A 144179-nucleotide genomic window follows, 5' to 3' on the forward strand; every position below is an offset into this window, starting at 1 on the left:
AGTGGTGCTGAATGTGATTTGAACAGTGGGTGCCTGGATAAAGAAGTTTCAGAGGAGAAGAATAACTAATGTATTTGGACTAAAGACAGGTTCTGTGACATTTTGGTGAAGAATGTGGCTGCTTTTTGCCCTTGTCCAAAGGTCTGCCTGAGGCTAAAGTGAAGAGTTTTAAATTAATTCCATTGGCAGAGAAAATCTCAAAAGGCCTATTATTTACTCTGTTGTGTGGTTATTACTGGGCACTTAAAGAGATTTGTAATAAATGGGAGCAAGAAAATATAAAATTTCAGGGGAAAAGGAACAACAGAAAGTGGAATGGAGCTAAATCCTGTGTTCATGGAGATAAACAGATTAAGAAATGGAATAAAGGGAGTGGTGACCTCAGAGCAAGATTCTACCCAGCTAAGTTTCGAACTTGTGAGAAGGAATTAAAGAAAATCTTAGAGCCTTGTGTGATGGTGAATATCTTCAATCCCAGCACTAAGAAGGCAGAGGCTGATGGAGTTATGAGTTTGAGGCCAGCCTGGTCTACAGACCAAGTTCTATAATAGCCAAGCTTAGGCAATGAAGGTAATCATTGGAAACAGAAAGCTGGTGAAGATGAAGATGGTGAGATTGCAAGATATCTGAGTTCATTGTTAGCCTGGTCTATAGATCCAGTTTCAGAATAGCCCAACTCTGGCAGGGAAGGAAACCACTATACCTATAGATCAGTGCCTAGCCTAATTATCATCACAGAGGCCTCATCCAGCAACTATGGGAACAGATGCAGAAATTCACAGCCAAACATTAGGCAGAGTGTGGGAAACCCCATGGAAGAGGGGGAGTACAGATTGTAGGAGCCAAAGGGGTCCAGGATACCAGGAGAACATGGATCATACAATCAACTAAGCAGTACTTGTAAGGGTTCACAGGAACTGGAGCCACAAACATGGACCAAGTTTGGGTCTGAGCTAGGTCATCTGCATATACCTTATGATTATGTAGCTTGGTGTTTTTATGGGACTCTTAATAGTGGGAGTGTGGGGTGTCTCTGAATGTTTTGTCTTCTCTTGGGACCCTTTTCTCTTGGGTTGCCACAACTACTCTTGATGTAAGGGTTTGTGCCTATTTTTATTGTAACTTGTTATGCTGTGTTTATTTGATATCCTGGGGAGGCCTGCTTTTTTCCTAAAGGAAAATTAAGGAGTGGATCTAGGAGAGAAGGTAAGTATGTGTGGGGAGGGGGAATGGGAGGAGTGAAGGGAGGGGAAACTGACTGAAGTTGGGATGTAATGTTTAAGAGAAGAATCTATTTTTTAAAAACCAAGGGGTGGGGAGATAGCTCAGCATTTATTGTTTTAATAGGCTTTAATTATGAGCATGTATGTGTGTGGAGGTGATTATGTGCACAAAAGTGCAGGTACTTGAGGAGGACAGAAGAAGGTCATAGACCCCTATAGCTGGAGTCATAGCAATGTGGATGCAGAAAACTGAACTAGGTAAGCATAAGGATTTATATTCAAATCACCAATTTCTACATGAAAAGCTGAGCATGATAGGATAAATGCATAAATACACATGTCTTAATTAGGATTTTTGCTGTGAAGAGATATCATGACCATGCAACTCTTATAAATAAAACATTTCATTGGAGTGGCTCACTTATAGTTTCAGAGGTTCAGTTTCATATCCTCATGATAGTGTTGTGGCATGGTGACATGCAAGCTGACATGGTGCTGGAGCTGAAAGTGCTACATCTTGTAGGCAACATGAATTCAACTGAGACACTGTGCAGTATCCCAAGCATAGGAAACCTTAAAGCCCACCCCCACAGTGACACACTTCCTCCAATAATGTCATACCCACTCCAACAAAGTCACATCTCCTAATAGTGCCACTTCCTGTGAGATTATGAGGGCCAATTACATTCAATCTACCATAACACATTTGCTAATAAGAGTATAAAACCCAATGTAAAGCTCCATAGCTGCAAAAAGGCTATTCCAACTGTATAGAAGTTCACCAAGTTTTATAAGCTTGAAGTCTGGTTTCTGTTTCTGAGTGATATTTTTATTTGCAAGTTCTTTAAAGCAAAGTTTTAAGTAAAATGTCTAAAATGTCAGCTGACCATATGTGCTATGGAAAAAACAAAGGTATACAGTACAGCATTGTGGGTAGGACATGGTAGCTACAACTTGTACAGTGTATTCACAGGAGAGTCACCTTGAGGGCAACATTAGAATGCAAGTTGAAATAGGTGAATGATGAGATATTTGGACATCAGAGGACAAGTTGCTTAGCAAGAAAAAGATGAGTACAAAGTACTGGAGAGGGCTTTGGCCCAAAACATCTCAGGACTCCAAAGGAGAACCTTTGGAAAAAGATGAGTGATGTGCAAAGTGGGAATTTAAGAGGTCAGAGAAACAATGGGTTCAGGTCCAAGAGACTCAAAGGCCAACATGAGGCCCTTGATATAGATTAGGACTGAGCTTGGGAGTCTGTCATGAAGGAACTTGATCTGGGAAGGAGTAATGACTGAGTTATAAGTAACTCAATCACTTGGATTACTGTGGTACAGACAGGCTGTGTCAAGGATGAGAACAAATTTTCTTGAGGGATAACTATGGCAGTCCCAGCACTATCTGTAAGAAAAGAACCCAGGAAGAAAGGGTAACTTGGGTCATAGAAAAGTGATAGGATTTGATGGATGCTTTGATAGAGTTGGAGGAATAGTTGACTTGATTCATCATCAGATAAGGGGAGGGATACTAGAAAAAATTAAGAAAAACTCCCAGGGCTTCTTTGAGTGATGAAAATGATAAAGCTCCCAGTAATGGAGCCCAGAGAGAATATGGGCTGGGGTAGTAGCCAGTAGAAGTTCTGGATAATGTGAATTAGAAATGCTTCTCAGATATTGAAGTGGAGATGCTGAGAAGGCAGTTGGGTGTGTATGTCTGGGCTACCTTGAGTGGACATTCTAATTTTAGTCCATTTGCATATAGATTATATTTGAAGCCTGGAGACTTGATGGAATAATAAAGGAGATGACCTTAGGAAGGGTAAGATAATGGGTTTTGAGAATTTTCAAAGTACAATCTCCAGTCCTGACCTGTAAATCCATGGACTACCCATGATTTTAGTGTTGTAGCCCTAAGGTATGATGGGTAAAATTATAGGAACGTGGGGCAGAAAGCACAGTATATAAAGGGGCCCTGCATACTAAGGTCTGTTTTTATTCCCTACACAGAAAAGTAGGAAAGTTGCCAATACCACAGATCAAGTGCAAATGCCCACTGAGACTATACTTCCTTAGACCAAAATGGTCCATAACCTTGAAATCCCAGAAAGTCTCTGTCAATGCTAAATTCAGTGTCCTTCACATATCCACCCTATACTTTTGTTTACTAAAGAAAATCCCTTACCCTTTAAACCTTGTAATGAATTACACTCTTTAAACAATTTCACTTACAAAGTCACAGAAAATAAAAACAAAAACAAAATCAATTGAACATATACACAAGTACAACTCTTCTTTGGGAAACCCATCCCTACATTTTGGATATGTTTTATTATTTCTAGCAGTGTCTCTTTTTATTCACCCCTGATTTAAGGTTTGCATTAGTAAATTTGGGTTTTAATAAACCCAAATTCTCCCTTATACTGTCTCTTCCTGAAATTCCTTCCTGTATTGAAGCCACAAATCTTGATTTTGCCAGATTGGAGGTCCCTAAGGAGAAAAGGACATGTTCAGGCTGCTGGACTCGACCATGAGGAACTCTGCCTCTGCCCCTGCTGTGACAGTCCCATCCATTCTGCTCCTCCCCTTCTGGCACCCTGTTTTACAGACTTGTTTTCATGATGGTGACTATAGACTGTGTCCTTCCTCAGCCTCTTTCTTGCCTCCCACACAATTTGAGCTACTTAATGACAGAGTTCTTATGTCTTTTGTTCAGTAGTCTGTTAGGCTGGATCATCTCAACTAGCCCTCTTGAAACTGTCTTGACCAGTTTGTAGTCCAAAGTCGATTTTTCCATAGTGTTAATCGGCTTAATGGCTTTATCATAGTCCATGTGGAATCTTCGTTGTAGGATCCAGTCATTTTTTTTTTAAGATTTCAAAGTCACTGTTAGGCATGGTCATGGTTTCCTGCAGCCTTTTTTTTTTTTTTTTTTTTTTTTTTTTTTGCCTCCTCTGTGGTTTGGAGCAATCACAGTCTGATAAATGTCTGTATCTCGGAACCATGAACATTCTTCCCTAGAACAGAAAATCTTCACAGCAATTTTTCCCCACCATTTTTCTTGCCAAACCTTTCTAAACTGACCTTTGTCGATGCTTTCTTGTAACACGATGGTCCTGGCAATTCTTCTCTGAACCAGCAGCAGAGAACCCTTCGTCCCTGGTAGCAGCATCACCGCAGTCACCAACATGATGAGAAGGAGCTGGCAATGTGGAGCAATAGCCACTGCTTCCATGGTCCCACCACTGTTTGTGGCTCAGTCTGGGCCGAAGCTTCTCCCAAGCCTCTTAGGCCGGCCTCAAACTCGGAATCCTCCTGCCTCTGCCTCCTTCATCAAATCCTACCAGTGTGCACCACCACAACCGGCACTTTTTCATGAATTCGTACCACAAACGTTGGGTGCCAGATGTAGCAGGAATCTTCAAAGTTCTTATTAATAAAGTCAAACATGAGGCCAGTTATTGGGGTGAACACAGGAAGATCAGAGAGACAGAACAAGCCACAGCTGTCTCACCTCACCAGTTCCTCATCTGGTCCTGTTTCCTCAGACTGGAAGCCTCTGAGTCCTCATTCAGAATGAATCCCAGCTGAACTGTACTGCTTCAAAGCCTGAAAGCTTAACCAGCCGAATGCTTAACCAGCCACATGCTTAACCAGCCAAATGCTTCTAGTTTCTGGTCCTCATGCCTTATATACCTTTCTGCTTTCTACCATCACTCCCTAGGATTAAAGGCTTGCTTCCTGGGATTAAAGGCATGAGTCACCATGCCTGGCTGTTTCCAATGTGGCCTTGAACTCACAGAGATCCCAGATGGATTTCTGCCTCTGGAATGCTAGGATTGAAGGCGTGTGCTATCATTGCCTAACTAGTGGCTTTTCTGTTCTCTGACCCCAGATAAGTGTATTAAGGTACACAATATTTTGGGGAACACAATACCACCACAGTAATGTAATTAAGATTCCTTATATAATATCTTGGATTGGGCACTCAGTAAATATTTGTGCTTAATGAAAAAAATATGGATCTATTAATTTCTGTCTTAAAGATCTTTTGGACTTTAAAATGCACTTTTAAAGGTTAAGAAAAAGTCAGGGAAAGATGAAACTTGCCAAGTTTCATGGTAGTTGACAGTCTGTATCTTTGATGACAGCTTTGAGAAGGATCTCCCCCGTCCCCCTTCTCTTTCTGTCTCTTTGTCTCTGGGTGTGTCTGTGTGTCTCTGTGTGTATGATTTGTATCTGTATGTCTGGGTCTATGTGAATGTGTGTCTCCAATGTTCTGTTGGTTATTGAATGGATGATGGTTATTGAAATAATATTCTTGCCAACACAGAAGCAACACAACATTATAAAACGAAGGTCTAAATCTACCCAGGATAGTTAGAAAGCTCTGCAAAGTAGCATCAACTTGAAGACTGAGAGTAGGTATGGCAGTCACATGCATTTTCTAGATATTGTTTGTGTCACATTGATCTTGACAACTGATAATCCCCTCTTCATGCACATATGATTATCTATCATCTCTATTATCTATCTGTCTATCTGTCTATCATTTATCTATCATCACATCAATTTACATATATATGTATACACACACACACACATATATATATATATATATATATATATATATATATGATTCAAAAGCCATATGAGAGGGGACTATGGACAAATGGCTTATTTGATAAAGTGCTTGCCTCACAAACATGGGGACTGGAGTTTGGTACCCAAAGTTCATATTTTAAAAGTTTGGCATGGTGACAAGTACATGAAATCTCATGTTGGGAAATTGAGACAGGCAGATCCCTGGGGTTGCTGGCCAGACTGTCTAGCCTAGTTAGTGAGCCCCAATCTAAAGACAGATCCTGTCTCAAAGGAGACAGCTTGTGTTCCTGAGGATGACCCCCGAGGATGCCCTTTAGCCTCTAAATGCATATACATACACACGCTCCCTCATACATACAAATACACGCATGTGCACATATACCCATATGTACACAAGTATACACATTCTTTAAAAAAAAGTAGACCTATGCCCAGTCATTCCCTGAGTGTATACTTTATGTCACTCACCAGACACTGGAAGTCACAGCTTGAGTAACCCATGGGCACTGCCTTCAAAGGCTCTGTGCTCTATAGCAGTGTCTCTCAGCTTTAAGGTATGGTCAAATTGTCCTGTCAGTAATAAAATCCAATGAGAAATACAGGGTGCTGGCTTGGGCTATGGAAGCATGGATCTGCTAGGTCTAGGGAAGAACTCAATCATTTCCACATTTGGCAGGTTCTTGGATAATGATATGCCACCTGCCTGCACACCTCTGTGAAAACCATTTATCTCTGGAGGAAGCAGACAGCTAAGCAGGTCTGTGAGAACCAATGAGTTTGGGGAGCACATGATCTAGCAGCAGTCAAGGTTTGGGAACAACCCCATTTGGGATTTGGAAACACAAATCACAGTGCACAACACCATCTTTTCTCTGTACCCCCAGAGGTTCCTTTCTAATGAATTGCAGACTTCCTTAATAATGTGTTGTAGAGAGAAGAATCAAAACTGAGGCGCCAGTGAATTACACCTTCTGAAGTTTTCATGTTCACTGTCAATATTCAGTGGCTTAGATGCAAGCCCAGTGTGTCTACATTTTGATTGATTTCACTAAAAAAAAAAAAAAAGAAACACATCTTTCACTGTGGATGAAGGCAATTGAAAGGGAGAATCAGACATTTTGTAAAATCCACTGATTACCAAAGATTCAAAAATTCGCCAAACCAGAGGAGATGACTGATTTGAGAGTACAAATAAAATATTAAACCAATGGACCTTTAACTGATCAATATTGTTCTGTGGGTATCAAAGTGTAAAAAACTTCCTTAGCTGTCTATGTCTATGAAGCGTGGTATATCATGAGAGATGGCCCATGTCCTCAAATAGATTGCAGTGTAGTCAGGTGGATAGAAAGATCAAGTAATATTATTCATGCAGGCACTGATTGATTCTGCCTTTTCTATATAATAAGAACTGTGTTTCATGATAAGAATATGAACATAAAATATCATATGAACTCAAGTCTAGGGAGTAATGTTCTACTTTCTTTTCTTCTGCTGTGATAGACACTGACAAAAAAAAACAACTTAAAGAAGAGAAGGTTTTAATTAGCTTATAATGCCATGTCACAGAATGTCCTTGAGGGAAGTTATGTCAGGAACTCAAGACAGTGACCTGAAGTAGAAACCATGCTTGCTGGCTTCCCCCGCCCCCGGGCTCATGCTTACCTATCCTTCTTTTATAGCCTGAACATCCAGTTCAGGGAATGGTGGGCCCACAGTGTATTGGGTCCTTCTTCATCCCTAAACAGTCAAGACAACTCACCTCTATACACAAGCCAACAGACAAATGTACACTGGACAATCCCTCAAAGGAGATGTCTTCGTCAGATAATTCTAGGCCGTGTTATGTTGGCAGTTGACACTAATGAGGACAAGCATATGCCATCATCATTCTCATGCACATACGCGGAAACTGAGACAAAGCTAAGCATCTTCCAGAGCCATAGAGTTAGTGAGTCCTGGACACAGTGTTTAAACCTGGGAAGTGGGGCTTGTGACGCTTGTGTTAAGTAAGTCTCAGGATGAGACACAGAAACTGGTTAGGGAGATAAGCTCAGGCATACTCGGGGTTATTTGCTGGTGGAAGAGAAGCAACTATCTGAAGGAGTTCTTTTGTCTACTTGGACTCAACCATATTTCCAAAGATGGTACATTAGTTCTAAGCTGCTTTGTAATAAATTTCCCCAAAACCAGGGATGCCAAATAACAGAGATAATATCACATTTTCCATGGGTTGGGAATATGGACATAACTGGTCTAGGTGACTCTGACTCATGCAGGTTCTTTCAGACAGTTGCAATCAAGATTTTCATGGGTGGACACCATGGACTCACTTGAGAGCTGGATTTGAGGAAGACATTATTTTAAGTTCACCTAGGTGGTTATGGAAGGATTCAGCTCCTCCTGTCTGCTGGATTTGGGACCTGGTTACCTTGAAAGTTGTTGGTTAAAGACCTTCAGTTCCTTAGCATATGGAGCTTTGCAAGGGTAGCTCACACACGGTTGCTTATCATCATGAAGGCTGGCAAAAAAGGGAAGAGATGTCTGCATCCTTTTTTGAAACCTTCATCTTCTTTTAAATTTGTGTGTGTGTGTGTGTGTGTGTGTGTGTGTGTGTGTGTGTGTTTGTGTTTGTGGGTATTTTTATGTGTGTATGTATAAGTTCTGTGTGTGAGTATGGGAGAAGGTCAGTCTCTATTTTCCATCTTTGTTGAGACAGGGGCTCCCTGTGGTTTTCTGTACACAACAAGTTAGCTGGCCCACCAACTTGGTGTGATGCTCCTGTTTGTCCATGCTATGCAATCCACAGAGGAACACTGTTTAATGGCTTGCTTCCCCTGTCTGATTCAGTCACTTTCTTATACACCCCAGGACCAGGAGAGTCACCACAGTGGACTGAGTCCTCCTACATCAATCATTAATTATGAAAATGATCCACAGGCTTGACTACAGTTCAATGTGATGGAGGCTTTTTCTTGCTGAAGTTTCCCCTTCCCACATGACTGAAGCTTTGTGTCAAGTTGACAGAACAACCAGCACACTGTGATTTATGTATGTATGTATGTATGTATGTATGTATGTATGTATGTATATACATACATACACACACACACACACATATATATATATATATATCTCACATGTATCTTGTGATATATGTTAGAAATAGTTGGATTCAACCTTGTATATTTCATCATATTTAATATTAGTCATTTCTATTTCATCATATTTTGCACGATATTTCACTTAAAAACAATCCCTGAAATGTGTTTCCCATGGACTGTAACTCTCAGGCAGGGCTTGACTTTGATGAATAACTCAAACACAGAAGAGATTCCAACAGGAGAGAAGGGCCTCTGAGTCAGAATCAGACATATGTGTCATAGTTCACAGTACAATACTGGCCTGTTTCCTTGTTCTGCTGAACATCATTGTAGGAGGAAAAATGACCCCCTTTTCAGCTTCAAAGTAATTTACCTATAGCTAAAAAATCTAAGGAACATTTACAAGTTGTAAATATAGAGTCTGAGAAAATGGCACACTGGGGAAAGTTCCTGCTGTGCAAGCACAAGGACTTGAGTTCAGATCTCACCACACATCCATCTGGCAAGGTTCCTACGGGAACACCAGGGTTGGAGAGGTGGAAAAAGACGAACATGGAAGCTCACTAGCAGACCACTGGGGCCTTCTGACCAGACTGCCTAGAGAGTTGGTGAGCTCCAGAGCCAGTGAGAAACCCTGTCTCAAAAGGGTGATGGGGAATGACAAAGGACAACACCTGACATTGACTTCTGACCTTCACAAGTGCGTACACAAGTGTGTGCATCCATATATACGTACATATGCTTGTACACTTGCATGCACACACACACACACACACACACACACACATAATACATGTGTACAGAATAAGAAAAATAATGCAAAATGTAATTTCCTGGTACTCTTTAGGGTAAATGTTCCAGGACCAAAATGACTCAAATAACATCTAACACACAGATTCAACAAGGAGGAAAAAAGGTCCCTCAGGTTTTCCAGAGACCTGAATAGATATTGATGGATATATTTTTCTTTCAGATTAAACTGAACTTCTGATTTGAAGAGAGTTTTCAAGCTTCTGACCTTGAAAGCTACATTTTCCTCCTTAACTAAATTTCTCTTATTTAGATGTGTTAGTTCTCAAGAAACCGAAAAATACTATATTAGTTTTGGAAAGATCTATATGTTATTTTGAAAATGTGAGAAAAAATTTATCTGGCAAATTCCCCCTTCCCTCTGGTGAAATGGACTCACAAACAGACCATTCCCTGGTCTTAAAAGTTTTATCTGAGGCTTACATGCCCCAAAATATACAAAGCATCTTTGCAGCAGTATTTCATAACTTGCTAAGATAAATATTATGGACAGAATGTGGATATTTGTGCAAATAAGGCCTGGCCTTTAAATACAGAGAATATGCAGGGCTGTTAGGAGATGGCCATGCTAGGTCTTAATTAGGTAATTTGCTGAAAGCTTGGTTTCCACTTAGCTTTTATGGTCATAATCATTGCCTTAGGGTTAGCTGTTTCAGGAAAGATACAGTAATTTATAGTTTATGAAACATATTTTAATTTAAGGAATTGACAAATTAGCATATCTAGACAGACCAGAGACATCTTTAAAGTATTGAATAAATAAATGCTATCATTCATGTGTGATTACAGCCCTCCTAAGGGCTGTGTTGTACATTATTCATTTTTATTAATGCTTACTTAGTTTCTAGAGTGCGGCCAAGAACTTATACAGAGCTAGGATGAACTAATGTTCCCTGGAAAATCCGCATCTGTTAAATCAGTCAACAAAGCTGACTGGTTACAACTTCTGTGACTGAACAAAGTTAGAATGTTGCAGTTCTAGAGCAGAATTATCTTGGTCTGTCTTTAGTTCCTATTTAACAATTTACTGCCCACCTCAGTATTTGACATAATAGCCTTGAGACTGTCATGTGAAGCCTTTGGAATATATAAACAAATTCTTAGTTTCCACAAACCCAAAGGCTACAGGACCATCAGACAACATCTAAGGCCTGTAGCAGAGACTGCCTCACTTTACTCTAACCTACACACCCCATGTTCACACCCAAGTATTTGAAAAGTACTTGACTTATAACTTTTTTTAGTTTTGTTACAAATGAAACTGTGACGACATTGAAGCCCAGTCTTGTGCTGTGATGCTTTGAAGGATAACTGTCTCCATAAGCTCCTGTGTGGTTTTTGTTGTTGTTATTTGTTGTTTTCGCTTTTGCTTTTTCAGACAGGGTTTCTCTGTGTAGAGCTGGAACTCGCTCTGTATACCAGGCTGGGCTCGAACTCAGAGATCTGTCTGCCTCTTCCTCCCAAGGGTTTGGATTAAAGGTATGTACCACCACCACCCAGCTCCTATTTTTGAATACTTGATCCCCAGTAGGTGGAACTATTTGGGGAAGATTAGGATGAACAGCCTTATCTGAGGAAAGTGTCCCTGGGGGCAAGCTTTGAGGTTTCAGAAGACTCCACTATGCCCAGTTAGCTCTCCTCTACCTTTTGCTCAGAGATCAAGATATGAGCTCTCAGCTACTGTGGCTGCCATGCCTTTGTTCCATCTTCATGGACTCTGAACCTGTGAAACCTGAAGCCCAATTCAATTTTTCTTTACACGTTACCTTAGTTATGGTGTAATGTCACAGCAATAAAAACAGACACTAATACAGGGGGACTGTATAAATTCACATCCCTGAAGTGTGGGGGGACTCCCATTTGACCCTAGAATATAGTCTATTTTATTCCCTTGAGGAATAAAAGACAGCTATCTTTTCCTGAGACAGCTGTGTCTTGGTATCAGCACTAGGCAGTGTGGTTTTAGAACAGAGCTACATGTTGATTTATCTACCCAGCATCTGCTGTCCTGTGCTCAGTAGCATTTCTGCTCTCCACTCATCAAATATCAGCTGAAATCTCTGCCTCTCACTCCAACACAATTAACCAAAAATCCAAAACCAACCAAATAAAACCCTCCATGTATTTCCAAATATTCCCTGGGGACAAAAATGAGTATTATAAAAACACAGTAGACCATGTAAGTTTTAATTAATATTTTATGTGTAAGGTGCTATGTGTATGTTTGTTGCTGTCCAGAGGAAGCTGCTGGGTATCATCCTCTTTCATTCCATGCTTATTTCCATTCAAGTCAGGGTCTCTCCTTGACCCTGGTGCTCAAATTTTTCAGCTAGGTTGTCAGTCTCAAAGTCCAAATTATCCCCTGTCTCTTCCTGCCCCTCCATGCTTGAATGCCAGCTCAGGTTCTCCCACTTTTGCAACAAGTGTTCTCACCACCTGAGCCATATCTCATAGTCCTTTGCTTTCCTTTATTACCTAGAGTCCAACACCACTCTTTTCCTCCTCCTGCTCATCTTCATCTTTCTCCTCCTCTTTATGTACCTGGACCACCACCCTCTGTACCATTTGAGGGACACTGGACTCTGGTACTTGGCATGGAACAAATATTTGCCAAGTGTCCTGGCTAGTTATATGTCAACTTGACACAAGCTAAAGTCATCTGAAACAAGAGAACCTCTACTGAAAGAAAATGCCTTCATAAAACCCAGCTGTAGGGCATTTTCTTATTACTGATAGATGGGGCAGATCCCATTCCTTTGTCAGTGGTGCTATTTCTAGGTTGGTGGTCCTAGGTTCTATTAAAAGGCAGGCTGATCAAGCTATAATGAGCAAGCCAGTAAGTAGCACCTCTCCATAGCCTCTGTATCAGCTCCTTTGGAGTTCCTACCTTGTTGAAGTTCTCCTGATTTTCTTTGATAAGGAACAGTGCTGTGGAAGTGTAAGCAATATAAACCCTTTCCACCCCAAGCTGCTTTGGTCATGGTGTTTTGTCACAGCAACAGATACCCTAAGACACCAAATATAGACTAATGTTCTGGAAATATGCCAGTGAGTGAGGGATGATAAACTAAAGGAGTAAATGGAAGCAGGCCGTACCACAGAGAGTGTCAAAGCTATATGCTTTTCTACACACACAGAACAAACACACCTTCATGCATGTATGTATGTACAGTAATGAATAAGGCAAGACCTCAACTTTCCATGGGATTGTAACCTCATTGGGGAAATGATGTATTCATATGGAGATAAGCAATAACAGACAGACTAGCCTATATATCAAAACAATGGCATTATAAATGAAATGTAAAAGACCTAAAAGACCACACTGCATCAAAAAAGAATAGACTTAACCACTTGAGTGTGTGAAGAGGCAAGTTAGGTAGTGGAATGGAACTGAAAAAAAATCATTTCCTTTTTCATCCAGTGTATTGGGCATATTTGAAGGAAGTAGAAAGCTGCCATACAACAGTAAGAGTCTTTTTATGATGGGACAATTTACCTCTGGGTTCTGCAGGTCGGAAATCCAGGTTAGCTGGGCTGATTCTCTTGCTAGGAATTTCCTAAAGCTGAGGTCAAGAACAGTTTGGGAAGGAACTGCTTTCCAAATTCAGCCATGGTATCATCAGAATCCCATCCTTACCTCTGCAGGATGGAGCTTCCTTGCTGCTGACTGGCTGTTGGGGGGAGGAGAACAACTTCCTTGGGCTTTCGGTGTTTTTCTGGTCTGTGTGGAGGTTCATGTGTCTGAGGCAGCCTTGTGAATCACAGATTTCTCCTGTTTGAAATCTCTCAGACATCACCTCTGCCTCATCTCTTCTGCTTCCAGCAACAGCACAACAATGCCAACCCTGTAACCCCTCAGTGAAGACATGCTGGGCCACCACAGGGTGCTTCTGTCCCCATTCTCACATGAGCAGCTCCCCCTTTTCTGTGGCTAATTTCAATAAATTCACAGTTTCAGTTTCCCAAAGCCAATTTCCTGATGGTAACATCACCAATACCATTCACATGCATTCTAGTTTACCTGTGAACACTACTGAGCTGAACCAGACCACAGGATCTTTGAACAAACCCCTTACCAAGCCCTGACTAAAACCATAGCCTGTGAGAGAAGTCGCTCTCTAATCTTCTCAGATGAGAGCCCTCAAGTGTGCCTGACCTGCCTTTTTGCCTTTGTTTTCTTTTTTTTTTTTCCAGGGGAAACTTCCTGCCTTACATGGACTCCAACCTTTAGGTTAGACCTCAGTACCATCTTTGGTTCTATGAGCATTCACATCACTTGGGACAATGTTTTTAAAGATTACACTGTACTCTAAGTCACCACAGAGCCCTCTTGTCACTCCAGTATGTATTGCTCATTCCCAGAGTCTTTTGTGCTGTCACTGTCACCTATTTTGTCATTACTACGTACTGTGTGCCTCTTTTCATCATGTGCCCAAATAACTTATCACTATGTACTATTTACCATCATGTAACCCAATAACTCACCACTGTTCCCTATGTGGCCAGCACTATGGCCAATTATACTATCACTGAGCCCTATTGTGTTATCATTGTGTCCTATTGTTCTGTTACTATGCCCAATTAAGTCACCATAGACCCCTACTTTGCAATGACTCTTTTGTATTGTCCCATCACAATTCTCTATTATGCTATCACTATGTCTAGTTGTGCTATCATGCTGATCTATTTAATAATTACACTGACATTTAGTACCATCACAATTTCCTCTTATTCCATCCATGTGTACTAGTATGCTATTATTGTGTTCTATTGTGTCACAACTGTGTCCCATTATATCACCATTGTGGCCTACTGAGTTATCACAGAGCCCTACTGTATCATTACAATGCCGCCATGCCATTAATGTGTCCTACTGTGCCATCACAAAGCTCTAGTGTGCTATCACAGATCTATTGTGGATTACAGTGTCATGCTGTGTCTTCAAGTTCATTATTCTGTCTTCATTTTGCCTATTTTGGCATCACTGTGCCTTATTGAGTCACTGCATTGGTGTATTATGCCATCACATTGTCTATGGTGCCATTATTATGCCCTACTGTGAAATCATTGTGTCTTATTGTACTATCACTGTGCTCTTTGTGCCACAACTGTGTCTGATTGTGCCGCCATCTGCTCTATTCTGCTAGCACTGTCCGATTATGCTATTAATGGCCCTAGTGCAGCATAAAACTTCTCTATTGTGTTATATTATGCAACATCTGTATCAAAAGGAGTTACCACAGTAGCCTATTGTATAGTGTCCTATTGGGTTGCCATGGTGTCATCACTATGCCAGATTGTAAAGTCACTCTGTCTTTGTTATCAGAGTCCTATCATGCCAACAGTTTCCTACTGTGTCATCACTATGGCCCATTGTACTACCACTATACTATATTGTGCCATAACTCATTAATATGTGATCAGTGTTCACTATTGAGTCATCACAATGCCCTATTTTTTCATTACAGTGTCATATTATTTCTCCCCAGTGACCTGCTAGGCCATCATTATGTCCTATTGTGAAAACAGTGTCATAAAAGTCACCACACTTCACTATTGTACTATCATAGTGTCCCATAGTACCATCACTGTATTAAATTTTGCTATCACAGTATCCAATTTGCCATCACCATGCCTACTGTTAGAGTTTTCTCTTGTACCTTTGCAGTGGGATATGGCCATCACTGTGCCCTATTATGCCGTCATTGTGCCCTAATAAATCATCACAGTCCTCTACTGTGCCATTACTATGTCCTATTGTGAAATCACTATTGTATCGTAACTGTGTCTTATTGAATCATCAAGACTCTCTACTGTGCCATCAAAATGTCCTATATTGCCATCACAGTCTATTTTGTGCCACTACATTGTTCTATTGTGCCATCACTGTGTCTTAGTGTGCCAGCATTGTGACCTATTGTGATATAACAGTGTCCTATTGTTACATCACTGTGACTTATTGTGCCATAACTGTCTTCTATGAAATCATCACAGTTCCCTAATGTGCAATCACTGCTCTATTGTGTCTTGTTGCACCATCACAGTGTCATTAGGCTTTTTGTAGTGCCTTAACTTTGGTCTGTTGTGCCATCCCCATGTGATATTGAGCCATCATGTATCCTATTGAGTCATCAAGTTAGCCTATTGTGTCATCACACTGTCCTATTGTGATATCAAAGTGTGTCATCACTGTGCCCTATTAAGTCATCATGGTGCCCTGTTGTGCAATAATTTTGTCTTATTGTGCTATCACTGTGGCCTATGAGTCTTCACTGTGCCCTATGAGTCTTCTAGTGCCCTCTGGTATCGTCATAATGTCCTATTTTGCCATTACTGTACCCTATTATGCCATCATAATAAAAGTGTCTTATTGTGCCATCACTAGGTGCCGCTGTCCCATCACAATGCCCACTTGCATCATCAATGTGTCCTCGTATACCATCATAGTACTCTATTGTGCCAATACTGTGACCTATTGTGATATCACTGTGGTGCCCTATTGAGTCATCACACTGAAATATTGTGCCTTGTCTGTGTCATATTGTGCATCAATATGGGATAATATGCTATCATGATGCCCACTTGTGCTATCAGTTCCTAATTGTTCCCTAAAAGTGTCATTTTGTCTTATAACTTTGGCATACTGTGTCTTCATTGTGCCCCATGAGTCGTTACTATACCCTGTTCACTCATCACATTGCCTGGTTGTGCCACCATAGTGTCCTATTTTACCATCACACTATCCTTTGTAACATCCATCTGTCCTTTTATACCTACATTATGCTCTTCTATCATCTCGGTGCCTTTTTGTGTCATCATGGTGTGCTAATAGGTCAACATTGTGTTAAATCTATATCCTATCATGCCATCGCTGTGCTTTATCATGCCATTTTTGAGACCCACTATAGCATTTCTGTGCTACAACTGTGGATTGTCGCACTCTGATTGTGTACTATTGTCCTATCACTTGTTACAATTTTGCCATGACTGTACCCTGTTTCAACATCACAGTGACCTATTGTGTCATTACAATGTTCTACTATTTCTCCCCACTGACCTGATGCCATCACTGTGTCACAATGAATCATCACATTATTGCAGCTACTGTCTCATCACTGTGCCCTATTACAACAACAAGACAACACAGGACATTATTATACCATTATTGTACCATATTTTGCCATCAGTATGCAAAATTGTGCCATCAGTGTGCCCTAGTCAACATAGTGAACTATTGTGTAATCACTATGCCTTCTTGTGCTATCACTGTGTCCTATTGAGCCACTGGTTCTATTGTATCACCACAGTGCCTTATTATGCTTTCACTATAGTCTATTGGGCCAACAATATGCCCAGCTGAACAATTACAATGCCATATAATGTCACTACAGTGTCCTACTGAGCACACAGTGATGACAAAATACATCAGTGTGCCCTATTGAGACCTCAGAGGTACTTACTGTGCCATCACTGTAGCCTAAAGTGTCATTATAGTGTCCCATTGCATCATCACAGTGTTCTTTTGTGCCATCACTGCAGGAAATTGTGATACCACTGTGCTGTACTGTGCCAACCATGGCCTTCTTTGCCAATTACTGTGCCCTACTGTGCCATCATTATATCTTAATGTGCCATTATCATGCCCTATTGTGTCATCAAAATGTTCTTTTGTGCCACTCATGTGTCCCATGGTACCATCACTGTACCACATTGAGTATATTAGCTCCTCACTTAGTCATCACAATATCTTATTTTGCCACCACAGCATCCTATTGGATCATAACAGCATCCTATTTATGATCACAATTTCTCGTGTCAAACGTTATTCCTTTATGCCTTCCCTGTGTCCTATAGTGTAATCACAGTATCTCTTGTGTCTTCATATTAGTCTATTGTGCTATTACTCTGTCCATCTGGGTTATCACAATGCTCTATGCTGTCATCCTAACATCCTCTTGCATCGTTACTCTGGCCTATTTTACCATCACTGTGCCATACTATACTATCACAGTACTCTCCTGGGCCCTCATTGTGTCCTACTGAGGCGTCATTTTCTCTAATGTCCCATCAGAATGCAAACTTGCGTCATCAGTGTTACCTAGTGTACCTACTGTGCCTACTGTGTCATCATTTTTTACAAGACTGTGACCTATGTAGTCATCACATTGACGTATTTTGCCTCGACAACACTGTTTTTTGTCATCAGTGTGTTCTATTGTGCCATGACTGGTGACTATTGTGCCACCAGAGTGCACAGTTATATCATCATGGTTTGTAATTGTGCCCACACAGTGTTTTATTGTTTCATCACAATGACCCACTGTACCATACTTTGGCCTATTATATTATCATTATGCCTTATGAGTCTTCATTATGCCCATGTGAGTCACCACAGTGCTCTCTCTGTCATTACAGTGCCTCATTGTGCCATCAATGTGACCTGTTATGTCATTACAGTGGCCAATTGAGGTATCACTGTGCTCTCTTGTGCTAACATTGTATCCTATAGTCACACTGCTGTGTCCTATGCCACAATCACTGTGCCCTGTTGAGCCATTCCTGTGTCCCACTGTGCCATCATGGTATCTTATTTTGTCATCATGTCTTACTATACAACCAGAATTACTTCTGTCAAAAGATTTTGTGTGTGTGTGTGTGCTTTCACCATGTCCTGTAGTGTCGTGACAGTATGCTGGTGTACCACTGCATCAGTCTACTGTGTCATCACTATTTCCTACTGGGTCATTGCAGTGCTCCACCTTGTCATCATAGTGTCCTAATGTGACATCATTCTGGCCTAGTTGTCACCATTCTACCCTATTGTGTTATCACTAGGGCTTATTGTGCCATCTCTGTGCTCCAGTGAGTCATCAAGTCCCCTATTGTGCTGCTATTAGTGTTTCCTGTTGTACAATCTTTGTGTCATACTGCATCATCACAGTTCCCTATTGTACCATAAAAGTGTGTTATTATATCATCGTGTTGTACCCTTGTGTCATCACTACGTCCTATTGTGCCACCCCTGTACCATATGATCATCACTGTGGCCTATTGTGAGTCACTATGCTCTATTATGCCATCACAGTCTCCAGTTGTGTCATTACTTGGTCCTACTGTGCCATTATTATGTCCCCTCAAGACCTCACACTGCCCTAAGATGCAATTTCAGTCATGATGTGATATTACAGTACTTTAGTGTACCAACATTATGTTCTATTGTGCCAAAACTGTGCCGTATTTTGTTATCACAGTGTTGTTTTGTGTCATCAAGCTCACAATTATGACATAATTTTGACTTTTGCGCCATAATTCTGCCTATTAACTCATCACTGTTCCTTATTGAGTAATTATATTGGCTTAAAGTGCCATTACAGTATTCTATTATGACATCACATTGTCCTACTGTACTATCACTGTGCCATCCTGAGTCATCACTGCATACTATTAAGCTATCACTCTGCCTATTATGCCATCACCATGCCCTACTGTGCCACTGTTGTGCTCATTAGGCCAAATATGTGTCCTATGACTTCATCACTGTACTTTAGTGTTCTGGAACTGTGACCTATTATTTCACCACTGTGACATATTAGTTCAAAACACTTCCCTATTATGCCATAATTGTGCCATATTGAGTCATCACAATGACCTACTATGCCATTACAGCTTTATTGTGACATCCTTGTTGCTTTTTGTGCTACACTGTGCCCTATTTTGACATCATGGAATCCTTTTATGTCATCCCAGTTTCTTTTAGTGTCTTCACTGTGGCCCCCAGTGCCATGATCATGAACTACCATGTCATAACTCATTAATAAGACACCATAGTGCCACATTTGACCATCCCACTGTTGAATGGTTTTTTTCTCACTAGCCTGTTGACATCACTTGCCCTTTTGTACCATCACTGTGCTCTAATGAATCACCATAGTAGCCGATAGTGCCATGAATGTCTCATTGTGCCATCCTGTTTGCATATGCTGCTATCCCCTTACATTATTGTGCCATCCCTGCAGTGTCTTTTGCTCACACTGTGCCCTATTGTGCCATCATAGTAACCTTTTGAGCATCATTGTACTGTATTGTGCTCTCACTATGCCCAATTATGCACTATGACCTACTCTGACATCACTGTCATAGTGTGTTATCACAATATCCTATCATTACATCACAGTGTATTATTTTGCCATCATTGTGACATATTGTCCCATAATTTTGTTCTGTTGTGGCATCACTGTGACCTATGATGTCATCACTGTGTCCCAATGTGCTGTCATTATGTCCTATTGAGTCATTAATATGTTAGGCCATCAGAATGTTCTCTTGTGACATACACATTCTATTGTGTCCTCACTTTTATTGTGTTATCACAGTGTCCTATTTTACCATCACATCACACAATCGATTCATAACTGTGACATACTAAGTCATCACTGTGCCCTACTGAGTCATGGTATTGGCCTATTGTATAATCACATTGTCCTTCAGTGACCAAAAGAAAATGGCCCACTCTGCCAAAACTGTCATCTGCTAAGTCATCAGAGTGCCCTGTTGGTAATTACTTTGCCTTACTGTGTCATATGTGTCTTCATTGTGCCTACTGAGTCATCACAGTTTTCTCTTGTATCATCAGAGTGTCTTATTTTACTATCACTGTGTCTAATGTGTCATCACTGTGGTCTACTGTACTTTCAGAGTCCCTTATTGTGCCATGATTATATCATATTTTACCATCACTGTGTCCTGTTGTACTAGCACAGTCTCCTACTGTGTCATAACAACCTTCTATTGTGACATCACACTCTCCAGTTGTGTCATCACAGTCTCCTATTGTGTCATCATGTCCTCCTATTGTATAATCATGGTCTCCTATTATGTCATCATGGTCTCTTATTGTGTGATAACATTCATCACTGTCTCCTAATGTGTTATCACAGTCTACTCTGTTATATCACAGTCTCCATTTGTGTTTTCACAGTCTCCTATTGTGTCCTCACTGTCTCTACTATGTCATTGAGTTCAATTACTGTGTCTTCAGTGTCTCCTATTGTGCCATCAGAGTCCCTCACTGTGTCATTACCATCTCTTTCTGTCATCACAGTCTCCTTTTTTGTCATCACAGTGGCCTACTGTGTCACCACATTCTCCTTTTGTGTTATCAAATTCGCCTGTAGTGTAATTACAGTCCCTATTGTGTCACCACAGTGTCCTATTGTGTTATCACTGTTTCCTACTGTGTTATTACAATCTCCTACTGTGCCATCATGGTCTCCTACTGTGTAATCACAGTCTCCTATTGGGTCATCGTTGCCTTCTATTCTTTAATCACAGACACTACTGTGTCATCATGGCCTCCTACTTTGTCATCACAATCTCCTATTGTGTCATCACAGTGTCCTACTCTGTTATCATGGTCTCCATTTGTGTCATCACTGTCTCCTATTGTGACATCATGGCCTCCTAATGTGTTATCATGGTCTCCTACTATGTCATCATGGTCTCATACAGTGACATCACATTTTCCTATTGTATAATCATGGTCTCCTATTTTGTCATCATATCCTCCTATTTGTCATCACAGTCTATTATTGTGTCATCACAATCTCCTCCTGTGTCATCCCAGTCTATTGTGTCATCACAGTCTCCTATTTGTCATCACCATCTCTTACTGTGTCATCACAGTCTCCAATTCTGTTATCACAATGTTCAATTTGTCATCATGGTCTCCTACTGTGTTGTCACGGTCTCCTACTGTGTTATAGCTCTCTCTGATTGTGTCATCACTGTCTCCTCCAATATCATCACAGACTTGTATTGTGTCATCACCGTCCCCTATTGTGTCCTCACAGTTTCTACTGTGTCATCATGGTCTCCTCTTGTGTCATCATAGTATCCTTTTATGTCATCAAGGTCTCCTATTTTGCCATCACAGTCTCCTCTTTTGTTATCAATGTCCCCAATTTTGTCATCACAATGTCCTACTGTGTCATCATATTCTCATAACTATGTCATCACATTCTCCTAATGTTCATCATAGTCTCCTACTGTGTTATTAAAGTCTCCTATTGTGTCATCACAGTCTTTTATTGTGTCAAAACTGTCTCCAACTGTGTCATCACAGCCTCCTATTTTATCGTCATTATCTCCTATTGTGTATCAGGCTCTCCAATTATGTCATCATGGTCACCTATTGTGTCATCTGGGTTTTCTATTTTGTCATCACAGTCTCCAATTGTGTTATCACAGTCTCCTGCTGTGTCATCACAATCTCCTACTGTGTCATCAGAGTCTCGTACTGTGTTATCACAATCTCCTAATGTGTCATCACAGTCTCCTCCTGTGTCATCACTGTGTCCTACTGTGTCACCATATTCTCCTAATGTGGACCACATTATCCTATTGTGTCATTACAGTCTCCTATTGTGTCATCACCATCTCATACTGTGTTAAAACAGTCTCCTATGGTGTCATCATTCTCTCCTATTGTGTCTTCATAGTATCAAATGTGTCATCACAATCTCCTACTGTGACATCACGGTCTCCTACTGTGTTATTCCAGTCTCCTATTGTGTCATCACAGTCTCCTCTTGTGTCATCAAGCTTTCCTATTGTGTCATCACCTTCTCCTACTGTGTTATCACAGTTTCCTCTGCTGTCTTCACTGTCTTCAATTGTATCATCAGGGTCTCCTACTGTGTCATCACAGTCTCCTATTTTGTCATCACAGTCTCCTAACTATGTCAAAATAGTCTCCTACTGGTCATCACAGTGACTTACTGTGTCATCATGGTCTACTATTGTGTCATCACATTCTCCTACTTGTCTTCCGGTCTCCTACTATGTCATCACCGTCTCCTATTATCTTATCACTGTCTCATTTTGTGTCATCAAAAACTCCTATTGTGTCTCATTATTTACTCTTACTGTATCATCACAGTCTCCTACTCTGTCATCACTGTCTCATACTTTGTCATCACAGTCTCCTATTTTGTCATCAATGTCTATGGATGTCATCTGAGTCTCCTTTTTTGTCATCATGGTATTTTTTTGTGTTATCACAGTCTCCAACTATGTAATCACTGTCTTCTCCTCTGTCATCAGGATCTCCTATTGTGTCATTACAGTCTCCAACTGTATCATCACAGTATTCTACTGTGTCATCTGTCTCCTACTTTGTTATTACCATAACATATTGTGTCATCAAGGTCTCCAATTATGTTATCAGAGTCTCTTTTTGTTTCATCATGGTCTCCTATTGTTTCATTTTGGTCTCCTATTATGTCTTCATGGTCTCTTATTGTATCATCACATTCTCCTATCTTGTTATCACAGTTTCCTATTGTGTCATCCCTGTCTCCTATATTGTCATCAGGGTCTCCTATTGTGTCATCATGGTCTCCTACTGTGTCATTGCCATCACCTCCTGTGTCAGCATGGTCTACTATTGTGTCATCACATTCTCCTATTGTGTCTTCAGTGACTCCTATTGTGTTATCATGGTCTCCTACTGTGTCATCACAGTCTCCTACTCTCACCACATTCCTATTGTGTCATCACAGTCTTCTATTGAATAATCACAGTCTCCTCTTTTGTCATCACATCCCCTATTGTCTCATCATGATCTCTCAGTGTGGAATCTCAGTCTCCTACTGTGTCCTACTGTCTCCTATTGTGTCATCACAGTCTCCTCTTGTGTCATCAGTGTCTCGTATTATGTCATCACAGTCTCCTATACTGTCATCATTGTCTCCTACTATTTCATCACTGATTCCTACTGTGTCATCTCAGTCTCCTTTTTTGTCATCACATTTACCTTCTGTGTCATCATGGTCTTATATTGTGTCTTCATGGTCTCCTCTTGTATCATCATGATCTCCTACAGTGACATCACATTTTCCTATTGTGCAATTATTATCTCCTATTTTGTCATCACAGCCTCTTATTGTATCATCTTTGTCTCCTATTGTCTCATCATTGTCTCCTCTTGTTTCATTACAATCTCCTATTGTGTCATCATGGTCTCCTACAGTGTCATAACAGTCTCCTAACTATGTCATTACAGTCTCCTACTTGTCTTCACATTCTTCCACTGTGTCATCACTGTGTCATATTGTGTCAACACGATCTCCTACTGTTTCAACAGTGTCTTGTTCTGCCATCAGAGTCTCCTACTGAGTCATAACTGTTTCCTACTGTGTCATCACAGAGTCCTTCTGGATCATCACAGTCTACTATTTTGTCATACGTGTCCTATTGTGTGATCATTGTCTTTCCCATTGTGTCATCACTGTCTCCTATTGTGTAATCACAATTTAATACTTTGTCATCACAGTCTCCTCTTGTGCCAACATGGTCTCCTACTATGTCATCACTGTCTCATACTGTGTATTCATAATATCCTATTGTGTTATCACTATCTCTTATTGCATCATCAGAGTCCCCTATTGTGTTATCATGGTCTCCTATTGTGTCGTTATGGTCTCCTATGGTGTCATCATGGTATACTACTGTATCTTCACTATCTCCTACTGTGTCTTCACAGTCTCCTTCTGTGTCATCACAGTCTCCTCTTTTGTCATCACAGTGTCCTATTGTGTCATCATAGTCTCCTACTGTGTTATTATAATCTCCTACTGTGTAATCACAGTCTCCTATTGTGTCATCACAGTGTCCTACTCTGTCAACACAGTCTCTTATTAGGTCATCACAGTCTCCTGTTTCCTCACTGTCTCCTATTTTGTCATCATAGTGTCCTAATGTGTCATCACAGTCACCTATTTTGTCATTGCAGTCTCCTAACTATGTCATAATACTCTCCTACTGGTCATCACTGTCACCTACTGTGTCATCTTGGTCTACTGTGTCAACACGGCCAACGATTTTGTCCTCTCAGTCTCTTTTTGTGTCATCACTATCACCTACTGTGTCATCTCAGTCTTGTATTATGTCACCTTGTCTCCTATTGTGTCATCATTGTCTCCTATTGTGTTATCACTTTCTCCTACAGTGACATCACAATTTCCTATTATGTAATCATGGTCTCTTATTTTGTCCTCACAGCCTCCTATTTTCTCTACAATGTCTCCTGTTGTGTCATCACGTTTTCCTACTGTGTAGTCACAGTCTCCTACTGTGCTCTAGCAGTCTTCTATTTTGTCTTCACTGTTTCCTCCTGTGTCATTACAGTTTCCTATTGTGTCATCACAGTCTCCTATTGTGAAAATCCCACTTCCTATTTTGTCATCATAGTCTCCCATTGTGTCATCATGGTCTCCTACTGTGTCTTCATCTTCACAGTCTTCTACTCAGTCATCAGTGTCTCCTACTGTGTCATCAATGTCTCCTACTTTGTCATCAATGTCTCCCATTGTGTTATCATGGTCTCCTACTGCATTATCACTGTCTCCTACTGTGTCCTCACAGTCTCCTACTCTCACCCCATTCTCCTATTGTGTCATATTGGTCTCCTACTAAGTAATCACAGTCTCCAATTGTATCATCACAGTGAACTATTTTGTCATCACAATCCCCTACTCTGTCATCATATACACTATTGTGTGATCATGGTTTCCATTGTATCATCACTGTCTCCTATTGAATCATCTCGGTCTCCTATTGTATAATCCCAGTCTCTACTGTGTCATCACACTCTCCTACATTGTATTCACAGTATCCTATTGTGACCTCTAGTCTCTTATTGTGTCATCAGAGTCTCCTATTGTGTCATCATGGTATGGGATTGTGTCATCATGGTCTCCTATTGTGTCATCATAGTATCTACTGTGTCTACACAATCTCCTACTGTGTCATTACTGTCTCCTATTGTGTCATCACATTCTCCTACTATGTCATCACATTCACCTACTGTGTTCAGGGTCTCATATTGTGTCATCATGGTCTCCTATTGTGTCATCATGGTTTCCTAGTGTGTCATCACATTATCCTGCAGTGACATCACATTTTCCTATTTTGTAATCATGGTCTCCTATTTTGTCATCACAACCTCCTATTGTGTCATCATTATCTCCTATTGTCTCATCGTGTCTCCTCTTGTTTCATCACAATCTCCTATTGAGTCATCAAGGTCTCCTATTGTGTCATTGTGGTCTCCTACAGTGTCATAACAGCCTCCTATTGTATCAACAATGTCTCCTATTTTGTCATCACAGTCTGCACTGTGTCATCACAATCTTCTACTGTGTCATCACAGACTCTTACTGTGTCATAAACTCCTGTTCTGTCATCACTGTCTCCTACTGTGTCCTTACAGTTTACTATTTTGTGATGACTGTCTCCTATTTTATCATCACATTCTCCTACTCTGTCATCAAGGTATCCTTCTGTGTCAACACAGTCTCCTACTGTTTCATCCGTATCCTATTGTGTCAACAATGTCTCCCATTGTGTCATCACAGTCTCCTATTGTTAATCACAGTCTCCTATTGTGTCATATTTGTCTCCTATAGTATCATCATGTTCACTATTGTGTCACCATGGTCTCCTATTGGGTCATCACAGTCTCCTATTGTGGCATCACGGTCTCCTACTGTGTCATCACAATCCCCTATTGTTATCACAGACTCCTATTTTGTGATCATCTCCCTTTGCACCACGATCACCTATAGTGTAATCACAGTATTATAATGTGTTATCAGTGTCTCCTGTGTTATCAGAGTCTCCTATTTTGTTATCACAGTCTCCTATTATGTCATGATGGAATCCTACTGTGTCACCATGGTCTCCTACTATGTAATCACGGTGTCCTACTGTGTCATCACCATCTCCAATTGTGTCATAACAGTGTCCTATTGTGTCATATTTCTCTTATTGTGTCATTTTCTCCTATTGTGTAATCATGGTCTGCTATTGTGTCATCACAGTCTCCTATTGTTAATCAAAGTCTCCTATTGTGTCATCACTGTCTCCTACTGTGTCATCGCCTTCACCTACTTTGTCATCACGGTCTCCTATTGTGTCTTCAGTGTTTCTATTGTGTCATCATGTTCTGCTACTTTGTCATCAATGTGTCCTATTGTGTCATCACAGTGTCCTACTGTGTCATCACAGTCTCTTATTGTGTCATTATTGTTACCTATTGTGTCCTCACAGTCTCCTACTGTGTCAACAAAGTCTCCTGTGTAATCACAGTCTCCTATTGTGTTATCACATCCCCTATTGTGTCATTCTGATCTCTTAATGTGTCATGACAGTCTCCTACTGTGTCATTACTGTTTCCTACTGTGTCATCAGTGTCTCCTATTGTGTCATCATGATCTCCTACAGTGTCATCAAAGACTCGTAAAGTGTCAGTTTGGTCTCCTATAGCATAATCACAGTCTCCTACTGTGTCATCACAGTCTTGTATTGTGTCAGCACGGTCTCCTACTGTGTCAACACGGTCTCCCACTTTGTCATCAGAGTTTCCTACTTTTCATCAGAATTTCCTATTGTCATCACTATCTCCTATTTTGTCGAAACTGTCTCATACTTTGTAATCATGATATCCTATTGTGTTTTCACAGTCTCTTACTGTGTCATCACAGTCTCCTGCTTTGTCATCACTGTATCCTTCTGGATCATCACAGTCTTCTATTGTGTCATCACAGTCTCCTATTGTGTGATCAGGATCTCCCATTGTGTCATAATTGTCTTCTATTGTGTCATCACAGTCTCCTATTGTGTGATCAGGATCTCCCATTGTGTCATAATTGTCTTCTATTGTGTCATCGCAGTCTCCTATTGTGTCGTCACCATCTCATATGGTGTTATCATAGTCTCCTATTGTGTCATCATTGTCTCCAAATGTGTCATCACAGTCTCCTACTGTGTCATCACTGTCTCCTACCATGTATTAAGTCTCCTACTGTGTCATCAATATCAACTATTGTGTCATCACAATCTCCTACTGTGTCATCACAGTCTCCTATTTTGTCATCATTTTCTCCTATTGTGCCATCAGAGTCTCTCACTGTGTCATCACCATCTCTTTCTCTGTCACCACATTCCCCTTTTGTGTTACCAAAATCGCCTGTAGTGTAATTACAGTCCCTATTGTGTCACCACAGTGTCCTATTGTGTTATCACTGTTTCCTACTGTGTTATTACAATCTCCTACTGTGCCATCATGGTCTCCTACTGTGTAATCACAGTCTCCTATTGTGTCATAGTTGCCTCCTATTTTTTAGTCACAAACACTACTGTGTCATCATGGCCTCCTACTTTGTCATCAAAATCTCCTATTGTGTCATCACAGTGTCCTACTCTGTTATCATGGTCTCCATTTGTGTCATCACTGTCTCCTATTGTGACATCATGACCTCCTAATGTGTTATCATGGTCTCCTACTATGTCATCATGGTCTCATACAGTGACATCACATTTTCCTATTGTATAATCATGGTCTCCTATTTTGTCATCAAATCCTCCTATTTGTCATCACAGTCTCTTATTGTGTCACCACAATCTCCTCCTGTGTCATCCCAGTCTCCTATTTGTTATCACCATCTCCTACTGTGTCATCACAGACTCCTATTGTGTCGTCACGGTCTCCTACTGTGTTATAGCTCTCTCTGATTGTGTCATCACTGTCTCCTCCAATATCATCACAGTCTCGTATTGTGTCATCACCGTCCCCTATTGTGTCCTCAGTTTCTACTGTGTCATCATGATCTCTTCTTGTGTCATCATAGTATCCTTTTATGTCATCAAGGTCTCCTATTTTGTCATCACAGTCTCCTCTTTTGTTATCAATGTCCCCAATTATTTCATCACAGTGTCGTACTGTGTCATTGTATTGTCATAACTATGTCATCACTGTCTCCTACTGTGTAATCATTGTCTCCTACTATGTCACTACAGTATCCTATTGTGTCATCATGGTCTCCTATTGTGTCATCACAGTCTCCAATTGTATCATAACTGTCTCCTATTATGTGATATTTGACTCTTATTCTGTCATCATTGTGTTCTGTTGTGTCATCATGGGCTCTGATAGTGTCATCATGGTCTCCTATTGTGTCATTGTGGTCACCTACTGGGTAATCACTGTCTCCTACTTTGTCCTCATAGTCTCCTATTATGTCATCAAGATCTCCAATTTTGTACTCAGAGTCTCCCATTGTGTTATCATGGTCTCCTATTGTGTCATCAGGGTTTTCTATTGTGTCATCACAGTCTCCAATTGTGTTATCACAGTCTCCTATTTTGTCATCACAGTCTCCTAACTATGTCAAAATAGTCTCCTACTGGTCATCACGGTGACCTACTGTGTCATCATGGTCTCCTATTGTGTCATCACATTCTCCAACTATGTGATAATGGTCTCCTACTGGTTATCACAGTGACCTACTGTGTCATCATGGTCTACTATTGTGTCATCACATTCTCGTACTTGTCTTCCGGTCTCCTACTATGTCATCACAGTCTCCTATTATCTTATCACTGTCTCATTTTTGTGCCATCAAAAACTCCTATTGTGTCTCATTTTTTACTCTTACTGTATCATCACAGTCTCCTACTCTGTCATCACTGTCTCATACTTTGTCATCACAGTCTCCTATTTTGTCATCAATGTCTATGTATGTTATCTGAGTCTCCTTTTTGTCATTGTGGTAATTTTTGTGTCATCACAGTCTCCAACTGTGTAATCACTCTTCTCCTCTGTCATCATGGTCTCCTATTGTGTCATCACATTCTCCACCTGTATTATCACAGTCTTCTACTGTGTCATCAGTCTCCTACTATGTCATTACCTTAACATATTGTGTCATCAAGGTCTCCAATTATTTCACCAGAGTCTCTTTTTGTTTCATCATGGTCTCCTATTGTTTTATTTTGGTCTCCTATTATGTCATCGTGGTCTCTTATTGTATCATCACGTTCTCCTACCTTGTTATCACAGTTTCCTATTGTGTCATCATGGTCTCCTACTGTGTCATCACAATCTCCTACTGTCTTCTCACTTTTTGCTACTGTGTCATCACAGCCTCCTACAGTGTATTCACAGTCTCCCATTGTCTCATCAGGGTCTCCTATTGTGTCACCTATTGTTTCATCACAATTTCTTACTGTGTCATCACAGTCTTCTAACTATGGCATCAAAGTTTCCTACTTTGTCATCACAATCTCCTATTGTGTCATCACAGTCTCCTATTTAGTCATCAAGGTCTGCTATTGTACCATCACTGCCTCCTATTTTGTCATTACAGTCTTCTATTGTGTCATCATGTCTCCCCTTGTATCATCACCGTATCCTTCTGTGTCTTCAAGGTCTCCTACTGTGTCATCACATTCTCCTCTTGGGTCATCACAGCCCCCTACTGTGTCATCATGATTTCCTACTGTTTCATCACAGTCTCCTACTATGTCATCACTGTTACCTACTTTGTCATCACAGTCTCCTATTGTGACATCAAGATCTCCGATTATGTCATTAACGTCTCCTATAGCATCGCATCATCTCTTATTTTGTTATCACGGTCTTTTACTTTGTTATCACGATCTTCTACTGTGTAATCACGGTCTCCATTTGTATTATCACAGTCTCCTCTTGTGTTCTCACATCCTCATACTGTATCATCATAGTCTTCTACTGTGTCATCACTGTCTCCTTCTTTGTCTTTACCGTGTCTTATTGTGTTTTCATGGTCTCCTACCATGTCATCACAGACACCTACAGTGTATTCACATGCTCCCATTGTGTCATCAGCATCTCCTATTGTGTCATCACAGTCTCCTCTTCTGTTACAAATGTCACCTATTGTGTCATCACAGTTTCTTACTGTGTCATCACAGTCTTCTAACTATGTCATCAATGTTTTTTACTGTGTCATCACATTCTCCTACTGTGTCATCACATTCTCCTATTGTGTCATCACTGTCTTCTATTTTGTCATCACAATCTCCTATTATGTCAAAACAGTCTCCAATTGTGTCAACATGGTCTCCTATTTTGTTATCATGGTTTTCTACTGTGTCATCACAATCTCCTACTGTGTCATCATAGTTTCCTACAGTGTATTCACATCTCCTATTGTGTCATCATGGTCTCCTATTATGTCATCATGGCCTTCTATTGTGTCATCATGGTCTTCAATTGCATCATCATGGTCTCCTTTTGTGTCCTCACAGTCTCTATTGTGTGATCAGTGTCTTCAATGTGTCATCATGGTCTTTTATTTTTTCATCATGGTCTCCTATTTTCTCATCACGGTCTCCAACCATTTTATCAAGGTCTCCTATTATGTCATCACACTCTCCTATTGTGTCCACAGTGTCTCCTATTGTGTCCTCAGTGTGTCCTATTGTGTCCTCAGTGTATCCTATTGTGCCATCACAGTCTCCTACTGTGTCATCACATATTCCTTCTCTGTCATCAAAGTCTCCTACTGTGTCATTACAGTCTCCCATTGTGTCATCATGGTCTCCAAATGGATTATCACAGTCTCCGACTATTTCACCACAGTCTCCAACAGTGTCATTACTGTCTCCTACTGTGTCATCACATTCTCCTATTGTGTCATCACAGTCTCCTTCAGTATCATCACAGTCTCCTATTGTGTCATCACAGACTCCTATTGTGTTGTCATTGTCTCATATTGTGTCATCACAGTTTCCTACCATGTCATCACCATCTCATTCTGTGTTTTAAGAGTCTCCAATTTTGTTATTATCATCTTCTATTGTGTCATCATGGTCTCCTATTGTGTAGTCACTGTCTCCTATTGTGTCATCAAGGTCTACTACTGTGTCATCACAGTGTTCTGTTATGTCATCACAGTCCCCTATTGTGTCATCACAGTCTCTTAATATGCCATCATTGTCTCCTACTGTATCATCACAATCTCCATCTGTGTCATCACTCTCCCATTCTTTGTCATCACAGTCTCCTATTGTGTCCTCGACATCTATGATTATGTCATCTGAGTCTCCTATTTTGTCATCATGGTATCCTATTGTGCCATCACGGTCTCCTACTGTGTAATCACTGTCTTCTTCTGTGTAATCACGATCTCCTATTGTGTCATCACAGTCTCCTATTGTGTCATCACTGTCTCCTACTTTATATTTACAGTAACCTATTGTGTCATCAAGGCCTCCAGTTATGTCATCAGAGTCTCTTATTTTGTAATCATGGTCTAATATTATGTCATCATGGTCTTTTATTGTGTCATCTCATTCTCCTACCTTGTTATCAGACTTTCCTATTGTGTCATCAGCTTCTCCAAATGTGTCATCACAGTATTATAATGTGTTATCACTGTCTCCTGTGTTATCAGATTCTCCTATTTTGTTATCACAGTCTCCTATTATGTCATGATGGTATCCTACTGTGTCATCATGGTCTCCTACCGAGTAATCACGGTGTCCTACTGTGTCATCACAGTCTCCAATTCTGTCATAACAGTGTCCTATTGTGTCATATTTCCCTTATTGTGTCATTTTCTCCTATTGTGTAATCATGGTCTGCTATTGTGTCATCACAATTTCCTATTGTTAATCACAGTCTCCAATTGTGTCATCACTGTCTCCTAATGTGTCATCGCCTTCACCTACTGTGTTATCACGGTCTCCTATTGTGTCTTCAGTGTTTCTATTGTGTCATCACAGGCTCCTACTTTGTCATCAATGTGTCCTATTGTGTTGTCACAGTCTCCTACTGTGTCCTCACAGCCTCCTACACTTTATTCATAGTTTCCTATTGTCTCATCACAGTCTCCTATTGTGTCATCATGGTCTCCTCCTTGGTCATCACAGTCCCCTACTGTGTCATCATGGTCTCTTATTATGTCATCACAGTCTACAATTGTTTCATCATGATCTCCTACTGTATCATTACAGTCTCCTTCTATGTCATCACTGTTACCTACTTTGTCATTTCAGTCTCCTATTGTGACATCAAGATCTCTGATTATGTCTCTTATTTTGTCATCACAGGCTTCTACTTTGTAATCACGGTCTTCTACTGTGTAATCATTGTCTCCAGTTGTGTTATCACAGTCTCCTTTTGTGTCCTCACAGCCTCATACTGTATCATCATAGTCTCCTACTGTGTCATCACTCTCTCCTTCTTTGTCTTTACTGTGTCTTATTGTGTCATCAAGGTCTCCGATTATGTCATCAGAGACTCCTATTGTGTCATCAGGGTCTCCTACTGTATCACCACTGTCTCCTATCATGTCTTCTACACTTATTTACAGTCTCCTATTGTCTCATTATGGTCTGCTATTGTGTCATCATGGTCTTCTATTGTGTCATCATGGTCTTCTATTACATCATCATGGTCTCCTTTTGTGTCCTCACAGTCTCTATTGTGTGATCAGCGTCTCCAATGTGTCATCATAGTCTTTTATTTTTTCATCATGGTCTCCTATTTTCTCATCATGGTCTCCAACCATTTCATCAAGGTCTCTTATTATGTCATCACACTCTTCTATTGTGTCATCACAGTCTCCTATTGTGTCCTCTGTGTCTCCTACTGTATCATCACAGTCTCCTACTATGTGATCACAGTCTCCGATTGTGACATTAAGATCTATGCTTATGTCATCAGAGTCTCCTATTGTGTCATCATTGTTTCTTATTTTGTCATCACGGTCTTTTTCTTTGTAATCATGGGTCTTCTACTGTATCATCACATTCTCCAATTGTGTCATCACAGTCTTGTACTGTATCAGCACAGTCTCCTTCTGTGTCATCACTGACTCCTACTTTGTCTTTACCATGTCTTATTTTGTCTCTGATTATATCATTAGAGTCTCCTATTGTGTCATCATGGTGTCCTATTGTGTTATCATGGTCTCTTATTGTATCATCATAGTCTTCTATTGTGTCATTGCAGTCTCCTACTTTGTCATCGCCATAACTCTTGAGTCATCAATGTCTCCTACTGTGTCTTCACATTCTCCTACTGTGTCATCACAGTCTCCTATTCTGTAGTCATAGTGTCCTATTATGACATCATGGTCTCATAATGGTCATCGAAGTATCCTACTGTGCAATCACTGTATCCTACTGTGTCTTCAATGTCTCCTATTGTGTCATCACAGCCTCCTACTGTGTCATCTCAGTCCCGTCTTGTGTCATCAGTGTCTCCTGTTGTGTTATCACAGTCTCTTACTGTGTCATCACAGTCTCCTCCCGAGTCATCAATGTTTAGTAATGTATCATCACAGACTCCTAGTTTATCATTGCAGTCTCCTATTTTTTCATCACAGTCTCCTATTGTGTCATGTTTATTTTCTATTGTGTCATCACAATCTCGTACTGTGTAATCGAGGTCTCCTATTTTGTCTTCATAGTCTACTGTATTATCACAGTCTCACTGTGTTATCACAGACTTCTACTGTGTCATCATTGTCTCCTACTGTATCTTCACAGTCTCTTATTGTGTCATAATTGTCTCCTATTGTGTCATCAGGTTCCCCTCTTTTGTCATCTCTGTCCCCTCTTGTCTCATCACAGTCTCCTATTGTGTCATCACGGTATTCTATTGTGTCATCACAGTCTCCTACTGTGTCATCAAAGTCTCATTTTCTGCCATCATGGTCAAATATTGTATCATCTCGGTCTCCTATTGTGTCTTCATAGGCTCTTGTTGTGTCATCATGGATTCCTATTGTGTCATCATGGTTTCCTATTATGCCACCACATTCTTCTATAGTGATATCAAATTTTCCTATTGTGTCATCATGGTCTCCTATTTTGTCATCACAGTCTCCTATTTTCTAACCACAGTCACCTGTTGTGTTATCACAGTCTCTTTTGTGTCATAATAGTCCTCTGTGCATTCTCGAACTCCTACTGTGTCTTCACAGTCTCCTCTTGTGTCATCACAATCTCCCACTGTGTCATCACATTCTCCTACTGTGTCATAACAGTTACCTATTGTATCATTAATGTCTCCTATTATGTCATCATAGTGTCCTATTATGTTATCATGTGCCCTATTGTGTCACATGACCTTTTATTGTGTCTTCATGGTTTCCTATTGTGTCATCTTGGTCTCCTATTTGTCATCACTATCTCTTATTGTGTCATCAGATTCTCCTACTGTGTCATCATTGTATTCTATTTTGTTAACCCAGTGTCCTATTGTGTCATCATGGTCTCCTGATGTGTCAACACAGTCTCTTTTTGTGTCATCACAGTCTCCTACTGTGTATTCACAGTCTTCTATTGAGTCATCCAGGTTTCCTATTGTGTCATCATTCTCTCCAACTGTGTCATCAAGAACTCCCCTTGTGTCATCACAATCTCCTACTGTGTCATCCCAGTCTCCTACTCTGTCATCACAGTCTGCTATTGTTTCATCCCACTCTCCTATTGTGTCATCATGGTCTCCTCTTGTGACATCATGGTTTCCTATTGTATCATCATGGTCTCCTATTTTGTCACCATGTTCTCCTACAGTGACATCACATATTCCTATTTTGTTATTATATTTTCCTATTTTGTAACCACAGTCTCCTATTGTGTCATGACAGTCTTCTTTTTTGTCATCACAATCTCCTACAGTGTCATCACAGTCTCCTACTGTGTCATCACAGTCTCGTATTTTGTCATAACTGTGTCCTAATGTGTCATCACAGTCTCATACTGTGTATTCACAGAAGCTATTGAGTCATCAATGTCTCCTATTGTGTTATCACAGTCTCATACTGTGTCATCACAGTCTCCTGCTTTGTCATCCTGGTCTCCTACTGTGTCATCCCAATCTCCTATTGTGTCATCATGATCTCCTATTTTGTCATCATTTGTTCCTATGGTGTCATCATATTCTCCTATTGTGTCTCCACGTTCTCCTACAGTGACATCACATTTTCCTATTGTGTCATCATTGTTTCCTATTTTGTCATCATGGTCTCTTATTTTTGTAACCACAGTCTCCTTTTTTGTCACCACAGTCTTTTACTGTGCCATCATGGACTCCTATTGTGTCATCATGTCTGTGTCATCACAGTCTCCTTTTGTATCATCAATGTCTCCTATTGTTTTCATAGTGTTCTATTGTGTTATCATGATCTCCTGCTTTGTCATCATGGTCTCCTATTGTGTCATCATCATCTCCTAATGTGTCATCATTGTCTCCTATTATGTCATCAGATGCTCCTACTGTGTAATCACAGTTTCCTATTGTGTCATCACTGTCTCTTATTGTGTCATCACAGTCTCGTACTGTGTCATCATGGTCTATTGTGTCATCTTGGTCTGCTATTGTGTCACCATGATATTCTATTGTGTCATCATGATATCCTATTGTGTCATCATGGTCTCCTATTGTGTCATCACATTCTCTTACAGTGGCATCGCATTTTCCTATTGTGTAATCATGGTTTCCTATTTGGTCATCACAGTCTCCTATTGTGTCATCATTGTCTCCTATTGTGTCCTCACAGTCTCCTACTGTGTCACCATATTATCCTATTGTGTCAACACATTGTTTTACTGTGTTATCACAATCTCCTATTGTGTCATCACAATCCTATTGTGTTATTACAGTCTACTATTGTGTCATTACAGTTTCCTATTGTGTCATCACACTCTCCTACTGTTATCACAGTCTCCTACTGTGTCATCAGTCTCCTACTGTGTCATCAACGTCTCCTATTGTGTCTTCACAGTCTCCTACTATGTCACCATATTCTCCTATTGTGTCCTCACAGTCTCCTATTTTGTCATCACATTCTCCTACTGTGTTATCAGTCTTCTATTGTGTCATCACAGTTTCCTCTTGTTTAATCACACTCTTCTACTGTGTTATCATAGTCTCTTATTGTGTCATCACAGTTTCCTATTGTGTTATCACATTCTCCTTCAGTTACATCACTTTTTCCTATTGTGTAATCATTGTTTTCTATTATTTCATCACTCTCCTACTGTGTCATCACAGTCTCCTATTGTGTCATCACAGTCTCCTATTGTGTCATCACAATCTTCGTCTGTGTCATCTCAGTCTCCTACTATGTCATCACAGTCTCCTATTGTGTCCTCACATTCTCCTATTGCTTCATCACAGTCTTCTATTTTGCCACTCTGGTTCCCTTTTATGCTACTACCATTTCTAATTTTACCCTCACAATGCCCTATTGTTCCACAAATTAGTCCTAGTATGCTATCACCATACATTGCATCACAATAGTGCTCTGTTGATTCATCAGCTTGTCTTATTATGCAATTATAGTGTCTTATTATGCCATCACAGTCTTCTATTGCCATAATTTTGTCCTTTTATAACATCATTGTATACTTTTGTCATTTCAGTACCTTTTTGTGTTACCACTGTGGTTTCCCAATGACCTAATTTGCCATTGCTTTCTTTTATTTTGCCATCATTGTGCCTTATTTAGTCCTTAGAGTATCCTTTTATGTTATCAAGGTCACCATTGTGCAATATTTTCATATATTGTACCATCACTGCTGCCTATTTCTACACAATTATGGCCTAGTTGCCTTCACAGTCTTATTTAGTCATCACAATTTCAGCTTCTTCCATCATTGTGGTCAATTGTCTTATCACTGTTCTCTGTTGTGCCATTACTTTGGTAATAGTGTACAATCACTGCATCCTATGAATGATGACTATGGGGATCCTGCCCCTCAATAGTCCTCTCCCCGGGTCTGGGAAGAATCTACAACCAGCTGATAATCTAACATTTGATAATATGAAATGAATCCATGTACACAAAACTCCTTAGTGCATATACTTTATTATTCGGAATCAGTTCTCTCTCTACACAGAGTCTATTCTGCTCTCATGCCTAACTTCTTTCTTGCTTGTTTTCTCTCTACATTTATGTGCTGTCCCCTCTACATTCTAACTCAATTCTTTCATCTTTGTTCTGTTCCATGTAGGTTCTCATCCATCTAGTTCCTTCCCATCTCTGCTTTTCTCCCATCTCTTTCTTTCTCATCTTGTTCTTCCCTATCTGACTCTTCCTCATCTTCCATCTAGTTCCTCTGGTTCTCTTTTCTAGCCCTTCAATTTAGTTCTTCCCCAATCTAGTTATTTTCTCTCAAGTTCTTACCCATCTTGTTCTTCTGTTCTCTTTTCTTCTCTTCATCTCTCCCTCAAGTTCTCTCTTTAAAATTCTCCTCTAAGTCTCCTTATACCTCTCAGCTCCATCATCTCTTAAGTATTCAGTTATAAATCCAAGCAATAGCAACCCTCTGTCTCAGCAATATCACCAGGCTTGAATTCTTACAGAGTCATAAAGGCAGATAAGAATTTTCCTCAGGCAGTGACCGTCAGGCTTTCTTTTACAACCCAAAAAGGGAGTGGTAAAGGAGGAGTTGGAATAAAAGCTAAAATCTGTTAATATATCAGAAAAAGGGAATTTATGTGCTCAAACTACATTTCTAGAAGTGCTTAGGTAAAAATGTTGGGAGTCTATAAGTTTAAGGCTGTATAAGAAAGGATGTTCTCAGCTAAAATTGCACAGGAAATAAAGCTATCCACCTGACCTAGAAGACAGGCATTGTTTCCATAAAGGTGTTACCTTAGTTCAGGAGATCATTTGTACTTGGGTGCTTGATAGGTATTTTACACAAATACACTGTTACGAGTTCTTGGAAGCACACATAGCATACAAAAAATCATTGTAGTAACCAGCTAATATACATACAAAAGCTAAAATATCCCCAAGACTTCTCAAGCCATGGCTTGACCTTTGGAAAGGTCCTTGACCTTTTCAAGTAGTAACCTTTGTCATAGTAGCTGGATTCCATCACCTTTTCCTGCAGCCTGTGGCATCCTATAACAGTGCCTTATTAAATCTTAACTAAGTGCTATTGTGTCATGAAATGGGCCTATTATGTCATCACTGTGCCCTATTAAATTTTTGTGGTTCCATGCTGAAGGATCATGTTGGACTACTATGCTGTCACTGTGTCCTAATGTGACATCACAGTGTTCTACTGTGCTATCACTATGCCCTATTGTGCCTGCATTGTGCCATATTGAATCATAATACTTCCATATTTTGCCATCACTGTGGCCTATTGTGCATTAAATGTTCCCTATTGAGTCATGACAGCATTCTTTTTATTATTATAGTATCTTATTGTGCCATCACTGTGCCCTCCTTTTGCATCATAGAGTCATGTTCTGCCATCACAGATTTTTTTATGCCTTCACTGCTGCCCATAGAACTATGACTATGTACTATGTGCCATCAGTCAGTATTATTATGCCATCCCCTTGTCCTATGGAGACATTGCAATGACCGATTGTGTCATTACAGTGTTCTATTATTTCTTCCTAATGGGCTATTACCATCACTATGTTTCAATGGGTCATCACAGTCCACCAGTATGCCATCACTGTGCCCCAGCAAGTTATCATAGTGGCCGATTGTGCCATCCAATTGGCCAATTGTTCTATACTTGTCTCTACTGTGCCATCCCTATGGTCTCTATTGCTCACACTATGTTCTGTTATGACATCACTCTGTCATACTCAGTCATCACAATTCCCTTTCATGCCATTATGGTGTTATTTTGTCATAGCTGTGCCCTATTATGCCATCATTATATTCTAGTGCTCCATAACTGTGGCCTATTGTCCCATCATTTTGTCCTGTTATTTCCTTATTACACCCTATTGTCCCTTCACTATAGGATTGTTCCATCATTTTGTCCTGTTTTGCCATAATAATGTTCTATTTTGCTATTATAGTATTCTGTTGGGCCATCACTGTGCCCTATTATGCCATCATTGTGCTCTATTAAATCTATCATCATATTGGCCTGTTGTGACATCACAATGTCCTGTTGTGACACTACTGTGACCTTTTGTACCATCATAGTGGTATCATTTGTCATATTAGTGCCCCCTTATGTCATCTCTATGTCATTTGTACCACCACTGTGTCCAAATGTACCATGAATGTGTTTTATATGTGCCTTTACTATAACCTATTTCACTATTACTGTGCCATATTATGTCATCACTGTGCCCCATTGCTCCACCACTGTGGACCACTGTTCCATCACTATGCCCTAATGAGTCATCACAGTAACCTATTGTGTCTTTACAATATCATCTAGTGACATTCCTGTGACTTATGCCATTTCTTCACTTACTGTGTCATCCCTGTGTGCAAGTGCCCTAGTGTGGTATCACAGTTTCCTATTATGCAATCACTCTGACTATTGAGCCATCCTTGTATCCAAGAAAGCCATTCCTGTGCCATATTGTTTCATTATTGTGTTCTGTGGTGACATCTCATGGGTGTACTGTGCCATCAATGTGTCCTGTTATGTAATTACAGTGTCCTATTGAGCCATCTATTGAGTTATCACTGTGCTGGACTGTGCCATCACCATGCCCATTTGTGCCATCACATTACCTTACTGTGTGACTTCATTGTCCTATTATACAAACACCGTGTTCTATTTTGCCACTACATTGCCATATTGTGATATCACAATGTCATATTTTCCAATATAGTGTGAATTGTAATTTTAGTGTCCTACTGTGCCATTGAAGTATCCTTTTTAACCATCTCAATGTTGTATTGTGACATTATAACCACTTATTGATCATCACAGTGTCTTTTGGTGCTATCACTTTGTCCCATTGTATTATCCTAGTGTCCTATTGTACCTTCGTTGTGTTGTAGTCTTGTGGGAGCCCGTTTTCAGGTTCCTCATGGCTTTACCCAGCAGATCTGCATAGAGGATGATTAGGACCACGGGCCTGAGTGCAGGTGTCTGAGATGGTCTGCACTTGGTTGTGCTTGGGGGAGGTATTTTACTCCACCCCTTGGTGTCTCTATAAATAACCTGTGACAGAGACAGTCAGGGCCCATTGCAATAGGTGCCAGGCCCTCTTGAGGCTATCCTTTATTTTCTATCTGTTTATCTCCACAATCTAAAGTGTTATAATATTTCCTGCTGCTCACACTCAAGAAAACTCTGGGGAACTGTGGGGTTGGTGGGTAAACGCCCCACATAGTCACATAGTCTGCCATCAAAGTGCCTCATTGTAGCATTGCAGTGCCCTATTGCATCATTATAGTGTCCTATTATTCCATCCAAGTGCTTATTTATTCCATTGCAGTGCTCTCATTAGTCATCACACAGTCCTATTCTGGCACAAAAGTGCACTACTCTGCCATTAGTGTCCTATTGTGCTACCACAGTGATATGCTGCAACATCTTGGTTTCCTGCTCTGCTAATGCAGTGCAAATCAGATTTTCACAATGCCTCATTGTGTCATTTTCTTGCCCCATTTGTGCTATTTATATGCCGTATTGTACCATTTCAGTGCAAACTGACCTGCCATGATGTTTGATTGTGTCAATTCAGTGATATACTAGGCCATCACAGTGCCCTATTGTGCCATTACAGTGTGCTCCTGTGTCATCCAAGTCTGCAGCTGTGCCATCACTGTGTTGTACTGTTCCAACTCAGTTTTCCTTTGTGTTGTCTTTGTGCTTTGTTTTGCCACCACAGTGTCCTGTTGTGGTAGGACAGCATCCTCTTAGGTCCTTCAAGTATCTTCCTGTGATATCACTATGCCCTACTGTGTCATCAGTACTAATTGTGCTATCACTCTGCCATATAGTTCCTTCACTGTGTTCTATTGTGTCATCACAGTGCCTTACTGTATCATCAAAACATCTCACCATGTCATCACTATGACCTCCTGAGTCATCACATTCCTTGTTGTGACATCTCAGTGCCAAATTGTGCCAACACAGCACTTTATTACTCCATCAGCATGTCCACTTAAGCCACCCAAGTACGTTGGTATATGATCATACAGTCCTATCGTGCTATCACTATCCTACTGCACCAATACTGTGGTCTGTTGGGTGATGACAGTGCCCAATTGCATTACTACTGTGCACTGGTGTGTCATCCTCTTGTAACATTACTGTGCCCTAGCATGTCACCACAGTGCCCTATTGTGCCATTTCTATGCCCTCATAAATCACCACACTGTGCAATCATACAAATACTGTGTCCTATTGGTTCATCACAGTGACCTATTGTGCCATCACAATGACCACTTGTCCATCACTATATCCTATTGTGCCTTTACTTTGTTTTATTACTTCATTGCAGATCCCCATTGAATTATCACATTAGACTACTGTGCAGTCACTTTAATCCTTTGAATAATCACTGTACTTTGTTATTACAGTGTCCTAAGGTGGCATCATTGTATCCTGTTGTGCTGTCATTGTACTCTATTGAGTCATCACAGTTCTCTATTTTGCTATCATAGTTTCTTCATATGCTGTCACAATTCACATTTTTGGCAAGAGTGTTTCCTGTTATGCCATCTCTGTGTCCTATTAAGCCATTATAGTGGCCTATCATGTTATCACTGTGTCCTTCTATATCATCACTCCTGGCTTATGTTTCCATCATGATGTTCTACCATGCCATCACGATGTCCTGCTTGCCATTACAGTATACTATTATGCAATTACAATGTCATTACTGCATCATAATGCCATCAATCTGTCCTATTGTAGCATCACTGTTTTCTGCTGATTCATCCCAGTAATCTATTATAGCAGGCCCCCAGACCTTAGTAGGCCCCTAGACCTTAGCATAACTGATGCCACAATGGAAGTACCATTTAGGCCTTTGAATCTAGCACATAGGCAGCAACCCCTGCCAAAATAAGAGCAAAGGCATAATTTATCAAATTCCATATTTCTGGGAAGTCCCTAAATGTACTATCCTTGTTTTATTGGTTTCTGTAGTTCTGCTTCTGGCTAACTGTTCATGATAGGATGGTGATCCAGGGTGTGTTTTTCATACTTATCCTGAGAAAGGCTCATGACTGAACTCAGGTACAGAACAGTCAATGCAGTTGCTGGTTGTTTTAAAGACTTTCTATTAGCTTGAACCCATGTTCAGATCATCTTCTCTGGTGGATAACTCACAACATTACTGTTGTTATAGTAACTTATTGTGTTACTAACTGTTATGACATAAACTTGGAACTGTTAGCAATTACTCTTCCTTATTGAGTCACTGTATTGGCCTCTACTGCTGTCACAATGTCCTACTGTGCCATTATATATCCCTATTGTTCCATTGCATTAGCCTATCATGCCATCAGTATGCCCTATGTAGTAATCAATGTGATTGTATCACCATGCTATCCAAATGTGCCAATCCTGTTATATATTGTGTCATCACTCTGGTCTATTATGTTATCAGTGAGCCCTATTTAGTCATAACTCTTAACAGTTGTGCCATCATGGTGTCCAACTGAGTCATCATATAAGACAATTGTGTCATTACAGTGTCCTAGCATGCCTTCTCGGACCCCTATTGTGTCATCCCAATTTCCTCTTGTTCCATCAGTATCTGATTGTACTGTCACTGTGCCTTGTGGAAACACCCACCGTTCCTCATTTTTCCATCTTTGTGGCCTATTGTGATATAATTCTGTGCTATTGAGTTTCTATAGTTCACTATTGTGTCATTCTAGTGTGTGACTTATTGTTCATTACCCATGGTTTTTTGTGCAATCTCTCTGCCATATTTGGCCATCACTATGTCCTATTGTACCATCATGTGCCCCAATGATTCACCAATATTCCCTATTATGCCAACACAACATGCTATTTTGTCATCACTAAGGAAACAGAATGTATATTTGTGTGTGCATTAAATACACACACACACACACACACACACACACACACATCAGTTCTGCTCCTCTAGAGAACCTTGACTAACATAGATTTGGGGCCCAAAGAGTTTTTATAGAAAGAGAACTATTAGTATAAAGTTTTTAAGTATCTAGAATAGACTTTCTAATTTGCCAACACCTGCAGATACTGAAGCTTCTCCAGTTGCCAAAAACCTTTCCTAGAAGTTAAGAGAGGAAGGGAAGCCTGTGGGAATTATTTTACAAACTTGAGAGAATGCATTTGGTTATTTTGATTCATTAATTGTAAGGAACAATTGATTTGGTGACTTGTATATAATTTTTTTTAATATTTGTGGAAAAACCAATGATGCTGATTGGTTACTCCTAGAATCTTTTGAGAGATAGGAAAGGGTAGAAATAAGTGCCATGAGAAAGTTAACCAACTTCTAGGATCAGAATATTGTGAAGAACAACAGTGAACTCAGTAATAAAATTTACCAGCTCCAGATTCACATAAATAGCCTAAAGGATTCTAAATGTGCACTGGAAGAGAATCTTTTCTCCAGCAGCCTTGGAGTTCATGGTGTGGAAAATTAAACTGAAGCCCTCATTATAATGCTGGCTGAATTATAGCAAAAAGTCAAATTCCAGCTTTGGAGGATATTGGCAGTTAAAGTATAGGCATTAATGGATTAAAAATGGGATCCTGGATCTATAGGCAGATACCTGTGGGATGACTCTATTCTGAAACCCAAACTGAGAACTTTGAACCCTCAGATTCTCAAATATTTATCTCACCTGAAGTAGTCTTTCTACTCTCAGCAGATATACTTCATGCCCACTCCTGAAATATTGCCTTTTTTATCTTTGACTGAGGAAATGAATCCTTCATTGTCTGCTAAACCAGCAGTGACTTTATTTGAAGATGATGCCTGACAAGACAATAATATCCCTCAGTACCCACCAATAGTTACCTCTGGACCTATAAGGAGACTTAGGGCTAAGGAGACTCTCTATGGGGAAGGGCAAAGCATATGCATAGCTTGGGGAATGAATAATGTGAGGGACCTGAAATTTCCAGCAACTGGAAACTCAGTATATGTGGGATAAAAAGACAGAGACTAATGTGTAAAATGATTCTAGAGACAAAGCAGGGACATATCCACATTGTAGTCTATCACTGAGGGACACTGGGGCAGGAACTCAAATAAAGCAGAAACCTGGAAGCAGAAACTGATACAGAGGCCGTGAAGGGATGCTGTTTATTGGATTGACTTGTTCATCATGACTAGCTTATCCTGCTTTTTTAAATGACTCAAGACCACCAGACCAGGGATGGCATCACTCACAATGGGGTGGGTCCCTAATAAAATGCCTTACAGGCTTGCCCACAGCTTGACCTTATGGTGGTATTTTCTCAATTGAGATTCCCTCATCTTCAATGACTCCAACTTATGAGAAATTGAAAGAAAATGAACTAATACAGAGAGTGTCAGCAGCTAAGGTAAGGGCATTAATTAGGAAAGAAAGTAATCCTGTAACTTGGGATAGAGATACATGGGAGGACCCTATTGAAGTTGAGAACATTGAACCTTCAGGCTCTTAAGGGTTTATCTCACCTGAGGAAGTAGTCTCACCATGCTCAGCAGAAAATGTACTCTACCCCCACCCCCCTGAAATATTGCCTTTTCTGCCTTGACTGAGGAAATTAATACTTCATTGTCTGCTAAACCAACAATGATTTTCTCTGAAGGAGATGCTAGGCAAGACAATACTGATATTCATCAGGGCCCACCAATAGTCATATCTAGACCTATAACCAGACTGCTAGAGGGGAAACAGAAAGTGTAATCCATGAGAAGATGTGCTACACTATTAAAGAGCTTAATGAGTTTGCTAATTCATTCAGAAAGAAGTGTGGGGAATATGTATGGGATTGGATTTTGTGGGTGTGGAATAACAATGGAAGGAACATAAAACTGGATCTGGCTAAATTTATTAATATGAGCCCTCTGCATGGAGATAAGGCTTAAAATGGAAGCTTAAGTCAAGAAAAAGTTGTCAAAACTTTGTTTGAATGATTGTCTGATACATTTGTCAAAAGACTGCCTAATGAAAAGGAATTGGCAATGACTAGTATCCCTTGATTAGATGTTGACAAAGGGATTTCAGGGCTCAGGGAAATTGCAGTGCTAGAGTGAGTGTGCTGTGTAAAACCTAATCTTTTAGAGAAGGCCCAGAAGACATTCCATTCACTAATCCCATAAGATACAAAATGATGAGGGGGCACCAGTACATTTGAAGAACCTTTTTATCCTTTTTCTTGTTACATACCTTAGTGATGGATACGCTGCTGCTCTGTTGGGTGAATTAAATATAATGGTTTTAATTGGGTCTCAAAGTAGCAGGGGCCAGGTGGCAGCACTGATTCTCCAAAGGCAAGATGACAGTAGTTATCGTAATGGGTAGTATAGACAAAGCAGTGTCCATAATGAGCTAACACATAGTAGTCAGCAGAGGCAAATTGAATTTTATGGTGGCATCATTCTTATGGTCCTTTGGTACTAGCTAATCTATCATGGTGTTTCCAGGCATGAAATAGATAAGAAGCCCACTGCATTCTTGTCTGATCTTTATAAGCCAGAAAATTCTCAAACAAATGAGAGAAGGGCTACATTGAATCATGACAAAAGAGAATATTGGTCCATGACCTAATTTCCATAGTTGAGCCAGTTTGAAGACCTAGGATAACTTGAGTGACGGGATGGCCAGGTTCTCCTGAGGAAGGACCTTGAAAAAGTATTTAAGAGTTTTATTGTTAGCTATTCTCTACTCCCTTCCCCAGAGGAACCTAAGGACTTTTACAAAGATAACTGTACAGTGGGGGAAGGAAGCAATCAGACATTCTGGGGGGCTGTCACTGTGACCTATTGTGAGCTCACTGTGCTCTACTCTGCCATGACGCTTCAATAGTATTTGATCCCTGTATAATACTGAGTCATCACAGTACCCTATTTTGTCATTACAGTGTCCTATTGCTCCATCCCAGTGACCTGCTGTGCAAACAATCCGCCATATTGTGAAATCACTGTGCCTAATGCGTCATCAGAGTCCATTATTGTGAAAACCATTATCTTATAATGCCATCACAGTACCAAATTATTCTATCACTTAGTCCTATTGTATCACTAGAGTGTTCTTTGTACATGCCCTGTGGGCTATTGCCATCACTGTGCTCTATTATGCCATCAATGTGCCTTAATGAATGATCAGAGTCCCAAACTGTGTCATTACTGTGTTCTATCACCATTTTCTTTTGTGCCATAAGTATGTCTTACTGAACCATCAAGTTTTCCTGTTATGCCCTCAAGGCGTCCTATAATGCCATCACAGTGTTTTATTGTGCAGTCACATTATTCTATTGTGATATTGCTGTGCCCTATTAAGATATCATAGAGCCCTATTGTGCATTCACTGTTCCCTATTTGTGTCATCACCACGCCCTATTATTGCATCATTATATCGTATTGTGCCATTACTGTGTCCTATGGTGCCATCACTGTACCCAGTTGAGTCATCATGGGTCCCTATTTTGCAATCAAAGCATCCTATTGGGCCATCACAACATCCTATTGTATGATCAGAATTTCCTTGTATGGGAAAACTTTTTTCCCTTCTGCCTGCTCTGTGTCCTATAGTGGAATCACAGTTTCCCAATGTTCCTTTGTGTTAACCTATTATGCCATCACTATACATTACAGTTCTGTTGTGATATTCTAGTTGTGCTGCCACCTTATTGTGTTATAACTCCGGGCTATTTTGCCATCATGGTGCCATATTGTGCAACTACAGTTCCTATTGTGGCATCATTATATTCTACTGAGCCATCACATATTCTCTCATTTCCCATCAAAACACCAACTTGTGCTATCAGTGGTATATAAAGTGCCATCACAGTGTCCTATTGTGACATCACTGTCATTTTTTTGACATATTGAGTCATTTCTATGCTCTATTGTGCAACCTCTCTGGCTATTGTGCCATCACTGTGTCCTATGGTGCCCTCACTGTGCTCTATGGAGTCACCACAGTTCTCTATTTTGACATAATAATGTCCTATTTTGCCAGCATAGTTCCCTATTGTGCCATCACACTGTACTTTGAGTCATCATAGCTCCATCTTGTGTAATCACAGTGTCCAACTGTGTCATCACAATGTTCTATTTTACCATGATAACTCCTATTGTACAACCACAATTATGTCTTCTGCCAAAGGGTTTTGCTTTGTGCCTTCACTGTATCCTGTTGTGTCATGACAGCATACTAGTGTGTCATTGCATTGGCTTAATGTGTCATCACTATTCCCTGCTGAGTCATCACATTGATTTTATCTTGTCATCACAGTGTCCTACTGTGTCACCATATACTTCTGAACTTTTTTGATATCACTGTGCCCTTTATGCCTTCATTATGTCCTATTGAGCCATCAGCCTAGCAACGTGTCCCATTATAATGCCAGCTTGTACCATCAATGTTTTCTAGTGTGCCATCACAATGCCCTAATTTGCCATCAGTGTGTCATTATTTGACAAGAAAGTGCTCTGTTTGCCTTCACAGACTTTATTCTGTCATCATAGTTTCCTATGGTGATAATTTATTTGTGCTGAAATGTGATTTTATTTGTATGTTAATAAATAAAGTTGCCTGGGGGTCAGAGCTAATAGCAAGCCATAGCAGAAGTCTGGCAGTGGTAGGACATGCCCTTAATCCAATCACATGGCAGGCAGAGTCTGTGTGTTCAAGGACATAGCCAGCTTGGAGACACACGCATTTAATCTCAATGCCAACCATAGAGACCTGGAGGTCTGTATAGACAGACAGTGACAAGGAGGTCTTGTGATTGGGTTTACAAACAATGAGAAGGCAGTAGAGAAAGTCAATAAAAAGACAGACACACAGGAAGTAGGTCTCTTTCTCAGGGGAAGGATGGCAGCGGCAGTGAGGGGTAAGACAGCGGTCTTAGTCTCAGCTGTTAGCTACTGCTCTCTGACCTCTGGGGTTTTTAATTTTGCATTTGGCTCTGTGTTTCTTATTTAATAAAACTGTTTAGAATTACATCTACAGTTTCCAGCTATGCCATCACAATGGCCTGTTGTGCAATCATTATTCTCTATTTTGCCATCACAGTATCCTAACGAATCATCAAAATTCCCTGTTGTGCTATTACTTTGTGATGTTGTGGCATTGTTGTATCATATCAGGCTAACACACTATCTAATGTGGAACCTCTGTTATAATATAAAATCACATGCTTTACTGTACCATCATTATGTCCTATTTTGTGATCATTGTGCCCTATTTAGTAATCACAGTGTCCTTTGGAGTCACCAAGTTCACCATTAGGCCATAATTTTGACTTACTGTAACATCACTGTGACCATTAAGTCATCACTCTTCTCTATTGAGTCATCACTTTGAGCTACTGAACCTTCACAGTGTTCTATTACAACATCACAATGACCTATTAACTCATCACTGTGCTCTATTAAATCATAACTGTATCCTATCTTGCCATCATGGAGTTCTCTTCTGCCATCAGTTTCTATGTCTTTGCTGTGGTTAATAATGCTATAACTATGTACTATTGCAAAGTCAGTAATATTATTCCATCACTGTGTACTACTGAGACATCATAGTGCCCTATTTTGTCATTACACTCTTCTATGTTTTTTCCCTGTGCACTATTGTTACACCATTGTGCCCTAATGACCCATGAGTCCTATGGTGACCTCACAGTGGCCTATGGTGCTATCACTGTGACCTATTAAGTCATCATATGGCCCTATCATGCAATAACTTTGGCCCATTGTTCATTCTTTGTGCCATATATGTCTTCACTGTTTCTTACTGAATCATCACAGTGCCCTCTTGTATAATCACTGTGCTCTACTGTACCATAATTTTGTCCTATTATACCATTACTATATCCTATTATGTCATTACTATGGCCTATTGTGCTATCACAGTCTCTTATTGTGCCATCATGGTGCCCTTTTGTGCCATCACCATTTCTAATTTTCCCTTCTCAATCCCCTATTGTGGCATGAATTGGTCCTATTTTGCCATCATACACAGAGTCATTATTGTGCCCTATGGATTCATCACTTGTCTTATTATGCCATCACAGTGTCCTATTGTACCATCATAGTGTCTTTTTGTGCCACCATTTTGCCTTTTCATAACATCATCATGCTCTTATGTCATCTCCATGCTTTTTTTGTGTCATTATTATACCCTGTTATACTTTCATTATGTTCTAATTTGCCATCACTTTCTTCTGTTGTACCACCTTATTTAGTCATTACAGTCATAGAATTTACCATTGTGCCTTAATTTTGTATTCTGTGACATCACTATTGCCTACTGTGCCATAACTGCACCCCATTGAGTCACAACACTTCCCACTGTGGCCTAATGTGCCATAAGTTTGCCCCATTTGGCTAATGCTTTGTCCAATTGTAGCACCATAGTGGCCTATTTTCCCTTCACAGTCTTATTTGGTTATCACAGTTTCAGACTCTGCCATCACTATGGCTAATTATGTTATCACTCTGCTCTATTGTGCCATCACTTGGTAATAGTGTGCAATTACTGTGTCCTATTGAGACATCATGGTGACATTTTGTGTCATAACAGTGTTCTTTGGTTCTTATCCAATGGTTTATTGCCATCACTGTGTCCAAGTGTCCCATCACTGAATCCTATTGTGCCGTCACTGAATCCTATTATCCCATCACTGAATCCTATTGTACCTTCATTGTTTCCTAATTTTTTATTATATTGTCCATTTGTAACACAAATATTAAAAGGTCTTATTAATTAAAAAAAGAACCCAGAGCCAGATATTGAGGTGAAAGCTGAAAGATCAGAGGAATACAACAAGTCAGCCACAAGTTCTTAGTGCTAAGAAATCCTCAGCCTAAGCAAGCTACTTCCTGTGTACTCATGTCTTATATAGCTTTCTGTGCCATACCCTCTGACTTCCTCTTTCTGCCCAGCTCTATCACATCCTGTCTGTTTGTACAGACCTCCAGACCTCTATGGTTAACTAGTGCTGGGATTAAAGGCATGTGCCACCACCCCTGGCTCTTTTCTCAGTGTGGCCTTAAACTCACAGATACCTGGATGAATCTTCACCTCCTGAATGCCAGGATTAAAAGTGTGTGCTACAACTGCCTGACCTGTATGTTTAATATAGTGGCTAGATTTGTCCTCTGACCCCCCAGAAAGCTTCATTAGAGCACAAATAAAATATTACCACATCATTTGTTGTCATAACTTTCACCATTATGCCATAATTTTGGCATATTGTACCAACATTGTGCTCTATTAAGACAGCATTGTGCATTTTGTGCCATCACTATCAAAGAGTCACCACAGTACATTATTATGCCATCACCGTGCTGCAAGTCACCATCAATGCTATAATGTACCTTTCAGTTTGACACTGGTGCTGTCACTTTGCCCTACACGCTTATGGTATCTTTTGCTCATACTTTGCCCTCTTGTGCCACCACTGTGCCCTATTGTGTCATCCCTATGCCATCTTAAGTAATCACAGTATCCTTTGGTGCATCCTTGTATCATAATGTGCTTTCACTATGCAGAATTTTGCCATCTCTCTATTGTGCTATCACTTTGTTAAAATGAGTAAGCGTAACACCCCATTGAATCATCAGTGTTCTATTGAGGCATCACTGTGGCCTATGTGTCATCATTGGGCCACATTGAGTCATCATAATACTCTGCTATGTTATTAAGTACTATCACTATGACCTGTTTTGGCAACACACGGTCCTCTTTGGCCATCACAATTTCCATTGTTGCCATTATTGTGGCCCAAACTGCTATGAATGTGTACTATTGTGCCATCACACAGTAATATGTTGCCATCATTTTGCTCTATTAAGTCATACCATGCCTGTTGTGCCATGATTATGTCCTATCATGCTATCATTGTGCTGTTTGTGAAAAACTTGTCTCCTATTGTGCCTTCACTGTGTTCTAATGTGCCATCACTATGACCTACTATGTCATCATTGTGAAACACCGAGTCAAACCACTTGCCTATTTTACCATAACTGTGACAACTTGTGCCATCACTGTGCCCCACGGAGTCATCGTGGAGCCCTAATATGTCATGACAGGGTCTTTTTCTGACTTCCCTGGGGCCTTTTGTGCCATCACTGTGCTCTCTTTGGGCATCATAGAATCCTTTTCTGCCACCACAGTTTCCTTCTATGCCTGCACTGTGGCCCATAATTCTATGACTACATACTATTATTGCTACCATTCAGCAATATTATGACATCACTTTGCCCTCTTGAGAATATCATGGTGACCTATTGTATCATTATAGTGTTATATTATTCACTGTAAGTGGCCTATTGCCATCACTGTGTCCTACTGTGCCATCACTACTGCTCTAGTAGGTCATCACTGTCCACTACTTTGCCATGACTGTTCAAATGAGTCATTGTCGATGTCTTATTTTGCCATTCCGGTTGCCTATGGTGCTGTCACTTTGCTCTGCTGTGCCACTCCTGTGGCAGCTGTTGCTCACACATGCCCTATTATGTTATCATTGTGCCCTATTGTGCCATCATGGGTCTTCTTAAGTCATCATGGTATTCCTTTGTGCATCCTTGTATTGTAATGTGCTTTCTCTGTGTCCAATTTTTCCATCTCTCTGTCCTATTGTGCCATTATTCTGTCATATTGAGTCATCACTATTTTGTCATCACATTAGACTATTAAGGCATATGTGCCCTATTGAGTCATCACTATGTCCCATCACATCATCACAGTTCACTATTGTGCTATAGGAGGTCTATTTTGCCATTAATGTGCCCTATTGAGTCATCACTATGTCATATTGAATCATCACTGTACTGTATTGAGTCATAACATTGACCTTCTATTCCATCACAGTGTTCTATAGTGCCATCTCAGTGATGTGCTGTGTTATAATTTTGCCATTTAGTACCAATATTGTGCTCTCTTTTGTCACCAAACTCCCTATTGTGTCATTGTTAATGTATTGAGCCAACACTATGCCCTATTACTCTACCACTTTGCCCTTTGTGCCATCACTGTGGCCTAGTGTGTGTCACCACTATGCTCTAATGTGCCATCATGATGACCTGTTATAACATCTTTGTGTCCTTTTGGGTCAACACTGTTCACTAGTTTTCTACCACTAAAGCCTATTGTGCTATCACTACTCCCTATTGAGTCTTGACAGTTGCCTTTTGTGTTATAGTTCATATTGTGCTATCTCTGTGGCCCATTGTATTGCATATAGGCCCTGTTGTTCTAACTCTGTGCCCTAATGTGCCATAATATTTTCCTATTGTGCTATGGCTATGCCCTATCATACCATCACCATGGCTTCTGTGATATCACTATATGAAACATTGTGCTATAATTTGGCCATATTTTTCCTTATGTGTTGCCCCATATGCTGTCAATGAGCTCCACTGAGTAATAATAGTAACCTACTGTGCAATTGGAGTCCTTCTTGTATCATTAGTGTGTCCTGTTGTGTTCTTATGTACAGTGTCATCACCATGTCTAATTGTCTCATAAAAATTGTGCCTTGTTTTGCCACCATGTCTATTGTGCCATCTCTATGTCTTATTGTGCCCTCACAGTGTACTATTGTGCCATCACATTGTCTTTTATACCACCATCATGCTCTATTGAGCCATTATAGTTATGTATTGTGACTTTATAGTGTCATATCTTATCATCACATTATCCTATTTTGTTATTGTTATCTTTGTCCAATTGTGCTATCACTATGCCTTGTTGTGCCATCACTGTAGCATATTGTGCCATCACAGTGCCAAATTATGTCATAACATTGTGTCATTTTGCAGTTACTAGACATTATTATAACATGACAATGCCCTACTGTGTCATCACTGTGCTCTACTTGCCATTCATGTTCCTTATAAAGCTATCATAGTGACCTACTGAACAATCACTGTGCCCTTTTAAGCCATTATTGTACCTGACATGACTGTCCTACTGTGGCATCAGTTTGCCCTACTCACATCACAGTTACACCCATGTCATCACAGTGTAATCTTGAGCCTAGGATGTGTTTTATTGTGCCATCTCTGTCATCACAGAACCCTATTGTGCCATCACATTAGGCTAGTGTGACATCATTGTGCCTTATTGAATAATTATAGTGCTACATCTTGTCATTACTATGTTTTATTGTGTCATCACCATTTGCTATTTTACCACCACTGTGTCCTAATGTGCCACCACAGTGTCCTATTATGGTAGCACAGTGTCGCAATGTGCTATCACATGCCCTATTGTTAAATTACTATCTCCTATTGTGTCATCACCATGTCCTATTTGCTCTCACAGGTTCTTATTCTTCCATCAGGTTTATATTCTTTCATTGTTCTGATCTATTATTCTATCACTGTTTTCCATTCTTCTGTCATTCCATAATATTATGCTACCACTGTATCCTATTGAGACATCACACTGACGCACTCTGTCATTAAAGTGTTCTGTGGTTTGTTCCCATTGGCCTGTTGCTATCATTGTGCCCTATTATCCCATTACTGAATCCTACTATGCAACCCCAGTGCCATATTGAGTCATCACAGTTGCCTATTGTGCTACAAAGTCATTTTTGCCATCACATTGGTCTACTGTGCTATCCTGTGTCCCAGTGTGTCATCATTTTTGCCCTATAAAGTAAACACTATACCCTATTGTGCAATCACTGTGCCCTGTTGAGTTACCACAGTACACTAATGAGTCATAATTGTCCCATATTGTGCCATATTCTGTCCTTCCTACTGTACCTTTGTTGTGTCCTACTGAGACCTCTCAGCTCACTAATGTGCAACCACTGCCATATTGTGTTATTACAATGCTTTATTGTAAGTCACTGTCTTATTGTGCAATCACTGTGTTCTATTTTTTGCTCACAGTATCCTACAATGTCATCAGATTGACTGCTATGCCGTAACTATGTATGGTTGCACCATCACTGTGTCCAATTAAGTTATCGCTTTGCCCTGTTGAGTCATGACATTGACCCATTGCATAATAACTTTGGCTCATTGCACCATCATAAATTGTGCCTTAGCCATCTCTATATACTCTATTATGCTATCACAGTGTCCTATTGTGATAACACAGTGGCCTGTTGTGCCATCACTATACCCTACTAACTCATCTCTCTTATGTAAGTCATCATAGTGTCCTATGGTGTCATCAAGTTCATTCTGTGCCATAACTTTATCCTGCCCTACTAAGCCATCACTGAGCCCTATTATGTCATCAAGTTGGCCTATTGTGCAATCACTATGCACTACTAAGTCATTGTTGTGCTTACTGTGCTATCACTATGTCCTGTTGTGCCACTGTTATGCTTTTTTTTGCCAAATCTGTATCTTACTGTGCCATCATTGTATCTTATTGACTCGTAACATGTCTCTGTTTTGCTATTACCATGACCTATTGTACTTCACCTGTGTCCTATTGAGTGAGTTATCACAGTGCCTTATTGTGTCATTATAGTCACATATTGTGACATCTCTAATCTTTACTGTGCCATCTCTGTGTCCAATTGTGCCAATACAGTGTCCTCATGTAGCATCCCAGTTTCCTATTGTATAATCAATCTGGCCTATTATGCTGTCATAGTTCCTAATAAAATCATTCCAGTGCCAATTTTTATTATAAATTTTATCCTGATATCCATGTGGGCCTACTCTGCCACCACTGTGACCTATTACACCTTCACTGTACCCTATTGAGTCTTCACTGTGTCTACTGTTCCATCACTGTGGCCTAGTGTTATGTTACTGTGTCCTAATGAGTTACCACAGTGGCATACTATGTCATTATTGTCATCTTGTGCCATCCTTTGGGTATATAGTGCCATCTGTGCTCCCTTTTGTGCTATCTCTCTGCCCAATTGTGCCAACATAGTTTCCTAGTTGGGCAAGACAGTTTCATATTGTGCTATCATTGTGGCCTATTGTGCTATTTATGTGACCTATTTGGGCCCTTACTGTGTTGAATCATTCAGACTCCCTATTTTTTCATTGTATTGCTCTATTGTGGTACCCATGGGTATACCGGTCCAACACCGTGTCTTCATTTTGTCCTATTGTGCCATCACTATGGTCTATTAAATATCATTGTTCCACTATAACTCTAATAGTGGCCTATTTTACAATCACACATCTTATTGCACTATTACAGTGTCCTCTTATACCATCACTGCACTATTGTGCCATTACTGTGTCCTAATGTAGTATTATTGTCTATTGAGTTATTACAGAATCCTATTGTGCTATCACAGTGGCATCTTGTACCGGTAGTGTATTCTATGGTGGCAATAAGGTGATTTATTGAATAATCACAGTTCCCTATTGTCTTAGTTAGGTTCACATTTGCTACAATGAAACACCATGACCAAAAGCAAGTTGAGAAGTGAGAGGTTTATCTGGTTTACATTTTTCATATCAGAGTCCATCACTGAAGAAAGTCAGGACAAGAACTCAAACAGGGTAGGAATCTGGAGACAGGAGCTGACACAGAGGCCAAGGAGAGGTGCTGTTTACTTGGTTGCTCATTTTGGCTTGCTCAGTCTGCTTTCTTGTAGAACCCACAACTATCAGCTTAGGGATGGTGCCATCCACAATTGGTTGGAGCCTCTCCCATCAATCACTCATTAAGAAAACACCCTAGAAGATTGCCTAACGTTGGATCTTATGGACATATTTTCTTAACTGAGGTTCTCTCTTCTCAGGTGATGTTAGTTTATGTCAAGTTGACATAAAACTATCTAGCACACCTATCATGGCATCACATATTTGTATTTTGTTGTCACTGAGGAATATTGTCCCACCACTGTGCCATATTTTGCCAACATTATGTCCTATCCTGTTTATCACAGTTTCCTATTTTGCCATCACTGTGCTCTGTTGGTTCAGAACAGTTCCCCCTATGCCATCACTGTGGCCTATCGTTCCATCACAAATTTATATTGCACCTTCAGTATCCTATTGTGCCATCCCTATGTCATATTGTCTTGTGATTTTTCTCATACTGAATCATCAAAGTGACATCTTACATCATCACAAAAGCATCTTATGCTTTCAGTGTGTCCTATTGTGTCACCATCATGTCCTATTTTGTCATCACAGTGCCCTATTGAGCCTTATCTAGTCATCACTATGCTCTGTTGTCTCATCACAGTGTCATATTTTGCCATTACTTTGCAATATTGTACCATCACTGTGCCCTATTGTGCCATTGCTTTTCTCTATTGAGTCATCACAGTTTCCTATTGTGCCCTTACTGTGCCACACTGTACTGTGATTTTCTCATATTGTGCCATCACAGTGACCTATTATGTCATCACAAAACATTTTATTCCTTCAGTGTGTAGTATTGTGCCACCATTTTGTCTTACTGTATCACCACAGTGCCCTATTATTGTGCATTTACCTTAGCCTATTGGGCCATCTCTGTGTTCTATGAAATATCACAATGCCTTCTTATCACAGTATCCTATGGATGCTATAGAATCACTCTGCTATATTATCATTGTGCACTTATTTTCACTGTGACCTCTTGGGCCATCACAGTGGCATACTGTGCCACCACAATGTCATATTCTACTAATGCTATTCTAGCACTGTGGCCAGTTGTGATATCATGGTATCCTAGTTTGTGATCACCTGACCATATATCCTGCTTTCTACTGTGCCCTCACTATTTCCTTTTCTGATGTCACTATGACATCACAGTGCTTGGTCCACAGTGCTTGGTCCACCACTGTCTGCCATTGAGTCATCCCAGTACCCTATTGTGTCATCACAATGACTTATTATACCATTACTGTGAACTATTGTGACATCACACTGCCCTGTTGTACCATCAGTGAGTACTATTGTGCCATCACATATCCTTTTGACACCACTTTGCCTTATTGTGTCAGCCCAGTTCTCCATCGTCATTTCACAGTGTCGTATTGTGCCATCACTTGGCCTATTGTGCTATCACTTTGCCATACTGAGTCATCCCAATGCCAAGTGACCTACTATGCCACCACAAATCCACATAGTGCCACCACTGTGGCCCACTGTCCTATATATGTGCCCTAATGGGTCCTTACTGTGGCCTATTGTGTCATAGTGACTCATTCCAGCACCCTATTGTTTCATTATATAATGTTCTATCATGCCATTCCTTGGACGTATTTGGCCACCACTCTGAACAATTGTACCATCAATGTGTTCTATTGTGTCATCACTTTGGCCTGTTGAGTGATCCCTGATTTCACTATTTCCATAACAGTGGTTTCTTGTACAATTACAGTATCCTCTTGTGTCATCACTATGCACTATTATGGGATCACAATATCCTGTTGTGCTATCACATAGTATATTGAGCTATCATTATGTGTTATTGTACCATCACTGTGGCCTATTGTTCAATCACTATGTCCTATTGATTCACTACATCTCCCTATTGTGTAATTTTAGTGACCTACTGTGCTATTACAGTTCCTTCTTGGGCTGTCAGTGTGTCCTATTGTGCCATCCTTGTCCCCTATTAAGCCAGCACACTGCCTTCTTGTGCCATCACTGTGCCCTATTGTGCCATCACAATATTCACTTGTGACATTATTTTGTCATATTTTGCCATATCTGTGTCCTATTCATCTTCACAGTGCCCTGCTTTGCCACCACAACCATCTATTATGTCATTCATGTTCTGTGTTGAGCCATCACAATGTTCTATGATGTCACGACAGTGTTGTGTGGTGCCTTTACTCTCCCTTATTGTACCATCAGTCTGCTCTATTGTGCTGTCACGGTGTCCTATTATATGATTACAGTATACTCCTGAGTCATCACACTGCCCTATTGAGTTATCACAGTGCCTCACTTTGTCATAAACTTGTCATTTTCAACTACTCTGCTTTATTGAGTCATTGTTGTATGCTGATGAGTCATAATATTGCCCCATTGCACCATCGCTATGGACTACCATGTCATTGCTGTGCTCTCTTTCGAAATCTGTTTCCTATTATGTCACCACTGTATTCTATTGTGCCCTCACAGTTCCCTGTGGTGCTATCACTGTGGCCTATGGTGCCATCACTATGTTCTTTTTTTCAGTATCTTAATGCCCTATTATGCCATCACCGTGTTCTATTGTGCCCTCACAGTTCCACAGCATGCCATCACTTTGTTCTGTTCTGCCATCCATCAGTGTGCCCTCTTGTACCATTTCAGTGACCTATCTGTCACAGACATAAAAGTGGTCATAATCTGAAGTGTGATGCAGTAAAATAGCTGTATGTGAGAGAAAGAATAAATTGAAAGTGGGAGGGAGGGAGAGAAGAAAAGAGGGACGTAGAGGAAAAGAGAAAAACAAGAGAGGCAGAGTTAGGCAATCTCGGGAGCACCTATCAATTTTCTGGAAAAAAAGAGACTTGAAAGTTCAGCATGCAGAAGGCCACTGACAGTAGGGCAACAATAGGTCTGTAAAGGGGGCAAGCTTGGAAGAGAGCTTCAGTATTACTTTAGTTTCCAAAGATAGATTTATTACCTATTGGGCCATCCAGGAAACCATTCAGAATACAGTATTGAATATCCTAGGGGAGGTCAAAGTTCATGAGATAGTTTGTTTCCAATGAAGTATTATTAAAATATAAACATTACTTTAGAAGTTCCGAATATGTCTGCTCCCTAACCACTGCAGGTTATTTCGGGGAAGCAACTTTCCAGGGTAATCGTTGCAGTCTTTTATTGCAAGAATAGAACTAAACTCAGGTCAAATATCAGACCCCTAAAGGGAACTAACCTGAGCCATTTACCTGATACCATCTTCACCTGACAGCTCACTGCTCTTCGGGGAAACCCAGTGCAGCTACTTCCTTAACATTCGCAGTTCAGCTCTTCTCGTGGAGCCACACTCTCTGCAGCTGCTCCTCTCTCACCTTCCCCGGTGGTTCTGTGAGATGAGTACTTTACTGGAAGCTGTGAATGACTTCTGGACTTTCAAGACTCAGAAGGGCGGGAGCTTTGTATAATATGTCTCCATGTTTTCGCCAAGATCTTGGCAATGAATTGGAAGCATAACAGATCACAAAATGCATCAATGTGAAAATCAGTACATAGTTCAAAATCTTGCTATGTCATTTGCAGTTAGTCAATGTAGCACATTTCATAATCCTCTGAATTTGTTGTCTAAGACACAGTAAAAATAATATATATCTCAGAAAGATGTTGTAACTCCACAATGGCACTGAATTAAAGTTTCTTGTTTGGAGATGGGACATAGATACTTGATAAAGTTTAATAATACAGAGCACTTCCTAAGTGTCAGACACTGACCTTTAGACATGACATAAGAGATTGTAGACTTTCAAAATCACGTACTCTTAACAAAAATCAAATGATAAATTTTTATTTTCCTTTCATAAATGAGGAAACTGAGTTCAGACAGATAAAATGACTTGCTCTCTCAGTGTCTACAAGAAGCACTGAGAGGGAAATAAAACCCAACAAACTGGCCTCTAGATCTTTGCCTTTAGGCATTATAATATGCTGCTCTTATCCATGTGTCTTGCAATAGTAATCAGTGATAGTTGATGTGATGCCTAAGAGTTCAAATTACCCCAAGAGTCAGACAAGCCAAAAGTATCTATTATCTGCACTTTTGCACAGACTTTTAAGTTCCTCTAGTCAATACAAGATTAATAAACATAAGTAAAAAAATTATTTTTCTCAGGTGTTTTCTGTCTAATATAAAACCCAAAGGTATGAAATCTAAAAAGAAAACCCACTTTTTAGTAAAGTGAAAGTTCAGTTCAAATTTCCTATGTAGAAGTTGTGCCAGGTAGGACTCCTGGGTGTTTGTGAGGGTTTGCACTGACATTTAGAATAGGCTGCTGCCTGTTGTCTAACAGCCAGGTAGAGCCTACCTACCTGAGCATCTGCCCATACTGACTCCAATAGAGCAGTTCAATGACTGAGCTATCACTCAGGTTTGCATACCACATTCTCTTAACCCTTCAGCAAGAACCTCCTTAAATGTCATCATGATTCCACCGAGTCCTCAGAGTGTCCCCCCAGCTTCTGCCCACTAACTCCTAAGTATTAAGCACATACTACAGACATGGGTTCTAATTACAATAGCAGTCCTTTTCTGGTATCATTCTCTTCTACTCCCAGATAACTAATGGCCACACATGTCATTGTGCATAATAGATACTTTTCTTTGCTTTGTGAGGTTGTATGTCTGGGGTATAAGGAGGCCCCAGCAGAAAAGTCCTTACTTGTTTCTATTAGAAGGCTGCAGTCAGACCTCAGCAGGAAGGCGATTACTAAAAGCCTTAATTGGCCGTGTATTTAAGAAGTGGTATATACATGGCCAGGTGCCAGTTAGAAACCTAGCTATCATGTCATCTGAACTGCCCAGGGTGACTTCTTTACCAGCTATCTCAATGTAACTGTACTTACAAAGTAAGTGAACTTTACCTGTGGTGGCTGTCCAAGTTAATCAGGAGGAGGCTGTATGACCATTTGCCAACTTCCCTATAGAAGACACAGTATTGTTCCTCCCTGTTCTTTGCTTTAAAGAAGTCAGAAGCTACTAAGATTTTAAGAAGCAAAGCAACTTCAATGTCTTGGGCTTGTCAAGTAATTGAAGGACATGTTTGACTTTATTATTTACATTTGTTTGCTTTTATTTATTAATGTATATGTGAGTATGCCTACATGAATATGTGTGTATCACATGTGGGTAGGAGCCTAGATTATAACCTTAGAGACCCTGGAACTGGGGTTACAGGTGGTTGTGAACTGTCTGATCTGAAACAGGATACCACATCCCAGTCCACTGTAAGAGCAATATGTGCTCCTAAGCTCTGAGCTGTCTCTCCAACCCCAGGATCATGCTTTAAATTGTCATAAGTCTTTGTTTGTTGTCTGTTGCTATGACAAAACACTGGCCATACCCAACTTGGGGAGGAAACACCGCATTTGGTTTACATGTCTGGATCACAGGTGGTCGTTGTGGGAAGCCAAGGCAAGGACCTGGAGACAGAGACTGAAGCAGAGAAGGTTGAGGGTACTGTTTGCTGATCTTCTCCCCTATTGTTTCCTCAGCCTATTTTCTCATATCACCTAGGTCCACCTGCCCAGGATCGGTACCACCCACAGTGGAAGTGAGGCCTTTGCACATCAATCTTTAATAAAGAAAGTTCCCTACAGAGTTGCCTACGGGAAAATCCAATGGAGTCATTTTCTCAATTGAGGTTCTCTCTTCCCAGATGATCCTAGCTTATATCAAATTTTAAAAAACAGGAACAAAAACAAAACTCAACTGAACCAGATCCAATAATGAAAACTGTCCCCTTGGACTACTTTGTGAATGTTTTTTTTTTTTTTTTCATCATCAGTACCATATAGGTTCAAAATGTGGTGCTAATAAATAAATCATTAAATTAGAGAATATTGTCTTATAAAAGAAAATCATAATTTGTTAGACACAAATCCCTTTGGAGAATTTGGAAAGAAGAAAGTAAATGGATTCAGTGAAAGTAAAGGGAAAGATATTATAAACATAACCATATATATTTATATCAATGAAAGGAACACAGAGCAAATCAACAAATCTGAAGATTTCCTTTAAAAAAATCAGCAAACTGATTGGCCACTAACAGTTTTGATAAAATAAAGTAACATAGTGAGTTTACAGCTGTTACTAGGAATAGTGGTTTAGAAACTGGGTCCAGACAGATCCTCACAAGCAAGGTACTGCCACCATCTTAACAGGCCAATTAAAGAAACAAAGAATAGTGAATAGAGAAAGGAGATTCAATGGGGTCACAATGGAAAGGGAGACAGATGGGTCCAGTGATCCCCAAATCCATCTTTGTGTCCAAAATTGTAGTTTTAAATTTAAATGAGATCAAGAGGTGTGTACAGTTTAGCAGTCCTGGTCAAGGTGTAGTCCTGCTCATCACCAAGTGATCATTGTCTTATTTCCAGCTCTTCTACAAGGTGGTCTGACAGGTTGTCAACACTATGTGAAATCTCTTCCTGGGAGACAAACTCCTTCCAGCAGGCACTGGGGCCACAGACTTTGCCTTCTCGAAGCATGAGACTCCAGGGGAAGTCGGTTTGTCAATAGTCTTACAGCCAAAAGAAGGGACAGGCATGCCTCTTTAGAATATCTTCACTCTTTCCTGGATGATTACAGAGAGAGGGTTTGTGACAGAGATGAAAATAAAGGATGACAGGATATGACAATAAAGACAATAAATTTAAACCCTCAGAGATAACTTTAGATATTTCACTTGCTCTTGCAGTTTCTTGTGCACTTTCTTTTTGAACAATCGCCTTCACTGCCAAAGCCACCTTGGCCAAAGTCATGTCCCCTTCTTAAAAGGTACATCTAACAGCAGGTTGATGTAGAGTAAACACATTTGTCTCCTTTGTCCAGAATGAGACAATTCTGAAGGATTCTCTGTCTCAATAGTGTCCAAACGGTTGACTTTTCAAGATCTTTGCTATGGCTATTGTATTTTGGTTTCCACTTCTGCTCAGGTCTATGTATTTTGATCTTTGAACTTGAAAGCTGTCTTTAGCTCATTTTCCACACAGAAATCACTCCTCTTGAGGCTGGTACCTAGGAAACTCAACCTATGACATAGACCTAGAGGCTCAGCATTCTGCTTAAATTTCTCTTTGTGCCTTGTGACAAGAGGTATTTTGGAAGGAGTTACACATGATAGACAATTCCAATTTTCATTGATTTCTCATGACTCTGTAGTATTGGAAATATTGTAATGTTGGAATTTGAATCACAGAGGAGATGTGAAGAAGAATTGGTATGGGATAGGCAGTTGGTATAACACTGTCATGTCTCAGCATCTTCCATGTGGCTATTTCACCTAGAAGTTATTGATGGGACATCTTTTTTTCTCATTACCTGCAAACCATCATCCTTTCAAACTTAAGATACATCAGAATCTCTTTCATTCCTTTATTCCTACAGAGGTAAGAATGTAAGTGCTGATGTTAAAAGTTGGAGAGTTGTATAAAAAATGATGGAGATGAATTGGAAGACAGATTTTCTACTGGTATCCCTTTATTATCTCTCTACCTATTTATCATCTATTATTTACATCTAATATCTATCTACTTATATATATTTCACTTATATTAATATACTGTCTACCCAACCATCTATTGTCTATCTAGCATCTATCTCCTACCATTTATGATCTCTCTATATAATCTGCCTATCTCTCTATTTATCCAACCAACTATATATAGTCTCTATCTCTAGCATATATCTCCACCATTATCTTATTATCTTTCTTTGTATCATGTATCTATCAGTCTTGTATGACTCATTGAGAATATGACTATGTACGCAAATGCTATACATAAATAATCGCAATTGGCATGCAGGTTGAACACTGTCAGGAGTAGGAGGTATTCTTTTTCAGTGTTTTCATATATCTGTGCTGTAAAGCACCCCAAATTAGTGTTATTGTAAACTTGTTGAGCTTTAGTATAGTAGGAGATCTTTATATCACTATGGGCTTTCTGTTTAAGGGGATAATGGAAATGTTGCTATTTTCTGGCCATTTGCTTCTTGAGTCTGAGGTGAGCATTTTTTGGTAATCTTCATTTCCCTGCCATTGATATCACTCCTGATCCACATGTATACACATAAAGGACTAAAAGTAATGAATCTACCAGATCACTTACTGGAAGTTCTAAAGGCCTTTTCTCTTTATAAATTGAGTACTTCTTATTTATTACAGTGATGGGAAACTGACTGACACACATTTGAATCTCTGGGGGTAGTTATTGATCAACTGTGCTTGGATCATACACTATCCAAATGGATGACAGTGTGGAAAGGAAATTATAATATGATTGTTCAGGCTTGAAGGGCTGTACTCCTAAAGCTAGAAGGAGGGCTCATAGGCACAGTAAGTTAGGCTTAGGACCAATGGTTGATAGGAAGCAAATACAAGAGCTGTTCAGGAGTCTGTATGGAAGAAATAGAAATAAAATGTTTATCTCCCACTTTGTGCCTTCCAGTTTCCCCTCAGTGTTGGTGATGACTGTGCAGACTTCATTGATTTTCCTGGTGGAATAGTGGGATCTTTTCCCTTGATCCCTGTCCTCCAGGACTCTCTTGGGGTACTGCTTCTGTGATTGTTTTTATGTAAATCAATACAGGGGAAATTATATGTAGAGATGCCACTGTGATCCCTTTTGGAAAGCACATGGTATTAGCTACTTGTCCTGATGCTGATGTAAAATATCATTCAAAAGCAAGCAATTTAATAAAGGAAGAGTATATTTCAGCTGATATTTACTGAGTACTCAGTCCATTGTGGCAGGGAAGTCAGGGTGTTGGGACTATGAGGCAAGTGGTCACATTTCATCTGCAGTTAGGAAACACAGATAAATAAATGTCAGTATTTAGCTAATTTTCACCTTTTTAGTTAAGACCAGGACCTCAGCCTATCGAGCGGTCCCATCCATATTTATGATAGGCCTTCTCACCTCAGTGAATCAAATCTAGAAATGTTCTCATAGATGAGTCCAGAGTTTGCTCCCATGGTGATTCTAGATCTTGTCAAACTGGTAATATTAACCACCGTTCAAAAGTTCATTTTGCCCTTGTGTAAGAACAACCTTCTGATGGCCAGTGTGAGATATTGTCCCCCATCCTTGTCTGATGGCTTCTTGGCAAGAAGACTGAGAAGTGGACAAGCAACAGCTCCTACATGGATTTAGTGGGATTCTTTGTGGCAACCTGGTAGATTTATATTCCCTAGTAGATGAGCATTGGAATCTTCAAATCTGGAGCCAAGATGTGCAGGTACCAGATCTGTAGGTTCATCAAGGGGCTCAAAGTCTTCAAACCTGTGGTCTGGAACCCAGAGATGTCATAATAGGAGACCTAGGTTAATAAAGGGAGCTCAGAATTACAGTGTGGAGTCCCTTTTCCACTCCCTGGTTCCATCCATATCCATACCATGACTCTTTTTTTAGATGTCTCCACAAATTCCATCTCTGTGGCCTTATCATAGACAACTCATTGATTATAATATTGTGGGACCCTAAGCAGGTACTCAGTTAATTTTAGCCTGACTCTTCCACTCAAATTATAGGAAAAGAAATGCAATGGCTAGTAGTTTAGACTTTGTGAAGTCCTTGCTTTCAGCACACCTGAGAGGATTCATTTTACGAGTTGGCTATGTTCATGGCTATGCCCACAGTCATGCAGCCATTTATATCATATAAGATATGCTGTGCAGGTATTTCATGAGCATGACTAAGTCCTATATTCAGCTAACTTTAGGGGAATACTGCTAAATCATAAGATGGTCTGACTGAAATCAGATGAGGGTCTTAAGAACAGATCTGAGTTTTTTTCTGAAGGAGAAAGAGAAGAACAACAAATATTTCCAACTGAGGAGAGCAGCTTTGAGTCTTTCCAAAGAATTTGCTTCTGGCAGCCTGCCTCAGGCTTGCAGGCTTGCACTGCATCCTCCACAGTTTGTGTAAGTTCATGGTAATAAACCATGCCCATATTAACACACACACAAATACATTCACCTACATGAAGGTGAGTGTGTCTTATTTGGAAATGTACATAAACACAATGATGTATATGTGAATATCTTATTGGTCTGCTTTTCTTGACCATAATGGACCTTGTTGGAATTTAGTAGCTTTTAATTGTTTCATCCTCTGGCCTTGTCTGAGCAGATCTAATAAGGACTCAATCTCCTATTGAGTTCTTTTACCATCATTGTTAAAGCTCGAGCCACAGATTCAGCTTTACTCCTGTATTATATCAACTGAGATTCTCTCTCTCTCTCTCTCTCTCTCTCTCTCTCTCTCTCTCTCTCTCTCTACCAAATTGTTCTCAAATTTATATTATATCTGCTTTAGCCTCTAAAGTGTTGGCATCACATATGTATACCACCATATCTAGCCAAGAATCTCTTTACATGTCTTAAAGAAGATTCTCTAGCTTTTGTCTTTGATATTAACCGCCTTCAACATTTTCTCACAAATCTACAACATGCACCCTCTTCACAACAGGATCCATCTAGTGCTGAAGTTCTCATACCTGCTGATAGTCACATACTAAGAGTCATCTGATATGTTACATGTTTTCTCTTTCTCTGTGCTACCCCAGTCAATAGCTGCGATGTGTTGTAACAATTATCCTGTCACTATGTGCCAATGGCTATACACACTCTTCTCCTGTCCATGTACAGGGTTCTCATTGTCTACCAGTCTGCAGGATGTAAACCAAATTCAGCTCTGAACTTTTGAAATTTTTTCTTCTGCTACTACCCGGCATAGGGCATGCACCCTGAGAAGCAGACAGTGAGGTACATCAGTGTGAGATAGCTTTCAGCATCTGCAGCTGTGGCTGAAGCCATTCAGTGGGTGGACAGAGATGCAGCAACATTAAATGCCATGTGGAATATGAAGCAGAGTTAGCCCTTGAAAGTTCTTGGAGATGAAGTAAATGGGCCCAGCACATTGCTGTGCCTGTAAACCCAAGGGATGGACAAAAACATAGCATGGGAAGCCCTCTTCTGATGCGGTTAAGTTTCTGAGAGTAACCCTGGCTGTTAACACTACCATCTGTCCTAAGTCTCCTTGGAAGTGCGTCATTATATTAACTCCAGACTAGCACCAAAGCTTATTGCTATGTAAGTGATTTCTTGGGGTTAGAGTCAGTGTACCATTACAAGGGTACTAAGTAAAGTGTACCATCACAAGGGTAACAAGTAAAGTGTACCATCACAAGGGTAACAAGTAAAGTGTACCATCACAAGGGTAACAAGTAAGTGTACCATCACAAGGGTAAAAAGTAAAGTGTCCAATCACAAGGGTAATAAGGAAAGTGTACCATCACAAGGGTAACAAGTAAAGTGTCCAATCACAAGGGTAATAAGTAAGGTGTACCATCACAAGGGCAGGCTGCATGCAGCAAAAACATGTTTTTCCATAGTGGTATATGAGTAAATAAAAATATCTAGTTATTATGAATAATCTGAAGTAAACTCACTCCTATCCACCACACCTGGGAGGGACATGAAAGCATAGTCCAAGAACAATTCCATGTTTTTGAAGAAACTCAGATAATAAGACTCTTGTTTTGGTTTCTTAGAGTTTTCTCACAAGAACTCAGAAATCTTGTCACACAGCTCCATTCTTGGACCATCTTCCAACACAGGGACGGGAGTTCTGGATGAAGATCATGGACTAGATAGTCAAGCTGACATGAAGAGCTCCAGTGTTGCATGAATCTTAAAGGGTCTTATTAATAAAAACAAACCTGGAGCCAGGTATTGGTGTGAATGCTGGAAGATCAGAGAAGCAGAACAAGCCAAAGCCACCTCACCTTGCCATCATCCAAATGGATCTCAGCTGAACTGCTGCTCAAAATCCTAAAAGCTTAACTGAGGCCTAGTGCCTGGGCCTCACACCTTATATACCTTTGTGCTTCCTGCCATCACTCCCTGGGATTAAAGGCTCACTTCCTGGGATTAAAGGTGTGTGTCACCATGCCTGGCAATTTTCAGTGTGACTTTGAATTCAAAGAGATCCAGATGGATCTCTGCCTCCAGAATGCTAGGATTAAAGTTGTGTATGCCACCATTTTCTGGTCTCTATATCTAGTGGCTGTTCTGTTCTCTGACTCCAGATAAGTTTATTAGGGTGAACAATATATTGGGCAACACAATATCACCATACTCCAGGTTCAGTAAGAGAATCAGTCTCAAAAAATAAGATAGAGATCAACTAAAAAGAAAACTAACATGGACCTCTGGCCTCCACATATATGAACACACACACACACACACACACACACACACACACACACACACACACTGTTTAGTTCCTTTCTTGTTACTGTGATTAAAATATCTAATTAAAGCAACTTAAGGGGAAGAGTTTATTTGTCTTGAAGTTGCAGAGGGAGACAATCCATCATGGCAGACAAGATGGCAGCATGTAGGGCAGGAATGGTGGCTGGAGCAGAAGGCTGCCTGTCAACTTGCATCTACATACAGGAAGCAGAGAATGAAGGGGGAGGAAGGCAAGGAAAATCTCTAGTGAGGTTCCAAAACCTTCCCAAACAGTGGCACCAGCTGGAACAAAGTGTTCAAACACATGAAGCTATGGGGAACTATATAGCACACGTGCTTACACATACATGTGCACAAGAGTGCACACACAGTTCATAAGAATATAATACCCTTGAACTTGAAGCTGACTGGTGTTCTAAAGTAGTGGTTGTTACAAAAAAACATAACCTTTCTTCATAGAAATACGTTTTCTAAAGAAATCCAAAGATCACTATGATTGTGTCTCTAGAAAATGAGCCCCCAATGTGGTAGATATTTGGGTATATTGACTGACCAAGACACTGTTTCCCTGTAAAGTAGAGAGATGCTATCATTCTTGGCAGGACTGTATGCACAGGCTATATGTCAAGAATATCCTATATGTTTTTCCTCCTAAATTCAAGAATTTGTCACTCTTGTACTATTTTCCACTTTTCAACTTGTATTTTTTAGATGGTGAAATTGATCATTTATTCTATTCACAGACTGAAGAAGTTTTTCAACAAGCACAGAGGTTCAAGTCCCTTTGTCTTGAGGATGAAAGGTACTCATGATATGAAATCATCATGTAGCTTCTGCTACTGACTTTGGGCTATGGCTCACTGGGGAGTGTTGAGCATAATTGCAATTATGTATGAATACTTGTAACTTGTGATGTGAAATCCAACACCCAAGAAGGGGATATACTGGTTATGTGCCTCACTGCGTGAAAAAAAATACTAGGCAAATGTCACACAAGGAAGGGTTTATTTTAGCTGAGGTTTAAGGGTGCACTCCATAAGGGTCTGCATTCAGAGCATCTGGCCAAATTGCATTCACAGTGAATAAGCAGAGGTGAGAGTTGGTACTGAGTTAGACTTTCTCATTTTTATTCAGTCCAGAACTCCAGCTATTGGGATAATGCTGCACATATTTAGGATGAGTCTTTGTACCTCAGCAAACCTAATCTAGATAATTGCTAAGAAATATGGCTTGAGATTTATTTCTGTGGTGATTCTAAATCCCATCAAATTGACAAGGCAGATTAGCATAACAAATTGTGTATGGATTTTGGGGTCATCAAAAATGACTCAGGCTGTTTTTATGTATTTAATTTTTTAGTCTTTCTTCCTATTATATATTATCTTCCCTCCAAGAAACTCTGTTTTTGTACCCCACCATCAGTGAGTTCTTCAAACCCCTTTGTAGCTTTTCAGATATAGGATTCAATTATAAGTCAAATCTAGACAATCATGCTAAGTGGCTTCTTGTATCAAGGTTAATATCACACTTGGCATTAACTGTCACCTTGCCATAGCCTAGAGCCATCTGAGAAGGGAGTCTAAGTTGAAGGATTGACCAGGTCAGACTGGCCTGAAGGCATATCTGTGAAGGATTGTCTTGATCTATAATTGATGTGGAAGGGCTCAGCCTGCTGTAGGTAGCACCATCCCTTGGGCAGGTGGTTCTGGGCTCTGTGAGAAGCCTAGCTAAGCAATAATCTGAGAGCAAATTGATAGGCAGTGTTCCTTCATTGTGTCAGCCTCAGAGTTCCTGCCCTGACTTCCCTCAGTGATGGATTGTGACCTGGAAGTCTTGGCCAAATAAACCCTTCCCTCTTCCAACTTGCTTTTGGTCAGAGTGTTTTTTATCACAACACAAAGGAGACTGGAACAGTTTATGTTCTAAACAACAAATCAATGCTCTTCCCTGGAATTGTTTGAGCTCTGGATGGCAGGCATGATTTTTACTGAAGTTGGCAAAGCTGAACTGGGATGACATGAATGTAGGAATATGGATGGTCTTCCTACTTGCTTCATGGATGGTACTACATGCCACAAAGGAGAGACCAGCACAGAGAGCTGAAGTTAGAGCTGGTGCAAAGGCACTGGCTGCCATTTGGACAGCAGTTACATTCCACTTGAAATCACTCCTAAGTCCAGGCGTTGTTGTCCCATGAACAGTTAGTTCAAGCTACCTTTAAACTGTTTGTGTATGTTTTTAAATTAATAAACTGAAAAGACCATCAATAGGTCTTTGTTTGTTCATGTGTGTGCATGTGTATGTGTGCACCCATATGCACGTGTGTGTGCGTGTGCGTGTGCGTGTGCGTGTGTGTGTGTGTGTGTGTGTGTATGCATGTATACAGAGATCAGAAGTTGATGTCAGGTGTCTTTCTCAATTATTCACCACTTATTGTTTGATACAGGGTCTCTCACCTGAACCTAGAGCTCACCAATTTGCTACATCAGCTGGTCAGTAAAGTCTAAGAACATTCAGATCAAGACTTTCCTTCACAGATAAGCCTTCAGGCCAGTCTGACCTGGTCAATCCTTCAACTTAGACTCCCTTCTCAGATGGCTCTAGGCTATGGCAAGGTGACAGTTAACGCTAACTGTGATGTTAACCTTGACACAAGAAGCCACTGCGAATCCTAGTGCCTGCCTCTCCAGCACTGGGATTGCAAGTGCATGCCAGCACACCTGGCTTTCCTATGTTGTTGTTTGTTTAATACAGGCTCTGGGGGTACACTTAGGCCCTTATGCTTGAGCAGAAGGCACTTTACTAACTGAGCCATCACCCAGCCCTAGTAGATATTCTTACTCCTGCCAATAACTCTCTATCAAAGGTCGTTTTGCCCAGTTCTTCTTGACACACCCCTAGAAAAGGTGATCCCTAGTTCTTGAAGTCCTTTCTGACTTGATGTGTATTGATGTCCCTCTACTCTCTCCTTTCTGGACATACAAGAATAAGAACAACCATAAGTTAACTATACATTCACAGACAAGTTACTTTGCTTCAAATATAATTTGTGTGTGCATATATATGTATGTATATGTGTGTGTGTCTGTGTTTGTGTGTATCTGAATCTGAGGGGGATGTCAAGTATTTGCATATTTGCATGCACTTGCATACACGTGTGGATTCATGCAAGCCATGCCCCATGAAAGGACAATTTGCAGTAGTCTCTCCCTCCATCCTCCATAAGGTTCCTAGAGGTTGAATTCAGGTCGTCAGACTTGTCAAGCACCTTTATCTGCTGAGTCATCCTGCCAGCCACCGTTTTACTTTATTATATTTTTATTTCCCCATCCACAAAATGAAAATTGGATGCAATGTTACCTGTAAAATACACCCCTCAACTGGAAAATCTTGTGATTTTATAAGAAGAGGGAATGGTGAGGAGAAACTGCAGTCAGAAGTTGCACAGACCTTAGCCTGCTTGATTCAAAGGCAAATGCACTCAAGGAGAGATAATTTTTAATTTCCCCTTTTTTTGGGTAAGGTCATGATGCTCCACAGTAAGTGAGGTTTTATTTTCCAGAAAGGAGACCTTTTTCTTAAGAAGTGGCAAGCATTCAGGAATGCCCTGTTGTTGTTGCCTGGATTCCAATTACTGGGGAAGCACTCCCTGCTTTCCTGCACTTCGCATTCTGACGTGCCATCTTCTCTCAGTGGAACCAATTGCCTTAAAGCCATTGCGAAGCCATAGTTATCCTCGTCTCATCGCCGAAAAGTATAATCATAAAAGTGTTAAGTACATATATTCATTTTCCTCTCTTTCAACCAAGCAAGTACACCTCATCAGCATTCAATGCTGAAGTGATGATTTGGTCTCTGTTGTGAAAGTCTTAATGGAAAAATTAGACATACAACACACTCTTCAGAAGCAAAACATTTGATCCCATTTTTTTTTTCCATCCAACACTGAAATACTCTGTAGCTTTGTTATTTTCTTCCTTTCTCTTTTCTACTGAGGACTCTGAGACAGCACATTAGAAAAGGAAGGGGATTATTGTTCAGATAATCTGACTAAAACCACCAAATACTTCAATGTGAACAAAAGTTTTATTCTATATCTGAAAATATTGTTTGTTTCTTTCTTTATTCCAAGTTAAATTAAAACTGACTCCAAGCTATTTGTCACAGTTAAAGAGAAAGTAATTCCTTCCGTGTTGGAGAAGTCTCACCCTCTTAGGACTCACTCCAGAATTCCTAAAGGCTACGTTGTGTGCAGCTTCCAGCTCAGGTCTTCTCATCTTCTGCCCACAGTGGTCAGGGAGAGGAGATCTGTGTAAATTAGACATTTCTTGAGATGAACAACGCTGTTATTTCCACATCAAACTCACACAGTGCAATTATCAGTAAAGTTGGGAGACATACAGGCTCACGTAGCCCTGCTGTATGAATGTTTGCCACTTCTCTGAGGTGTAGAATTGGGAGTAGAACAATTGGCCCTCTCACCGATGGGGTCCACTGTTCCTTTGAGCAGTTTTTAAAGTCTTGATATCAATGATCTGTATCTATGTATTGATCTATGTATTTCTATATGTATATATTATACATGGTTTTATATATATGTATATCCATGTATTTATATGTCTATATGTTCATCAGTGTACACAGTTATTTAAATATATATCTCTTTATCACCTATCTATCTATCTATCTATCTATATCTAAGTATGTATCTAGCTGTCTATCATCTATCTACTCTCTATCTATATCCATCTATGTATCTGTCAATCATCTATCTTCTATCTATGTATCTATCATTTGCTTATCTGTCTGTCTATCATCTATCTATCTACCTATCTATCTATCTATCTATATCTACCTATAAATCTATCATCTATCTATTATCTATCATCCATCTATCTATATCTGTCTATCCATCTATTATCTATCATCTATCTATCTTTCCCTCCATTTATCATTTTTATTTCTGTCTTTCACATCTCTCTCATCTCCATTTATCTATGTAACTTTGTCCACACCTAAGCTTTTAAGATTTCCTTCTCTAGAATTTGAGAGCAAAGGGCAGGAATGAATGAGTTAGAAAATTTCAGACTTGAGCCAGAATGTAAAAATCACTGACATCTACAATCAAAGGCCTGTCCATTCTGTGGGGGAAAAACCTGTGACCCAATATCATCTCATACTACTTAATGCAGTATAGCAGGCAAGGAACAAAGACCTTCACAGACTTCAGATTCTCATACCTCCTTTGTTTACTTGTGTAACTCTGGGCTAATTGCTTACTTATATTTTTTATGCATGTGTCCTTATTTGCAAACAAATGATGTATTAGCAACTATTAGTTGCTATGAAGGGCTAAATGAGTTATCGTCTGGAGGGGCTAAGAAAGTTGCCAGCTGTCAGTCATGCTCTGTAGTAATGCTTCATATGTATTAGTCATACTCTAAACCTATCTTCAGAACTCAGTTCTTTGTCTTATGGAGAATCGAGCAACATGGTCATCAGAATCAGAGGTTCCGATCTTGACTCTGTCAACTGCTGGACCATGAAGGAAGTCATATAACCTTTTAGCTTTGGTGTCCTCATCTGAGGAACAGGAGGATGGATTGCAGGTGTTATAAGGAGCAATGTTTTTTAATTCCTTAGGAAATTCTTAGAAGATCTTAATCTTGAGCGACAGTGTAGGATCTACTTCCTTCTCTCATTTCATGCAGTCTGATTCTATTGTCACAGTCTTGCCAAAGGGAACCTTGCTTCATCATTGTTCTGAATCTCTGATGGCTCATTTTCCCTATCTCAAGATATATGAGTTATTTCTCTAGTTGCCAAGACAAAATACCCAACAAAATAAACTTAATGAATGAAGGAGCTTAATTTGGGCCCACGGTCTGAGGGTACAGTCCATCTTGGTGGAGAAGTCATGGCAGCAGGTGAGTGAAATGTCTGATCACGTAGTATCCACAGTCAAGAAGCAGAGAGGCAAATGCTACAGAGCAGTTGACTTTCTTCTTCTTATTTAGTCTGGGTCCTCAGTCCATGAAACCACTCCCAGTTAGCGTGGAAATTCCCACTTTAGGGAGCACAGTCTAGAAACTGAATGTTTGTTTTCCTGGTGATTCTAAATCTCTTCAAGTTAAAAATCAAGATCAGCTACCACACAACACTAGACACAAGGTGGACATATGACTATGTATAAAACCGTGTTGAATTTAGTTAACTCAGAAGCTGGTCTAGATTACCCTTCAAATAGCTTCCCCTATCATTAGAAGAAGTACACCATCTGTAGTCCAGATCTGGCTACAGGACTCAGCCCCCAGCTACATCCATTTTTCATGAAATGAAGCCTCCCTAGGACATAGTACTTGCCATGATGCTCTGTTTCTAGCCAAGTAGCCAGGCTGTTTGAATAGAAGCAGATGCACTGTTCTTGGCCTAGAGGAATCATTAGAAAGCCTCCAGGTTGCCTGGGAGGATGCATCTGGTGGCATTGTTGGGCCAAATTTAACACATGGGCCCGTTAACAATATTAATGACTGTCCTCAAATGGGCTCAGCCAAATGTCATTTCTATTCAGAGGTCTTCCCGCTCACTCTGTGTGGCCAGGCTGAGTGGGACAAGTGAGTGATGTGCTCTTGACAGACAAATGTACATGCTGTGATGACACATGATGGGCTCAGCTCGCATCCAAGGTGGCTGAAATCTATCCATATATGTATTTATCATATATTTATTTATCATTTATCCATCTGTCATCTATCCATATATATGCTTCTATCAATCTACATGATAGGTTATGTATCTATCAACATATTTTTGTATCATCTATTTATCTATCATCTATCTATCTATCTATCTTTTGTGTATTGTCTATCAATCATCTTTTATTAGTCTATCTATAAATCAACTATATGTCATTTGTCAATCTATCATCTGTCATCTACCTGCCTATCATCTATCTGTCTGTCAATTTTAAGCCAGTTCTCAGCTGCCAAAGACTTATAGACTGTGTGCTGTGTGTCCTGCCTTGGTCTAGCCACTTTCTGGACCACCATAGAGGAGAAGAATGGCTTAATTGGGATCACAGGTTTAACAACATCATTTAACATAGAGTTAATAAAGAGTGTGTTGAGTAGCTATTTCTTCTAGTTAAAACAGGAGGGAGCCACCTGGGAAAACTCTGGAAGCCAAGGGAACTTTGGAAGTTGAGGGAGTTCAGAGAGCTACAGGAGTCACAAGATTCTCTGCCACATTTGGGGCTCACTGGGTGGAGTTGCGTATGGGTTACTAAGGGAATTCCAGGGATGCAGCTTCAGTCAGTTGCTCTCATGCTGAGGTGGGCTTTCTGCAGATGCTGTGCCTTTCTACCTGTGCTCTTGTTAGTAACTCCAATAAACTCATTGGTTAACTAAATAGACTATGTCTATATTAATAGAATAGAATTATAGAATTATATAGAATTATATAGACTATGTATATTAATAGAATAGACAAGCATTTGTTCATATTTCCCCAGAAAAAGTCACACCAGAGTAAATATGTTCTCAACATTGACCTGTCAGCAGAATAGCCTGATCACCAGAAATAGTTGCATGACATTTTCCAGATGAGGGCATATTGCAAAAGCTAAGGCCTTTTCTGATTTGATGCCTTTATGTTCACAGTCCACAATTACAAACATCCATAAGCATCTTGCTGTATCCAGTGGCTCTTTTTGGTTCAGTACTTTTCAGAATGTCTAAAACTCCAATTTGAGTATAAAAATTCTGTTTTCCAAATGTGTTACTGTTTTGAGTTGTGGTGTTATTTCTTCTCCATTTGACATGACAGCTGACTATGTGTCTAACATTGACAAATGATATTTTATTAGAAGTATATTGTGCAATCTCTAGATGGAAGCTTGAAATCCAGTTTTTGATTTCCTATGAGTCCTTCTATTCCACAAGCTAAGCTCCTCCATTAACCTAAAGGACTGCTCCTGGCTGATCCATGATGGCATTTATGTGAGGGAGAAATATATGTTTCATGGAGAAACTTATTGAATCTTAGGGGATGCTTGTCACAGAAGCATAAACTGACCCACTCTACCTGAATTTGGAAATGTAATACAAATATCAGTTATAATAAGGACCAGGGTAATGAGGGAGAAAATGAACGGATACTAACCACTGTGTTTGAGAGAGTCTCAGAATCCACATTCACAAAGACTCTGTAATTCCCTCTTCTGTATATCTTTAAAATTACTCCCTGTCAGATTGCAAATTGATCTCCTCCAGGTGCTCATTAGGTAGCCTCACTGGCTGCACTTGTGATCTGTGTGTCTTTCTAGTCCAGTGACTTCCTGCTATAGTCATAGACAATGTGACTCAACCTTTCCCCACCCTCAGCTCTCAATGTAAAGATATGGATGGGAGCAATTAAAATTTTCCTTCATGAATTGTATTTAAATCATTCACCTGTTTTTAATTATTATTGATAAAATGACAAATTCCATATACAATTATTTTATAGTCTTATCATGTGTATGATGTGCTGTGGGATAATGCTTTTGTACATTGATTTAATAAAATGCTGATTGGCCATTAGCCAGGTAGGAAGTATGAGTGGGATAAGCAGACAAGGAGAATTCTGGGGAGAAGAAGGCTGAGTCAGGAGATTCCAGCCTGCTATCCAGGGAGCAGCATGTAACAGCACACAGGTAAAGCCATGGAACATGTGGCAACATATAGATTAACAGAAATAGGCTGAGTTTAAATGTAAGAGCTAGTCAGTGGTAGGCCTGCTCAGCTAATGGCCAAGTAGTTTTAATTAATATAAGCTTCTGAGTGATTATTTTATAAGCAGCTGTGGGGTCCGTGGTGCTGGGCAGGACCAGAGAAAACCTCAACTACAATTATGTGTATGTATGTGTGTGTTCTTGTGTGTCAGTGCAGGTGTATTCATGCCACATCATGAGTGTGGAGGTCAGAAGACAACGTTGGATGTGGCCCTCACTTCCACCTTGTTTGAAAGGACCTTCTTGGTGTTTGCCTCAGAATGTACCAGGTTAACTGGCCTTTGAGCTTCCTGTGACAGGAACTCTCCTGTCTTTGCTACATATCATGCTGCAAGAACATACTGCTATGTTGAGCTTTTATGTCTATACCGGGAATTTTCATTTAGGTCCCTTTGCTTGATCGGCAAACACCATATCCACTGGGTCATCTGCCCAGACTCTATATGTAATTGTTTTAAACACAGCTATTTACATCTGATCATCCTCATGGTGTTACAGGAAGAACAGGGGAGTATTTAGGCTTCCTGTGACTTGATTAAGTGCTAGACATTTGTGATTCGTCTTATTTCTGTTCCCTGACTTGGATATTTACAAACTTTGCTATGCAAGTGCCCTGGGAAGTGAAGTTAGACATGTAGGATTCAAATAGGGAATAAATCACCCTAGGAAACTTCAGCACAGACAGATAGAAAGAGCCCACATCAAATCTTCAAGAGCCCGAGGCTTCCCTCCTGTAGTTGCAAGACAGAATGAGAAAAGAAGAGGGGACAGAAAGGATATGGGCATTCAAAGGTTAAAGCAGAGCTCAAGACCTGGGTAAAGAGAAGTCAGAGTGTGGTACAAAGAAAAAAAGGGCTTGACTTGGTGTCAGGTGAGAATGAGGATGCCCACCTGTGCCCACAGACTTCCTTTTCCTGATGGAGGATGAAGACTGTCTACATCCATCCAACTTCACCATTTGCCCCAGGAATTTCAGAAAGAGAGAGATGGACCCTAGTAAACGACACTCTTGCTGTTCAGGGAATTTATGTAAACCACTATGCAGGCCCATGGTGGTAAAGTTGGATTGTAAAATTTTCCTCATCAACTCATGCTGTTGAGCCCTTGGGACCCAGCTGGTGGTATGGTTTCAGAAAACTGGTGAACCTTTAAGAGGTGGCACCTCACTGGAGAAGATGAGTCACTGGGAGTGGAGCATTTGGTTAGGTTATGTAGCCCAGCCCCATCCTTGTTAAAATGCTGCTTCCTGACTACAGACATAAAGTGAACAGCTGCCTCAGGCCCCTGATGCTTGGTTCTTTCTGCCATGCTGGGCTGTAGCCCCTATGAAACTCTGAGCTAGAATAAACTCTTCCTTCTCTGAGTTTCTTCTGGTCAGGGGTTTGATCATAACAAGAAGGAATCCCTAGGGTCTGAACCCCAACTTTGTGTACATATCCTCTCAATTTTCTATGTCATACTACTATTTTTGTCTGGTTTCTATTGTTAGGACAAATCACACAAAAGAGGAAAGAGTTTTTTGGCTTCCTCTTCCATGTTACTGTCCATCAACACGACAAAGTTAAGGCAGTAACTCAGGCAGCTACTCACATCATATCTACATTCAAGAGCAGAGAGAAGTGAATGCATCAATGCCACCACTTGCTTGCTTGCAGAGAATTTTCTTCACTCTTCCTCATCCCAGGACCAGCTGCTCATGCAATAGTGCTGCCCAATGTGGGCTGGGTCTTCCTGCATCAATTATCAATCAAGATAATCTCCTCACAGATATACCTACATTTTGCCCTGGTGATTCTTGGTTGTGTAAAGTTGACAGGTAAAATTAAACCTCACACCTACTAAGTGTGATGTTGATAGTACCCTTTATCCCCTTTACACTTGGATATATATATATATATATATATATATATATATATATATATATATATATGGATTGTATATCATTCAAATCATGTATCACCCCTTTTTTACTTAGAAATGGAAAAATTTATTTTACTAAATATTTGCCTCAAACTGACAAAATTATTCTAAACAGCAAATTTATTTTCTTTTTTATATTTATCTGTGCTTGCTAATTAACTAGTCCAGTAGCAAGTGCACAGGGATTCTGATTGTGTTGATGATGCATTTAAACAAATTACGAGGAAACAAATGTGTATGTTTGGGCCAAGTTTGCCAAGTTTCAAATCTAGTCTGCATTGTGTAAGTTTCCCAGGTGAGGTTGAAACAGCTCTGTGAAAGGTGTCATGTGACTAGTGGGAACTCTACAGTAGTGTGTGCTGAGGCATTTGCTTAAGTGTCAGTTTCCAGATTCATCCATGTTGAAGACATTTTGCCTCACATGACAACCCCATTGTTGCAAAATATAAAAATGAGTTGGGGAAATCTGGATTTTATTGTTGTTAAAGCATTGGCTGTAACATAATTGTTTGCAAATGAAGATTCTGTGTTTCTGGACTTTGTCCATTCTCAAATTAATTAGCCCTGTATGATAACCATAGCTGGCACGTCTTATATTCTAACAGACGGTAAGGACACATTTCTGCTAACACCCACGTTGGCATGGTATCTGCAGATCATATCCTTTTCCAAGAGGCTGGGCACCAGTTTGGACATTCTGCCATACAAACACATGAAGGAAGAAAATAAACCTCCCTCCCAACTTAGCTCACAACAAAAACTGGAAGCTGAGAATCCACTTTGGAGGTAGGATTTTCTTCATAATGCCCCACAATAGCTCTATGAATTAGACCTTATAGATGAATCTCTATGAGTTCCAGGCCAGCCAGGCTATGTATGTAAGACTTTATACACATGCTCACAAAAAGGAGGAGGAGGAGGAGGAGGAGGAGGAGGAGGAGGAGGAGGAGGAAAAAGATGTGGAAATGGACAAATTGCTAGGTTTGGGGCTAGGGGCAGTTGAGGTCATGTTCACCTGCAGTAACCTCTACTATCGTTGGTATAAAAGAGACGCCAGGCCTCCCACCAAAAGCCTGACTGTGACTCTTTTGCTATTATTGAAACTCTCTAACAGATTAATTCAGGTGTCTGAATTCCAGGAGCACCCTAATTCCAGTTCCCCAAGGAAGTTTACAAGCCCAGCCTTTTGGTGGCACAGTCCCTATGCATATAATGCCAAATGTGCCCCTTCTACCCACTTTCTCCCATCTTCTAACTCACATAAAACAAAATTATTTATTCTCTTCTTCAAAATTCAAATATTCCAATCCTCTACCTAGCACCTGAGACTTAGGGATAGCTTGAACACCAATGGGCACTATAAATTTTAAGCAGGTAGTGTGAAACCCCACCTTTCCCTGAGACCTATAAGAAGGTACCCAATAATCTGCCTCATGAGCTCTTTCTTAGAGATCTGATCATGTTGTCTGTCTCTAGTTCTGGGGCCTGAATTCTTCTCAGAGTCCTCCTCCTAATGTTGTTTTTCTATAGTATTAATAATTATTCTATTAACTCACTTATCAAAAAGGAATTCTCCCCTTAAATCCCTCTCAAGCTCCAACCAGAGATCTTTAGCAAATGGTCTTTGCTTTATTTTATATGATACAAAGGATGGTTCCTTTCAAATTAAGAGCTGTATGTCAAGAAAATAATGGAAGTCTCTGTATAAACTGATGATATGAGCACTCCATGGTTGATTAAGGTTATTTTATTTTATTTCATTTTATTTTATTTTATTTTATTTTATTTTATTTTATTTTATTGTAGATATGGGGGAGAGAACAGCCAGAGGCATCTGGAAGAATACAGAGCAGAGAGAGAAAGTTGACTCAACATGGCCAGCTGACTGAACTGGGTCATGAGAAGAGAGATAGAGAGGAAGAGTGTGAGATGAAGACAAAGAGAAAGAGAGGGCAGACAAGAAAGAGAAGACCAAGAAAGAGCAGAGCTGAAATAGTAGGATTATAAGGAGAATGTGAAGCTGGGGTGAGGGAAGCTCCTGAGCTGGAGGAAGTTTAGACTGCGGGGGGAGGGGAAAAGAGCTGAGGAGAGCCAGCATGGACTCTGAAATGTATAACAGGCACCTGTGATACTGAGGGAGCCTGGAGGCCAGCATGTGCTTTGCTATGCTAACAGGCACCACAGACAACTATTTGCCCTTCCTGCCAGTGATAAGGGAAATGGCTCTTTCGATAGAGGGGAACTAGCTTCACAAATTCCAGAGGATTTCTGGCTTTTTTCTAACTGCCATAACTTGGGGAAATGAAGTTTCCTTTGGACCTGACAACTTCCACAAGAAAGACTGGTATATTGACTTCTACACAACTCCTTGTAAACACATGAACAAAGATGAACTGCACCTTTAACCTCTTGGTTCCTGAAGTCACCAATGAACATGTCATGTTCTCCTCAGGACTGCTTGTTATCTGGCCTCTGACCAGGCCTTCTCTCAGGTCTTTGTGCACTCCAAATTTGCCATCTGCTGTCACACTGTGGAATGTTCTTTCCTTCTTTCTTCCTTCCTTCCTTCCCTCCTTCCTTCCTTCCTTCCTTCCTTCCTTCCTTCCTTCCTCCCTCCCTCCCTCCCTCCTTCCCTCCCTCCCTTCCTTTCTTCTTTTGAATGTGCTCATGGATACAGTGTAGGCTAGTGTTCATGAAGATATACCACATGTGTGTGCATATGGAGGCCAGAGGTTGATATCTAAACCTTCCTCCATCATTCTTCACCATTTGTTTTGACATAGGCATCTCACTGAACCTAGCTCTCATAGACTGGACTAGGCCAGCCAGCCAATCAACTCCAGGATTTGCCTGTTCCAACCCTTCATCCTCACTACAGTGCTACCACATCTGGCTTTTTACATCATTTCTGGTGACTTGAACTCAGGTTCTCATTCTGTGCAGCTGTGCTTTGTCCACTGAACCACCTCCCCAGGCTCATCTCTTTCTATGGCACCCTCCCACAAGAAAACACTTCTCTCTCTTTCTCCCTCCCAATTTCACCATTGTACAATTACTGGTTTTATTCACATTTACAATCCAGCTACCTCTGCATACAGTACAAGATTAATATGCCCCTTTTATGTGTATTAGAGCAGTTGTCCTCTGATACAATAAAAGTAAAGAAAGGAAATTAATTAGCCTTCCAAGTGAGTTTGTTATAAAGAAGAAAACAGAAAGATTTTCGTGTTTTGTAAGTGAAGTTGGCTTCTACCTGAATCAGGTGCACCAGGCAGGCGGGGAGGTTGTTTAATATGGACGTATTCAAGTTTCCCAATACATCACCATACGTTTCATTCCCAACCTTCCCTCCCATCCCAAGTTAATTTGCAAAATGAAAAGATGCATGTTTCATCTGTGGATGAGTGGATCTGTTTAATTGGCAAGTTGTCATGATTTTTTGTAATGATGTTTTTTTAACTATGTGAAAAAAAGACAAATGATAAATTATAGGAACATCATTTGTCATTGTGTAATGATGGCCTCTGAATTCTAAGTGCTGTGCACAATAATGCATCTGTTATTCTCTGTGACAAATAGGATGATCAAACCGGCTAATAGATTATATTGTTTTGTTTTCTCACTGACAGGTTTATTTATCCCTTCTTCTGTGTTTAGGAAACCCACTCCTTCTCATCAGCCTTGACTGGTACCCAAGGCAGAGGTAGGACAGGGTGCAAGTCAAACGTTGCTCTAAAACAGGACAATTGCAGTTATAATTAGAACATGGGGTGTCTTTGCCAAAAATTGAAGCTGCTCGTGAGGTAGCAGCAACTCCTCACTGGGCATGTTTCATTTCTCCTTGTAATCCCAGAGAGAAGATGGCTTTTGCAGGAGGGTACCATGAGAGTGGGATTCAAACAAGGCTGTTGAACAGTCTACAGACACACTCCTTTTCATCTGGGTTAATGTAGATGTAACAGTCTTATTAAATAAGAAACACAGAGCCAACTGCATAGTTAAAAGACCAAGAGGTCAGAGGAGTAGCTAAGAGCTGATACTAAAAACCCTTTCTTACCCTCCACTGCCACTGCTGTCCTTCCCCTCAGACAGAGGCCTACTTCCTGTGTATCTCTTTTTTATTGACTTTCTGTTCTGCCTTCTCATTGGTTGTAAACCCAACCACATAACCTCCTCATCACTGCCTGTCTATACAGACCTCCAGGTCTTCTATGGTTGGTATTGAGATTAAAGGCATGTGTCTCCATCCTGGCTGTATCCTTGAACACACAGAGATCTGCCTGTCATGTGATTGAGATTAAAGGTGTGTGCCACCACTGCCTGGCTTCTGCTATGGCTTGCTACTAGCTCTGACCCCCAGGCAACATTATTTATTAACATACAAATAAAATCACATTTCAGTACAAATAAAATATCACCATAGGTTAATGTGATTATTTGAGCTAATTGAGGGTTTTTGAGTGTGTGTGTGTGTGTGTGTGTGTGTGTGTGTGTGTGTGTGTGTACTATATTGACAGGCCTTATTTATTTATGAAAGCATAAAACTGAGTAAAAGACTAGATGGTCTCAGATCATCAACTCACTTGTTTCTGATTACAATGAAGGACACTTGAATTTACTGTGTCCTGAATGTACTTTTAAAAAAGGGAGCTGGCAGGATAGCTCATAGGGTAAAGTGCTTGGTACTTAAGCATAAGGATCTGATTTCAGATCCCCAAGTACCCATGTAGACACTGGGAGTCACAACACAAGTCTTTAACTCAGGGCTGGCTGGGACAGAGCCAAGTGGATCCCTGGAACTTGCTGCTGGCCACTCTAGCCAAAGGAGTGAGCTCAAGCTTCAGTGAGAGAGAGGAGAGACTGATAGAGAGGAGGATGCTCAACTCTGACCTCTGGCTTTGATTTTAAGTATCTACACATAACACACACACACACCTGCATACATTATCCATACACACATACACCTGAACACCCCCCCACACACACACAACTTCCATATACCACACAAACACCTGCATACACTGCATACACAAAACCTGTATAAACTACCCATATACACATGCATCTGCATACACCATATGCACACCTTCATACATCACACATACACACACATGCATATACCACACACACACACACCTATAGACACAATGCACACACATGCACATTCACACACTCACACACAACTGAATACATCCCCTCACAACTTCCATATTCCACATACACACCTGCATACACAACATACACACACCTGCATACACTACCCATATACACACACATCTGCATATGCCATATACACACCTTCAAACATCACACATACACACACCTGCATATACCACACACACACACACACACACACACACACACACACACACCTGCAGACACAACACACACACACCTGCATACAACACACACACACATACACACACACTCTCTCACACAAATAAATAAATGTAATAAAACAACTTTTAAAAAGAATGTTCTGGATCCTGCCCCGGACTTCCCTTCTGGACCAGAGAGAAAGAGAGAGAGAGCTCCCACCCTGCCCCGGACTTCCCTTCTGGACCAGAGAGAGAGAGAGAGAGAGCTCCCATCCTGCCCCGGACTTCCCTTCTGGACAAGAGTGCCCATCCTGCCCCGGACTTCCTGTCTGGACAAGAGCTCCCATTCTGCCCCTGAATTCCCGTCAAGATAAGAGCTTCCATCCTGCTCTGGAGATCCCATTTGGACAAGAGAGCTCCCATTTGGACAAGAGAGAGAGGCTTCCTGAATCTGTCAGCTCTGTCTGAACCAAGTGCACTGATAAGACCAAGAACGAACCACAAGGAGATGGGCAGACGTCAAGGCAGAAGTACATACAACAAAATGAAGAGGAATACAGCATCACCAGAACCTAGCCCACCTCCAACATCTAAACCTGAACATCAAAAATTGGAAGAAGCAAAAGAAAACAGCTTTATGAATAACATCATGAAGAAGGTAGAGGCTTGTGTAGAGGAAAAAACAAAAAAAAAATGGGAAGAATGCTATAAACAACTAGAGGAAAGGGCAAACAAATTAGAAGAAAACAATAAAGTCCTGGAAGAAAACAATAAAGTACTGAAAGAAAATCATGAAACAGCAATGAAACAAATAAAGGAAACAGTCCAAGACCTGAAAAGGGAAAGAGAAAAAATGAAGAAGACACAAACAGAGGGAATGCTGGAAATAGAAAATATGAGTAAATGATCAGGAACTTCAGATGCAAGTATAACCAACAGAATGCAAGAGATGGAAGAGAGGATCTCTGGCGTTGAAGATACAGTAGAAGAAATAGATTCATCAGTCAAAGAAAACACTAAAGCCAACAAAGTCATGAATCAAAATGTCCAAGAAATTTGGGACACCATGTAAAGACCAAACCTACAAATAATAGGGATAGAAGAAGGAGAAGAATACCAACTCAAAGGCACAGAAAGTATATTCGACAAAATCATAGAAGAAAACTTTCCCAACTTAAAGAAGGAAATGCCTATGAAGATACAAGAAGCCTATATATAACCAGCAAAACTTTCAGTCATCATAGATGGAATGAACAAGACATTCCAAGACAAAGCCAGATTTAAACAATACTTATCCACAAACCCAGCCCTACAGAAAGCACTAGAAGGAAAATTCCAACCTAAGGAAATCAGATACACCCTCGAAAACACAGACAATAGGTAAAGCCACAGCAGTAAACCCCAAAGAAGAGAAGTACATACATATTACCACCAAAAATAACAGGGATGAACAATCACTGGTCATTAATATCCCTTAATATCAATGGACTTAATTCACCTATAAAAAGACATAGGCTTACAGAATGGATATGAAAGCAGGAACCATCTTTCTGCTCCATACAAGAAACACATCTCAAATTCAAAAACAGACACTACCTAAGAATAAAAGGCTGGGAAAAGACTTTCGAATCACACGGTCTTAAGAAACAAGTGGGTGTAGCCATCCTGATATCCAGCAAAATAGACTTCAAACTTAAATCAATCAAAAGAGATCAAGAAGGGCATTACATACTCATCACAGGAAAGATCCACCAAGATGAAGTTTCAATTCTGAACATTTATGCCCCAAACACAAGGGCACCCACATATGTAAAAGAAACATTACTAAAGCTTAAACCACATATAAAACCCCACACATTAATAGTGGGAGATCTCAACACCCCACTTTCTCCACTGGACAGATCTCCCAAATCAAAACTTAACAGAGAAATGAAGGACTTAACTGATGTCATGACCCAAATGGACCTAATAAATATCTACAAAACATTCCATCCTAACAAAAAAGAATATACCTTCTTCTCAGCACCCCATGGAACTTTCTCTAAAATTGACCACATACTTGGCCACAAAGCAAATCTCAACAGATAAAAAACAATTGGAATAACCTCCTGTGTTCTATCAGACCACCATGGTTTAAAGTTAGATTTCAACAGCAACAAAAAGTACAGAAAACTTACAATCTCATGGAAACTGAATAATGCTCAACTGAATCACCAATGGGTTAAGGAAGAAATAAAGAAAGAAACTAAAGACTTCCTAGAGATCAACGAAAATGAAGATACCAAATACCCAAACTTATGGGACACTATAAAAGCAGTGCTAAGAGGGAAATTCATAGCACTAAATGCCCACATAAAGAAGTTGGAGAAGTCTCACACTAGTTTCTTAACAGCACACCTGAAAGCTCTAGAACAAGAAGAAGCAAAGTCTCCCAGGAAGAATAGACACCAGGAAATTATCAAAGTGAAAGGTGAAATCAATAAAATAGAAACTAAGAGAACAATACAAAAAATTAATGAAACAAAGAGTTGGTTCGTTGAGAAAATCAACAAAATAGACAAGCCCTTTTCCAAACTAACCAAAAGATAGAGAGAGAGAGCATCCAAATCAACAAAATCAGAAATGAAAAGGGGGACATAACAACAGACATTGAGGAAATCCAGAGAATTATCAGGTCATATTTCAAAAAACTCTACTCCACATAACTGGAAAACCTAAAAGAAATGGATAATTTTCTGTTTAAGTACCACATACCTAAGTTAAATCAAGACCAGATAAACTATTTAAATAGTCCAATAACCCCTAAGGAAATAGAAACAGTCATTAAAAGTCTCCCAGCCAAAAAAAAGCCCAGGACGAGATGGTTTCAGCGCAGAATTCTACCAGATCTTCAAAGAAGAGTTAATACCAATGATCTCTAAATTGTTCCACACAATAGAAACAGAAGGAACATTGCCAAACTCCTTCTATGAGGTTACAATTACCCTGATTCTTAAACCAAACTAGGATACAACAAAGAAAGAGAATTACAGACTGATCTCCCTCATGAACACTGATGCAAAAATACTCAATAAAATACTTGCAAATAGACTCCAAGAACACATCAAAACAATTATCCACCATGATCAAGTAGGCTTCATCCTAGGGATGCAAGAGTGTTTCAACATATGAAAGTCCATCAATGAAATACACCATATAAACAAACTCAAAGAAAAAAACCACATGATCATCTCACTAGATGCAGAAAAGGCTTTTGACAAAATCCAACACCCCTTCATGATAAAAGTCTTGGAGTGATCAGGAATACAGGGAACATACCTAAACATAATAAAGGCCATTTACAGCAAGCCAACAGCCAACATCAAATTAAATGGAGAGAAACTCAAAGCAATTCCACTAAAATCAGGAATGAGGCAAGGCTGTCCACTCTCCCCATACTTATTCAATATAGTACTTGAAGTTCTAACCAGAGAAATAAGACAACATAAGGAGATTAAGGGGATATAAATTGGAAAGGAAGAAGTCAAGCTTTCTCTATTTGCAGATAACATGACAGTATACTTGAGTGACCCCAAAGATTCCACCAAGAAACTGATAAAGCTTATAAACACCTTCCTCCTATATACAAAGGACAAAGAAACTGAGAAGGAAATCAGAGATACATCACCCTTTACAATTGCCACAAATGACTTAAAATACCTCGGGGTAATACTAACCAAGCAACTGAAGGACCTATATGACAAGAACTTTAAGTACCTGAAAAGAAATTGAAGACGATGTCAGAAAATGGAAAGATCTCCCATGCTCATGGATAGGCAGGACCAACATAGTAAAAATGGCAATTTTACCAAAAGCAATCTAAAGATTCAATGCAATCCCCATTAAAATACCAACATAATTCTTCACAGACCTGGAAAGAATAATACTCAACTTCATATGGAAAAACAAAAAAACCCAGGATAGCCAAAAGAATCCTCTACAATAAAACCACCTCTGGAGGCAACATGATCCGTGACTTCAAGCTCTACTATAGAGCTACAGTAATAAAAACAGCTTGGTATTGGCATAAAAACTGACATGTGGACCAATGGAATTGAATTGAAGACCCCGACATTAATCCTCACACCTATGAACATATAATTTTTGACAAAAAAGAAAAAAGTGTACAATGGAAAAAAGAAAGCATCTTCAACAAATGGTGCTGGCATAACTGGATATCAACATGTAGAAGGCTGCAAATAGATCCATATCTGTCACTGTGCACAAAACTTAAGTCCAAGTGGATCAAGGACCTCAACATAAATCCAGCTACTCTGAATCTGCTAGAAAAAAAAGTAGGAAGTAGTCTTGAACGCTGAAGACACTTTATGCTGGAGAGGATGTGGAACTAGGGGAACTCTCCTCCACTGCTGGTGGGAATGCAAGCTTGTACAACCACTTTGGAAATCAATATGGTGCTTTCTTAGAAATTTGGGAATCAATCTCCCCCAAGATCCAGCTATACCACTCTTGGTCATATACCCAAGGAATGCTCAATCATACCACAAGAGCACTTGCTCACCTATGTTCATATCAGCATTGCTTGTAATAGCCAAAACCTGGAAACATCCTAGATGTCCTTCAACTGAAGAATGGATAAATAAATTGTGGCACATATACACAATGGAATACTACTCAGCAAAGAAAAACAATGACATCATGAGGTTTGTAGGCAAATGGATGTATCTAGAAAAAATCATCCTGAGTGAGGTAACCCAGACTCAGAAAGACAAATATGGTATGTACTCACTCATAGGAGAATACTAGAGGTGGAACAAGCATGACCGGACTGCTGCTCACATCACCAGTGAGGCTACCTGGAAAACGGGACCCCAAGAAAGACTCGAGGATCACCCAATGACGGAGAAATGGCTGAGATCTACATGAACAACCTGGACATGAGTGGGAGTAATGAAGGGCGAGTGTCGAGGGAAAGAGAGCTTGTGGGAGAGGGAGATCCCAGCTGGATCAAGAACAGAGAGGGAGGAGACAATGATAAATAAAGACCACATGAGAAAAGAAAGAAACAAAGTGCTAGAAAGGCCCACAGAAATCCACAAAGATAGTCCCACAATAGACTGCTGGCAATGGTAGAGAGACAGCCGGCACTGACCTACTCTAGTGATAGGATGGCCAAACACCCTAATAGTCGTGCCAGAAACTCCATCCAAGGACTGAGGGATCTGGATGCAGAGATCCATGGCTAAGCCCCGGGTAGAGCGCTGGGAGCCTAATTAGTGAGAAAGAAGAAGGTTTATATGAGCGAGAATTGTTGAAACCAAGGTTGGTTAAAGCACAGGGACAAATAGCCAAACGAATGGAAACACATGAACTATGAACCAAAGGCTGAGGGGCCCCCAACTGGATCAGGCCCTCTGAATAGGTGAGACAGTTGATTGGCTTGATCTGTTTGGGAAGCATCTAGGAAGTGGTACCGGATCCTGTGCTCATTGCATGAGTTGGCTGTTTGAAACCTGGGGCTTATCCAGGGACGCTTGGCTCAGTCTGTTAGGAGGGGACTGGCCCTGCCTGGACTGAGTCTACCAGGTTGATCTCCTTGGAGGAGACTTTGCCCTGGAGGAGGTGGGAATGGAGGGTGGGCTGGGGGAAGGGGAGGGGGCAGAAGGGGGGAGAACAAGGGAATTCATGGCTGATATGTAGAACTGAATGGTATTGTAAAATAAAATAAAAGGGGGAAAAAGAATGTTCTGCTGGAACAGATGAGAAACATCAAGAACTAGCCCCAGTAAAAACTCTGTCTGACCCTTTCTCTGCACTCTTCATTGTTTCTTCTGCTTTTCAGGAAATCTGGCACAATAGGAAGCATCTCCTTTAGTGATCTGGCACTCACTAAATATTCTAACCTTATACATGAAAACCTCCTGGGATTTAGCACAAGGACAGCTCCGTTCAAGAAGAGAAAGCCTTTGTTCCTGCAAGCAGCCCATCTAAGGACTGGCCCTGGAAGAGGCATCACATGTCTGAGACTCAAACTTAGTTGTGAGAAGTTCAAGGAGGGAAAGTAGACTGACAAATTTATTCTTAGGTTAAAAATAAAATTAGAAATTTGCCATGGAGAGTATCCATCTGATGAACTGGCTTGGTGTGTGGATAGCTATTCTTCAATGTCAGCTTGATTTAACATGGAATCACCTAAGCAATGTGGGGCTGTAGGGGCATTTCCAGGGAGAACTATCTCTTTCCCATACCTTGGAATGATTTACTTTCACAGACATAATTATATTTAAGGTATTCAATTTGCATTTTCAAAGAGATAAAGTGTTAGAGAATTAACTGACTAGATAAACTAATAGATTACTAATGAACTTGAAGCTTAGTAGAAAGGTAATGAAGAATTTATTCTGTGAAATACCCTATTCAGGGTAGGCGCCCAGTATGGGGCATGTACTCAGCCCATGATCATGAGCAGAACCTTCTCTGAAGTCTCTCTCCTTCTGGATAACATAAAATACAGAGTGGAGCCACTGTCAGAGTACCTAGTCTCAGGGGAAGGTTGTTTTTAAGTCTGTCTTGCTGTATTTATACCCACATGTCAAAGGAAAACTGATATAACCTGTGGATTATTTCAGTCATATGCTTCAGTTAAAACATAGCCTCCAGGAAGAAGTCTGGATGCTAAGATCTATCAAAGTGTCAGCACACTGGCCACACCTTTCCATTTGTCTGCAACATGACAAATGCACCTCTGAGATCAGAAGACTTATTTGGAATAGATGGGTCAGGCATGAAATACTCACAGGCTTGTTCTTTCTTTGAACTGTGCAACTAGGACTGCACAAAGGAAAGTTATTTTACTATGTGAGAGTAGTAACTTACCCAGCAAGACCAAATTAAATATATGGTGTATGAAAAGACCTTTGTCTAGGTAGAAGTTGCTGTGATAGGATGTGAAAAGGAGCTACTGCGTGCATTCAGGGACACCAAGATGGATGAAAGACTTGACAATGAGGGACAGACATTGGGAGATGTTAGGACTGTCAGGTGATGATCAAAAGGAGTAATAGATGTGGAGTGGCGCTGGCCTGAGACTATGAGACAAGGTATGTGCTGTGAATGGGGGAGCCAGATAAATGGAGTTGTCCAAACCCTTTTTAGCCCAGTAGATCATGAGTGAGTCCTGGACATTGTGCTACAGGATTTGATTCACCATTGGAATTTTGTTTCGCTTTGATCCAACTGTAACTGTACCATGGCTTTTCCCTTTTGGAACAAGAGAGTATGTAATTTATTTTGGATTTTCAGGAGCCTACATTTAAGAGATCTTTGGATATTTTAAAGAGATTAAAATTTTAGCATATTTTAACTATTTTTTGAAAGAAAGCTTGTAGTACTTTAAAAATTAGTCTGTTTTGTATTATACTTTTAACATGAGATCTTGGGGATAAACCAGAAAGGACAGTTAGGATTTAATCATAATGTGTCCATGTGTCAAATTGATAGGGGGTCAGTGGTGCTGGTTAGGTTTTGTCAGCTTGACACAAATTATAATCATGTGTAAAGAGGGAATCTCAGTTGAAGAATAGCTTCCATCAGATTGGCATGTGGGCTTGTCTATGGGACACTTTCTTGATTAACAATTTAGGTGGGCAAACTCAGCCTATTGTGGGCAGTGCCCACCCTGGGCAGATGGTTCCAGACTGTATAAGTAAGCAGGTTCAGGTTCTTGGGAACTCCCTGGCTCTTATATATCACCCACAATTCCTTTTTCTTTCCTTCTCCTACAGCATGGCAAGATGTCTGGAGGAAAGAAGTCCAAGGGGAAGAAGGTGACCTTTAACTCCCCCATCCTGAAGAAACAGGAGGCCAAAAACGTGGTGAATTATCTGTTTGTTTGTAAAAAGACCTCACAACTTTAGCATTGGATGGGACATTAGCCCAAAAGGAACCTCACTTGCTTTGTCAAATGATCCCACCCTAAAAGGCTTCAGTGGCAATGGAATAACCAATTCCCTCAGACTCTGGAATAACAAACAACTACCCAGATGCCTAAGCTTGGCCACAAGTATGGGCCAGAGATGAGGATAAGAAGCAAAGGCTGCTGGCCCATGCTGAGAAGAGGGCTGGTGGCAAAGGGGGCATCCACAGTAAGAGACCACCTAACCTTGGAGCGTGAGTCAAGATGGTCACTACTCTGGTGGAGAACAAGAAGGCTCAGCCAGCGGAAATCACCCATGCCGAAGACCCCATTGAGCAAGTGGTCTTGCTGCCTGCTGTGTGTCTCAAGCTGGGATTGCCCCACTGTATCATCAAGGGAAGGCCAGGCTGGACTAGAGGAAGACATGCACCACTCTTGTCTTCGGAAGACAAAGGTGCTCTGGCTAAGCCGGGGGAAGCTATCAGAACCAACTATAATGACAGAATCAATGAGATCTGCTGCCACTGAAGAGGCAATGTCCTGGGTCAAAAATCTTAGGCTCGCATTGACAACCATGAAAAGGCAAAAGGCAAAGAACTGGGTCAAAGCACATTGCTAAGTTTTCTGTACAGCAATGTAATTTTAAAGATATAATTTAAAATTTAAAATTACAGGAAGGAAGGAAGGAAGGAAGGAAGGAAGGAAGGAAGGAAGGAAGGAAGGAAGGAAGGAAGGAAGGAAGGAAGGAAAGCTGAGGAGTAAGCCAGTAAACAGCTTTTCTCCATGGTCCTGCCTCTGTTCTTTCTTGAATTCTTGCCCTATCTTCCTTCAATGCTGGGTTCTTATTGGAACGTACAAACCAAATAAAGATCTCCTCCCCTGGTTGTTTTGGTTGGTCTTTTATCACAGCAATAGACAGCGAAGTGTGAGGATTCTCTCTGGCCGTGAGCCGCAATGCTCAGGTCATTCATGTCCCTCCTCCTTCCTGTATTCTTCCTCCCTGCAGTTTTTTTTCCTCTTTTTTTGTTTGTTTGTTTGTTTGTTTGTTTGTTTTTCGAGACAGGGTCTCTCTGTGTAGCTTTGCGCCTTTCCTGGAACTCACTTGGTAGCCCAGGCTGGCCTCGAACTCACAGAGATCCGCCTGCCTCTGCCTCCCGAGTGCTGGGATTAAAGGTGCGCGCCACCAGCGCCCAGCCCTCCTTACAGTTTTGAGGTATGCTTTCATTCTCTCGGTGCTCTTTCAAGCTCTTCCTCTCTTCGGAATCAACTTGATTGTCCTTGGTAACTTGAATGAGAAGTGTTTCCCATAGGCTCAGGTATTTGATCACTAGGTCCCTGGTTGGTAGCACTGTTTGGGAAGTTGTGGAATCTTTAGGATGTGGAGCCCTCCTGCAGGAGGAAGTTAGTCATTAATAGCAGGATTTGAGAGCTTTTAGACTCTCCTCGCTTGCACTTTGCTCTCTGCTTTGTGTTTCTGATTGAAATTGCAATCTTTCAGCTGCCTGTTCCAGCCACTGTGCTGGCTGTTTGAGGCTGTGTCTCTGCCGTGATGGACTCTTAGTCCTCTGGAACAGTAAGCCCAAATCAAGTTTCTGTAAATTCCTTTTGGACATGGTGTTTTATCACAAAATAATAATAATTAAGAGTAACAAATAGATCCTTTACCAGCTAACACAGAGGCGAGGTCTAGCTTGTCTTCTTACCCGGACATGCTCTTGTGTTTTTAATAACACTTTTTCTATCTACCCTCTATTGCTTTCTTCACTTCTGTTTGGAAGCTAGTGTTTCTTTTTAAAGATCTATTTTATTTCTAGTTACACATATGCATGTGTATGAGGGTAAGTGCCTAAGAGTGTGGTTCCTGAAGGGTCAAGAAGAGGGCATCCATTCCCCTGGAACAGGAGTTGCAGGAGGTTGTGAGCTGCCTAACTGTGAGGGGAATGAAGCCGGGTCCTCTGCAAGAGCAGGACTTGTTCTAAACTGTGGAGCTGTCTCTCCAGTTCTGGATTCCTTTCTGCACGTCAATTTTAGTAGCTAATATTTCTTGATCTTATATGTTGACCAATGTTTAAAAGCTTCTTGGTGTACAGTCTGTTTATTTCTAAAATACTTTACAAATATTTTTAATCATTGAATTATGATCTATAAGGTTTTTTAATTATTGTTTTCTCTCTGTGTGTCTCCATGTCTTCATATATCTGTCTCTTTATCTTTCTCTTTTAGTGTCTTCCGAGTTGGTAATCTCTCTCTCCCTCTCTCTTCCTCCCTCCCTTTCCTCGGCTTTCTGTCTCTTTCCCCCTCTCTCCAGCAAGTGGCTGGAGCAGGATGCTGAGAGATCACGAATCCTCACAAACCACAAGAAGTAAACTGGAAGTGAAGCGAGGCTATAAACTTTCCAAGCCTGCCCCAGTCCTATACTTCCTCTAAGAAGGCTCCACTTCTTAAAGGTTTCATAATCTCGCAAACATCACCACCAATTGGACACCAAGTATTAAAATATGTTAGCCCGTAAGGGACATTTGTCATTCAAACCAATACACCTAATCTGTTCCAAACCATTCCACATGTTGAGAAAGGTAGAAGTGAAGGACTAGGATTTAATTTACAATTCAAATGAACAGATGCAGATATAAATGCAAGAGGGAGTTTGCAGAAGGTGAAATCTTTTATATTCCTAGAGAGGATTAACCAGTCCCTCCCACTGTACTTGCTAATTCTTTTTTCCCCTTCTATCCAAAAATATCCAAACTCTCTTAACTGATTTGTTAGTGAGACCTGAGCCCACATGAACTGATTTGGAAGCAAATACGATCTGAGCAGATGTGAAGCTATTTATTGACTCTAAAACAGTATTGTGAATATTCATATACTCCCTCAAGAAACATCATTGTGTTTGAGTTTTTGATGCAGTCTTACACTAAGGACTCGACACTTCATACACTCATTACCTTTTCTTACAACTGTAAAGTCCTGGGCTGAGAAGATGGATGAGTCGGTAAAGTGCTGGCTGAACAAACACGAGGAGCTAAGATGAGGCACACTGTAAAGCGGGGTGTGGCGTGCACCTGCAATGCCAGCACTGGGAGGGAGAGGTAGGCACATCTTTGGGACCCCCTGGACAGCCAATCTAGACAAATTGGTGAGCTCTCAAGACAGTGAGAAATCTTATTTCAAAAATAAGGTGGGGTGAGGAGATGGCCCAGTGGGTAAGTGTTCCTGCTGAGTGGACATGAGGACCTGAGGTAAAATTCCTAGCACCCACTTAAAAATAGAAGTGACTCCATACCTAACTGTACCACAGAGCTGGGCGGGGAGGGTAGAGACAAGAAGATCACTGAGGCTTGCTGGCTGCCAGGCTAATTCTAGGTTCAGTGAGAGACCCTGCCTGAAGGACAGGAAACCAGAAATAGTTGGACAGGACAATCAATGTTCTCCTCTGCCCTCAGCACACAGACTTGGTCATAGACATCACACACACACACACACACACACACACACACACACACACACACATGTACATGTACCACATATACACAGATTTACAATGCATACTCACACATTTGCGTTGATATAATATTGAGAACAATTGAAGACATCTAAAACATATGCACACATTTGCATGTGCACTTGCATGTGGACTCCCTCTCTCTGTCTTGCTCTGCCTCTTTCTGTCTCTGTCTCTCTGCCTCTCTGCCTCTCTCTCTCTCTCTCTCTCTCTCTCTCTCTCTCTCTCACACACACACACACACACACACACACACACACACACACACACACAAAGTTCTGAGTTCCAAAATCAACCAAACTTAAAGGTTCAAATCTAAGGCTATGGCCTACACTAGTCTGCTTTGACCCCATTTCTGGCCAACAGGCTTTCAGGAAAAGAACCTGTACCTGCTAAGCCATCCTGCAGGTTCCTCATTTTGTGTTGTCTTTCTTCTTAGTTCTTAGTTCTGGTTAGCAATTGTTCCAGTTTTGTCCTTCTTAGTAGCTTTTCTAAGTCATGCAAATCTACATTTGTTTGAGATCTATCCTTTACTCATCGCTAACTATTTAATAGATACTTTATATTATGTTCCTTGGGCTAAATATGCTGATTTGTCTTTGTCTCTTCCTCATCATGATATCTGGGTGAAACTAGTCTGAATGAACTGTGCCTTTACCATTAGTGAAGGCCATTATGGCACCTTGAGATTTTATTTCAAACTCTAAGTGCTAGCAAATTGATTTGTTCTGATTTCACTGAACTATTACTGATCCACTGGAGTCATAATATCGATTACTGCTGCTAACTCATCTGCACTGGGTAGTAAGCAGTGTGGCTGGGAGGCAGAGGGGGAACTCCCTAACTTTTCAACCCAAACTAAGTCAGAAGAGTTGTGCCAGGAGACAGAAGCACCTGATTATCATGTGAAAGAAACATTTTGACTGAGGCTTGGAGACTCAAGCTGAGCTACAAGTAGGACAGAACTTGAATGAGAAAATTCCTTGATCTTCCAACAGAGAGAAGGTGAGTGTGGAAATGACCCACAGAGGTTATCACCATTCTCCCAGTTGAATGGTATTATAACTTCTAACCTTTCCCAGCTCTCTGGCCACTTCCACACTTCAGAGTTCCTTCCCTCTTAACAAACTCTCTAATTTTTATCACTCTCCATGTGGCCCTGGGCTAATTCTTTGTTCTAGGATCAAAGAACCTAGACTATGTATATAGAAAAGATAATACATAAATTTGACAGAGGGACTTAGATATTGGAGAATCTTGAAGAATTGGAGGGAGGAATGGGAAGTAACTTTGACTGCATTTATTTATTTCACTATATACAAATATGAAATTCTCAATAATATACACAGATATTTATATATGTGTGTATACACACTGTTTTATATATAAATATATATATATAAAACAGTCAACCTGTTTCACTATTAAAATTTAAAGGTATTTTAGCCTTTTTTTCTAACGTTCTATAAATTCTGAGATGCCCACAGATAGGGTTTGGTCCAAGTGTAAATAAATCCATTTTCATTTACCAACTTCTGTTTCCCAATGTCTTTTGGAATACAAGGAAATCAAGGCAGTGTGTTTATAGACATAAGTGCTCTGTAGTTCTTTGGCGGCTGGGGTGTGGGTGGGTCGGAGGAAGGGCATGGCAACTGGGAAGTAGGTGGGCAGTAAGAAGGAGGGTTGCTTGTTGGGATCCATACCTCTTTACAGGCTTCTTTGGTTCAGTGGGAGCTAAGTTATGTACAGTTTCGTGCTCCAGATGCCAATGACTGAAGGAAACAGCTTCTGCTCAGGTCCATCTTTAAACTCTGGTTCTAAAACACAAGAATCATTAGCAGAATGTGTAGAAATTTTTCCTGAAAGAAAAGGTAAGAGCTCTGTTGGGCTCTGGAATTATTCAGTTAAAATGTATAAAGGCAGGGTTCCATCTCTAGCAGCAAATTAACCAGGTCTGGGGGACACCTGTGATTCTATCACAAGGGAGGTGGAGGCAGAAGGACCAGGAAGTCAAGGTCATCCTCTGCTTCCAAGAGGGTTCAAGCTCAGTATTGGTTACCTGAGATCATGTCTAAAAATCAAACAAAATAATAAAAAACTTTAGACAAGTACTTGTTACTTAAGAAATTTTTATTTAGCTATATCCAGGCCTTGGACAATTTCAAATTTATCCACTATGATTTAATACTATTGTAGTACTTATTTTTCAAATGTTTTAATTTTTATTTTTGTTCTTTTTAATGGTGTTTTCCTGCATGTATGTCTGTGTGAGGGTGTCGGATCTCTGGAACTGAAGTTACAGAAGCTGTGAGCTGCCATGTGTGTGCTGAGAATTGAACTTGGGTCCTCTGGAAGAGCATCCAGTGCTCCTAAACACTGAGCCTTCTCTCCATCCCAATAAGACTTAAATGTTAATCACTCTGATCAATACAATGCCTATTTTTCCAGTTAAGTCATTTCCTGCTTTGGTTACCCAGGATCAGTACCTGAGCGACCTATTTTAATACATCATCCATGTGGAACCAAAGTCAAAGTTTGGGTTTGATTATTTGTGTCTAACTTTGTTTCTCCTGTTTGAAAGTGAGGATCTGGAACTCCTGTGTTTCCTTTGCTTTGAATTGCTGTTGACAAGCATAGTAATGGTATAGAAAGGGCCTTAGTTTAGGCCTGCCTTAAATTATTTTTGCCTGACTTTGTTTCATTTGGCTAGATATAAATAAATCTTTGATCCTTTTGAATAAAACCAAAATGGGCTTGCTTTTCAAGTTAGGCACTTGTTTTGCGGTCTGAGTGTGAATTGTCCCCTAACGGTTCATATATTTTAATTCCTGGATGTGGAATCTTTTGGAGGTAGAGCTTTGCTGGAGGAAGTTGTGTGTGTGTGTGTGTGTGTGTGTGTGTGTGTGTGTGTGTGTGTGTGTGTGATGTGTGTATCCTGGATGTGGATATAATGTGAGCAGCTGCTGCATGCTCATACTGTAATGTTTTCCCCCCAACAATGGGATGTATTCCCTGACACTGTGGGCCACAATAGATAAACCCTTTCTCCTTTAATTTTTTCATTGTCAGGTAATTTTCACAGCAATAAGAAAAATAATGAATTCACTTGCCAGCTTTCCTGAAATTAGTTAACTTCTCTGGTTCTCTGTCTCTTTATTAGAAAAGAGAGAGAAACACAGTACCAACCTCTGGAGAGATGGTGAGAGTGAATAAGAGCGTTATAGAGAGTGCTAAGTGCAGAACCGAAAAATGGATCCACAGCAGCCATTATTGCTCTTGTGAGTCATGCTCCAGATTATTTTTAAAAGTCATTTTATTAGTTTTTAATGTTTGTCTGTGTGTGGGTCAGTACACTTGAATGCAGTGCTGGTTGGGGGCCAGAAAATGGTATTGGAGCTAGAGTTCCAGGTGGTTGGGAGGTGCCAGAGGTAGGTGCAGAACAGAACGCAGGTCCTTTGAGAGAGCATCATGTGCTCCTAACCACTGAGCCATCTCTCCAGTCAGCCACACCCATGATTCTTCTGTTTAGTATACTTTTCTGTAATCACTGATACAAATACAGATATGTTGGAGTTTAAGATTTTCTCCTAGACTTCCTTGCTTGTGTCTATTCATCCTCTTTTCTTTCTCAACTGTACCATCACACCCCCCCCCCTTGTTGCCTCACTCTTCCATGATGCTGCTATACAGATGTGAGAGTCAATAGCAATTCTTCAGGATATTTTTCTTACAATATGCAAAGGGGATCTTTGTTATACAATGTTTAGAAACACATTTTATAGATGAGTAAGGACAGTGTTTTTCAATAACTGAAAGTGAGTAGAGTCTATTTTTCTACATATCGGCTTCTGGACAACTAACCTGTTGGGAACACTTGCTATTAGATGGTTTGTGTTCTGCAACGTGACCAGAGGTAATGACTCAAATTCAATAGAGGTCACAAGTTATGAGAAGCTATGGTTCCTTGGCAGCTGCTCACTCAATATTAAGCTGCTATTGTAAACCACTCCTTTACTCTTGTGGCCAGATGCCACAAAGCATGGGGAAAAAATAAAACATAATGAAACAAAAACACCCCTCTTCTTCACACCTGCCACCTTGCTATCCAGCCTAATTGCAAGTCACAAAGAAAGAGATTTAAATGAGCTGAGGGGTCTCCTCACTGAGCTCTCCTGGGTTGGAGGTAGGGTGCATTGGCTTACCTACTGAGCTTGCTTTGCTGAGTGCCAGGATCATAAATTACCCCAGAGGAAATCCATTCATTATTCAAGACTTAAATGCTCCTGTTACAAAATGGTGATCTATGTCATGTACTGTTGCATTACTGATTCAATTATTCTTTTGTTATGCAAAATCCATGATCTGTGGCAAGAGATGGGACAAGCTCTTTGAAGCTGGCAGTCTGGAAGGTGGTCCAGGAACCCTTTGCTCTTGATGTCATGCCTTGGGAATTTTATGGAATATCCATTAGGAAAGATGTCTGCCAAGGACAGCAATTGATGAGCACATTGTAAACATTAAGCAGTCTTTCACCAGTTGTAATGTATCTTTAACCTAGCTGATAGCATTACATTCATTTTGAAGTAACTTTGGAACTATAAGAGAGAACAAAGCCTGGTTCTCAGAATCTATCACAGTAATGTCCATTTTCCACTGGTTTTATTTATATTATCATAGGGCACAGATACCAACTATGCATAAACCAAAAGCAATGTTTTTGTTTTCTTAGCTATGAAAACATAATGACAGGTTCACAGAGAAAAAGCTGATAAAAATGCCTTTCAGAAGAGTATTATTTAGGAAAGTTATAGGTTCATGGCCACATGCAACCATGATGAATCCCCAACAAGGGAAAATATTAGGGTTCTGCAGGCTCAGGGCTATAGGCAACCATGATAAGGTTTTGAAGAGTTAGCACTTCAAACTGTAGACAGTAAAGTAGGGTCTTGAAGGCAGGGAGAACTTTCAGTTCTACAGGACAAAGGGAGTTTCTGATTTATATAGATTTTCAGAGGCAAGGCAAGCTCCATCCTGTGTTAGAAGTTCTAAGGCCTGGATAAGATTAAAGTTATAATTCAAGGTTGTTTTTAGTTGTTCACAGGTATGTGTGTGAAGTCTCAGGGCTCTGGACTGTTTTATCAATCCTCTGTCCAGGAAGGGATGGCAGGTATGAATTGGTGGGGGTATGGCTGAAAGAGAGAGAAGAGCAGCTAGAGGCTCATAATAATACATTTTTCAGGATTTTTTTCTTTGGATATAAAGAAAATACTTTGAGGTTGATGGTCAGCTTGAGAGCAAAGACAAAAGCATGGCTGACCAGAATACCCTCAGTCATTTTGACCACATGGTGGCAAGAACCCACCGATGATGATATCATAGATTATTTCAGTTTAGGGACTTTATTCAATGGTGGGTTGCTGCATCATTCAGATAACAGATTATCTTAAGTCTCCAGCTTCACAATGCTACTACATATCTGTGAATCAGAAAACTAGGGTTCATCTGAAAATATCTCTTCCGCACACCTACTTTCCTTTTCCTTTCTGTCCTCCCTGATGATTTTTGCTAAAGGGATACCCTTCCTTAGCTTCTGTGACAGGTATTTAGTTCATCCTTGCTCAAATCTGGAGGTACAAAGATAAGTCACTGCCTGTACCTGCAGTGACTATAACTTCACGTGTGTACTGTGTTATTTATTGTTCATGTGTGTGCACACTTTTGAACATGGAGGCCATAGGCTGACTTTAGACATCTTCCACCTAACACTGCCCACCTTACTATTGAGACAGGTCTCATGTGGAACATTGTGAATCTCACCAGCATGACTATATTGGCTTATAAAATGCCCTGGTTATCCTCCTGTCTCTGTCTCCCCCAACTCAGATTAGAGCATTATGCCCAGCTTCATACATGAGTATATGCTCGCACATACAGACAAATTTAATAAACAATTTATAAAATTGTTTATTTTATAAACATGTGGAAAAATTACCACTTTTTAGGATTAATTTTTGTTCTTGTCCCAGAATGTTACTGGTCAGGCCTACTGCTCAAGGAATCCAAGGTGACCACACAATAAAATGACTCAGGGAAAGAAGGATTTATGAAGAGAGAATTAGGTCAACATCTGGGTCTTGCATCAGGTTGAAGGAAATGACTAGAGACATCTATGTGCCACTCATGGAGTCTGGAACATGATGTTGTAAAAGTTAGCAGTTGATAATTTGTTGACTATGATCTCTGTGTAAATTTTGAAAACTCTTACTTACTTCCTTACTTACTTACTTAAATATTTTAGTATCTTTGGCCTTAAAGGGGGTGGTTTGTCAGTTTTATAAGGACACCTCTTTAGTGGTTTGAATGAGACATGTCCCCCATAGTTCCTGTCAATCAGATACTTGGTCCTCAGTGGTGCTTTTGGTGGGAGGTTTAAGCAGGTAACCTCGCTGGAGAAAGTACATCGCTGAGAGTGAGTTTGATATTAAAAAAAACCTCACCTACTTCCAGTTTGATTTCTATGTTTCATGCTTGCATTTGAAGAGGTGAGCTCTCAGCTTCCTGATACTGCCACCATGTCTGCTTCTTACTGCCATGATGGCCCCCTATCCATCTGGAACTGTGAGCCCAAATCAACTATATCTTCTGAGTTGCTTTGGTTATGGTATCTTACCACAACAACAAAAAGGTGACTAATACAACTCTTTAAATAGTTAACATGTCTACACGGGTAGTTGAACAGGACTCTCATTCCAATTATGAGGCAGCAAGGGAGACAGATTCAAAATGAAGACAAAAATTCCAAACTTTTGTTCTGTTTTAACTATCCAACAAACACCCGCAGTTCCAAGTGAAGATTGAGCACATTTAGTAAAATCAGTCACTCAGTTGCTACTATGGAAGGATCCTATTTAAATGATGTTTACAGAAGATTAAGTTCACTATCCATCCTTCAGTTACAAGCAAGGAATAAAAATTTGTCTTATATATGAACTCACATAATGTCTTCAGTCAACATAAGAGAATAAGGCTGGAAATGTAGCTCAGTTGAGTGCTTGTTTCACATGCACAAACATGCATTTCACCCCAGACCACATAAATTGGGAGTGGTGGTCTATACCTATAATTCCAACACTTGAATTCAGGCAGGAAGATCAGACATTCATGGTCATCCTCAGCTACACTGTGAATCCAAGGCCATCCTTGGATGTATAATTTTCTGTTTGAAAAACAAAAACCACAAAACCAATAACTATAACTTTCTTCCCCCTTCAACAGTTCTTATTCCCCCTTCCTCTCAAATACATGACTTCTTTTTCAATTATTGTTGTTACACACGCACAAACACACACACACACACACACACACACACACAACTTTCTGGGTACCTTCAGTGTTGCTTGTGTGTATATGTGTTTATGGTTGATCACTTGGGATTAGAAAATGTATCTTTCCTCGAGAAAACTTATTCTCCCTCTCTTGGTGTCCATTAATTGCCTATAGCTATTTATCTAGGGATAGGATGTTAGGGGGTATTAAATCACACTCTGAACCCTGAGTTTGCATCTGTGTTAATTAAATAAAATTAACCTTGGGTCAGGAGGATAAGTTAGCAACTAGTTGTCAGAAAGTAATCATAGAGCATCAGAGGGCATTGGGAAGAGATAGAGAGATGCACCAAAAGTAGTGGGGAAGGATCTGGAGTGGCATGGCTTTGACTTTTTTCTTTTCTTTTCTTTTCTTTCTTTCTCCCTTTCTTTCTTTCTTTCTTTCTTTCTTTCTTTCTTTCTTTCTTTCTTTCTTTCTTTCTTTTTTTTTTGTTGTTGTTGTTGTTGTTTGGCAGCACAGAAGGGTTCTCTTTCTTTGGAAGATGCCAGCAAGGAGAGGTTAGCTAGTTGCCAACCAACCTCTCTGAGCTAGCAGGTTTCCACTCCAGCCTTTGAATCTCAAGTCTTATTTACTATTATTTATCATTAGAATGATAGATTGAGTTAAAGTTACCTTTAGCTGCAACAGCAGAGCCTCTGCTTGAGGGAACAGAATTCCTGTCAGGCTGTGGCCTGAGCAGTTGTGCCGCTGTCAGAGAAGCAGGCTGGTAATTGTGGAGTCACAATTGCTGGCTGAAATAGCAGTAGATTAAGGTGCAGCCACTGTACAGAAGACACAACAGTAGGGTCTTGTGAGGTTTTCCCTGTCCATATTGGGATCAGCAGGCATTGTCATTGTATAGGTCCTATTTAGGTGATCAAATTGTTAAGGTTTCACGGTGCTGCTCCCCATCACACACAGCGGAGACTCACCACCGATGTGCTGGTCCTTTGGATCTTAGAATCCACCCTCCCCCCTTGATATTCCTGAGCCTTAGTAATAAGAATTTGTGTTGCAGATTTATCCATTGTAAGTGGGCACTCCATGTCAGTTGTTCTCTTCATTTTGATCTGTTGTGGATTTCTGTAATGTTCTCCATCTGCTGCAAAAATAAACTTCTTTGCTGAGAGTTTAGAGCTACACTTATCTGTGGGAATAAGGATTTATATGTAGAATACAGTTGGGGATTATACTGGTTTAGGAATGTGGCAGTAGTGGGCTCTCCTATAGTGTCCATGACCTTACTAGCCACAATTCATTAGCTAGATTTATAGTATCAGGCAGGAATTTCTGGCATGGACCTTAAGAACAATTAGATGGTTGTTATTGTCCCCAGGATATAAATCTCACTATTGGGCCCTTGAAGATACCTTGCTATTCTGGACATTGGTTCAATTCATAGATGTTATAGCTCAGTAAGAGTATTGGTTGATTTTCTCCCCTGGCAGCTTTCATAGTATCTAGAAGTAGTCTGGCTTTTGGAAATGAGTTAATGATATATCCTAAAGGGCTGTGTTCAACAGTTATTTGTGCTATGAGAAAGTGATAGCACTGGATGAGCATAAGGTTCAGCAGGCAGAGTGCAAATATGAGGATCTGACTTTTGATCCCCACATCTATGAAAACTGAGATATAGCTGTGAATGCCTGTAACCTCAGCACTGGGGGTGCAGGGAAGCAGAGACAGGCATATCCCTGTATCTTGCAAGTCATCCAGGCTAGCTGAATCTGGGAACTCCAGAACCTATTTTAAACACACTTGATACATACGTGCGTGAACTGCACACTCAAAGGCACACATACAAACATTTATACACATATATACCACATATGTACATATACTATGTACACATGCACAGAGAAAAAAGTGATAGTCATGCGCATATATATTAAAGTATTAATTAAGATTATAACTCATGGGTACTTCAGATATAACCAATGCATGGATAAGAGGAAGATTGTCTCAGGAGTTATTTAGGTACGATAGAGTTGAACTAAAAGATTAACTTAAAAAATTTGAAATTGAAATGTATCTTTTCTGGTGCAGAAGCCATTTACATGAGCAGGTTAATTGGATTTTAAGAAACACTCTTTCCCCCAATCAAAAAAATTATTCACTTAATTTTAAGCACCTGGAACATTTGTCCTACTAATGGATTGTTTGGTCCAGGAGATTAAAGAAGAATGAAGAAAGGACAGGGAGAGGTGCCAAAGTGGGAAGGGAAATAAATAGAGAAGAGACGTGAAGAGTGAAAAGTCCCCGGATACTTGAATTAGAGCAACAAAAAAAGACAAAAAAGGATGTTGAAAGACAACAAATGACGGGTAAATTATTGCATTTTAACCTTCCACATTTTCTGCGTCAAAAGGCAATAATGAAAGCATATAATAAAATGTGAAATGTTTCAATTTGTATATTAAGTAATAATTTATGAGATGTTTGTCAGCCTCTGAGTGCTCTGCTAGATACTGACAATTCTAAGACTCAATCCCTGGTCTGGGATCCCATACAGTTTATCATCTCATTAGGAGATGGCTAAGAAAATAAGCTACTGGAGTGCAATGTGCTAAGTCCTTGAGAAGATGCACGTAAGATGCAAATGCGACAGAAACAGTGTGGCTGTCAGTCTCACCAAATTTACCCCATCTCCTTATGATAACCTTAGAGATTCATTTCCTGATGAATTTCTGCACCTCCGTATGGGTCAGCCTTCCTGAAAGAAATGCACATTGAGATAGTAGAACATCATGGGATGTGAAATTTTTCTCCAGAGAAATGTAGACTGTTGCTCTCTGGAAGAAACCCAGGGGAGTGAAAATAAATTGAGTGCTGGGATCTGAACTCAGGTCCTCACACCTGCATAGCAAGTGCTGGGGCCTACTTGCAGATGTAACTGTCTTGTTAAATAAGAAACACAGAGCCAATGCAGAGATGAAAGCCAAGAGGTCAGAGCAATAGCTAAGAGCTAAAAACCTTACCCTTCACTGCTGCTGCTGTCCTCCTCAGCAAGAGACCTACATCCTATATGTTTGTCCCTTTTATTGACTTTCTATTCTGCCTTCTCATTGGTTGTAAACCCAACCACATGACCTCCTCACCACTGACCATCTATACAGATCTCCAGGTCTTTTATGGTTGGTATTGAGATTAAAGGTGTGTGTCTCCAGTGCTGGCTGTATCCTTGACCACACAGAGTTCTACCAAGCTCTGCCTCCCAAGTGCTGGGATAAAAGGCGTGCAACACCACCGCCCAGCTTCTGCTATGGCTTACTATTAGCTCTGACCCCCAGGCAACTTTATTTATTAACATACAAATAAAATCACATTTCAGTACAAATAAAATATCACCATACCTACCATCTTCACAACCCTTAAAATTAATTTTTAATGTCCGATAGTAAAAACTCTTCCATATGAAATAATGACAGTTGGTTAACTCAGAACTAGTATCTCTCCTGCAGTTTCTCTGTGCTGTCAGTAACGGAACTACTTGCTCTCAGACTTTTTTCTATTCGAGCTGCAAGATTGCTGCAAAGCATTACAGTTTTACATACAAATTCAGCACTGCCCAGTAGGGCATAAAAAGGCATCTCTCCCTAAGCCTTGGTTAAAGAATGCAGAAACACTTGCCTGGAAGCTTCCCAGTGGCCTTTGCTGGCTTGCCTGGGCCTTCAGTGTCTGGCATGCCTGTGCCTGAGTCCAATGAACTGGAAACAGCTTATCCTGAAGCACAGATGTGGTCAGGTCCCAAATTAACTTTTGTCTTCATTGGTGAAGAAAGTGATGCAAACCAGATACTGGAAAAGAACAATGGTGTGCACAGTGCTTGATGAAGGTATCTCAGAATGGCACCTTTATGGAGTCTCACTCTCAAGCCCTTGAGGTGATTCCTGCTGCCCATGGAGAGCTGGACTTCTTGTGAATGTGTGCTTCTCCCACTAGGAACAGTTGTGTGATGGTGACACTCCTGTGATGCTGGAAGCTTTGTCCCACACCAAGTAGATGAAGCATTTGAGAAAGAATACAACACCCAACAACCTAGCACTTGAGATTAACTTGAGATTAGTTTGTAGTTTCGCCACTGCTCTAGTGTGGGTGTGGAAGCTTCACGAGAGATGCTGATCCTCTCACTCCACCCAAGTCATAACTGACACTCTTAATGTTTTATTCTTTTCATAGCACATACTGCAGTCCCATTCCCCTGCTACTGAGGGTAGATAGATTCCAAAACCCCAGAGTGGACTTCTGTAGATAGGAATGTTGTCAAATTCTATATTGGGGTTCGTGTCTTCAGTGGATGAGAATGGGGTGACTTGGGATTTTATCACACTACTTACAGGAGTATGCTCTAGTTAGCTTTAACTGTCAACCTGACTTTGACCCAACAGTGTAGAGTCACCTGAGATAGGAGTCTCAGTTGAGGGGTTGACCAGATCAGACTGGCCTGTGGGAAACAGTCTCAATTGTTAAGTGATATAGGAAGACAGCCCACCATCGGTGGCACTATTCCCTGGACAGGCAGCACTGAAATGTATACAAAAGTTAGCTAGGCATGAGCTTGAAAGAGCCAGGAAGCAGCATTCCTCCATGTTTTCTGCTTGAGTTCCTGCTTGAGTTCTTACCCTGACTTCCTTCAGTGACGGGCTGTTACCCGGAAGTGTCAGCCAGATAAATCATATTTCTTCCTCCAAGTTGCTTTTGGTCAGAGTGTTTTTTTTTTTTTTTCACATCAACAAAGGGTAAACAAAAACAGTGTTTAACTGAAAAAAACACAAAATTGTTTATTTTTGGAAAATTTTGCCCGATAGTTTTGGCCCATGTTTGGCCTTAGGTATAGGCAATTGGAAAGCCAAGCTGTAGCTAAGTGGGGGCCACCATTGCTTTGTAAGGAATGAGTGGCCAGCAGCCAAGAGCCAGGACAGCTGCATCGCACCAGGAATGGGTTACCCAAGGCACCATGCTTGGCAGTGCTTCTCGGCTTAGGACTTGGCAAGTTCACCAGATACTGCATACAGCTGTGTCTTGCTTGATTCTGAATCACCAGAAACAGTCAACCATGCATCAAATTTGATTGCCCATTGGGCTCAGCAGAGTTTCATAGCTTCACTAACTGGTTGTTGGAGGCTGAGTAGTGTATTTGGCCTCTACTCACTAGAGACCAGTTGCAATCACTGTTGTAACAACCAGGTCTTTTTCCAGTCATTACAAAATGCCCCTTAGAATCATACACAGATGAGAACCATGACATAGCTCACCTGCAAGCTTTTTCTTTAGAGCATGGTTACAGTCCTGACTCCTTGAGTAAGGCATGGCACAAGGGAGGTTGTTTCATTTTCAGTGAAATGTGAACAAAAGTTGTTTGGTGACTTTCCTAAGAAAGACTTAAAGCCACTGTATTAGTCACTTGTCTTGCTGTGAATAAACACTTGACAAATGGGGTCCTGCCCCTCTGGGAACTTACGTCACCTGTGAAGAGGTGGCCTGGAACCAAGGAAAGGTAAGTGTGCCACTGGTCTGTTTCCCAGCCTTCCTCTTACCTGGAGACAATCAAGACCATCAGACACAGTGGGAAGTCAAGTCAAGACAGAACTCATTTATTGTTAGGCAGTAAGCATCTTTTCTAGCAAAAACCTCAGAACTCTAGGAGGGGGTGAAGGAACTGACCAATCATTTTAAAGGTCACCCTATATTCATTTTTTTTGTTTACGAGCTGTTTATGCACTGACATCATCTCCAGATCTTAGTATCTTATCTCAGCATAAACACCTTGAGCTAACTTCCTTAGGCACCATTTGTCACTCATCTCCACACAAACAACCCAAGCTAACTTCCTCTCAGCACCATCATTGTATCTGCTCTCAGTGAAAACAACTTAAGCTAACTTGCTTTCAGCACCATCTTTGTAGCTCATGTATGCCCTACAACTTAAAGAAGGGCCTGCTTCGGTTCAGAGTTCCAGGGGATTCGGTCCTTCTGGTAGGAATAGCATGGCTGCAAGGATGTGAGGCAGCTGGTCAGGTTGCTGACATTTGCAGTCAGGAAGCTGATAGAGATGAGTTCTGGTGCTTAGATCACTTTCCCCTTTGTATTCAGTCCAGGGCAGGATCCCATTGCATGGTGCTGCCCAAAGCTAGTGTGGCTCTTTCTACCTCAATTAGCCTAATATAAATAATCCCTCACAGATCTGCTAGTGTCTTTGATAATTCTCAAGCCCATGAACTAAGATTAATGGAGAAAGGCCACAGAAAATTCTTCAGGCTCTCTGTGCTGCCTAGAATTTATATGCACATGTTGATACAGAGTGGACATGAACTCCAAGCGATGGAGATCCTGTGACAGGAGGACAGCTACCTGGGTGCTTAGTACACACTGACACATGACAGATTTACATAATTTTTGTGATTGGTGTATGTTGTTCAAATTTAGGAACTCTTTATTAGTTTATCAAAAGTCAGTCTTACTAGAAAGGGACAGCCACTTCCGAAGTTAATGAAGTCACTGGTTTAGACTGCTGTAGCAGTCTCCAATTGGTCTTCCAGGATGCATATTCTCCCTCAGTGCACAGATATTCAGGGAGAGGGAGATGGCTCTGTGTGTAAATTGATTTCTATGCAAGCATGAGGACTTGAGCTTAAATCTCCAAAGCTCCAGTAAGGACAGGCATGGGCTCATACATCTGTAATGCTAACGCTTCCAGAGATGAGAGGTAGAGGTAGGAAAATTCCCAGAGGCTTTGAGGGTTGTGGTTAACAGCAATAAAAATAACCTGTCTCAAACAAGGGGGAAGGCAAGGACCAGTACGCAAGGTTGTCTAATGACATCCACACAAGCTCTGGGACACACATGTACATTCAGCATTCGCATATACAAATATGTACACATATACACATAAGCACACACACACACACACTTACTGAGGTAAGTGAGCTGCCATTCCTTAGTTAATGGCAGCTCACTTACCTCAGTAACTTACAGCCGAGTTCAGGATTCAGACTAAATTGCTAGCATAACCGGAGACCCTACTCTATCTGGTCCTCTGATTTGCTTCCAGAACCATTTTACAAATTAGCCTCTGTTTTTGATTCCACATATACTGAATTTCCAGTTCCTAGGAATTTCAGTCCCCTCACCTTACTAGTTCCCTAAACTATGCACATGCTCTGCACTTCCCTGTAGGGAGCCTGTTTAGCCTTAAGTCTGGCTATAGCTGTAGAGGTAACTACTGGTAGACCCTGAGGGACATCAGTATTATTTTGCCTGGCATCTCCTTCAAAGAAAGTCACTCAAAGACAGAAAGGGTAATATTTCCAGATGTGGAGTGGGAAGTACATCTTCTGCTGAAGGTTGAGAGACTACTTCTTCCAGTGAGACAAACACTTGAGAATCTCAGGGTTCAAAGTTCCCAGCTCCACAGAGAACGCTGTCCTCCCACACATCACCACTCATAGTCATAGAATCTTCCCACACACTTTTTTTTAAACCAATTAATGTCCTTATTTTACTGTCTATACCTTCTGAGGCTAGAACTTGAATTTTTGTTATAATTCAGCCAAACATTGTAATGAAGACTTCAGTTTGATTTCCCGCAACTGGAGCTATGTGGCTGCTGGAGAGAAGATTCTCTTTGGATGCACACTTAGGAGTCTTTAGTTTGTTTATGTACATCTGGAGCTGGTCAGTTTTATCACTGAGTTCATTGTTGCTCTTCACCATACTCTGAGATGCTAGAAGTTGTTAATTTTATCATGAAGCTCATTCTTTCCCTTTGTCAATTTATTCAGAGATGCTAGAAACAACCAACCAGAATCATTTTCCTTATTTTTCACAAACAATCAAATGTTTTACATACAGTGTCACCAAATCTGTTGACTCCAACAACTGATGAATCAAGATAATCAAATGAATTTGTCTTCTTTTTTTTTTTTTCTTTTTTTTTTGGTTTTTCGAGACAGGGTTTCTCTGTGTAGCTTTGCGCCTCTCCTTGAACTCACTTGGTAGCCCAGTCTGACCTCGAACTCACAGAGATCCACCTGGCTCTGCCTCCCGAGTGCTGGGATTAAAGGCGTGCGCCACCACCGCCCGGCCGAATTTGTCTTCTTAAGTTTGTAATATTGTTCACACCATGGGCTTCCAGTGTTCTCCTAGCTTCCAGAAGAGGCTTCAGTGACTGTAGATGTTGACAAATTCAAAATCCTATTCCAGATACTTAAAAAAAAATCCTTATACTCTGTTGCTTTAGATTTACTTCTTGTACCAAAATCTGAATTAGTCAAGGTTCTCTAGAGAAATACTATTCACAGAATGAATATATATATATATATATATATATATATATATATATAATGTATATCATCTAGGAATTTTCCTGTCTCCACCTCCTCCTAGAAGCATAGGTCCTGCTATTGTGTCCAGCTTTATGTTGGTTCTGGAGACTGGAACTCAGATCTTCATAGTTACATGACAAGTGCTTTACTTACTGAGCGTCTCCCCAGCACAACTGTGGACATTTAATAGAGCACTCATTTGGAATAATTGACTGGAACAATGAAATTCATTTCTTTACAACCAATGAATTGTTACTTTATTCTTAACCTGTACTCTATTATAACTAGAGTAAAGAATGTAGCAACTTGCAGATGGGTGGATCCTTAATAATCATTACACATAGCTGGAAAGCAGAGGTCAGAAATAAATTACCAAGTCTTTTGTCTTTGCTCATTTGTTTTACTTAAGAACAACACCTCAGGTCAGTGTAACTCCTTGAAATTATAAAATCATTTTCATTCCAGTTGAACTGCAGAATGGTCCTGATGGAGTTAGGAAAGGAGCTGTGTCTCTGTTGCCCTGAAGAATGATATTACCTGAGAATGTAGTGATTTATGTAGTTCAGCAGTCTGAGCACTAGAGACAGGAGGTAGCGCAAGATTCCTGAACCATACCCTTGGTTGAAAAGGTCAATCATGTGCTTGCAAATATTTGTGGAAAGAAAAGTTTATGGTTGACACAAGAGATAGGTGAAGGATGTTGGGGATGAATTCATGAATACCCTGTGTGATGGTTAGTATTATTGATTGCCAAAATGTCAGAATCAGTGAAGAGTGAAGAGACAAGTCTCTAGGCATGGGTGTGAGTATATTAGTCAGAGTTCTCTAAAGGATTAGAGCAAATGTGATATATATATATATATATATATATATCCTTTGATTTATGGGAAGTTTATCTTAAAATACCAGCAACAGCTAAATTGCACCTGAGAACCTTGAACCTACGGTTGCTTGGTCCACAGTTTGGGTGCCTCAGTAGTCCCAGTCTGGCACCAAAGACCTAGAAGTTTCCTATGGGCTGTTAGTCCACAATGGAAGCCTGGAAATTCACACTAGTGAAGAAAAAAACAGTAACAGCAACAGGGTAAAACACCTATGCAGCAAGAGGAAGACACCGTTAGCAACAGGAGGCATGGTCTTCCTTCCACCATGTCCCTTGCTCTAGACTGCTTCCAGAAGGTGTTGCCCATGACTGGGGGGGGGGGCTGCCCTCATCCATGAAGACAATCTGGACTGTTCTTCAGCTGAGGCTCCCTACTCAGGTGATTTGATGTATGGCAAGTTGACACCAAAACCAAGCACAATGGTAAGGAAGTTTATAGATTGGGTTAATTAAGATGGGATGACTTACCTTAATTGTGGGAGCATCAGCTCATTGTCTGGTGTCTGGACTTATTAAAAAGGAGAAAGTGACCTGAGCCCTGGCATTCATTTCTCCCTGCTTCCTGATTGTGATTGCAATGTGACCCGCTGCCTCACACTCCTGCCACCATGCCTACCCCACCATGATGCACTGTGCCCTTAAACACTTTCCTCTCAAATTGCTTTTTTCAAGTATTTTATCATAGCAATGGGAAAAGTAACTAATACACACTGAAATTTATATTCAGCTTCCATTTACCAAAACAAAAGACTACATTTGGTAAAATTACTCACTATTACTCCAGTATGAGTAATGTTCACCCCAGAGTTGATTCACATTTAGGAAGCATTCATTATATGTTAATTTAGATATTGTGGTGGTTTGAATGAAAACGGCCCCCAAAGGCTCATAAGGGAGTGGCACCATTAGGAGGTGTGGCCTTGGTGGAGGAGGTGTGGCCTTATTGGAAGAGGTCTGTCACTGGGGTTAGACTTTGAGGTTTCAAAAGCTCAAGCCAGACCCAGTGGCTTATTCTCTCTGCTTGCTTCCTATGGTTCAGGATGTAGAACTCTTAGCTCCTCCTCCAGTACCATGTGTGCCTATGTACCACCATGCTTTATGAGCTAAACTTCTGAACTGTAAGCAAGCCTCAATTAAAAACTTTCCTTTATAAGAGTTACCATGGTCATGGTGTCTCATCACACAGCAATAAAACCCTAACTAAAATAGATATTATCAGTATCATAATTTTTACCAAAACTTAAGTCTAAGAGATACTTTGCAGTGATCTGTGCTGCTGTTTGAGTCGTATTCACATGCAATAATTTTGTACAGAGTAGTTGAGGGGGGAATGTGATAGAGTAAAAAGAATAGCTTTCTGATAGTTACTGGTGTTTAGGCAGGTTAGCCTATTACTAAGTCCTATTGCTCTGTGGAAGTAGAGACCCTGAGGTTGTCTTCTCTTAAGGAAAGTCCAACCTTAGAGTTTTACTCAAAGTAATTTTAGGATGGTTAGTTTTATATAAAAATGATGTAATCTCTGACATGGAGAAGAGCTAACTGCAGGTAAAACATTGTGGATTTCAAACAAGGGAGCCTTGGTGCTGAGATAGAAGCCCTATTTATTCATGTTCTCTCTCTCTCTCCCTCTCCCTCTCCCTCTCCCTCTCCCTCTCTCTCCTATTGTTTTTAAAGACAGAGACTCTCACTGCCCCTAGAACTTGCTAGTTTGGTTAGACTGACTAGTCACCACGCCACTGTGATCCTCTTCCCTCTCCCTCCCCAGTGTTAGGATACAGGCCCACATCACACCTGCTTTTTATATGGGTTTTTGAAGTTTGAACTACAGTCCCTATGCTTGTATAGGGACTGACTGAGCCATCTCCTACCCCTAAGGAGAACCCAAATTCAATTCAGTGTCTTACAATAATATTAATGGTTTTATTCAGGTGAACCCCCTGAGGTATTTATGACTCTATGAATTCATCTGTAAAGCAGTCAACATCGAGGTCAAGTGTGATCAAAAGAATATTTATATAAGGTGCCAGTGCTCTGCCTGGTGCACATTCACCTCTATTGTGACTATTTTCACACAGCAGCACTGCTGTCGCCTCAGTGACTACTGGGAATGAAGGATGGATGATCAGAGCATCCTCTGAAACATCTGCTACTAAGGGTCTCTATCAAAGCTTACGCTGCAGGAATGCACAAATAGCCACTTATCTCTAATCTAAAACAGGGAACCTCTTAAATGCCACCATCTCCTGGTTACTTTTTACCTGAAAGAGTGTTACATGGCCAGATATGTAAGTATACAAAAGCAGATATACAAACCAAGCAATTTATCTATGATAAGCATATGTGTGTGTGTGTGTATGTGTGTATCTCTCTCTGTATGTATGTGTATATATGTACATATGTATATACATATGTATGTATATAAATACGCACATATACACATATATGTATATGGATAGGTATATATAGGTTTACAGTATATAAAAAGCTATTAAAGACAAATAAAACATGTATTAATGAGATATTTGCCTTTTTCCTATTCACATAAAAGAAAAATCTTGGCTGATATTTGATACTGCAGGAGAAAGCATCTTCAATGGTCTTCAAAGTTGATCCATATTTTAATTTTGTAATTGTCGGTGATGAGAAGAATGTGGCCTTCCATAAACATGCTTATAAAATGATGAAGATATATTTAGGGCCATTTCAGTAATTGTTGGAAATTACATCCTGACAATAAGTCAAAATTAATTAAACAATTTTATGAAATTTAAGGTAGGAACCTAGACAGCAAATTTTAAAGATAAATGTTAACTCAACACAAGCCAAAGAGAGAATAATTTGATACTTCCATGAGGAGGAGGGCAAATATTAAAACTCTATGCTTTTCATTATTAAATTTTTATGTGTCCATAAGATTAGAAAACTTGGTATGCCAATCAAAATACTATAATTTGAGTTTGGTGCAATGGAACAGTGTTTAAGAGCACATGCTGCTTCTGCAGAGAGCCTGAGTTCAGAGCCTATCTCAGGTTCAATGGCTCACAGCCACCTGAGCTCTAGTTCCAGGGGATCTGTCATCCTTTTCTGGCCTTCCCAGGTGCCTGCACTCATGTACACATACTTCCACATAGACACAGACACAATCAAAAATTAAAATACTGTTATTCACAACAGTATAAGAGTCTCAGATTCCAGCCAAGGTATTTCAGAGAGTGCTGATGGCGTGGCCTGGTGAGTCAGAATGCACAGAGCAATGCATGATTCTTGTACGTTCAGACAGTGCTGTTGGCCTCGTGCAGTGTAATGATGTGTGTTTGTTGTCTGTTCAGTTTCAAGGCTGTAGCAAAGTCACAGGATATGACATGGATTAGCAGCAGGGAAAACACCAAGAATTCGTTATGTGTTTATTTATGAATTAATTTTTGGTGGTTTCTGGTTAAGAAAGCTTCTCCTGTTCGTGGTACCATGTCCAGCATTTGCATAGGTTCTGGTGACACACTCCCATTCTCACACTTGCCCAGTCAGGACTGCTGAGTCATCTCTCTAGCCCAGTTGGCTTCATATTAAACTTGTCTGTGGAGGTTTACTTTCCATCTCTGTCCAACCATTTCTGTTTTACAACATTTATTTTTTCTCAAATGACTTTCCACATGGACCCAGCAGACTTCTCTATACTTGAGGTCCATGACTGTGAGTCAAATATGCTGCCATGCTCTGAATATGTCTAAGGTGAGTAGAAAGGACATGTCCTTAATGCCTAAACTTCCTAGGCAACTGTTGACATTAAAGAGTTCAGATCTTTAAGGGAGCATTTCCTCTGAGTGGGAACATTATTAATAGTCTTCTCATGTAAACCAGGTCAGCCAATTGAGTTACAGAGGTCTCTATCTATTGGCTGATGTCATACCCAAAGACCACATGCTATGAGGAGCAAATCACAATAGTTGAAAGACATTGATTTTTAATTGTGCTTGTTTTCTTTCTTTCCTTCTTTTTTATTTTGAGTGTGTGTGTGTGTGTGTGTGGGTGTGTGTGTGTGTGCATGCACATGTATGTTCATTCTGCGTGCACAGAAATCAGAAGATAACCTTTAGTGTCTATCCTTACCTTCCACTTTGTTTGAGGTAGGGTCTCTTTTTTCCCCACTGTACTCCAGAGAAGTTAGCTTCTAACTATCCTCCTTTCTGTACCTCACATTGCCTCATAGGATTACAGATGTTCTGTATTACATGTCTGACATTGATTATCACAATTCTGTGGTACTTTAACCCACTGCATCATAACTCTAGTTCCTGAATTGTTTTTAAGACAGTAGCTCATGTATCTCAGGCAGGTCTAGAACTTGCTGTGTAACTTTGGATGACCTTATACTACTTATTATCCTGCCTCTACCTCTGGGATTAAAGATACACACCACCACTTCTACTTTAGGTGGTCCTGGGGATACAACCAAGGGCTTCCTGCATCCTATGTAAGCACCTTTCCAACAGAGCCATGTCCCTGGCCCATTGTGTTCTTTTCTTCTTCCTGGATTCTGTCACAATATTCATGTAATTCATCCTACTTAATGAGCAGGACAATGACACAAAGATCTTAGAATCCATTTTTACAGCAAAGAAAACAAGATCAAACTGAGGGGGATATTAGTTTAGTTCATGCAGTTTTAATGAATATGAAGATTTTAGATTTTATTTCATTTAATCTTCTCGAAGAAGATTTGATAGTTGGTGAGATGGTTAAGCAAGTAAAAGCACTTTCCATAGCTGTCTGATGACCAGAGATCAACCACAGGCACTTCCTAAAAGTCTGTGTGGTAGCTGGAATCTATAATCCAAGCAGATTGCAGGGGAGGAAGAGACAGAGGAATCCACAGGAAGGGCATGTATGAAGTCTAGTTGCAGAAGCAGTGAGAGACCCTGCCTCAGAGACAAACTGTCAAAAGTTGTTCTCTAACCTCTGAGTGTGTGCCAAAGCAGAACCGACTGTCAAAAGTTATTCTCTAACCTCTGAGTGTGTGCCAAAGCATCCATGCACCCAAATTCCCCCCACAAAATAAATGTCATTTAAAAATAAAAAATTAAAAAAAAATTAAAAGATGCTATTGGTTTTGATCCCAATTTTAGTTAACTTTGGTTTTACTTGTAGTGTGTGTGTGTGTGTGTGTGTGTGTGTGTGTGTCTGTCTGTCTGTCTGTCTGTCTGTGTGCCTGTGTGTTTTAACATACACAGTAGAAGAGTGAATAAAGGAAATGGGATTTATATACACAATGGACTTTTTCCAGTCGCAAACTTTTGTTTATGTAATTGGGTCTGTCAATGTCAGCTGGTGTTTTTATTTTTTAGATCTTGACTAGGAACCATGTTATTTCATGGCTACAACTTCCCTGTCATACAGAAGACACTATATCACAGCTCTTTCCAGTACCTCTCCCATGGTGTTCCCTGGGTCTTTGATACTGGAGCTGTATTGTAGGTGCACGAGTTGAAGCTGGGTACACCACAGTCACTTGTTTTCTGCAGTTTTACTTGTTATGGCTTCTTGCAATGGCCTCCTTTTGCTTCAGAAACAAGCTTCTTTGATGAAGAATGAGAGATTCACCTGTGGACATAAGGATAAGTATTTAGAGAAGTTAGACATTACACTGGGGGAAATCTCACAAAGCCCCACCCTCAACAAAGAGTTACAGGTCATTAATGACTGTTGAAAGGAGAATCAGTATGTGCCAGGAATGAGCCCCTGGTAGATGATGCAATCCAAAGTGGCCAGCCCTAAATATTATAATGAAGTGGTCAGCCCTAAAAACTAAATGAACTCAACAGGTTACATTTATGTATGTATGTGCATATAATAAAGAATCAGAGGCCATGAATTTGAGTAGTGGAGAGTGAGACATGGGAGCATTTGAAAGGAGGAGAGGGAAGGAGGGAAATGATGGAACATATTATTCATATATGAAATCCTCAAAAGGTAAGGAAATATTAAAAAAAGAAAAAGGAAGTTATGTCACTTTCAGGAAGCCATATTAAGCAAAATAAGCCAATTGTGTCCCATCCCCATCCCCGTCCCCCCCCCCACACACACACACCTGCAAAACTCTAAAACTGTGTAGGTGGAAATGGAGACCAACAGAAGGGAGAATGGGGTAGAAAAGCAGGGTAGGAGGTATGAAGGGAAATATGATCAGCATACAATAAACACTGTGGATAAGAGCTTAAAAACTTATCTTTTTCATTATTGTAGGACTGAGTTAGAACAAATTAGAACATTTCATTTAAAATTTAATTAACATATCTATTTGATTATATATCACCTGAAAATAAGAACTTCATTTTGACTGGGTACTGGGGAGCTGAACTCCAGTTCTCATGCTTGCTTGGTGAGCACTTTATCCACTGACTATTTCCCCAGCCCCTGATGGTAGACCATTGTCAAACTCCAGGTATGAACAGATATAGCAACTTCCTCTTTCCAGGGATGACAAAAGTCCAAGTGAGAATTCTTACTCCTATTGAAATAACTCCACTAGCTCAAAATTACATAGCCTAACAAAACTCATGGCATCTCCTGTCCAGTTGCCTGGAGTACTGAGGTTAGGAGGGATCAGATAAACAACAGAGCAAAGATTCATGCATTCATTCTTGTAGTCTCTAAGTGTTATTACATTTATTAATTTCATAATGATTTCTTCTTGTTTTCTTTATCCTCTTGCCATTGTTTTTGCTGAATTTAAACGAGAGCTTCCACTGGGAAGCAGACATCTGTACACAGTGGAGCCAGGTGCTTGGGAGAGGAGGGAGTTGCGTGAGAGAACTATGTCTGCCTGGATAGAGACTAAGAAACAAAGACTCCTGGGCTTCCCATTAACATCAGGGAAGAAAAGAATTTGAAAAATGAAGAAGGGTCAAATCTCCAAACTGGCTCCAGAGACTCTCCTTAGAGAAATTCTCCCCAATGCAGCAAAAATTAAAACTCTTAACTGAGAAAACAGGCAAGAACAGCCATAATCCTCAGAGGGAAGCCAGACTGGAGCCACAAATCAAAGAGCAATATCAGGAAATACTACAATAATGAGAAAGAAATGGAGCAAGACAGCAGAAAGGGGCCAAGGGACGCTGTGTTTTTCTTTTGCTTGAACAGGCAAGCTGCGGAGTGTGTGCTTGGAAAACTGCACAAGAGATCAAACAAGAAATTATAGCCCGCAGAGCAATTGCTTGGTAAAGAATAAAGAGTGTGAGAAGAACAGCAGAGACTCTTGGGGTTGAGTTTCAGTTTTAACCCTGCTCAGCCTACATCTCACAGCATCCTCCTGCAATAGAACCAATAATACAGTTCTTCCAAGGTCTATGTAGGGCAGTGCCCTGCCCAGTAAATGGTGCTCCTGATTGCCTTGGACAGTGATACTGGGAGGAGAGAAGGTAGCCCAGGAAGCAGAAGGCAACACAGCACACAGTGAAGATTCTCAACTCTCAAACACACAATGAGAGATCTTAGCTTTCATTTGGTATCTGTTTTTTTCTTCATTGCTTCAACTAAAAAGTAATTAGTGTACATTTAACTTTTCATATTCATGGGTCTCATACCTGTGTGTTTAAACAACCACAGATTGAAACAGTTTTGTAAAACAAATTATATATTATCTACTACCTACAGTGCTGTGTCTGGACTGAGAATGCAAAGGTATTTCTCATGTCATTATTTCCTAAGCAATTCAGAAGAGCAATTTACATTGTATCAGGCATCACAAGTTATTTAGAGATGAGATAACATATGTGGAAGGGTGTGTACAGATTCTGTGCAAAGAATACACCATTCTATAAAAGGGATTTGAGGATCAATGGTTTATTTTTTTTTATTTTGTACATTTAGAAGACAATTCTAAGCAGATACATATATAAATGTATATATATATATATGCATACCTGTATATGTAAATTTATATGTGCGTGCATATATTATATAGAGAGCATGCATATATGTGCATGTATGCATGTATATACATACACAAACTATACATGTTTATATATGTATGTGTAAGTATTTATATGTATGAATATTTACACATGTGTCTCAGGGATGCAACATGATAAAATGACTACTGTAGTAAATAGCACTTTTTAAAAAGTCAGTTAACAAAGTTTTTAAGAATTTCATATATGATTACTATATTTACATCATTTTCAAGCTTCCCTCCACCTTCAACTCTTCCCTTCTCTCTCATACTTTAAAATTCATGACTTCTTTTCTAATTACTGTTATATATATATATATATATATATATATATATATATATATATATATAACACTTATGTAAATGCACTTAAAGAGTCCATTTTGTGTTGCTCCTGGGACTTGGATAACTTATCAGGAGGCTTGTCCCTGGAGAAGATGATTCTTCCTCTCCCAGAAGTCATTACTTAGCTATCTGTAGCTTTTCTTCTATGACAGAAGTTCTCAACCTGTAGGCCACAAACCCTATGATAAACCTCTAATTCCAAAACTATTTGCATTATGATTCATAAAAGTAGCAAAATTACAGTTATGAAGTACCAATAAATAAAATTTTATGGTGGGGGTCACCACAACATAAAGAACTGTATTGAAGGGTCATAGCATTAAGAAGGTTGAGAACCACTGATCTATGGGTAGGACCTTGTGATCTATGGGTAAGACCATGTGATCTATGGGTAAGACCTTGTGATCTATGGGTAGGACCTTCCTACATACATATTGGCATACCAACTGGTGTTGCTGTACATGTCTTGTTAAGGCAACTGTTTTGAGATTCCATGTGGTTAGTTTCCCTGTCATACACAAAAGACACTATCTCACAGCAGATGTTTTGGTCCTCTGACTATTACAATCTTTCCGCCACCTCTCCCAAGATAGTCCCTGAACCTTTGGTGTAAGGATTGTATTGTAGGTGTATAAGTTGTTGTTAGACACCTGACAGCCAGTTGTTCTCTGCACTTTGACAAGTTATAAATTTCTGAAATGGTCTCAGCTACAAAAAAAAAAAAAAAAACCTTTTGATGGAGTGAGAACTACAATTATGTGTGAGCATAAAGATAATTTTCTAGAATATAGTTATAAATTATAAAGCTTTAAGAAACTGGCAATGTTAGGTTCTCCTCTAGGGTCGATGACCTCACTAGCCATGGGTAGTTTGCTAGATTTCTAGCACTCAGCATGAATTCCTTTCTATTGAGTGGTCATTACGTTCAATTAGATAGTTGTTGGTTGCCCCCAAGATACACATATACGAGGATATCTGGGCTGTGCTGGGCACTGTTGTGGTTAATAAGATTTACATCTGATTAGGACTATTGATTACTTTTCTACCTTAGTGCTTGCATAGCACCTGCAGATAGAGCTAGTCACCAGGAAGGAGGCTTTTAGTTCAGTTCCAGCCCAATCCTTCCAAGTTCTGTGTCCAAAGTATGTAATGTCTTCAACAAGTTCTGGGAATCAATCAAGGACAACTAAAGTATACACACACACACACACACACACACACACACACACACACACACACACACACACGATGTGGTCTGGGACTCACTGTGTAAACCAGGCTGTACTGGAACTCATAGAAACCCACCTGTCTCTGCCTTCCAACTGCTGTTGTTAAAGACCCACCTATATTATTTGGAGTCTCTTTGAGTGTCCTGCCCAGTGATTTGAAGGGAAGCTCCCATGGGTAGTTTTTTCTTTTTTAAAAAAGATTGTCTATGGCTCTTGGGTGGGAGCATCATCACCCCAAATGATGCAACTTCATTCAAAGTATATAGAATACTCTTGATTAACACAAATACTTCTTTCATGAATGATTTTAACCAGTTTTTTCCCTTTCTTTCCATTTCAGCTTCATCTGACACTTTTTGATGGGTGCTCAGATAATGTGCAAATTATTTTTTGGATTCAAATATGGAAAGTTGATCCAGAAACATACCTAGTTTTATTATCTGATGAATTTGTTATTCAGCTACTATTTCAGTGGACTTAGGAGTGGCTTCTGGGAGTAGACCAACCACTTGCCATGTCAAATTACCAGCATCAAGACAAAAAGATTAGAAAGGGGCCATGGTGGCAATACATTAAGGGAGGAGCAATGTAGATTGTAGTTAGAAAGAGGGAAAGAACTTATGATACTGGATATCTTAGGGTTTCTGTTGCTATGAAGAGACACTATGGCATGGCAATTCTTATAAAGTAAAGCATTTAATTGAGATGGCTTATAGTTTCAGAGGTTTAGTCCACTATCATCATGGTGGCACATGGTAGCTTGCAGGCTAACATGATGCTGGAGAAGGAGGTGAGAGCTCTACATTTTGTTCTGTAGGCAGCAGGAAGTGAAGTGAGATATACTTCCTCCAACAATGCCACACCTACTCTAACAAGGCCACGCCTCCTAATAGTGCCATTCTCTGTAAGCCTATGGAGGGTAAATGAATTACATTCAAACTACCACATTCTACTCCCTAGCCCCCAATGGCTTATAACTAAATCAAAATGTAAAATGTATTTAGTCCAATTTCAAAAGTCCCCATAGTCTGTAACAGTCTCAAACTTGTTAAAAACTCCAAACTCTCTTCTGAAACTCATGCAATCTCCAAACTGTAATAACCTGTAAAATCAAAATTAAAAAATCAGATTACATACTTCCAATCATATAATAAAACAGGATAGACACTACCTTACTAATAGGGAAGAAAGGGAGCATAGTGAGGATATAATGGACTAAAACAAGGCCCAAAACCAGCTGGACCAACTCCAAACTCTGTAGCTCCATGTTCTCGATGTCAAAGTACTCTTCAAATCTCCACTTCCTTTTAGCTTTGTTGACTGAAACACACTTTTTTTCTCCACTCTCTTCTTGTAGCTTTACTCTGCTAGTATCCCATGGCTCTGGCATCTCCAACATCTTGGGGTCTCGAAGACAATCTAGGCTTCACCATCCCAGTCTCATGAAATGACCTCTCTGGGTTTCCATGCAGAGACTCTCCTGCCACACATCTGGCCTCAACAGCTTTCCTTAGTCACAGAGGGAGATTCCATAATCCCTTTCTTCTATCCTTGACTCTAAAGCAAAAACTATGTGGCTGAAGCTACCAAGTCCTGCTGCTTGCTGGGGTTGGAACATGGCCCTCTTATTCAATTACATCTTCACCAAGCTTCTGTTCTCAGTGGTTTCCTTCACTGCCTAAGCTTGTCTGTCCTAGAACATGTTCTGCAGACCAGCCTGGCCTCAAACTTAGAGATCCACTTGCCTGTATCCAGCATGCTGGGATAAAGGCGTGCACCACTATGCCTAGACCTAAGCTGTTCTTTAACTCATTTTCACAAGTTGGAAACTTAGCTAGGTGGGGTCTTGCCCTGAAGTTACCACTCTATTATCCATTTCCTAATCTGTTTATATCCTTGAATACAGGATTTAGCTACATTACACTTCCTGGTATTCCCTTTTCTCCTCAATCTGTATATTTTGTACTTTTACTTGCTCAGCTTGCTCCTTTTCATCATAAATCTTCATTAGAGTTAATACTAATAATCACATGACAAAGTCTATACTAGGCTACTTTGAGATTCCCTTTGCCAATGCCATTAATTCAAAACTCTTCACTTTCACCTCAAGCAGACTTTTTGGACAAGGGCAAAAAGTAGCCACATTCTTCACCTAAATATTACTAGAATGATCTCTAGGCAACATACTAAATTTCTTCTCCTCTGAAACCTCTTGAGCTAGCTCCCTACAATTCAAATCACCCTCAGCACCATTGTCTTCCATGCTGCTATTGGTATGATCCATTCAGTAGCACTTAAAGCATTCCACTGCTTTCTTACCCAAACTCCCAAAGTCCAAATTCCTTCAGACAAAAGCCTATTCATATCTATCACAGAAATATCCCACTCCAGATACCAACTTCTGTCTTAGTCAGGATTTTTATTGCTGTGAAGAGACAACATGACCATGGCAACTCTTATAAAGGATAACATTTAATTGGGGCTAGCTTACAGTTTCAAAGGTTTAGTTCATTATCATCATAGTGGGACATGGTGGTGTATAGAAAACATGGTGCTGGAGAAGGAGCTGAAAGTTCTACATCTTGATCCACAGGCAGCATGGAGTGAACTGAAACATACTTCCTTCAACAAGGCCACACATAATCCAACAAGGCCACACCTCATAATAATGCCACTCCCTATGAGTCTATGTGAGCCAGTTACATTCAAATTACCACACTGGATGTGGAAATGCTTAATTAAGGAAGGACAGAATAAGGGAAGTCAAAGTTTCAAGGGATGACTAACTCAAAAGAAAGGTGTAGGAAAAGGAGAAAAATTTTAATGATAATAATAATAGTAATGATGATGATGATGATAAAATAACAAAAAGTCACAGTATCCAAGGAATAGTACCAAGTATGGTATTATTGAGTGTCAGAAAAGAAGTGTATATATAACTAGGAGGAAACAAGGTTTTATATACCTTGAGATGGAAGTTAATCTAGGGAAATTCTTTTAAATATAATAGTGATCCAGGGCTGGGGAGATAGCTAAGTTGTTACACCATTTGCCATGGAAGCAAGAAGACCACTGGGATTTGGAACACCAATATCTATGTAAATGGCAAGTAGATAATAGCAGTTTGTCTATAATTCCAATCTCCTCAGGTAGTTCTAGGGGGTCCCCATGGAGAAAGGATCTACAGAATAAACTGGCTGACAAGACTAGCCATACCAGCAATCTCTAAGTTTGACTAGGAACTCCTGCCTCAAAAAAAAAAGGTGGAAGTGTTCAAAGAACACTACAAAATCAGCCTTCAGCCTCCACATGCAACATATATATGCAGAGCCCCACCGCACATCCACAAGTACTTAAGGACACATGCATTCACACATGTGCACAGTACGCACACAAATGCATAAGAAGAAGAAAATGAAAAGGAATCCTAATTATTATAATAAATAAGCTTGACTTTGTTTTCAATACATGAAAGCAATCTAAAAAATGTATATGTTCACACCAATAACAACTGTACAATTAAAAAGAACTTGGAAGGAGGGTGTGAATATGATCAAAGATTATAGGAAACTTTCAAAGAACTGACTGGAAAATGAGCAAAGGAAAAGCAACTTTTGCTACTTAAAGACAAAAAAAGAAAGAAAAGTAACTTGAATTTAGCTGCTAAAAACAATGCTGAATAGTGTTTTTGTTTTATTATATGTAATGATGCATAATGGATGCTACAAAACTGATACCAAGAAAAAGTCAAGGAATTTGACCTTAAACATGAAAAAGAATAGCTAATGAAGATATGAGAAAGACATGTCACTTAGTTCAGCAAAACGGTACACATGTTCTTTCCCTGGGGATTATGTTGGAAACACTGTTCATTTTTAGATAATCCTACTTTGCCAAGTTCTTCTCACTCACTGCTCATGCTGCCTTTCACTGGATTACATGTCTCTGTCTCCTCAGGGGCAAGGGCAAAATCCAATTATTTCTAATATCCCTAGCACCTAAAGCAGTAAAACCTAGCAGATTTTCAGTACGTTGCTGACTGAAAATCTAATTGATAGCTATTGCCGCGAAGGTGGAGAAAGGCCTCACTACACCTCAGATAAGAACATCAAAGCTACATCACAGTGTTTTCCTTCCTTGAGACCTTAGACCATTGAAGACCCCACTCTTCTTTTACCTTGTGGAAGAAAAGGACTGATGGCCTACTGACTTCTAAGTGATAGAAAGAAGATGACCGAGTCTTGTATTAGCTCTTCCTGCTGTGATTAAAACACTGACAAAAGCAACTCAAGGGAGGAAGGGTTATTTAGACTCGAAGTTCAAGGACACAGCCCACCATGGTGAAGAAGACATGGCAGCAGGGATAGGAGGCAACTGCTTACATGTTTTCCTGCAGTCAGGAAGCAGAGAGAGGAATGCTAGTACTCCATTCTTTGTCTCCTTGGTGCAGTCCAGGGGATGATGCCACCAAGAACAGGCAGGTATTCTCCCCTCAACACAGTGCATTTGCACTGATCTCATCTAGGAACAACATGGGATGTTTGGCTCGATCTCCAATATGCTCATTTTAAATTCAAATCTTCAAGGAACAGCCATTAATTGCAGAATATCCTATTTGATTTTTTTTTTGCCTTTGACCAGACATCTCTTTTTACCCATAATTCCTTCCCTTTAAAGGTAGCAACTCACCCACTTACTAGCATGATGACAATTTTCTCTTCATTGGAAATCTCCCCTAAGTGTCTACTTATGCTGCTCTTTACTTGATGTGGCCGACATGATAATAGGAATTCTCTGCAGCAGTGAACATTGAAAGCTGAAGAAAATAAGAGAGAAGTTGGTACAGGAGCACCCTGTATTCCAAAGCTTACTGTGGAATACCACCACATGGAAGACAAAGGATTCAGAGCAAAAGTTTAAAGGATTTGGATAAAGAGTTTCACATAAGTCAGAACTGAAGAGTCATAACCAGATGCTTCAAATAAATACAGGGGGTGGAAATTTGAAGGGCTACTTGGCTCAGATACTCTTTCTCTCTCTCTCCCTCCTTCCTTCTCTACCTCTCCACCCCTCCCTCTTTCTGTCTCTCACTCTGTCTGTCCCACCCCTGTCCCTGTGTAGTGTAGTATATGTGTGTGCACATGCGTAGATGTGCTTTCCAGTGCCTGTGTGTACACATGAGTGTGAAGGCCAGAGGTCCACTCCTGATGTCTTCCTTGATCATTCTCCAACATGCTATTTAAGGTAGAGTCCCTCGCAGAAAGTTTTGTTATTTAAGGGAGACTTCCTCACTGAACCTTGTTGTTTAAGATGGTTCTCTCTTGAACCTTTCATTAGTTAAAGCAAGCTCCCTCATAGAACCTTAGTATTTAAGGCCGAGTCTCTTGTGGAATCTGAAATGAGATTACTTGGCCAGGCTGTCTGAGCAGTGAGCTCTAAGTACTCACACATCTCTCTTCTCTTAGTTCTGGAGTTGCAAGTGTGCTGCCATACTCTTCTTTCACGGTTGTAATGGGAATTTGAAATCACGTGGCAAGAACTTGAGGTGCTGAGGTTTTTACTACCCCTAGATTTGAGTATACTGAGGACTTTTTATATAGTCTATAATTAGGGTTTGATAATTTCTAAATTTATGCTACGGTTAAAGCCTATTCATTAATTGATTAATGACTACATCATTTTTAAGCAAGGGACTTGGAGGATAAGAAATGTATAGGAGCTTAGAGTCAAAGGAAACTATCTGAACCTAAATTGATGGAAGATGATATATGATCAGGGTGACAGTTGGAAAAAATGAAGGCCCATTTGGATTCCTCCAAGAGCCAGGATAAATGGACTCAGGATTTCAGAGAATGACACAGAGAGAAAAATAACAGAAGGATAGTATTTATCTGTTTCTGCAATAATTCTAACCTATTTTTTCTCTGTGTCTCTGTAGTTTAGGAATGATGAAAGGCCATTCTGTTCCATGAAAGAGCTACCAGCCACATTGGCTCTTCTAGAGCAAATGCTTAGAGTGAAGGTCTGGGCTCTCATAGTTACCAGCTATTTTTCCATGTAGGGAATCCAAAATAATTTTGTTATTGTTTAACTAACATTATGCAACTCACAGTATTGAATAATAACAAAATATATTTTTGTTATTATTCATTGCAGTATATTTCATAGAGAACAAGATTAAGTTGGTGGCCCTGTCTGTTGTTTTTTCTCTTTAGGAGTTCACCAAGTTTCAAAGGTGAAACTACAGATAGAATAAACAGAGCAATAAGCAATTGTGATTCTGATTCCTAGGCCACCAGTGTGGTGCTAAACCATACCTGTGGTGCTGAACATTATTAATATGACAGAATCTTGAATGACCCTGGAAACGAACGACCATGCCGGTGTGTCTGTGAGGTTCCAGATTGGATTTAGCTGGGAAGATGCACCATGCATGCAGGTGGCACCATTCCAGGAGCTGTGGTATTCGATTGAACAAAAAGATAGAGTGAGGCAAGCAGCAGGACTCATCTCTCTGTGCTTCCCAGCTGTGGTTGCAACGTCATCAATGGCTTCATGCTTCTGCCACTGTGAGCTCCCTATCATGATGGACGGAAGCCCTGAACAATCAGCCAAAATAAGTGCTTCCTTCCTTCAGTTGCTATTATCAGAGCATTTTATCACAGGAACTACAAAGCTTTTGAGCAATAAGACATGGTCTTCGTCCTCACAGATGTTGCTGCATCTGAAGCTCTCTCAGTTCAGAAACCTCCAAAGGATCTCCCATGTATCGCTAAGTGTTTGCATCATCCATATTGTCCTTTCTTTATTCTGGCTGCGACAAGGTGTAAATCCTCATGCCCATCTCCTGCTTCACTTCGTGAGTGGTTGCTATCCTCTGCTGTCAGCCATAACTTGCATTTCTCCTTCTGTTTCTTAGATCCACACTCTGCAAGCACATATAGTTGCTGAGCCATCTCACATGCCCCTTAATTTTTAGAATTACTCAGTTGACACTCTAAGATATTAAGTCAAGCATGCTTTAGTATATAAAGTTATAAAGAGAAATCCAATTAAAGAAAAATAGAGATATATTTTGAAGTCTAGTACTTTAAAACCCTCTACTGATACTCTCTATGCTAAGACCCATTTTGAGGCTTGCTACTTAGACTTTAGTTGACTCTGGGAACTACATCAATAAATGTGAATTGAGATCACAGAGGATTTCTTGGCAAATGGTGGATATATTGATTTATTTACCTGGACCTCCCTTTTATGAAAGAAAAATAATGGTTGGCAAGTTTAGAAGGGGAATTCCAGGAATGGGTACAGAACTTGGGGGCCTGGTGAGATGGATCAGTGGACAGAGGCACTTCCTGTAAAACTTGATGAATCAAGTTCAACCTGTGATGGAAGGGGAGAACTGCATCTCACAAACTGTGACCTCCATGCCCAGCTGTGTCTATATACATACATAGTAAACAAATGTAATAACCGTTTATGTATTCCTAACATAAACATTATTTTCAGATGAGGCAATTAAGGTAGGAGGTCACTGGGGATATGTTCTGGGTTGATATGGCTTGTTCCAGGCCACCGGCTCCTTTTCTCCCTCTCTGCTTCCCTGTTGCCATGAGATAGGGAACTTTGCAGAGGTTTGCCATTCCTCCCAGGTGTCCTGGCTTGTGCAGACCCAGGCACGATGGCGACAGGTGACTGTGGACTGCAGTCTCTGAAACTGAGCCACAATCACAATGACTTTTCTCCTTTTACTCTTTTGGTGGGTCTGTATGTGTGCAGTGTTCATCCGTGTGTGTGTGTGTGTGTGTGTGTGTGTGTGTGTGTGTGTGTGTGTGTATACACATATATGCACCTACCTCTGGAACCCCAAAGTTGATGGTGGGTATATTCCTTGACTGCTCTACATTTTATTTAGGGAGGCAGGGTATGTCACTGAACCCCAGACTTGCTGATGCGGCTAACCTGGATGGACATCTTGTTCCAGGGATCTCCTGTGTCTGCCTCCCCGGTGGCCATCACACTCCCCGGCTTTCCATGTGGGCTCTGTTGACCCAAACTCTGACCCTCATGCTTGTGCAGTAAATGCTTTCCCCACTGAGCCAATTTCCCAGACACCTTTCCTCTTGTAAGTTGTTTCTTTCAGGCATGGATCACAGTGAGATAAGAACTGTTAGGGTGTTCTTGTGCTTACTTGATGTGACTTAGTTTTCCCACTTGTTGGGATGACAGTTACACATATAACCCCCATAGAACAGCATGAATTGCCTGTGAGAAGTCACCTTTGTCTGGAAACCCATCTGTGTGTCATTGGAAAACTAGAAAAGGGTAAAGGGGTTTCCTTCATAGTGTTGGAGGGTGGGGCAGACAGCTCATGTTTGCCAAGTGAGCATGGAGATCTGAGTTCTGTCTATAGAATCAACACAGACATGGTAGTGTGCACTTGTAGTCCTAGTGCTGAGGAGGCAGAGGCAGGTAGACCTTTGGAGCTCATTGGACAGCCAGATAGCCTACTTGGAGAGATTCAGGCTAATGAGAGACTCCCATATTGAGAAACAAGGCAAATAGCTCCTGAGGATAGACAGCCAGTTTTGACTTCTGACATCCACATATGTTCATACACACACACACACACATGCACACACACACGTACACACACACGCACAGCCCTAGATGAACAGACATAATTATTAAAAATGTAGACTTAGGACTAAAGCAGACCTGGTTTCATGTTTCATGTTGTATCTAGGGTATCTAATCTTTACCAGGTTACTTAGCCTTAAAACATCTTGTTTTTTATCAAGGAAAATATATATAATACTAACCACTATTTCATAACATTGGTCATAAATTCTATAATACAACTATAAGGGAGAGCTATTGACAAATTCAGCCCCCTTAATCATGATTCCTAGTGGAGCCTGGAAGAAAACTCACCATTTATTACCACAAGCCTTTATGTTTTCAGGAGGGTAAAGGCTTCAAAGTGCCTATTGTTCATCACTGCAGAAACTCACAGGAAAGGCTCTTTAGTAAGAAAAAAATATTATGCTACTCACAGAAAATCCCTGCATTTGGTAATAAAACAATGCATTTGGTAATTATTGGGGAGCAGTTTAATCACAGGTATATACATTCAAGGTTTACTTATTCTGTGTGTGTGAGTATATAAACATGTATGTAGGGATATATGAACCCATGCTCATGCATGTGAGAGGAAGACATAATTTATCTGACTCTACACCACTCAGCATTTTCCCATGAGATGGGGTCTTCCAGTGAATTCCAAGCTCTCAGACTTACGTGGGCTGACTGGACAGCAGCAGACTTTGAGGACCTGCCTGCTTGGGTCTGCCAGTGTTGAGGTTACATGTTCCAATATAGCTCCAGTTTTATGTAGGTTCTGGGGATTTGAATTCTGGCCTCTGTGATTATGTAGCAGGGCACTTGCCCACTGAACCATCTCCTCAGCTTCATTTCGTAAGGTATTCTGAGACTTTTGTTTTCACTTTTGATGTCTTGGTTTTCTTAGAATGTATGAGTTCACTGTGAGTAATAAAGAAATTAGAAGCATCACACATAGACATAGTAAATATTTTATTAATTATTTAGAATTTTTCATATATTATATTTAAATATACTTTTACAACAATTGTTTATCTTCTAACTTGACATTTTCCTTTTGGTTTTATCTAGATTAGATCTCTCACTTAATTTTGTTTTTGATGTTCCTTTTCTTCAGATTTTTTTCTATATTAAGTTTGTACAGTTTTGTAGATTTCATTAATATTTCATATGATCAGTTTTACATCCTGAAAGCTTCAAGACATCAACCCATCAGGCTTTCATTCTCCACTTCCATCCTTATTGCATCTTGCTGTCTTATAACCATGAACATGCTGGTACTCTTGGCATAGAGAGAATGGGAGAGTGCAGCTGTAATTTTGAATGCAGCATTTGCTGGAGAATGTTAAAGCCTGCTTTCTGTTGCTATGAAAGAACATGAGAAACTTCTATACACATAGTATAGAAGTTTAAGGAATGCAGAGACTTCTCAATATTAAAACACTTGCTACAGAAGCACAAGGGCCAATGTTTGGATCTCCAGCACCCATGTAGGAGTGATACAGGCATAGTGGTCCATCAGCAATTGTCCCTGGAAGTAGAGATGGGATTCTAGGCCAAGCTCGGCATTCAGTGAAAAATCCAGCCTAAGTGAACAGGTGGAGAGAGATCATGGAAGAGACTTGATATTTGCCTCTGACTTCCATGCCCAAGTGCTCCCCCATTCACACAGGTGCGCCTACTCATAAGGGGACATGCATATGCACTTGGGTTCACTCCACATTCACGGACACAGGCAGGAAACAGATGTTTCTTTTGGCTCACATATGGTGTTGTTGTTTATTTAGCTTCTGTCTGGGAGCCTCTTGATGCTTCACGTCATTGCAGAAAACTGAGGGCAAGTGGGGACACTCAAAAGAAAGGAGAAACCGGAAAAGGGCAGTCTCTTTTCTAACAAGTCTCTTGATGAACCACCTAGTTTTGTGAGAAAGGCATTAATCTCTCCTGCAAATCCTGTCAGAGTTGTTTTGATGACCTTCTTCATTGTTGTGATGTGGGGCAGTTAGTGTATCCCATCTACAACCAGGAAGTAAAGAGAAAGAGAGATGATGAGATTTTTCAGTGCTCTTTCTCCTTTTTCTGTAGTCCAAGAGCCCAGCCAATGGGATGCTTTCAGCCACATTTAGGAGGTCCTTCCCATCTCACTAGCCCACTCTAGAACCTCCCTAACAGATGTACCCAGAGATTTGTTTTCATGGTAACTCTAAATCCCAAGTTGACAATCAAGGTGAGCTATCATAAGGACCAAATTTTGACACGAGTTTTGGGAGAGTCAAATTCCCTCCAAATTATACACAGAATTTGGACTCTCTTAGCTGAGCAGTGGTGGCACATATTTTTAATCCCAGCACTTGGGATACAGAGACAGGTGCATCTCTTTGAGTTCAAGACCAGCCTGGCCTACAGATGAATTCCAGGACAAAGCTACATAGAGAAATCTGTCTCAAAACAACAACAACAAAGAATTTGGACTTTCTTGACTCCATCCTTCTAAGATTTTCTAAACATCTTGTACAATGGTGCACACATGTTTGTATGTGTGAAGAGATATTATATAGCCATGACCTTAGCTCTGCACCTTGCCTGGGCTGGGATGATAATTCTTTGGGTGAAGCACGCCATATAAGCCTGAAGACCTCAGTCCAGAGACCCAAAAGCACGTAAAACTCAACACAGTATCACACATCTGTGGTGTGAGTGCCCCGAGACGAAGATATGAACCAAACAGCAGAATCCCTAGAAGCTCATGGGCCAGTGAATCTGGCATACACAGTGATGAACAACAGAGACCCTGTCTCAAACAAAGTGGAAGACAAGCCTGACCAAACATGTGTATTTACCTCTCTTTCAACTGAGGCTGTCCTCTGACTTTCATGTGTGTACCATGACACATAGCACATATATGCATATATTCAAACATGGATGCACATACACATACATGCATACTTATGCATGCACACAAAGATTAATAATTTATGTATTATCCGCGTTAATTTTTATCCCTGTCCTTTTTCTAAAATTGTTCTTCTTTTGAAATGAGAGTCGGTGACGGTTGCATTCTGCAAAGTTTATGAGTTACAGCTTTATACATAAAGACACATAAGTAAATCATGAGAGATAAGACATGTTAAGGAAGTATCTTTGATATTTCATGAGAAATGTAGTATATTGGAGCATGAGGATACCATGAAACAACACATAGCTATAAACCACATTTATGGAGATTTAAAAAATAACAGGAAATTCTATATTAAAATGTGAAATGCTAAAGAAATATATAGAGGAAAGAGTAATCTTAACTATATAAAAAATACACAGTTTTATGGCTCCAGGAGCTTAACTAAGCATATGTGTTTACCTCTCTTTCATCCAGAAATCCTATGGTGATGACAGAAGGGATACAATAATAGCAATAGATTGCCGACGCATGTGGCCATGATATGCAGCCAGGAAATAAGCCTCTCACATATCAAACCAGTGAGAACTTTGGAAACATTAGAAACATTTGATAACTACAAAACATACAGCATTTGCTGGGTGACCCTACCTACTGCCATCAGACTGTGCACAGGAATAGACTGTTCTGGGCCTCCATGTGACACTCCAGCTATCAGCTCCTCTGCCTGACATTTAAAGCCTTCCAGAATGTGCTTCAAACTTCCTCGGTTGTATTATTCTTTTCTCCATAGGGACCCTCTGGAATAATTATACTGTTAGTTTTCTTCTTTGTGTCTTTGGGTGTGTGTGCGTATGTGTGTGTGTAGTTACATGTTAGGGAATGATGCATGTGTATACATGCATGAATGTGGAGACTAGAAAACAAACCTTCATTGTCATGCCTCAGCAGCCATCCTTACACATTTTGTTTCCTGTTTTAGTTTGTTTGTTTGGAGTAAAAGTCTTGCACTTTTACATGAAAGTGACCAATTCAGACATCCTTCTGGCAGCATGCCAGTGGAGGGTAATTCTCATTTATTCAAATCTCTCTGATTATGAGGCTCAAAAAAAGTTGCCTCTGATATTTGGGATTCCCCCAGTGCTTAATTCCCTCTGCTCGTTTGTCTACTTTTCCTGAATATGTATTTGATAATCCTTTTCAGTAAGCATCTTGAAGCTGTATGTTTTCCCATGTATCTCATGATGCATATCTTCTTGCCAAGAACACAGAAGATGCTCAATAAATTCTAAGTTCTCCATTGTTCTCTATTACACACCACCAGGGTGGTCCTGTCTGTTTCTTTGCACAAAGCACTCTTTTTCCTCACTGAGGAGTCGGGTTATCTCCCAATTCATGTTTGTGCTATTTCTTTTACAATTAAAGATTTATTTTTATTTTTAATCATGTGCATATACATATGTCTATTTGCTGATATGTGTACATGAGCGCAATTCACACAGAGGCCAGAAGAGGACTCTATATCAACGATAAACAGGAACTGGAGTTAAAGATGGTTGTGAATTCTCTGACTTGGGTTTTGGGAACCAAACCTGGGGTTTCCACAAGAGCAGTGTGTACTCTTAACTATGGAGCCATTTCACACTGATTTTAGACACCTCACTGTCTCCACGAGAGTGTGTGTAGTGGGCAGAATGATTGCAAGGCTATCAAGCCTCCATCCTAGGTAGATGATTGAATCTCCTCTTGAGATTGTGTGAGCTCTGGGATAAGGATGGACCACAAGCTCTTAAGTTAGAGACAAACTGACTTTTCGTTAACCAAGAGTGATCAGGGTAAAGGTAAGAGCTCAATTCATAAAATGTTTGCTGTGCAAACATGAAAACCTAAATTCAATGCCCAGAACCCATGTTAACAAAGCTGCAGCTGGTATTAATGATTTTATCCCTAGAATTGGGAGAGTGAAGATAGGCAGATCCTGAGGTCACTGGCCAGCCAGCCTACCCTAATTTGTAAACCACTGGCTAGTGAGAGACTGTGTCTAAAAGACTAAGCAGACAGCACCTGAAGAATGAAACTTGAGGTTGATCTCCAGATTCCATATTGATGTTCACACATGTGTATGTGCAGTCTCCCCATGCATACCTGCACACACACACACACACACACACACACACACACACACGCACACATACACAAAGAGAAAAAGAGAGGTTATTTGATGGGGCCTGGTTTTATCAATGAATCCTTTAAAGGGATTCAGCCCTTCCAGGCACTGGGAATCTGAAAGTGGAATGTGTGAGAGTGCTATGAATGGTGCCCAGGAGCAAGGCCCGTAAGAGTGATTCTGGATGCTGAGCAAAGGCCCACAGGGTAGCTGGTACCAGGTGGTAAGACATTTAGGAGACTGAGTCACAGACCTCATGAGTGGAATTAATGCTACATTCAAAGGGAGCCTAGAGGAGACTTCTCACCTCCTCAGCCGTGTGAGGACACAGGCAGAAGATGCCATCTGTGATTTACTGGATACAGAGTTTTTTGATTTTGAACTTTTAATCTGATAATTGACAGAAATAAATACCTTGTTTGTAAGCATCTACAGGCTATTTTGTTACATAGAAGCCAGAATGGACTAAAACAATGTTTAAGCCCTAACACTTTCTCAGCTATTAAAAGTGTGTGTGTGTGTGTGTGTGTGTGTGTGTGTGTGTGTGTGTGTTCAGTTGTATACCAGCATGTATAGAAGGGTATTTGTGCAGAGGCCAGAGGAAAACCTTGGCTATCACTTCCCAATCATTGTCCAACTTGTTTTCTGAGACAGGATCCTTTAGTCCCCTGGAATTCTCAAAATAACTAGACATGTGACAAGTAAGCCCTGGGCATCTAGCACATGTGTGCATTTTTAAAAAAGCTAGACTGGCTGCCCAGAAAGTCCCAGAGATTTAGCCCTTATACATCCCTAAAGGAAGTAATGGAACAGATGAGGTGGCACAGGGAATCCATCATGTTAGCTGCTGGTCCTCATTCATACTCACTCACTCTGTTCTCCTCCCATGGCTTTGAGAGGTGCTGAGTGGTTTGCTGTCAAGAGAAGAAGCACTGGAGCATCAGAAAGCTTTATCCCATGAGGCTGAACTGCTGCTGACAGGCTCGCGGGAGCAGGGTCTTATCCCTGTGCCTATCAGCTTGGAAACGGGAGAGCAGCTTACAGACTTTCTCATTTCCAGATTCCCTGTTCTCTCTCTCCTGAAAGGGGCAGTGATAGCTTTTGTGTTTGCCGTGTCAATCTTTTTAAATGTTCCCAGGCAAGCTGATCTCAAAACGCAGAGTAAAATCCCTTTTGCTTTCCACAGTTTATATGCAAAGAATTCAGAATGTATCTCACCAATATCTCACCCATCCCATTGTCCAGAAAAGTCACCAGTAGGATTCCTACCTGGCTTAATTTTACCATAAAACAACTTCACCCATGAAGTCCATGCAAGTATAAATGTGTACACCTAAATATAAAGTTGCCATTTTTCTAGTTTTATTTTCTGAGAAAACACTGACTTGCATTTCTCATGGAAATGCTGTATAACTTTAATGCAGGCTTAGGAAAAGGCAGCATGCATATATCCTGAAAATCTGATGAACCCACATTCTCTGTTGTTGTACAGCATCCTTAATCTCAGAACATGTCATGCAGGATGGCTCCCATCATGTCCTGCATATACAAGATAAGATTAACTCCAAGTTGTATAAAGGATTGAGAGCATGTTCTGGGTTCAGGGCCTAGCTCAGTTGGTAAAGTGCTAGCCTCCTAAGCATGAGGACATGATGAGTTTCATCCCTAGACTCCATGATGGAAGGCATTTATAATCCTAGTGCTGGAAAGGCAAAGACAGGCATATTCCTTGGAAGCCAGCTTAGCCAAGCCTATTATGCAAAAGCAAGTGAGAAACCTTGTCCCAAAAATTAAGGGGAGGATGCCTGAGGGACAGCACTTAAAGTTGTTCTCTGATCTCCACAGACATGTGCATGCACACCCATACACACATGTGTCCATACACAAGGAACACATGCACATACACGTACACAGAGACAAAGACAGAGACAGAGAGAGTTCTTCCAGCAATTATCATTATTTATGAATGATATTTAAAAAGAGACAGTCAAGTTAATTTACACTGTAGAATGCCACCTGGTTCCCCCAGTCTCAGAGACTGCCAATTTAGAGCTTCTAGCATATTCTTACCCAAGTATAGAATGGAAGAGTGTGCTCAGCTAAGAGACAGTGATTGACAGCTATTATACTGACAGGGCTGACAATGTAGGTTTCAGGAAGCAGAGGAAACACTAAGGCGAACACAATGTCTGGATGATTCACAATTAACTGTGAGGAATTATCTGCTTACATTAAGCTAATAGGTAGCTTGGAAGTAGTTTAATTATTTGTGCACATTAATTGAAGCCTTTATTCATTCAGTAGTGAAATATTTACTGATGCATAGTGGGTTCCAGGAGGCAAGAATACAGATATTCAAAACACAAACCTTGCCTTAGTGCCATGCATTTTCAGAAAAATAAAAGGCTTATGGCAGAGCAAGAAGAAAACATTCTAGAATCAACTCAGAGAAGAGAGGCTACAGTCAAAAAAAAAAAAAAAAAAAAGACAAGATAGAGGATGAGAAAGAGACCCAGACCAGCAGTATGGTGGTTTCTGTACTCATTGCAGGAACTCTGACTTCAGGATCCTATCAACAAACCAGGAGGAGTTTCATCAACAGGTACATGGGGCTGATAGCAATCTGGATTTGTTACAGTGAAAAGTGGAATGTGCCTCTGCATGGAGCCTGGCCATTGTCACCTCCCATAAGAGTTATTCCAGTTGGTAGGTATATCACCTGACCAAAGGACCTCTCAGGAAGGAGGGCTCACTTAAGCCATGCTAAGGAGATAGGGGGATAATTACCCCTTGGTGAGATAATTACTTTCTTTTGCAGAATTATTCCCTCAATGCAGTTATGACCTGAACCTCTTGGCTGCCAAGAAGTTCTGTTGGGTCTGCCCACCTTTCTGAGTCCAGATTTAGAAAGGCATAATTTTTCCTTCTTGAGTCTAAATGGGCTTCATTTTTTTTTAATTCAGGCTTCTTCACTCATTCTCTGAAGCTCTCCTCCCCTGTGTGTTGCTGTTTTTCTCCAAGCTAGACTAACCCAAATGGCAAGACTGACTCTCTTCTTCTTCTCTCTTCTGGGAAGCTGCTGAGATTTACAGGTTGGCTAGCCTGGAGGTTTTCTTTTACATTCTAATAAAATTGTCCCCAAGCTTCCTTTTGAGTCTGTCTCAAATTCTTTCATTAATGAGACTAAGACTCCACGATTTCCCTAGTAACATGGCTTAATTCTGCCCAGACTGTCCAACACTTCAGGAAACAGAATGAGGCCTCATAGAAATAATAAAAAAAAAAAAAAGGTACAGACCATTCAGAGCCATTGGACAGCCAGGTTAGGAAACTGTAAACAAGCCAAGATTGACTGACTAGAAGCCATGGCAGTGGAAATGGTGGGAGGTAAACCCGGAAGAAGAAGGCAAAGGCCGGATCTTTAGAGCCAGGCAAGCCTTGATGAGGATTCTGTACTTCACCCTAAAGTCAGACGGGAAGCACTGAAGGCTAAGCAGGAATGTTCCCAAGGACATTTCTGTTGGAGTTGGAAGTTACACACAGTACTTCAACACTGGGCTCATGAAATCCAATCAGATACCCAGATTAGTAAGCTGTGTGTGTGTGTACATATGTGTGTTTATGTGCCTGACTGTAGTTTCTCATGTGAATATGCATACATGTGGACGACAGTGTCAACCTGTGATGTTACTCCTTAGAGTGTTCCTACTTTGTGATACAGGATGTCCCACTTTTAACAGGAACTCACTGATAGAGTTAGGTTAGAGAGCCATTAAAATTCATCTACTTATCTCCCTTCCCCAGAGTGGGGACTGTGAGGGTTTGAATAGGTATGGCACCCATAGACTCATGTGTTTGAGTGTGTGGCCTATAGGGAATGGCATTATTTTGAGGTATAACCTTGTGGGAGGAGGAATGGCCTTGTTGGAGGGAGTGTGGCACTGTGAAGCAAGCTTGGAGGTCTCATATGCTCAAGCTATGCCCAGTGTAGCACACAGTTCACTTCCTGTTGCCTGAAGATCAAGATGCAGAACTCTCAGCTACCTCTCCAGAACCATGATGATTGTACTCGAAAGACGTCCTGTGTCCTGCCCGGCTCATGGTCAGCATAAATCTCTCTCACCAACAGCCCCACAGCCATTTATAAAATAATCACTCAGAGGTTTGATATTTAGGAACAATATATATCCATAGCATACAAAAAGACATCACAGCAGATGATAATGGACTAAACTTCTGAAACTGTAGGCCAGCCCCAATTAAATGTTTTCTTTATAAGAGTTGTCATGGTAATGATGTCTCTTGACACAATAGAATCCCTAACTAGGACAGGGAATATAAGCAGTTCCCATCATTCCTGGCTTTTTCACACAGGTCCTTCGGATTGGACTGTGGTCCTCATGCTTGAATGGCAGGTGTTTTACCAACTGACCTATCTTTCCATCCTGAGTATATTTCTTAATGTAACAGAATCAAACAAAATGGAAAATACAGACATGAAAATGTATGCTAATCATATCAATAATGATTTTTTTGTAACATATAGGAACCAGGTTACAAAGCAAATTTTTCCTCCTTTGGATTGTGGTCAACATCATTTGGGAAGTATTTTAGGGTGATCTTCCCTAAAGCTGGCAATATGGGAACCAATTAAGGTCTTGGTCAATCTTAGTTGTCAACTTGACTGGGTATTGAATCAACTAAAAAGAAACCTGCTGGGGATACCCTTGAGGGATTTTCTTGATAGATTATTTAAAGTGGGAAAATCCACCATAAATGTGGATGACACCTTCTGATACCAGCTCAGATTGAAGGGTGATAAAAGGAAAATTTGCTTTTGGGCTGCTTGCCTTCATTCTTGCTGGCAAATTATGCCCAACCCTGTCTTATTTCTTCTCTGACAGGAGGACAGCTTCTTTGGTCCTCAAATGCACACTGGTGACCAGCAGCAGTCCAGGGATCCTCAAGGCCTTCATTGCCAGATTGGGACCACAGAGACATCCAGTATTAGTGACTCAACAGTGATCTTACCCCCAGCCTTTCAAGTGTGAATCAGCCATTGTTGGAACTACCAGACCATCCTGTGTAAATCTAAAAATCTCCCCACTGCATATTCATTCTATGGGTTATCTTCCTCTAGAAAACCCTTGATTAACATAATAACCACAATTATGTGATATGAAGGAGAAGAGAGGGGCTCTTTAGAAGGAGCAAAGATGGAAAAAAATGTCATTTCATCCTTGTGGCATCACATTGAGGACAGAAGCTATCACATTCCCCATTTTACAGATTTTCACAGGTATTTTAGACACAAATTTCCCTCCATGTAGCCATTGCTGTTTTGCATTTCTTCTTCTAAAGGTGATACTGATTGTTTGTTAAAATCTGATTAGTCTAGAGAATTCTTACATGCTTTTTCATTTGAATTTTCACATCTCCGCATCTAGAAGTAACTTAGCACTGGTCTTCATTTTATTAGAGTTATTAACCTGGTTAGATTTATTTATTTGTTTGTTTGTTTAGTCACAAGCCTGACACAAACTAGAGTCGTCTGGGAAAAGGAGCCTCAACTAAGAAAATGCCTCAGTCAGACTTGCCTGTGGGCATGTCTGTGGGGCATTATCTTGATTAATGACTGATATGTCAGAGCCTAGCTTGCTGTGGGCAGTGCCATCCATAGACAGATGGTCCTGAGTCTGTAAGAAAGGAGGCAGTGAAAGCCAGGGAGAACAAGCCTGTAAGCAGCATTTTTTCATGATCTCTGCTTAAGTTCCTGCTTCCAAGTTCCTGCTCTGCTCCAGTTGCTGTCTTGGCTTCCCTTGAAAGACAAATCTTTTGCTCCACAAATTGGTTTGATCGTGGTCTTTATTCATAGCATCAGAAAATTAAGACAGCCACTCATGTAATGTAACATACATCCTAACTCACTGTCTACTTATCACATCACCTTGGATGACCTTCAAGGGTACTGCATGCTTCTGGAAAATCTCTCTCTCTCTCTCTCTCTCTCTCTCTCTCTCTCTCTTTCTCCCCCCCCCCCCCCCCCGTAGTTTCAGGTATACGTATGTGTACATGTGCATGTGGAGGCCAGAAGTCAACCTCAGGTGCTGTTTCAAGAACAGTTGTTTCCTAAGACAAGGTCTTTCACTGTTGTACAGCTCACCAAACAGGTGAGGATCTTCCTGTTTCCACTATTCTAGCACTGGGATTCCAAGCACCCAACACCACACCAGTTTTTTTATTCAGGTTCTGGAGATCAAACTCAGGTTCTCACACTTGCAAGGCAAGACTTTACCACCAGAAACACCTCCTCAGTCCCTGAAAATGGCTCCTTCAGGAATCTGCTACTTCCCTTTCTCCCACCATCTATGACGTTTGATCCCTGAGGACAAGAATGTCATCAGGAGAAGAGAGGGACTGACACTGAAAAGATATCAGCAAGAAGTCCACCATGAACCAGTGTGGACACTCATCATCTTCAAAGCGGCTGGAGGCAGAGTAGGCAGGTGACCCATATTTATAACATTGTTACAGCACTGGTGTCTTCATCTTGGCTCATAATACTCCATGTACCAAACCACTTCTTCAAACAAAAGAGCTCCAATAAGAGAGTTTTTTTAATTGGTGAAATTTGTTTTGAAATTTTATTCTGATTAAATGTGAATTTCAGTAATATTTTACACACACACACACACACACACACACACACACACACACACCCCACAGGTATTTTGCTTGCATTGCTTTTGCAAAACATTACTCTCTTCTATTCTCCGACTTTGGAAAGCTTTCAGCTAGGAATCCAGTCCCCTGAAGTATCTATGAAGACAGGAAGAACACACACATTCTGGGGTTTCTAAACAAGCCTTGTTGGCAGCATACTTATATCCTTCCCTCATGATCTTTAGATAGAACTCCAACCCCATACCTACCTCCTCTTGTTTGCTCTTAAGCAATAAGCCAAAATCAAGCTGAGCACATTTAATTATAGGCTGTGGCCTTCTTTTGAATTAAAATAATCAGCAATACATTAACATTTTGCCACATGTCTCTTGATGGTCTTGTTTTTAAGGATGACAACACTCTTTCATTTAAAAGTCAAACCAACCTAGCATTTATGTAGCTGTTAAACAATACCTCTGCTTAATTGTTTGCTCTCCTATTGCAGAAACCTAGTATTGAAAAGTAACTCTGGGAAGAAAGGTTCAAGCAAACCTATAGTCTTGTCACCATTAAGATCTAGAATGTGATGTCTGATGGTACATGGAAAATAAAAGTATCCTGACCATTTGCAATTATCTAAATCATACACTGAATTAATTACTTAAAAGTGGTGTTATTAAGAAAAAAGGGAAATTTTTACTGGTCTTGGGATGCAGCTTATTTAATAGAGTGCTTGCTCAAAATTCACAACGACCTTGGCTGGGTCCTCAGCAGCATATACCAGGCTTATGATAAATTCTTGTAATCAAGAACTTGGGAAATAGATGTAGGAAGACCAGAAGTTCAAAGCCATCTTTGGCTACATAACAAATTTGAGGACAGCTTAGGTTGTAAAAGGAAATATGTTACCCAAATTAGGATACTTGAAATCCAATTAATCGCAAAATATAAATTTGTTGTATAATAATCAGAAGACGCAGAAACAAGACAACAAGAAGGTAATTGAAATTTAAATAGAGGAATCTTTGACACACTTGAAATGGAATTATTATCCCAGCATGTGACATATTTACAGGATTGCTCACAGTCTTGCCTCATCACACTTCTGGAGGTAATGAGAACTCACTGATGCATTCTGCAGCACACCAAGGGGAAATTCTAGGCACTGAAATCTAAACGGAATTGAAAATCTATCTAATTACTGGAGCTAATTTGGGAAAAGGTAAAAACGATTTAGAAGTTTAGGAAAAGGACTCTTGAAGAGGGGTGCTTCAAGGACCCAGAAGGTCCATCACAGAAAGGAGAATGGTAGGAAAGAAGTGGGTTGAGAGAAGTGTGATTTATTAACTAAATGCTGCTTCTAATATATAATCCAAGGCCGGTTGGGAACTGATTGTGTTGGACCTTACTTCTCTTGATTTATAGAATGGGAAGTTTAAAGTCAAGGACCTGCGAAGCCTGTTTTCACTGTAGCATTCATCAGAATCTATGGACAATCTGGGAATATATCTGTGAGGCTTTGAATGTCTGATGTACTGTAAGAGGGACAGAAGATAGAATGAGGACTAGGTAGTGTGGAAGTCACTGTGACCACCACAGTCAGCATAGTAATGATCTACTGCAGGAAGCAAAAAGGTAATTCAGTTCAACATGACATAGTAGTGGGTATTGGTTCAAACTTTGAGAATCTGACCCTTAGTAGTTAGGTTTCAGGCATGTTTATCTGGTCCATTTTGGAAAAAATCTGATGATAATTAACCCAATTTCATGTGCACAATAGAGGTTAAGATGTGATTATATTGAAACTCTTTGTAAAGTACAAGTGACATCTTCCATAAACATTGATTCTATATATTAACTGAGAAAACAAGCTCATGATAAAAGGTCTGGGGGAGGATCTGGTATGGATTCAGCCACACAGATAGGGAGGGTAAAGGTCACCAGGCTA

The sequence above is a fragment of the Peromyscus leucopus genome, chromosome 15 (assembly GCF_004664715.2).
Source record: "Peromyscus leucopus breed LL Stock chromosome 15, UCI_PerLeu_2.1, whole genome shotgun sequence".
In the NCBI taxonomy this organism is placed as follows: domain Eukaryota; kingdom Metazoa; phylum Chordata; class Mammalia; order Rodentia; family Cricetidae; genus Peromyscus; species Peromyscus leucopus.